Raw genomic sequence first — 141,821 nt, 5'->3', positions numbered from 1 at the left:
AGCTTTTCACTCAATCCACGCAGGCGAATGGGCGTCCAAACCGAGATTTGGTCTCCTGGCTTGTGTTCCGCGTTGCGTCTTTGTGGTTCGTAGCATCTGGCGTCGGTCCGCTGCTGGTCTTTAATCCGTAATCGGGCAAGCCTTCGAGCTTCTTCTGCGCGTTGAAGGTAGGCGGCGACTTCGACGTTCTCTTCTTCGGTAACGTTGAGCAGCATGGCACCTAGCGTGGTCGTGGCCTCCCTGCCATGGACGAGTCTAAAAAGTGTCATCTGGGTGGTCTCCTGCACTGCGGGGTTGTAGGCGAATACGACGTAAGGCAGGATGGCATCCAAGGTCTTGTGTTCGACATCGACATACATGGCGAGCATATCGGTGATGATTTTGTTCAGGCGCTGGTTCAGTCCGTTGGTCTGCGGGTGGTATGCAGTTGTCCTCCGGTGGCTGGTTTATCTGTAAAACAGAATGGCTTGCGTTAGTTTCGCCGTGAATGCTGTTCCTCTGACCGTGATGAGCATATCGGGGGCACCGTGTCGCAGAAGAATGCACTCCACGAAAAATTTGGCGACTTCTGCTGCTGCTCCATTCGGCAGGGCTTTCGCCTCGGCGTAGCGGGTCAGGCAGTCGGTCGCTATGATAATACACTTATTTCCAGACGCTGACTTTGGGAAAACCCCAAGAAACTTCATGCCGTTCTGTTGAAAAGGCCTTCAGGAGGGTTCAATGGTGTTCGAAAGCCTGATTGTCGGAATGAAGGGGTATTTCGTCGCCGACAATCTCGGCATGTCTTCACAATGTGCGACATCGGCAGACAGTCGGAGCCAGTAATACTTGTCCTGAATGCAGTGGAGGGTGCGAGAAAACCGAGACAAGCAGGTACAACAAGGAGGTAGGCTGTTTTGTTCGCTGCGAAGTTCCTCTTCACGTGGACATCATTCTGCACACAGAAGGAAGACAGTTCTCGCTTGAATGAAGCGGGGGGTGAAGAAACCTTGCCTTCCAGGTACTCGATGAGGCGTTTTAGGTCGGGGTAACAGCGTTGCTGCTGAGAAAAAGAGCTGGGGTTGATAATAGCAGGAAGGCGTCTTCATCGTCGTCCGGCGGCGGTGCATCTACAGGGGCTCGTAAGAGGTAATGGGCATCAGAGTGCTTGCGTCCGTACTTGTAAACAACGGTGACGTTAAACTCCTGGATGCGCAGACTCCATCGAGCGAGGCGGCCAGAGCGGTCCTTCAAATTGGCAAGCCAACACTCTGCGCGGCGGTCGCTGACTACCTTGAACGGTCATCCGTACAGGTAGGGGCGGAATTTCGACGTAGCCCAGATGATGGCAAGGAACTCCTTCTCAATCGTCGAATAGTTAGCCTCGGTCTTGGAAAGGGAACGGCTAGCATATGCGATGACTTTCTCAAGCCCGTCGCTTCTTTGAACGAGGACGGCGCCTAGGCCCACGCTGCTTGCGTCGGTATGAACTTCAGTCTCGTCTTTTTCTCTAAATGCGCGAGGATCCGTGGGGACTGTGAACGACGCTTAACTTCTTCGAAGGCTTCTGCTTGCGGCGCTCCCCAATTAAATGGCACGTCTGCCTTTGACAGTTGGGTCAGGGGCTCGGCGATGCGCGAGAAGTTTTTCACAAACCGTCGGTAATATGCGCACAGTCCGAGGAATTTGAGCACTGCTTTCATATCGAGCGGCGGTGGAAACTGTTCAACACCAGCTGTTTTTTGCGGGTCTGGGCGTACTCCCTCCTTGCTAACGATGTGGCCTAGAAACAGCAGCTCTTCGTAGGCAAAGTGGCACTTCTCTGCTTTCAAGGTTAGGCCAGACGACTTGATGGCGTCTAGTACTGTTGGAAGTATCTTTAGGTGCCCTTCAAAGTTCGAGGCGAAGACAACGACGTCATCTAAATATACCAGACAAATTTGCCAATTCAAGCCTGCCAGCACTGTATCCATCACTCCCTGAAACGTCGCCGGTGCGGAAAAGAGATCAAATGGCATCACCTTGAACTCAAACAGCCCATCCGGAGTGATGAATGCTGTCTTGCGATCTCTTTCGTCGACCTCAATTCGCCAGTAGCCGCTCTTGAAATCCATCAATGAGAAATACTTGGCGCTGCAGAGCTGGTCCAGCATGTCGTCGATGTGGGGGAGGAGGTGGACGTCCTTCTTTATTATGTTGTTCAAGCGGCGGTAATCAACGCAGAATCGAAGTGCGCCGTCTTTCTTTCTCACTAGAACAACCGGTGCCCCCCATGGGCTGTTTGAAGGCTGTATAACGCCGTCGCGAAGCATTTATTCGACTTGGTCCCGGATGGCTTGTCTTTCTCGCGGCGTCACACGGTAGGGGCTTTGACGGAGAGGTCGGGCGTGAAGATTGGTTATAATGCGATGCTTGGCAATTGGCGTCTGTCACACCTTTGGTGATGACGAAAAACACTCGCTGTAGCTTAGCAGCAGATTCCGGATCTTGTCTTGTCTGTTTCGGGGCAAGGCTTGGTTGATGTCGAAAGTGGGCGAGTTCTCTTATGCGAATTTTTTGCGGATGTTTCGAAGAGGGCGAATGAGTCTCGTACGTCGGATATTCCGTCGAGGCAAACAATCGTCGTTCTTCTGTAAATGTGCCAATATTCTTCGCTGAATTTAGTCAGCAATACTTCGGCCTGGCCATTGCGGAAATGTGCGATGCCTCTTGCGATGCTGATTCCTCGGTCTAGAAGCAACTGCATGTTCCCGTCGATGATGGCTTCAGCGTTAATGGCTTTCGTGGCGCCTACGGTCAAGATAATGCTTGAACGGGGTGGGATGCTCACTTACTCCTCTAGGACACTCAGGGCAACGTGATTTTCCAGAGTTCTCATCGAGGGGATGGCCTCGTTCGTCGAAAGCATGATCAGCTTGGATCGCAGGTCGATAATCGCTTCATGCTCATTGAGGAAATCCATACCCAAGATCACTTCGCGGGAACATTGCCGTAACACAACGAAGGTTACAGGATAGGTACGTCCTTTGACAGTCACTCGCGCAGTGCATCGTCCTGATGGCGTAATGAGGTTACCCCCTACGGTGCGAATTTGTGAGCCGTCCCAAGCGGTTGTGACTTTCCTCAGCTGCGCCGAGAATGTTCCATCCATCACAGAGTAATCGGCTCCTGTGTCGACTAGAACGGTAACTTTCCGGCCATCGACAGTCACTTCTAAGTCAGATGTCCTGGCTCTTGCATTGCAATTCGGCCTCGGCGTCGGGTCACGGGTTCGTCGCGTATGGGAATCGGGGGTAGAACGTGTCGTCGAAGCTTTTCTCGGTAGCGGCGTCGTTTTGAAGGCGGCTGGCGTCATGGTAAAGGTTGTCATTGTATGCGGCATCGGCGTGTCGGATGCGGTGTCTTCGTGCGGCTGGTCGTTTGAGGACCTTCGGTGTTTCGCTCCGGAGCAACCTCTCCTACAGAGGTTGCTACATGTCTTTTGTTTCCCCTACGGGGCCTGGAAGACCTTCCTCGTACCGCGGCTGCGTTGTTGCGGCGTGGCGACGCAAAGCGCGAGGCTGACGGTGATGGTGAGCGCGAAAGGTGGTTCGGCATGTACTCCTCTCGGCGCAGGTACTCGTGGATTTCTTGGGGACGTTGGCCGAAGCGTGGTCGCGGTGCATCAACGGCCAATCCACGAAGCCCGATACGTCGGTACGGGCAGTGGCGAAGAATATGGCTGGCCTCACCGCAATAGAAGCACAACGGCCGCTTGTCGGAAGTCCTCCAGGCGTCGCATTTCCTGGGGATGGAGCGTCGTTCTTGGGCTGAGCGGGCGGGGGCAGGGAGCCGGCGTTCTGGAACAAGTGGCTCATCTCGGAAAGGATGTATGGGGTGTCGTTGGGGCTGAGGAGTGTGTACTGCAGCGGCGTAGGTCATGGCCTGGGGTTCTGTGGCCGTCTTGGTGGCAAGTGCCTGGTACACTTCTTCCCGTACCACATCCATGAGAGTGACTGCTTGCGGCTGTGGGGAGGATGACTGTAAACGGCGTAGCTCCTCGCGGACGATATAGCTATCGCTACAAAACGGTTTAATTTTTTTTACCTTCCGATTGTAATCCCTTTCAATTGCAACGCCTTCTCAACTTGCCTGGCGCGGAGATAACGACGCCAACTTCAGAACGCCAGGTGACGTTTTTCAAGTTGTGCGCTATCCGGGGTTCTTAAGAAACCATGGCCACTCTCATAATATCTGTTTCCTCATCTTATCTTCCTTTTCCTGGTCTATTTTTGTATTAGCAAACCGGGGCCTAACCCTGGCTAATACCTTGGAACAAGGACCAACGAAAATGTGCTCGAAAATAGCAGGAAAAATTCGGAAGTCTTCCAAACTGCTGCAAACCAAACATGCCTAAGAAAAGTAATTTTAGTTAAGCCATGGGACAGCACTCAGCTTGACGCTGTAACTTATAGAAGCGATCCGCCACCTTAAAATTTAAAGGCGCGCACGAGGTGCTTCACTGAAGCACTTTCGGCGGGCAGCCTAACGAAGGTAATACTACAGAAAATATTTGATGGGCTACTAAGTGTGAAAACCACCGTCCCTGTGGAAGAGATTGGTTTGCGCCGCTCAGGTGCTGCGCAGCTGCCGCTTGTTTGTCGTGTCTGTAAAGCGTCTGCCATCGGTAACCTTAAAAGGAAAGCTATATAGATTGTCTTAAACAAGAAGTCTGGCGAATCCATAGTGTCAGGGGGGACCGCTCATGGCCCGTTTCTCTTCCAAGATGTGCAGTTATAGTGTAGCGAACGTTTCTCCGACAGCAAGAAACTGATTCATAGCGAAGAAATTTCAATATAAACATTTTCGCGGCACCCGTTTTAAACTTTTGTGATGGTCACACCGAGAACAATTACTTGCCATTGCTTTGCAGGGAATGGCTGCGTAGAGGAGCCTATGGAATTGTGCCAAAAATTCAGTGCCAACTTACGCCGTTTGCTTAAAAAACTCGCCGGTGATGGCGCCACATGCTTTTTTTTATACAGCATATAAGAGCTCTGTTTTTGGCGATAGTAGTGACTGTCGTTAGAACGCCGCAGTCCTCAGATTCCTGTTAAGCACCGCAAGAGGCAGATAAACCTTTGCTGGAATGGAACTTCCAAGCTAGCGGTTACTATCGCTTACAACTCAAGAGTGAGGTGTCAAATGGTCATCATAAGAGGTCCTCCTCACAATGGGCCGACCGACTTTCATGATGACCCGTTTATTCCCCTTGCACCTGCTACCTCGACATTGCCGGGGGCTGGCATGTGTTCATGTATTCACCACGTATTAACCGGGCAGTCAGTGGAAACCAATGGCCCGATGGCTGCTTCTCGGTACATTTGACGCTTCATTATTGAATTGTGCTCAACTGTGAAAGTAAGGTTGAAGTACACAACACTTTCCGAACGCACTCGTAACTTTTCAAAACATGCCCCAGCACACAAGTCAAGAAAACGTAAATAAAGAATGCCAGCCCAGTATGTATAACACACGCCCAGAGACACCACATCCGCTTGAATCTCATTTTCTTGCCAGCGTTAACGTATATATTGAAGGTGTCCGTCCGTGCAGCTAAGAACATCCCCAAACGACAATCGAATTGGCAACCTGATTTCCCGCTTCCTCCTTCTATTACTCTATAACCACGTCCAACTACGTGTTAACTATATATGGTTCAAGAAGGGCGGCCTGCAATGTATACCAGGGTATAAAAATAGCCTATGGTCGGACACAACTTACGAATGCAGCGAAGTTCCGCCCACCTTCCGCAACGCCGAACAGAATTCCTCCGTGACGAAAAGAACGGTATACCGTTGTGAAACCTTTTCTTGTTACCAAAACCAGAAGATAAGCACGAGACAGAATTACCTCAAGAATTCTGATGCATCTGGCTTGTTTAATACGGTCAAACTTTAGAAATGTGATTTTGTTTGCTGTAGTAAATGGCCATCGAAGTAATGCGAAAAGCCGCGGACCACTCGGCCTGCTGTTTTCTTAAGTTGCATCCTACTACAGAGCTTCTTACATCGCGTTTTTCCCGCATCGACTGCTTGGAACGGCATACAATAGAGCAAGCGCGTGGATCGGCTTTTGCTTCTTTCCCTTCGACCACGCTTAACACGCGGCTTCGCTCTGTGCGCGGAGGCGGCTTTTGCTTCTCGCTGTAAGCTGATCCCCTTAGGCCGCGGCAAGATCAAAAGCCGATGAGCCGGCGCTCTGGAATGCCTGGGCGCTGTCAAGCGTCGCGCGTCCCGAGGTATGTGGGCCACTTCGGCGGAGGCACGCCGCTGGTCCCGTCGATCGGACCCAGTTGCTGCGACCCGCCGCGTTGGCTCAGTGGATAGGGCGCTCGGCTGCTGATCCGGAGTTCCCGGGTTCGAACCCGACTAGAGTTAATTGGAGAGACATGGGAGAGGCCTTTGCCCTGCAGTAGGTGTAGTAGGGCTGATGATGATGATGATGATGATGATGAAACGCTGACACGCCTGGTGTGCTGTGCATTATCAGTGCACAGTAATGATATTGAAGCAGAGGAATTTAGCCCAGGGCCCTCTAATACACCGTCCCACATGCAGATATTCGTGTCGTTGAATATGGTATTCCCCCATGTACCTGAAAACTTCTCGATCCGTGCTCCGCGACTGCGGAGCCCGTGCGAAGGCAACAAGGGGAGTTTTGTTCGCTAAGGCGCGGATGGTCATGTGATGCGGCCCCAAGCGCCCACCGGTATCGTATAGTAGCACGTGATCTCTTTCACTATAAGCGCTGTTGTTCTTTGGTCGGAAACAAATGTTGTTCAGTGTCGCGCAGCTCTCGTCCCGTCCACATCTTGCTGGGCACCTTTCCAACTTAAGTAAGCGGCATATCAATAAAGAAGTATCAAGCGAAAGGCAAACAGATATGGGTGCGATCATAATCGCACGTATCTGTAGCCCCTTCATCCTTATATTTCTTCTTGCCGTCTATACTGTAGATGGACAGTTCATTTAGAGCGACAGCTCCGCTTCACGTCCAAAGCTGCAAAAGCCGGGCCATTGCATAAGCCTTGACCTTGATTTTGATTAAGAATTACCGCTACTGGGAATCGAACCCGATCTCGAGATGTGCATTGCACACCGTCGTCTTTATCAACTTCCGCTGCGGCGTGAACAGATCAGATTAGCTTAAACTCGATAAGAACTTAACCTCAGTCTAGTATCGTCAGCAGAAGTGCCGACGACCCAGCAAAGCAAAACCATGAGCCAACAAGGCAAAACACATGCTTTCGCATGTCTGCTCGGTTTAACTACGTTGAAACCCGACCATTTTACAGCGAAGCTGTATACCTCTGCCGTCCAACGAAATTTTCGTGTCGTCCGTCGTAAGCAAAAAATGTGCTAATACTCCGAGTGGACCCGCCGCGGTAGCTCAGTGGTTAAGCCGCTCGTCTACTTAGCCGGAGGACTACCCGGGTTCGAACCCGCCGCGGTGGCTCAGTGGTTAGGGCGCTCGGCTACTGATCCGGAGTAGCCGGGTTCCAACCCGACCGCGGCGGCTGCTTTTTTATGGATTCAGAACGCTAAGGCGCCCGTGTGCTGTGCGATGTCAGTGCCCGTTGAAGAAAAAAATGAAAATGAAAATTGGTTTGGGGGAAAGGAAATGGCGAATTATCCTTCTTACATATCGTTGGACACCTGAACCGCGTCGTAAGGGAAAGGGTAAAGGAGGGAGTTAAAGAAGAAAGAAGGAAAGATCTGCTGTAGTGGAGGGCTCCGGAAAAAAGTTGGGCTGAGGCTTAGCTAAAGTGTTAAACCTGGATATCTCGAAGCGAAAAGCGTTTAGCAAGGCGTGCCTCTCGTGATTATGGCGTTTCAGCCGCTTGTCTAGCCTTGCACTTTTCATATCTTCGCTGCTTTTGAGCCAACTCCCACGCTACCACTTCTACGTCTTCTTCTCCTCCTTCCATGGCAAAAGGTCAGACGACGGAGTAAGCGCGCGGTGGCTACGACAGCTGCGGCAGCAGCGACCACCTGCGCTCCGCGTGACGTCACTCGGTTTCGCGCATGCGCAGCTGTGGCAAATCTGTAGTGCGGCTCACGCGAAGCCCGGTGTTGACGAGCCTAGTGAAGCTTTTCGCTTCAAAATTTCGACCACCTGGGGATCTTTAACCGTTTATTGACGGGTGTTGCCCGTGGGCAACAAACCAGAAATCAATTTTTTTCCTTTTAGAGTTTCGGTTTCAGTGCGGTTTTCTTCATCAGTTGATCTGGCAACAATAATATCGGTCTTACTCTATTGCCATCTGATATTAGAACGCAAAAGCAAACTACAAGGGCGAAGAAGTTTGGCGCGCAAACGAAGTTTCGTCGTCGGAGCTGTCTCGTCAACTTCACCACGCTAAAAAAACAGGTTAATGCTCATTGTTGATTATTGCAGCTCTAACAGAAGCTGTAGTAGTACTTCGTGGTATGCTGATAGAAGGGATTCTCTTTGGAGATTTGAATTATTATCGAAATGAGAGATTTTGAGTATGTTGCTTGTAGGCAACAAGACGCAATACGCGGTATTTCATTATGGAATATGCGTTATGCTAGCGTTCGTGAAGTGAATAAGTACCTTTTTCATGTGTGGTATTTTTTGGCTCCTTCAGACGTCACCGGGTCAATTGTATTGGCAGAAAACATGGATCCTGGGATATTCTATGGAAAAAGACAAGAAAATTGTCCCTCTAGAGCATAGTGATGACTCTGACCTCGCGCCTTACAGTGAAGATGAAGTGGATTCTATAGGCACAGGTTCCACTTGTAAGCGATCAGTAATTTGTCCTGGGAATACCTAATATTAATTCGCTGCCTAATTTTTGCGTAGGCTTTTTTGCGACTTCAGTGAACGAGATGAAGGCAGCACCGCAACAAGTGCTGTGAGAACCGCTGTTTCCTCTTCGCACCATGCCACTAGTAATGTTTGTTTGTTTGTTTTTAGGAACGGAAATGGCGCAGTATCTGTCTCGTAGAGTGTTGGACACCTGAACCGCGCCGTAAGGGAAGGGATAAAGGAGGGAGTGAAAGAAGAAAGGAAGAAAGAGGTGCCGTAGTGGAGGGCTCTGAAATAATTTCGACCACCTGGGGATCTTTAACGCGTGCACAGACATCGCACAGTACATGGGCGCCTTGGCGTTTTGCCTCCATATAAACGCAGCAGCCGCAATCGGGTTCATACCCGGGAAGTCCGCCACTAGTAATGCAAGCAAGCCGTCTGCGTCTTGGAGAACTATTCACGAGAGCAAAGGGAGAGAGCAGCTAACATGGTAAGGTACGCTACCGTCCACGTCACTTGTGCAATCGCCAGTTGGCTACTTTCGAAGCTATTTTGATGAAGCGATCTTGGATCATATCTGTGAGCAGTCCAACTTTTACAGTGCCCCCCCCCCAAAAAAAAAAAACCCAACAAAGTCTTGGTACTGACGACTAAAGAGCTCGAGCAGTTTATCGGTACCATACTTACTATGTCTATAATGAAATTGCCTCAGACACGAATGTATTGGTCTGTGGAGTTCAGACTAAAATAAGTAGCAGACACTATGCCCAGGGACCGCTGGGAGTTCATAAAGAAAGTATCTGATCTTCAATGACAACATGAAGGCATCAGATCTGAGCGACATAGATCAGGATCGTATATACAAAATTCGACCGCTTGTTGATCACCTCGTTGAGAAATGCCGCAATATTTCAAAAAATCAGAAGCTCTGTGTAGACGAGCAGCTGCTGCCTTTCAAAGGGCGCCGCTCTCTAAAGGAGTATTTGCCCAACTTGAAAACTCTAAAAGTGGGGATACAAGCTTTTTTTTCTGCGCGACGCTTCCGGGATCGTGTACAACTTTGAAGTGTACACAGGTAAGATTTCACCACAGCCAGGCATGCCAGACATAGGCGCCAGTGGCAGTGTTGTCCTCCGCATGGCAAATGGAGTGCCGAAAAATAAAGGCTATATCTTGTATTCCGACAACCGGTTTACAAGCCTAGACCTACAAGTGGTGCTGCAAAAGGTCAGAATCAGCTCCATCGGTGCAGTACGCGAAGTCCGTCTGAAGGGATGCGCTCTCCCATCTGACAATGAACTAAGAGAGGCCGTGGAGCATACAGCGAGAAGGAAGCAGCGGTGGATGGCGTCAAGCTCGGAGCCGTAAAGTGGTTCGATAACTGCCATGTTACACTCTTGTGAACTTTCGCCTCTGCTTCGCCAACCTACCCTGTGAATCGTTATGACAAGAAAACGAAGACAAGTGTCATGATCCCTTGTCCCTCCATGGTAGTGTTGTTCAACAAGTTCATGGGTGGAGTGGACCTTCCCGATATGCTGGTGGCTCTCTACAGGATAACACTGAGGTCAAAGAAATGGTACCGCAATATTTTTTTCATTTTCTAGATGGTGTGGTAGTAAACTGCTGGGTAATCTACAGGAGAGATGCAACAGCTGTCGACATTCCCAAGAAAGAGCAGATGCCCTTGCTAGCCTTCAAGGCTGAGATCACTTGTGCGCTCAGACAAGAAGGAAAAGTGTTGACACCTTCAAGGAGTCGACCACTGGCGGCTTCGCAAGTTGAGAACAACCTTCAAGCTAAGAAGTGCAGGGGACCTTCTGCGCCTGTCCCATGCAAAGAGGTACGCCTCGATGCAGTCGGCCACTTTATGAAGTTTGTTGATAAGAGAGGGCGCTGCAAGTGCCCAAACTGCTCTGGAATCACACGCGTGTTTCGCACAAAACGCCATGTGCACTTATGCTTCACGCCGGCAAAAAACTGCTTTTATAACTTTCACACTCGTCCGTGAATCGCTCAAGAATGTGTGACAAGGCCAACTTCTGGCATTTTGCCTGATGTTGCCTACAGGCAACAAAGCGATATCTCAAAGACAACCAAAAGAAATGTTTTTGTTTTTGGTTCTTTGCGTTCTCCTTTATTTCTTTTATGCGAATTTTACAAAAATAAACAATTAAATGGAGTACTTGTAGTCTCGTCAATAAAGGGTTAACGTGCACTGGAATCGCACCCCACACGGGCGCCTTAGCGTTTCGTCTCCATCAAAACGCAGCCGCCGCGGTCGGGCTCCAAACCGGCCACTCCGGATCAGTAGCCTAGCGTCCTAACCACTTAGCCACCACGGCGGGTACGTTAAAGGTCCCCAGGTGGTGGAAGTTATTCTGGGTGGTCGAAATTTTTCCGGAGCCCTCCACTACGGCACCTCTTTCTTCCTTTCTTCTTTCACTCCCTCCTTTAGCCCTTCCCTTACGGCGCGGTTCCGGCGTCAGCCGATGTGCGAGACAGATACTGCGCCAATTCCTTCTCCAGAAACCAATTTTCAATGATTTTCTACTCCGAGCGGAAAAGTACTCAACTGCATCGATATCGTACATCGTACTTATCATAAAGCCATCGTAATTATGTGTGTGTGATAAAATGAACAAGTAAAAACAAACAATAGAAAAACATACGAAGGGTAAATCTGCCTTTATATCAGACGTACAGCATACAGCTCAGTACACGTTTTCATTAAGAAAAACACAAAACAAGCATCAAAACTACACAATGGATGATAAGGCACGTGCGAACAATTTGAACACCGTCCGACGCTGTCCGGCGCAGCGTATGTACTCCAATCAGGTCAAGTCGACTGCTGTGATGAGTGTGCCGTGAATACAAGCGATTGAATCGTTTTACGCTATAGATCTCACCGAATACACTCAAAGCTGACATCGAGTGCTTCATGCGAACGCACTTCTCATCACTGGCGATGGATCACACCACACCCGTCAGCACTGTCGGGGACTTTATTGTGGATATATCAAAACCGCAAAACAAGTGGTTCATCCAAGTCATCATGGAAAAGTTCGCATTCATATGTTTCACCAATGCAACTCTAAGAACCACTATTCATGGTTCATGCAATGATTTAACCTTAGCAAATAATGTCTCTACAGTTAGAACTGAAAATCTCAGTGCATATCATGCTGACCATTAAGGAGTCGTGAATGTCGTTGTTAAGTAATAAAGGATAATACAAGTGCCCTTGAGCCTACAAGGATCTGGCACCTGAACGTAGCGGGTCTTTCACCAAGCGACCCTGCTTCATATATTGCCTGGATGCTGGGACCATACCATCGCTCTCTAATAGATTTCATCAAATCAGCTAGCCTTTTCAAGTAATTTAACAATTACTACATCCTACATCACACCTTCGCACATCATTGATGCCCTGAGGCAATAAATGTCGCTTAAAAAATTGCTTTTCACTTGTCTTTGGTTTCACTTTATTGAGCCACGTTAGTGAATTTTCAATAGACATCGCAATGGGTAATTAGGTGTCGTTTTACAACTTTCGCTATAAAACTACCTTCAAAGCGCGGATTCGAGCCGCAATTTTGTAGCGAGAGCTACACTTCGCTACTAGTCGAGCATTTCGCAGTGGCCGGGAGCGGCAAGTTGTGCGCATGCGCCGTTACCGTGGCAGATGGAGAGGAGCAGCAGGTGCTGCGTGCGCTTCGCCGTCACCGCGGCCGCGCGCCCCGCTCCCTTGCCCGCTCCACCGTCGGTGCTGCGCAGGACGGCACGCGCGTGAGCAGTTGTGGGCATGCGCCGATACCATGGTAAACAGAGAGACTCCACAGATGCGCCGCGCGCATCGTGCTGCCTCGCCGCACGCCTCTCTATCAGCCGAACAGCGCATCGCATGCGCAGCAAGCGTGTAAAAGGCGGAGATGTAATGGGCGCGGCTCTATCACAATGTTTCACATAGATGCAGAGAACGAGAATCCAGCCGCTGCCACGGAGGAAGACTATATAGGAGTGGAAACTCCGCTGTCCGCGGCGACCAGAAAAGGTCACAACCCCGCGGCGCCACTATCATGCTGGTGACGCCTGACGGCCATGGTAAGAAACTACTGCAGTTTCGGTTGCCAAGGCAACCGGTCTAGCGTATTGCTCCCGTTCGGCCGCGCGCGCCTATGCTCACCTTCTCCCTGCAACACTTGTAAGCGCTTTTGCAATTTCGAACAAAACAACTGGGTCCCATCTTAGTCTAGCAAATTCCGAAGGGGGCCGCACTGCGCGTAGCAGCGCTGTTAGTATTACGGCCCTCGAACAGACAACGACAAGAACTGTTGCTGTTTGACTTAAGGGCGCAGAAATACAACGTCACGGCGTGCCCGCTGAAGCACACACCCGTGTTGTCTGCTTGTCGGCTGCTTTTAGCGCGCGCCGCCGGAGAGCGCGCCGAAGCCGCCTGCCCTAAAGTCAGTTCCAGTGACTTTAGCCTGCCCTAAAGACTTTAGCCTGCCCAGGCGCTGCATTTTTTTTCCCTGCGGCTTCTACGAGGCGCCGCATGGCACCGCCACTGCATACGGCCCCGTCAGCGCATGCAATTTTGACTATCTGGTCGCCTGCGCTCGCTCGCGCTGACGGGAGTTTCGCCGCCTATATAGTCATGCTCCGTGGCCGCTGCTAAACGGCGGTATAGACTAGGGTGCCTCGATGCCAGCGCTGGCATCGAGGCACCCTAGAATAGACAAGAGAAGAATAACTTCCGATCCTGAGGTTGTCGCCTGCCACTTGGCTACTCAACAAGGAGAGAATGAGCGTCAGAAGGCGAAGAGAGCAGCGGAGACGCCCGAACAGAGAGAGGAACGGCTTGCCAAACGGAGACGCCAGACTTCCGGGCGTAATAGACGGCGCATAGCAGCCGAGATGGAGCCCAATGTCTCTCATTACATACAGTGACCACCACAAGCTCAGCCAGGGAAACGTACCTCTCGCTAAGTATATCCTGGCATAACCGAGCTAAGCCGCTGCCATTTTAAAGCGAAAGCTTTACTGGCAGCAGGTAGAGCAGTTTCGCGCGATTCCTGGAGAGCCGTGCTGCGCATGCGTGAGTACCAGTGAGGACACACGGCGCATTTCTCTCTCTATCGCTCCATATAGACACAACTGCGCATGCGCCACTAGTAGCACCGAACCACGGGTGTACCGCAGCTGCGCAGCGCCGCGCCTTTCCTCAAAATCCAACTTTAAATTCTCACTTTTCTCTTTCTTCTTTCCCTCCCTCATTTCTCTCTTTCTTTACGGCGCGGCTCGGGTGTCCACCGAGATAAGTGAGACGGTTACTGTGCTTTGCGCGCTCGCCGCTCCATCTGGCATGACGTCGCACCACGCGGCTCGCCGCCGCCGCTGTTCGGTATATCGCCACACCGCGTTCCTCGTGCACCTGTGTTGTGTTTGTTCCTTTTCTCCTGTCGTGTCTAATTCGCGCATACTAACCTTTTTTCTGCGATGAACCAACCAGCCCGCAAGAACGTTCTATTTCTTCGTTGCGCTCGCCTCCGCTCGCTTCGCCAGCTGCGTCGCATGCCTTATTACATGTAGGAGGATTGAAAGGGAGAGCTCGCCTGCTTCGCAACCTCAGTTGTGTCGTCTTTAATGCGACAACATAGCTTGACAACCAGACTAGTCTGGACATGAAATCAAGATTAACCAACGCTAACCATGCTATGCCTTAGCTTTCGCTACGTATATCCTGGCATAGCCGAGCTAAGCCACTGCCCATTCTAACGCGACAGCATTAAGGAGCCCGCGTCGCAGAAAAGCCTATGTCGGCGGCGTTGGCCGTGAGCAAAAAATCCTCCCCTCGAATGCAGCTGCCACGGTGGGGTTCGAACCCGGGAACTCCTGATCCGGAGTTCCCGGATTCGAACCCGACCGCGGCGGCCGCGTTTTTATGGAGGAAAAACGCTAAGGCGCCCGTGTGCTGTGCGATGTCAGTGCACGTTAAAGATCACCAGGTGGTCGAAATTATTCCGGAGCCCTCCACTACGGCACCTCTTTCTTCCTTTCTTCTTTCGCTCCCTCCTTTATCCCTTCCCTTACGATGCAGTTCATGTGTCCAACGGTATATGAGAGATACTGCGACATTTCTTTTCCCCCAAACCCAATTAATAATAATAATTTTCTCTTTCCCTCCCCCCTTATCTCTTCCTTTACGGCGTGGTTCGGGTGTACACCGAGATATGTGAGACGGTTACTGTGCCATTTCCTTTCCTCAAAAAGCAAACAAAGCAAGTGAGCCGACGGCGTTCACAGAATTCATTCGCGTTGACAACTTTGCAAATATCGTTCATTTTGACGAAAGGAAAGGCGCACAACCGTCTTCTTGCGTCAGTGGACACCTCAATCTCGTTTTCGCTTTGTATATCTTGGATTAGCTGGGCTAGTCCACATTAATATTTCTATTTTCATTTCCACCACCGTTTCTTCCCTCATAGTGCGCTTGATGTGGCTATGGAGAAGTGAGAAAGTTACTGCGCCATTTCCGTGCCTCAAACCAGCTAATAAACAGAAACTATCGTATTCAACAGCAAGGAGACCATTCAGTATTGAAGTTCAAAACGCTACATTATAGTCTTGAATGGTATTCGGTCGTGTTTGCTGTGATAAACTGACACGTGCAGTGGAACCCATGATCCCTTAGTGTTTAGACATCCAAGAAATAATACCAGCGTATCGCAGATCTAACCGGTAAGCTTAAGAGCGCTATGGATCATGACGTGAAAATCGTTCGCAGTGGCTTGTTGGGTTTTGTTAGCGGTGCGACGAGTGTTCATTTTCTTACGGTACCTCTTTAATTAGCTCGCCTTACATGCTTACCGTCGTGTATACTTGTGAATGTCAATGTATCCGGTAACCTTCGCGTCACTTTCGCTGCTATTGAAATTGATTCGCAACCTGTGTATCGAACTGCGCTCTTATCTAACATTGTTTTTGCTGGAAAGCACCATGCTCCAAGTGCTGTTCGAAAGTAAAAGAATGTACTCTATTTTTTTTTCTACACTAGCAATTGGTATTATCAATATATGACGCCCATCGTCCTTTTGTTGCAGTCATGCGGAGTTATATAGTACTCATTGTTTCAATTTTCTACTCTTGAACGTTCATACTTGTCAATATCTACCATTTTTTTCGTGCATCGTGTGCTGCTGCCAACATTCAGGGGCGGCGAGGCTTGTCAAGCAGTGGTGGAACACTGCTTTTTTTAACGCGACAGCGTTAAGGAGCTCATGTCGCAGAAAAGCCGGTGTCGTCGGCGTCAGCGGAGTTGGTCGTGAGCGAAAAAATTAATGTGGATTAGCTCAGCTAATCCACGATATACATAGCGAAAGGTGTCGGCGTTCAATGTGTTCATTTGGCGTTAACAATGTTCTAAACGGCGATGGCTTTGAGGAGAGGAAGAGCGCATGCATAACTGGCTCCCTGTATATGCGGACGCCTGATTCGTGCTTTGATACATGTGGTGGTGGTGAGTGCGATGTGGCATGAATGCATTAGCGCTGACAGCGTTGTGGCTGACATGCGGCACTGCAGCAATAGCTAGGCCGCTGCGTTCATTTGGTGATCAGTCTCTCGCGATCAACCATTAACTGCATGCCACCTCCCAGGGAGGCAGGGAGGGCGCGCTGCCTATCCAGTGTGCGGAACACAATCAAAGCAGGCTTTTACAGTTGGACACCAACGCAACGCATATGAAAGCGAGATTGAGGTCTCCGCTGACCCACAGAGCTGGTTGTGCGCCTTTCGTGAAAATAAAAGGCCTTTGCAAAGTTGTCAACGGCAATTAACTCTATGAACGCCGTCAGCTCACTTGTTTTGTTTGGTTTTCGAGAAAAGGAAATGGCGCAGTAACCGCCTCACGTATCTCGGTGGACACCCGAACCGCGCCGTAAAGAAAGAGGTAAAGGAGTGGGGGAACTTGCGCTGAAGTTTGCGGTGCCGACTGCAGCGCCATAACACACCGCCTAGCGATAAAGCAAGTAGTTTTGGGTAGTACTCTTAGTACTCTTCCGCGCCACCTTCAGTCCCTTATTGGCGTGAGCCTCTGCGCTCTGTCGAAAGCGCACGTGCCGTGCGTCAGCTATCTGGGCTACGCCGAGAGAAGTTAGGCAATGAATGTTGTCAGCCAAACGCGGGTACCTAATCGCGAAGAATGTGTTCTCGCGTTTGCAGCGGCCCAAGCGGCTTACAAAAGCAGTTTTGAGCCACCGAATGGAACAATTGCAGTGCCACCTTAGTATAATTGGTTTTTTGAGGAAAGGAAATGGCGCAGTATATGTCTCATATATCGTTGGACACATGAACCGCGCCGTAAGGGAAGGGATAAAGGAGGGAGTGAAAGAAGAAAGGAAGAAAGAGGTGCCGTGGTGGAGGGCTCCGGAAAAATTTCGACCACCTCTGGACGTGCACTGACATCGCACTGCATACGGGCGCCTTAACGTTTTACCTCCATAAAAACGCAGCCGCCGCGGTCGGGTTCGAACCCGGGAAATCCGGATCAGTAGCCGAGCGCCCAAAGCAGTAATCACATGACAGCGTTTTTTCGGCACCGCGTCGAGGTTGAGCCACCGCGGCGGCTAAAGAAGAAACAGGAAACTGAAAATTTAAAGTTGTATTTTGAGGAAAGGCGCGGCCCTGCGCAGTGGCGGAACACCTGTGGCTCGGTGCCACCAGTGGCACATTCGCAGTAGTGACTAGGGAGCGAGAGAGAAATATCCGCGGCGAGGCGCGCGTTATGGCGTCATGTGCCTCCTCGGAGCACCGCCACGGCGAAATCGCAAGTTCGCGGCCAGTAAAGCTTTCGGTTTAAAGTGGCGTATCTCAGTGGACACCTGAACCGCGCCGTGAGGGAAAAGATTTTCCTTTCTTTACGGCGCGGTATGGGTGTCCAGCGAGAATTGTGAGACCCCCATGCGTCATTTCCTTTTTTCAAAACCAATTTTCATTTCATTTTACTTCCCTTACAGCCCGGTTCGGGTGCTCACCGAGATATGTGAGACAGGCGTCCTTTCCTTAAGTTCTCCAACGGGCCACGCGTCGCGCCGCACGGGGGATGGCGTTCCGTGCACCCCTTGGCAACGCTGCAACACGCTGTCGCGTTCCACTCCTAAAGACGAAGCTTAAGCGTCCTCCAGATTCAAAAGCAACAATTGGCAATTTCGCCAAGGGCATAATATCTCCCATCTCCTTGGGAATTCTCAGGAATTACCCGAAAGACAGGATATACGTGGAATTGGTTTGGGTACCGGCTCTCTCGTCAAGCCCAGGGAACGAGGCAGCCCACGATAAAGCTCGAGGATCTATCGGCCAGGCTGTGGACGCTAACTGGGACGTCGAAATGACGAGAGACGGCCTTAATACCTACCATGAGATTACTCAGCATTGCAGGCTAGAAAGTCTAACCTTCCCTGCTCCGCATAAAATCCTAAACAAAGAACAGGAGGTACTGTGAAGACAACTTCAAACAAAAACTCTCCCTAATCCAGCTTTCCTAAGCCATGTGTACCCGGATAGATTTAAGCCGGAGTGCAGCAAATGCGGCGGCAAAGCCGCCGTAGACCACATCTTCTGGGACTGTCCGAGAGATCCCCCACCAATATCGCTCAAGAGGCTCGCGCTCCAGGGCCCGTGAGAGACCTTGTTGCTCAGCTCCGACCTGTAAGCCCAAGTACAGGTGGTGACGAGAGCCGGAGAGGTCGCCGCAGTCTCGACTGACGACCACCTAACAAGATCAACAAGCCCATTTATAACTCAAGCCGATAATAAACGTTTTCCAATCCAAAAAAAAAAAATCGTCCTCCCCAGTTTTTCTGGTGCGCAAAAAAGTGCAAAAAAGAAATGAAACGAAATGGAATGAAATGAAATGAACTGAAAATTGGTTTTCGGGGAAGTAAATGGCGCAGTATCTGTCTCACATCTCGGCAGACATTGAACCGCACCGTAAGGGAAGGGATAAAGGAGGGGCTGTGAGAAGAAATGAAGAGGTGCCGTAGTGTAGAATAATTTCGACCACCTGGGGATCTTTGACGTGCACTGACATCGCACACCACACGGGCGCCTTTGCGTTTCGCCTCCATGGAAACGCGGTCGCCGCGGTCGGTTTCGAACCTGGGTACTTTGGATCAGTAGCGGAGCGCCCTAATCATGAAGTATTCAAAGGTCGACAGCAATTTTCAATCACGGCAGCTCTCACGCGCACGGCGGCCCGAGTGTTTTAATATGATTCCTTGCTGTCCCTGTCGGCTTTCCTACTGCTTGGAGGCTGCAATAGACAGGAATAAGTCGCTAGACGTCGTCCGCAAGACCCTCAAGTGCGAAAAAGGTCGAGAGTATAGAAATCATACAGTGCACCACTCACAACACACTTTTTAAAGCGAAAGCTTTACTATTGCCCTCCGTATCTCCGCCGTGTGCGCGGTGTGCGCTGGTTTGACCTTGAACCAACCATGAACCGCGGGACAGGTATAACGTCACTCAGTCGCCGCAGCCGCCACCGAAACCGAGCCCTCGCCTCTGTCTATAGGCCGTCGGCGCTCATTGGCGTTGGCGTTGTTTATTTATCTGCTGGCGTATATTTCATTAACATTTTTTTTTCACGACAAATCTGAAATGAGTAGGCAGAACAATGGCCTAGAGCTTCACGAAAATCAACGAGGCCGTTGACAGCTTCCGCCAGAGCCAAGGAAGGGGGTAAGAAGGAAACGACGCAGACCCAGTGGCAGTCGTAATAGGGGCGGCAGTTCGTGAGTATAGCGTCAAAAGCCAGCCAGGGACGAGGGATTCGTCGCCACCGGGTCAACTCAACTCCACGCGCAGCCACACATCAGCGGATCTAAAGCAAACACAGCGCGCACTGCGCACATAAAAGGAATGAACGAGAAACGGTGTAAGAAGCAACAAGAAGACAAAAAATAGAAGGCAGCAAAGGCATACGAGGCCTCCCGGTAGAAGTCCGCTGTTCACTGCCTCGGCGGAGCTTGTTATACGCGCAGCTCTATAAAGAAGAGAAACGTCGTGGCGGCGACGGGGGAATCACAACAATGCGCTCGCGTCCGTGACATTTCCACGGTCATGATTCCGGTGGCACGGGGCTCGCACTGCTCGTGCTCTCCTCCGCGCACGCCGCGTGGCCACGGCGCGAGACCAGGAACCCGAGCGGCGCGACGACGCGGATCCCAGAAAGAAGCCCTCCCTTGGTCCGTGAAGGAGAAGGCAGACCCCGTTGTCGGGCGCGCGTGCCCGACACGGCGGCACCCCCCGGGTGACGCCTTCCAAAAGCGGAGGCCGAGTCCTACCGCGCGACACCGTGGAACGGGGTGGTTACTGCGAACAGCGCAACGCTGCGTTGTTCACTGCTGGGCCGGGATAGTGTAGTGATTCAGTTTATTTCGTGTTTTGATGCGCTTGTACCGGACATTTCCCGCATTTAGCCGTTGTGTGTTTGTCTGGAAAACTGCCGCCTTTGCAGGTGGCGGTTCAATTAACGATTGATCGCGAGAGGTTGTTCGAGAATAGCAACATGGGTCTCGCAAGTCCCACCGGCGGTTGCAGCACCTGCCATCGCAGGGCAGTGGCCCATCGCTCAACCGCTGCACCGATGCGTCAGGAGTGGTATGAGGACATCCGGGGATCTGTGAATGTAAAGTAGAGAATTACCGATTCCGCATATATGGGCATTAACTTGTTATCGCTATCTCTACACTTCCTGCCGGGAGCTATTGAAAACCAAAGTGCCACCTGATTTGCATTTCGTCTAACTACGCAAGCTAACTCATTTTTTAATGCACGCATGAATTGAAGGGTTTTTACATCACATCTTTGCGGATCCACTTTTAAGGTGCACATGGCAGCGACCCTTATGCTCCGCACTGCAGTACTCAGCTGAATATCAGCCCAAGTGGACGCTCAACTCGTTTAACAATAAATAGTAGGGATGTATTTGAAAGATTATATACACCTGCAAACATTCCTTCGTGTGGCACACACTGCATCCATGGCGGCATAGGCAGGAGGATAGGTTATCCACGCAGTTCAGGTGAGGATGTAAGACGTTTTAGTTGAGAGGAAGAATTTGTGGACCAAGGAGTTAGCGCCAATAATGTTAGTAAGAAGCGGGCGCAGTGCATTCGTTTACTTCGACGAGGACCATCCGACTACACACACAAAGGAAACGGTTTTCTTTCTGTATACATAACACACGCCGACACAGGCGACCGGTCGAGTCACGCGCATGCAGTAGTAACACTCGTCGCATCCGGTGGTAGCTTCACGAATACAGGGACCTTGGCTGCAAGAATCAATTTTCTCTCCTTGCCGCGTTGCCTGTGCTTACCTTGCCAGTGCTTGCCTCGCAATGCTTTTCAAAATATAATAGTGCGTATGCAACATACAGAATTAATGAAAATTGGTGTGGCAGTAACTCTTTTTTTACCCGCTGTGGTGGCTCAGTGGTACTGATCCGGAGTCCCCGGGTTCGAACCCGACCGCGGCGGCTGCGTTTTTATGGAGGAAAAACACTAAGGCGCCCGTGTGCTGTGCGATGTCAGTGCGCGTTAATGATTCCCAGGTGGTAGAAATTATTACGGAGCCCTCCACTACGGCACCTCTTTCTTCCTTACTTCTTTCACTCCTTCCCTTATCCTTTCCCTTACGGCAGGGTTCAGGTATCTATATCAGACATATACTGCGCCATTTCCTTTCTCCAAAAACTAATTATTACTCTTATTAGTAACTCTTTCACTTCTCGGTGGACACCTCAACTGCGCATGATGGAAGAGAAGAAGATTGGAGTGAAAGAAGAAAGAGAAAAATACCCCTAACATGAGGAGAGCAGGTGGTGCTGAAAACTTTTATTAGGAAGGGATAGGAGATACGTTTGGATCAGCCCGCATGGGACCGATCCATACAAGCATTAGGTGGAGGTCCCTAAGGGGAAAGCTGATCAGCGCATCGATGTCGCAAAATCCTTCGACCTTCATTTCTCCGAACGAGCTTACCTTATCAGAACAAGCATAATAGCTTCCTTATTCTACGTCGCAAAAACAGCGTGCCCTCCTCGCCGCGTCCTCCACAGGCTGGCCACAGCGCGTGGATCTTTCTTCTGGGGTGGGCACGCAGAGAGTGTTGCAAGAGTTTTTGTCCGCCTGCCCCCCGACATGGGTGGCTTCAGCATCCCGGATCTTGAAGTTATGTGTCGCGTATTGGCCTTAAGGGCCATGTGGGGACCTTATCTCAGACACAGCGTACCGAGGAAGAGCACTCACCGCATATTTGATAAGAACATCGCGTCGCTTCTTTGAGTTATCAAACTGGAAAGGCCCTGCGGCTAAAAAGTCGCCAGCTTTCTATGCATATGTCCTGAGATCCTTACATTTTCTTGAAAGTAAACTTCCTAATTGTGATTTTAAACAATTGTCCGCGAGTGAAACTTCCGAATATGTTGCGTTTCGCACCCTGAATGTAGACCAGCGCAGGAAAGTGCGCAAAAGGCGGAAGCAAAGAATCTTTGCCTCTCTCCCCGCTGATGTATCCAATTTTACCTTTCTTCGCGATTGGGAAGCGTTACCCACAGCTGACCGCCTTGCGGCGTGGGGCATGGCGCCCTCCGCCTCATGCCCGTAATGTGGTCGAACTAAAACTATTAACCATGCCGTTTTTGAATGCCCAGTCGCGCGCATTTTCTGGCGCTTGGTAGCGCGCATGTTATAGGTGCGCATGCGGCGGCAGAGTCGCAGTCGCGATTTCTTTGTTGAATTAATGATGTGTGTGGCTGCTTATGTACTCTGGAAAAAACAGGGGACTTGCTGTCTTGCGGGGACGCCCGCAGAAAGCAATGTTCCCTTTACTGAACCGCCTTAGAACTTTGATGCTGAAACATTTGAATGAAGAACTTGTCGTGTTGGGTGAGGAGGCCTTCGTCCTCCGCTGGTCAGCAAGGTTCATTGTTGTTAGCGATAGAGGTGTGTCCACGCCCATCCTTCCGTATTAGGAAGCTTAGCGAGTGTTGCTCATCTTTTCCTTCCTTGTATTCCACTAAAGTTCATAATGAAGCTGCTTTAAGCCAGCTCGTGTAGGAACCACGAATTATCCACTGAAATGTCATTTGCATATATGTGATACCTGTACAATGATTGTGATGTCCTTGTGATGTCCTTGAAAACCAGAACACTTGTGCAAAGAGTCCTTGGCACTGTAGATATTTTCGGAAAAATAAAATTCCCTTAAAAGGTGGAGGTCCCTAGTTTGGGACCCCCATGTGGCGGTGGCCGCCGTCCGGGCGCGCCCGACTAAGGCTTGTTGGGCCTGTAAGTCGTGGCAGCCGAGCAGGGTCGCCTCCCAGTCCTCCCGTGTTGGATTGGGGATGGGGGGAATAGGGTTGGGGATGGGGGGCAGCCCCACATCATGTGATAGGTGTCAGAACACACCGCTCTACAGTGCGGGCAGCTGCCTCTAAAGGAGGGGTCAAAATGTTTTAGTGCTGCCGGGCACTGCAACGTATTGGTGAGAAGGCGGAGAAGGAGCCGCTCATCCGCCTTCTTGAGGCCGTTACAGGGGCAAGGGTAAAGGCAGGCAAACGCGCGGTGATCAGTCTACAGACCGTCACTGATCGCCCGTGGAATCCGCGAGAACTTGTGTGTTTCTACTGCAACAGCTGTCTGCGTTTTGCGGCTGGATAAGGCGCATATTTTAGCCTTTATTTTAGCCCCAAAGCGTATAAGCGTCAAATTATGTGAACGGGAATCGATTTGGCGAAAGGAATCCAGAGAGAAGAGTTGATGATATCCAAGCACTCAATGCTGCCAGGTGCCGGCTTCTGATTGATCCCAGATTCTCAGAGCAATGTTATCGCACAGGTGGTACATCCTATACTGGACAGGCGTGGCGCCTACTAATCGTGCGCTGCAAGTACCTGGCTAGTCCGGTAATAGTCAGTGCGAGCGATGAGTTTTCTGAGAAACTCGAGTGGAAAGTTTTCGCTCGTGCTGTGTACACCAAACCTTGTCGCGCTGTTGTCGTAGTTATGTTTTAAACGTGCAGTAGTTTAGTTCTTGTCATTGCTTGAACTACTTATTAGGTAAATAGATGCCAGAACCCGGTAAAAAAAAAGTCTATACGAGGAGCAAACGGACGTTTAATTAAGCTACACTTCGCTATGGTATATATCCAAGGATTCGATATGATAACACTTATTCCTGCAGCGCTCATTTAGTTCTTGATAGTGCTGAGAAACGACTAACAGGAAAAGAACGTTATCTGCTGCTGCGCCGCAATGACCGCAGAGTTACTCAAAGTATTTCCTCTTGACCTTATTGAGTGTGTCACTGTTTCGTGGATGGCAGATGCACCCTGCAGCAGTCTATGAGTGCAGTGCTAAGTCTAATAAACCCCTGCGTACTGCGAAATATTTGTGTTCTATTTGGTTTTTAAATAGCTATAATTTACTTCGCAAGTTACCGGTGAGGTAGGCATGCATCTTTCTGATTCTTTACTTGAATAATGTAACATGAATATATATTGTCACGTAGTGGTGACGGCAGTCGAAGCAGCGATGAAGACGGACGAAAGGATCTTCTAAAAGAACTGTTTATTGGGCTGACTTGCACCCAAAATGGACTGAATCACTCGGCGGCGGCGAAGCGACAAGCGTGCTCGGCGGTCGTCGAACAGAATGCCCGCCGCTGTCGGCCGTGCTCAATTTAAAGCTGATAGCGAACATTCGTGATAAAGGGCGCAAAGTTACTAGAACATTCCGGAACAACGTAGAATCAGCTTTGCCTGGCTGCGATCAATCGAGATAAATCTAGTCGCGTCTTGCGTCGCAAACAAAGCGATAAGGTGGTGTCGCGGCAGATTTGAAAAACGAACAAACACTGCAAATATTGGCGGCATTACTCCCCTCTCAAAGAAGCATCGACCCGATGCATTAAAACAAATAATGGGACTAGTAAGGGAAAAAAAACGGATCTTGCGAAAATAGAGCATGGAAATGCAGCGGCCTTTAGCGCGCATAATACGGCTTCAGACGGACTACATGGACAACTTCTGGTCGTACGCGGCGTCGCTGGGATGCAGTCATTGCGTCAGGGATGACTTCATAATCCAGTTCACCCAGCCGACGAAGAACCTTGTACGGGCCGAAATAGCGGCGCAAAAGCTTTTCACTCAATCCACGGCGGCGAATGGGCGTCCACACCCAGACTTGGTCTCCTGGCTTGTATTCCGCGTTGCGTCTTCGTAGGTTGTAGCGTCTGGCGTCGGACCGCTGCTGATCTTTGATCCGTAATCGGGCAAGCCTTCGAGCTGCTTCTGCGCGTTGAAGGTAGGCGGCAACGTCGACGTTCTCTTCTTCTGTAACGTTGGGCAGCATGGCGTCTAGCGTGGTCGTGGCATCCCTGCCATGGACGAGCCTAAAAGGCGTCATCTGGGTGGTCTCCTGCACTGCGGTGTTGTAGGCGAAGACGACGTAAGGCAGGATGACATCCCAGGTTTTATGTTCGGCATCGACATACATAGCGAGCATATCGGCGATGGTTTTGTTCAGGCGCTCGGTCAGTCCGTTGGTCTGCGGATGGTATGCAGTTGTCCTCCGGTGGCTGGTTTGGCTGTAGCGCAGGATGGCTTGCGTGAGTTCCGCCGTAAATGCTGTTCCTCTGTCCGTGATGAGCACATCGGGGGCGCCGTGTCGAAGAAGAATGCACTCCACGAAAAATTTGGCCACTTCTGCTGCTGTTCCGTTCGGTAGGGCTTTCGCCTCGGCGTAGCGGGTCAGGTAGTCGGTCGCTATGATGATCCACTTATTTCCAGATGTTGACGTTGGAAAAGGGCCAAGCAAGTCCATGCCAATCTGCTGAAAGGGTCTTGAGGGAGGTTCAATGGGGTTCAGAAATCCTGCTGGTCGTGTGGGAGGAGTCTTTCGTCGCTGACAATCTCGGCATGTTTTCACATAGTGTGCGACATCGGCAGACAGTCGGGGCCAGTAATACTTGTCTTCAATGCGGCGGAGGGTGCGAGTAAACCCGAGATGTCCAGCTGTCGGCTCGTCGTGTGAAGCCTGTAGAACTTCTTCGCGGAGACAAGTAGGTACAACAAGGAGGTAGACTGTTTTGTTCGCTGTAAAGTTCTTCTTCACAACGACCTCATTCTGCACACAGAAAGAAGACAGTCCTCACTTGAATGAAGCGGGGGGTGAAGAAACCTTGCCTTCCAGGTACTCGATGAGGCTTTTTAGGTTGGGGTCCGAGCGTTGCTGCTGAGCAAAAGAGCTTGCGCTGATGGGTCCCAGGAAGGCGTCCTCATCGTCGTCCAGCGGCGGTGCATCTACAGGGGCTCGTGAGAGGCAATCGGCGTCAGTGTGCTTGCGTCCGGACTTGTAAACGAAGGTGACGTCAAACTCCTGGAGACGCAGACTCCATCGAGCGAGTCGGCCAGAGGGATCCTTCAAATTGGCAAGCCAGCAGAGCGCGTGGTGGTCGCTGACCACCTTGAACGGCCGTCCGTAGAGGTAGGGGCGGAATTTCGACGTAGCCCAGATGATGGCAAGGCACTCCTTCTCAGTGGTCGAATAGTTAGCCTCGGCCTTAGAAAGGGAACGGCTAGCGTATGCGATGACCTTCTCCAGCCCGTCACTTTTTTGAACGAGAACGGCGCCTAGTCCCACGCTGCTTGCGTCGGTATGAACTTCAGTATCGGCGTTTTCATCAAAATGCGCAAGGATCGGTGGGGACTGTAAACGACGCTGAAGCTCCTTAAAGGCTTCTGCTTGCGGCGCTTCCCATTTAAACGGCACGTCTGCCTTCGTCAGTTGGGTCAGGGGTTCGGCGATGCGCGAAAAGTTTTTCACAAATCGTCGGTAATATGCGCATAGTCCGAGAAATCTGCGCACTGCTTTCTTATCGGCCGGCGGTTGAAACTGTTCAATAGCAGCTGTTTTCTGCGGGTCTGGGCGTACTCCTTCCTTGCTAACGATGTGGCCTAGAAACAGCAGCTCTTCGTAGGCAAAGTGGCATTTCTCTGCTTTCAATGTTAGGCCAGACGACTTGATTGCGTCTAGTACTGTTCGAAGTCTTCTGAGGTGCTCTTCAAAGTTCGAGGCGAAGACAACGACGTCATCTAAATATACCAGACAAATCTGCCACTTCAGGCCTGCCAGCACTGTATCCATTACTCGCTGAAACGTCGCTGGTGCGGAACAGAGACCAAATGGCATCACCTTGAACTCAAACAGCCCATCCGGAGTTATGAATGCTGTCTTCTCGCGATCTCTTTCGTCGACCTCAATTTGCCAGTAGCCGCTCTTGAGGTCCATCGATGAGAAATATTTGGCGTTGCAGAGGCGGTCCAGTGTGTCGTCGATGCGGGGGAGGGGGTAGACGTCCTTCTTTGTTATGTTGTTCAAGCGGCGGTAATCCACGCAGAATCGAAGTGCGCCGTCTTTCTTTCTCACTAGAACAACCGGTGCCGCCCATGGGCTGTTTGAAGGCTGGATGACGTCGTCGCGAAGCATTTCTTCGACTTGGTCCCGGATGGCATGTCGTTCTCGCGGAGACACACGGTAGGGGCTTTGACGGAGAGGTCGGACGTGTTGATCCGTTATAATGCGATGCTTGGCAATTGGCGTCTGTCGCACTTTCGGCGATGTCGAAAAGCACTCACTGTAGTTTTGAAGCAGATTGCGGATCTGGTCTTGTCTGTTCCGGTGCAGGGCTGGGTTGATGTCGAAAGTGGGCGAGTTCTCTTGGTCAGGCGGTTCTTCTGCGGAGGGGTCGGAGAGGGCGAAGGAATCTCGTACGTCAGATATTTCGTCGTAGAAAGCAATCGTCGTTCCTCTGTTAATATGCCGGTATTCTTCGCTGAAGTTAGTCAGCAGTACTTCAGCCTGGCCATTGCGGAAATGTGCGATGCCTCTTGCGATGCTGATTCCTCGGTCTAGTAGCAACTGCATGTTCCCCTCGATGATGGCTTCAGTGTTTATGGCTTTTGTGGCGCCTACGGTCACGATAACGCTTGAACGGGGTGGGACGCTCACTTCTTCCTCCAGGACACTTAGGGCAACGTGATTTTCCCGAGTTTTCATCGAAGCGATGGCTTCGTCCGTCGAAAGCGTGATCAGCTTGGATCGCAGGTCGATGATCGCCTGATGCTCATTAAGGAAATCCATACCCAAGATCACTTCGCGGGAGCATTGCGGTAGCACAACAAAGGTCGCAGGATAGGTATGTCTTTTGACAGTCACTCGCGCTGTGCATCGTCCTGATGGCGTAATGAGGTGGCCCCCAGCGGTGCGAATTTGTGGGCCGTCCCAAGCCGTTGTGACTTTTCTGAGCTGCGCAGCGAATGTTCCATTCATCACCGAGTAATCGGCTCCTGTGTCGACTAGAGCGGTAACTTTCCGGCCGTCGATAGTCACTTCTAGGTCGGAGGTCCTGGCTCTTGCATTGCATGTCGCTCTCGGCGTCGGGTCACGGCTTCGTCGCGTATGCGAGTCACGGGTTGGGCGTGTGGTCGAAGCTCCTCTGGGTGGCGGCGTCGATTTCAAGGTAGCTTGCGTCGTGGTCGAGGTTCACATTGTGTGCGGCGTCGGTGCAGCGAGTGTCGGTTCTTCATGCGGCGTCGCGGGTGCAGCGTCTTCATGAGGCGTGGTCGGTGGAGGATCTTCGGCGTTTAGCTCGTGAGCAACCTCACCTCCAGAGGTTGTTGCCTTTAGTTTCCCCTACGGGGGCTGGGCGACCTTCCTCGTACCGCGGCTGCGTAGCTGCGGCGTGGCGACGCAAAGCGCGAGGTTGACGGCGATGGTGAGTGCGAAAAGCGGTTCGGCGTGTACTCTTCTCGACGCAGGTACTCGTCGATTTCGTGCGGACGTTGTCCGAAGCGTGGTCGTGGGGCGTTAACGGCAAATCCTCGAAGACCGATACGTCGGTACGGTCAGTGACGAAGAATATGGCCGGCCTCACCGCAATGGAAGAACAACGGCCGGTTGTCGGAAGTCCTCCAGGCGTCGCATTTCCTGGGGCTTGAGCGTCGGTCATAGGCTGGGCGGGCGGGGGCTGGGAGGCGGCGTTGTGGAACGATTGGCTCATCTCGGGGAGGACAGGGGGGTTGTCGCTGGGGCTGAGCAGTACTTACTGCAGCGGCGCAGGTCATGGCCTGGGGTTCTGTGGCCGTCGGGGTGCCAAGTGCCTGTTGCACTTCTTCCCGTACCACATCCATCAGAGTCGCTGCTTGTGGCTTTGGGGAAGATGGCAGTAATCGGCGTAGCTCCTCTCGGACGATTTCGCGGATAACTTCCCGCAAGCTGTCGCTGGTGGTGGCCGGCGTGTCCGAACGGATTGCACAGGCAGAGGAAGGGCGATTGTACTGCCGAGCTCGAACGTCGAGGGTATTCTCAATCGTGCAGGCTTCTTGCATAAACTCCTCGACTGTTTTTGGCGGCTGGCGGACGAGGCTTGCAAAGAGTTGTTCTTTTACGCCGCGCATTAAAAACTGAACTTTCTTTTCCTCGGTCATCCTGGGATCGGTGCGGCGAAATAGGCGCTTCATCTCCTCGACGTAACTGCGGACGGGCTCATTCGGAAGCTGGATCCTGGACTCGAGGAGTCGTTCGGCTCTTTCTTTCCTCACGACACTGGTGAATACCTTCAATAGTTCTCTCTTGAATAGCTCCCATGTCGTAAGGGACGACTCGTAGTTTTCGTACCACGTGCGTGCGGAGCCAACCAATGAGAAAAAAACGTGTCCAATCTTTGCCGCATCATCCCACTTGTTGAATGACGCCACGCGCTCAAATTGATCCAACCATTCTTCAGGGTCTTCGCCTAGGGATCCATTGAAAGTTGGCGGCACCCGCGGCTGCTGCAGTATGATCGGTGTCGACATCTTCGGCGAGATTGCGGTGCTCGTAGCTGCGTCTTTTCGCTGTCTGGTGCGGTCCGGCAGTTTCCCGAACTCAGGCTCCTCTCCCTGGAGACGTCGGCTGGCTCGCTGAGCTGCTGGCTCGTCCTCGGGTGCGAAGCGCTCAGGGCTGGCTTCACGACTTGAAGGGGGCGTCCGGAACATGGAAGGCTACCCCGCACCTCCACCAGATGTCACGTAGTGGTGACGGCAGTCGAAGCAGCGATGAAGACGGACGAAAGGATCTTCTAAAAGAACTGTTTATTGGGCTGACTTGCACCCAAAATGGACTGAATCACTCGGCGGCGGCGAAGCGACAAGCGTGCTCGGCGGTCGCGGAACAGAATGCCCGCCGCTGTCGGCCGTGCTCAATTTAAAGCTGATAGCGAACATTCGAGATAAAGGGCGCAAAGTTACTAGAACATTCCGGAACAACGTAGAATCAGCTTTGCCTGGCTGCGATCAATCGAGATAAATCTAGTCGCGTCTTGCGTCGCAAACAAAGCGATAAGGTGGTGTCGCGGCAGATTTGAAAAACGAACAAACACTGCAAATATTGGCGGCAATATGCATAATGGTGCTTTCTTAACGCAGCGGCGCCAGGCTTGGAACCTTTCAATGTGGCAGTATTGCGGCCAAAAGGAGGAATGCTAAAAAAATTAACAAAGGAAATTGTTTCTGTTTCATTCTATCTGGGGCCTTTTAAGTACCACTAAATTCCCATATAACAAGCGAAAAAAAAAGGAACATACAAGGAATGCTTTGGACCTTTCTTTATTGTATGCCACGTGCAGCGCCATCGCGTGCGGAATGCGCAATGGTCACTCTCCCATATGTATTTATTTTCAGTTTATTATACTTCCGCTCAAGAAAATTACATCAGATATAAAAAAGTAGTTTAACTGTGAAATGAACGCCAATTCTTTTTCATCCCTTTTTGCGCCAAAATCGCTAGCCTGTTTGAAGTTCCCGCGCTTTCTGACCTCAAACGACGCCTACTAGCTAAACCTAGCAGCTCTGTAAACAAGAAAGCTATCTGAACATTTGGCTGGTTTTATGGCTAAAATTTTGTGTTGTGTTGTAAGCATGTGAAGGCAAAAAGGAAGCTTCAGGACCCTTTCGTTTGCGTGAACGTGAGACACGGCAGGACTATTTTTTTATACTACACTGGGCTACACTTCGTGCAGGCTTGGGTAGGCGAGTGGAGGGCAGGGACAAAGCTATGATGTGAAGATGCTGCATACTGCTGCACTCCCCTGTACGAGCGTCAGCCAATTGCGCGATACCCGAACGTCGTCTTCCTCAGGAACAGACAAGCAACACCTTTAGGTCCAGTCTTACACTAATCGTCAGCCTCAATCGAATCTCGTTGAAGTCTTAACGTTCCCTAGCCGATAAGCTTCTTGCACAGAAGAAACTAGACTGGATCAGGGCATGATAAAAAATTCAAGATCCCTGCGGCAACCCGCACTGGAGCAATGCGAAATCATTGACGCCTCCTTCGGCACTCCGTCGCCTCTCTTTGCTTCTCTTCCTTGTGCCCCCCTTTGCCCCCCCTTTTGCCCCCCTTTTGCCTCTCTTTTCCTCTGATTCCCTCTGTTTGATTCTCTTTATATCACCCTTATGCAGCGATGGCGTAGAGGTAGAACATCCGCCTCGCGTGCAAGAGGACCGGTGTTCAAATCCTGGTGCCGCGCAACTCTCCACCGGGTTTAAAAAAAAAAATCCGCGTGTCGATGGAATTGCATAACCAGGCCTGGAGTGCGGCATTATCTCGGTGACCAGTACCGACAACGCACTCTCTCACCAGAGCAGGATTTGGCCACCCTGGTGTAGTACTTGGCCACAACCTTCTATGATCAAACCAATTAACCCTCGGCCCTCAGTCCCCAGCGGCTGCAGAGCAACTGACCACGGCGGCGGTCAGACCTGTGACGCAGCGGAGGGTGCTAAGAATCTCTGGCTCCGGACAGGCCGCCATTGGAATCTGAACCTGGCAACGTTTAACGCTAGAACTTTAGCTAGTGAGGCTAGCCTAGCAGTGCTGTTTGAGGAACTAGCGAGAATTAAATGGGATGTGATAGGGCTTAGCGAAGTTAGGAGGACAGGTGAGGCGTATACAGCACTAAAGGACGGACACATACTGTGCTATCGCGGGTTAGAGGATAGACGAGAACTAGGTGTGGGTTTCCTCATTAATAAGGATATAGCTGGCAACGTAGAGGAGTTCTACAGTATTAACGAGAGGGTAGCAGCTATAGTAATTAGGCTGAATAGGAGGTACAAGCTGAAAGTGGTGCAGGCCTACGCACCCACATCCAGCCATGATGACCAGACCGTTGAAAGCTTGTATGAGGACGTAGAATCAGCAATGAATAAAGCAAAATCGCAGTACACTGTACTGATGGGCGACTTCAATGCGAAGGTGGGCAAGAAGCAGGCTGACGACCACGCGGTAGGTGACTATGGGATAGGCTCTAGAAATAGCAGGGGAGAGCTATTAGTCGAATTCGCGGATAGAAATAATTTACGGATCACGAATACCTTCTTCTGCAAACGTGAAAACAGGAAGTGGACCTGGAAGAGCCCCAATGGTGAGATTAAAAATGAAATCGACTTCATACTATGCGCTAAACCTGGCATCATTCAGGATGTGGCCGTCCTCGGAACGGTGCGTTGCAGCGACCATAGAATGGTAAGGTCTAGAATTAGCTTAGACTTGAAGAGGGAACGGAAGAAGCTAGCGAAGAAGAAGACCATTAACGAGTTAGCCGTAAGAGGGAAAGCACAGGAGTTTAGGATAGCGCTGCAAAACAGATATTCGGCTTTAACTGAGGAAGATGATCTTGATGTTCATTCAATGCACGATAACCTGACATCAATAATTACGGAGTGCGCAGTAGAAGTAGGCGGTAGGACAGTTCGAAAAGATACCGGGAAGCTATCTCAGGTGACGAAAGATCTGATTAAGAAGCGCCAAAACATGAAGGCATCTAACACTACCGATAGAATAGAACTAACGGAGCTATCAAAGTTAATAAATAAGCGCAAGGTAGCCGACATAAGGAAGTTGAATATGGAGAGAATCGAGCATGCTATAAAGAACGGAGGTAGCCTAAAAACAGTGAAGAGGAAACTAGGCATAGGTAAAAACCAGATTTATGCATTAAGAGACAAGCAGGGCAATGTCATTAGCAATATGGATAAGATAGTTAACGTAGCCGAAGAGTTCTACACAGACCTGTACAGTAGCCAATGTAATCAGAGCGCTAATGAGAAAGACAGCAGTGCACAGCAATGCGTCATCCCGCCAGTAACGAAAGATGAAGTAAAGAAAGCCTTAGAAGCAATGAAAAGGGGAAAAGCAGCTGGGGAGGATCAGGTAACAGCAGATCTGTTGAAGGATGGAGGGGACATCGTGCTAGAAAAACTAGCCACCCTGTATACGCAATGCCTTATGACCTCAACTGTACCAGAAGCTTGGAAGAATGCAAACATTATCTTAATTCATAAGAAGGGAGACGCCAAGGACTTGAAAAATTACAGGCCGATCAGCTTACTATCCGTTGCCTACAAAGTATTTACTAAGGTACTCGCTAATAGAGTCTGGGCAACGTTAGACTTTAATCAACCAAATGATCAGGCAGGCTTTCGTAAAGGATATTCCACAATAGATCATATTCACACTATCAATCAGGTGATAGAGAAATGCGCAGAATATAACCAACCTCTATATATAGCTTTCATTGATTACGAGAAAGCATTCGACTCAGTGGAAACCTCAGCAGTCATAGAGGCATTGCGTAATCAGGGGGTAGAAGAGCCTTATGTCAAAATACTGGAAGATATATATAGCAACTGCACAGCTACTATAGTCCTCCATAAAGTCAGCAATAAAATTCCAATAAGGAAGGGCGTCAGGCAAGGAGACACGATCTCGCCAATGCTGTTCACCGCATGTTTTCAGGAGGTATTTTGAAGCCTGAATTGGGAACAGTTGGGAATAAGAATAAATGGAGAATACCTAAATAATCTGCGATTTGCTGATGACATTGCCTTGCTGAGTCACTCAGGAGGTGAACTGCAAATCGTGATCAACGGGTTAGACAGGCAGAGCAGATCGATGGGTCTAAAAATTAACATGCAGAAAACCAAGGTAATGTTCAACAGCCTAGCAAGGGAACAACAGTTCACAATTGGCAGCGAGAGCCTAGAAATTGTGCCGGAATACGTCTACTTAGGGCAGGTAGTGACAGCTAATCCAGATCATGAGAGGGAGATAACTAGAAGGATAAGAATGGGCTGGAGCGCATATGGCAAATTCTCGCAGATCATGAGTGGCAGTTTACCAATTTCCCTCAAGAGGAAAGTGTACAACAGCATAATCTTACCGGTACTCACCTACGGGGCAGAAACGTGGAGGCTAACGAAAAGAGTTCAGCTTAGGTTAAGGACAACGCAGCGAGCCATGGAAAGAAAAATGATAGGTGTAACGTTAAGAGATCGGAAGCGGGCAGAGTGGGTGAGGGAACAAACACGGGTTAATGACATCCTAGTCGAAATCAAGAGAAAGAAATGGGCTTGGGCAGGGCACGTAATGCGAAGGCAAGATAACCGCTGGTCCTTAAGGGTAACAGAGTGGGTTCCAAGAGAAAGTAAGCGTAGCAGGGGGCGGCAGAAGGTTAGGTGGGCGGATGAGATTAAGAAGTTTGCAGGCAAAGGGTGGATGCAGCTGGCAAAGGATAGGGTTAATTGGAGAGACATGGGAGAGGCCTTTGCCCTGCAGTGGGTGTAGTAAGGCTGATGATGATGATGATGATGATGATGATGATGATGATGATGATGATGATGATGATGATGATGATATCACCCTTAATGCACCCTTGATTCAATATTAATTCACAATAATTTAAGCTTAACACTTTCATTAATCTTTAACTAATTGATTGAATTTCGAATAACTGCGCATTTGCCCTCGTTTCATCTCAGTATTCATTTCGGGTATTCATTTCAGTAATCATTTCGGACAGGCAACTGAAGACTACCTTCAATAGGCTGAATTCTGCTATTAGACGGCACACGAAGAAGCTGTACAGGTCGCAATGGGCCTCATTCTGCGCTAGTTTGACTGTGTTCTCACCGATAACGAGAATATGGCGAGTTATTGGCAGCCTTGCTGGAGAATCTCGCCCTTCGAAGCCTTTTGAAGCTCTCTCAATACGCAAGGAAAAACCTATTGTGTGCTTGGCAGAGGAATTTGCAGACGCACTCGTACGCGCTGATTCTGGAATAGATATATATACACCACCTGCTTCCTCCAGGTCTATCATGGACGTCCCGTTCACGCTTCGTGAACTTCATACTGCGCTCAGTGGCCTGCGGCGCCGGTGTTCACCAGGTCCCGACGGCACCACCAATCAAATGCTGAATAATCTGCCCTTGCAACTCAGAAAGGAGCTCCTCAACTTCATCAATCGAGTTTGGGAGACTGGCGATGTTCCTCCGTCATGGAAGGTGGCACATGTAGTTCCAGTACTGAAGCCTGGCAAAGACATGACAGACCTTGCCTCGTATCGCCCTGTGTCATTGACCTCCTGTGCAGCTAAGTTGATGGAGAAGCTGGTAAATGAACGCTTATCATGGTGGCTTGAGGACAGCAAGGCACTGCCAACATGTATGACAGGATTCCGCCAAGGTCTTAGTGCCCAAGATAGCGTCTTAGACTTGATCAGTCATATTGAACACCGGAGAGCTTTAGGCCTCTCTACCTTAGTCATTTTTCTTGATGTTGCGAAAGCTCACGACAGCGTGCTTTAGAGCTCAATTCTAAACAGTTTGCAAGGCATGGGCATACAGGGCCATATGTTAAGATTCATTTACTAGTTTATAAGTGATCGCGCGGTTCGTGTATGGTTAGGGAGTACGTTAGGCACCGAGAGTGTTCTATCACGAGGTGTGCCTCAAGGAAGTGTTCTCCCCCCCCCCCCCGCTCTTTAACGCCGTAATGGCTGGCCTACCCGATTCGTTGAAAAAAAGTTGCAGGCAAGTGCGTAAGTCACTTTATGCTCACGACATCTGTATTTGGATTACTGGCTACCAACACAAGCGATTAGCCCTGATAGCTCGACAGGCTATACTTTCGGCACCAGCTTACCTTAGAGGTGTGGGGTTGTCTCTGCCAGTGGGCAAATCCGGCTTTATTCTGTTTCCAGGTGTAGGAAGACGTCAAGCGCGGTTGAAGATAGACCTCGGTCACTCTTGCATCCGTCAATTCAACCACGCGCGTTTCCTGGGCGTCATTATTGACTCCCGTCTACAGTGGCGAAAAGCTGTAGACGCGATTGTTTCATCTGTATCTTCTCGTCTCAATGTGATCCGTAGAATTGCACGTGAGCAATGGGGAAAGCATCCTACTTCACTGGTCAAACTTCATGAAGCGCTGGTGGTCAGCCGGATAATGTATCAATTACCTTTAATTTCCCTTTGGCATCACAACTTGAGCGTCTCGAAGTTGTCCACAGAAAGGGCCTAAGAAGAGCCATTGGAGTTCCCCAGGCGGCTGCGAATAAGGCAGTACTTCATGAGTCCCTATCGAAACCTCTTAGCCTTATCGCTTCTCAGAGACTATTAATGCATCTTGACCGCTTAGGAGAGACGGTAGCTGGGCGATCCCTTCTCCAGCGGCTCTGCAAGAGATATGAGTCGAAGGCTTACTTGGCACTCAATACTCTTAGTTCTTTAGGCATTCTTTAGGCATTAATGTTCGAGGGCAAAGGAAACGGTTGAAACACCCCTGGTCTTTTCCGACCCTCGACTGTAAGGACACAATTCCCCATGTGAGCGCAAAGCGCAGCTCTCCTTTGGCAGCAACGCGTTCGCTTGTACTGGAACACTTGGAAACAGAGTATGCCTGCCATCTTCAAATTTTCACGGATGGTTCTGTGGACAAGGTCAAACAAGCTAGCACAGCGGCTTTTTACATTCCTTCTTTGGACTGTAAGTGGTCCGTACGCTGTACTGCTATCGTATCCTCCACAACGGCTGAAAGTGTTGCTATTGAGGCGGCTTTACGGAAGTTAGGGTCTTGTCCGGCTCAACCTGTTGTCATCCTAACTGATTCAAAATCTGCCCTTCAGAGGTTAGAGCGCGGATTCCCTACTGACGCCTTGTCTCTAAGCTCTCTGCGCTTGGTGCAGAATCTGCACAGCAGAGGCTTTACTCTACATTTCCAGTGGGTGCCCTCTCACATAGGAGTCAACGGTAATGAGGTGGCAGACAGTCTCACCCATAAAGCTCTCTCAAAGATTCCATCAAAAAAAGTACCTCAAGATGGGAAAAGTCTCTGCAGGAAAACGATGCTCGACCACTTCAGTACCCTGTGGAGTGCGTCCCACAAGCCATGTGTGACCAAGGGACTGAGAAGATCTCAGGCGACCCTTCTACATCGATTTCGCACGGCCTCTGCTCGCACTCCTGCATGGATGCATAAGACCGGCATAGCATCGTCTCCGCTCTTCTCTTTATGTGGTGTGTGCGGGGATATTGAACATTATAATATGTACTGCCCAGAGTACAACGCGGAAAGGCATGTGATGTTCGCTTCCTTCAAGAAGACAGGAACCCGTCACAGCACAGTGCAGGACATTGTCTACCCGGGTGGAAACCATACATGCAGAAGGGAGGCTGCACGCCTTCTTTTAACATTTCTGCAGAACACGGATCTTGTTTTTAAATAGTGACAGCAGGAACGGACTATGGCCTACTGTGATTGAATGTGTGCGTAGATGGTGTCTTCCGGAGTGGACTACTTTATACTGTGAGTGAATGTGTGTATGGAGTGTGGCACTACAATGGCCTATGTTCTACTGTGACTGAATATGTGCATAGATGGTGATTTCTGGAGTGGACTGTGATGTGAACTGTGTGGATTGATTTTGTGCATAGATGGTGACTGCGGGAGAGAATGTGTGCTATTATAAGAGACTGTGCGCTTAGCAGGATAGATGGTGACTGCGGGAGAGAATGTGTGCTATTATAAGAGACTGTGCGCTTAGCAGGGTAGATGCGGCATTATTATTATCGAAGGGACGCTGCGGTCGAGCAATTGCCGGCAGATAAAGCAAGGCTAACCCCACCTGTAGCATTCAACTCCTCAACCTTCATTTCGGGTGTTCAAATTTGGCGCCGAGCTTTGGCTCCTCCCACACTTCCGGACACGTGGTCCCACACTTCTTTCAAAGTCGGCACCACTTTGCTCTGGCCTCGCCCACATTTAGGACATTTTCGGCTCCAATAATTGACTATCCATCCGATTCCGAAAATTTTTGTTTGCGCAGCATCCTCTCATCATCCTCTTTCGATTACAACCATTCGTTTCACGCCACCTCCTCTGAGTTCCCCACAACTGTTGCGGACACGTTTTTACGCACACGACGTTGCCAACAGCCTAGTAAAGCTTTCGCTTCAATAAAGATTGCAATAAGGCGGGAGCCAAGGCTGCATCGAGCAGTTCTGTCGCAGTCTCAATCCGACATGACTGCTGTGCGGATGGCCCGCCTCAAGATGCCTGCCCAGCACTTGTTGCGCCGCGAACGTGCGTTTCGCGACACGACAAATTTTCTCGACACGTCAACCGAGGAGCATCGGCGTTCACGCTTCGGGCGTGACGGCGTAGCTTTTCTCGCCGAGCTTCGCTGCGCGAAATCGAGCACCGGAATCGTCGGAGCGGCTCCTCAAGCGTCGGGCCATCTGATCACCGCCGGAGATACATGATCGGGGCCCACGAGACCGCAGCAAGCCGCACAGTGCGCAGAGCTGCTAGTGCCGTCGTCCGCCGCAGCAGCAGTGCGTCCGGTAAGCTTATTCTTATCCTGTATTTTTCCCTCGCTGGTTTTATTGCTTCTCTTGGCGCGGTGCGCTTTGCGTGGTGTTCATTACTATAGAAAAACGCACAGAAAAAGAGTTCCCCTCAAGAGAACCGCACCACACCTACTCATATCCTCTGCCCAGCGGATGCATGGAGCAGATCTAGGCGCTTGTCGCTAAATTACCTGCACAGTACGTTCGTCGTCGTATGAAAAATCCGACGTCGAGTTCCCCGTGTGAAGCGCGAGCATCCCTGCTTCTGTCACACTTTGGGGAACCGCGTTCTACGCCGCTTTGAAACCTGCGTTCCGCGGCACACTGGGTGCACTTTCGACTGCTCTTTCGGCTAAGCCTGCGCGCTCAGCGACCGCTTGGAGATGTCGCCATATAAATACGCAGACGTGAAAGATGCTACTGTAAGCATACAAAGTTTCTAACATACTCAGGCACGTAGATGACCACGCACGCAAAAGACCTACATTCTGTTAAGTGGGTCACTCGGCGCCAACGATACCGACGGAAAGAACGCGGCTTATATAAGCGTGAAGTATAGCTTTCAGCAGCCTGAAATACGCACTTTCTTTCGTGTAGGCGATTTAGTCGAGACAGAAGGTAAGGTTGCCGCTGTCCTCAACGCGCGTGCACCGCCACATCGCTGCTGTCGTCCAGGCGTAGGAAAACCTGCACACTTGTGAGGCCGCGCTGCAATCGTTTGCGGCGTTTGCCGTGAGAAAATGACATGGTGTGTTTGAAACGCCTGCCGCCTACACCTCTAAAAAAAAGCGATCTTTAATATGAATGCACGTTAAAGATCCCCAGGTGGTCGGAAATTTACCGCAGACCTCCACTGGGGCACCTCTTTCTTCCCTTTCACTCCCTCCTTTATCCCTTGCCTTATGGCACGGTTATGGTGGACTTGTATGCGTGGGCGGAGCTAGACTTTTTCTACACTGGCAAAAAAAAAATGGAGCTACGCTACGCCAGCCCGGAGCTGTCGGAAAAGTTGATAGATTCCAGTTCTAAAGATGGACGGACGGACGGACGGGCGGGCGGATTGATTGATTAAATAACTATAAATAAAGAAATATTTATAAATAAATAAATAAATGAGCGCTCAGTACGCAAACTTACTGGGTTCTGCGTAGTACAATTGTCCACTGGCCCGGGCAGGCAAGGTGACTCCGCGGCTTTTCGAAGGCCCTCGTGATGCTGGTGATATGCAGAGAAAACGATAATTAAAGTGCATGCAGCCTCTCACTGCATAGAAATGCTCGCAGTTCATCATTATTTTCATTTGCCATAAAAGCTGGGACATCTTCCAGCATCATCCCTCGTTTTAGCCTTACAGTAGCTTGTTACATCACAAACGGTATGATGAAACATCTTCTGGCGTGCGCAGCGCTAACTGCGATGTCCGGCGTTCGGTAACACGGTAAATACGGAACTTTAGAAAGTTATAGCATATCGTTACCGTGTTTACGTTACCGTTTACCGGGCCCGGCAAGGACGTCTGCGCATGCGCCACCACTTACCGGTCCGCACGCACTTTACGAAATCTCTTTTATCGTTGCGGAGAGTTAGCGTTCACTCGTAAACAAACATGGCGGCGCCCTGCACGGCCGCTTCAGACCAAATACAGCACCGCCACCGCGTTCTTCGGCGCCATTTCTCGATATACATGAAGGCATTCGCTTTTAATTTGCAAACTATCACTCATACGTTGAGGATTGAGTAACAACTAGGCCATGTTTTTAGATTATTTTCCAATTTTTGAACAGTTAGGCCTGGCTATATGTCGTGTACACAGTCAAATAGCAACGACTGCACTACAGCTCTTCAGTTTTGTGCCCGATTTAACATTTTTCTATATTTTCATGATTTTTTCCTCAAAAAAAAAAAAGACTGGTAATTCTCTTGGTATATCCATCAGTAATTGCAGAAAATAAACACTTACTCCGGCCCGGAGTTGGCGCGCTTTAACTTACTGCCACTAGATGGCGCCACTGCGTTTACAGCAAACACACAAAGAAGCGACGATGCGGCACGGGAAACAGTGTAAGCGCTCGCAACGCAACGTGCGCTGTGTGCAAGCTTACTGAGGTCTACGTAGTTAAGTTGTCTACTGGCCAGGGTAGGCAAAGGTGTCTAGCTTCACGGGCACACTTGAAAAGCCGCTGAGTCGGCTGTTAGCTAAAGTGTAGTCGTACGTCTTTATATGCCGAGAAAAAGATTATTAAAGGGTAGCATCTCACGTAATAGAAATTATCGCAATGCATCCGTATTTTTTTCCCTTATAAGCTGGGCATCTGCCATCGTCATCACTCGTTTTAGCCTTACGGTAACTTGTTACGGGAGAGACAGTACGCTAAAGCGTCCTGTGGCGTGCGCCGCGCTAACCGGAAAGTGCGGCGTCCGGTAACGCGGTAAACGGTAACGTAAACTCGGAAACGAATTTTTCGAAATTTTTCGCGTCGAAATGCGCACGCACAGAACGTAAGGCATGCCTTGTATCTTGGGTTAACGTTAGCTGTGAACTCCATTTTAGCAAAATAGTTCGCCTCATGGCATCATCGTCTTGGCTAAAGGCGCTGATATCAGCACCTTCGTGGCTAGTGATGGCTAAATAGCCCCACAATAAGGTGACCCTGCAATGCCTCCGCACCGCTCAGGCGACGTTTTCGCGGGTAGTTTAGTGAAAAAGACGGCGCTGTTCTCATGTCCCTGGCTTCTGTCTTTCTCATGCCGCACTGTCTAAACATTACTAAGAAAAGTCACAAGTACAGACACAGGCTCTGCCCACACAAACACATAGCAAAAAAAAAGTGGCTGCGGCTCAGCTCAGCTGAGCCAGGGTAACAGAACGAAAGCTGTGTTGAGCATTGGTACACACGGTTTAGCTTGAGTTCGCTTTTATTCTTTCAAGACTTCAGCGAGAACAAATGACGTGATGCATCACGCGCCGAAAGTGCAACAGCGAGCGTCCAGAGCGGCGGTTGGCGCAACGACGGGCGTGACTGCGAATCACGTGACACATCGCATGCCACAACTGGCGAGGACGAGCGGCCGAGCAGCAGCCAGCGCAGCTTCGTACATGTCTAGCAAGCGCGCATCTCTGGCAATGAATATGAATATGAAGATCGAGGTACCAGCCACGCGCGATTTTGCACATGCGGCGCGCCTCTCGTTAGAGGTCAAATCTAAGAGCCAGAGTACCTTCAGGCTCAGCATGGGAGGAGTAGAGCTTTCGCTCTAAAGTATACCTATAGTAGGATACAGTCCAGGAAAAAAGCAGCAGATGTCCCTCAAAGAATAACCTCCAGCCAATGGCGCTGACCGATCGTGATTATACGGTCCGGTTAATCCTATTAAGCGGTTGGTCCATTTCATCTGCTACCGCTTGCGATGTTAGCTGGTCCGAGGGGATTAACGTCGACGTCGTGAGAATAGGTAGAAGTATTTGGCCGAAGAGCTTTCTATGAAAGCACTTGCCGCTTCGCTTTGGAGGTGTATGTGACTACATCCATCAGCATAATATGCCAGTGGCGGGCGCAGTTACTGTTTGTGCTGTGGCCATGATTAAAATGCGCGCGCGCACGTGCGCGCGCGCGTGTGTGTGCGTGTGCGTGTGCGTGTGTGTGTGTGTGTGTGTGTGTGTGTGTGTGTGTGTGTGTGTGTGTGTGTGTGTGTGTGTGTGTGTGTGTGTGTGTGTGTGTGTGTGTGTGTGTGTGTGTGTGTGTGTGTGCGTGTGCGTGCGTGTGTGTGTGTGTGTGTGTGTGTGTGTGTGTGTGTGTGTGTGTGTGTGTGTGTGTGTGTGTGTGTGTGTGTGTGTGTGTGTGTGCGTGTGCGTGCGTGTGTGTGTGTGTGTGTGTGTGTGTGTGTGTGTGTGTGTGTGTGTGTGTGTGTGTGTGTGTGTGTGTGTGTGTGTGTGTGTGTGTGTGTGTGTGTGTGTGTGTGTGTGTGTGTGTGTGTGTGTGTGAGAGAGAGAGAGACCGGGAATAGAGGTAGCATGCCAGACTTTTCAAAACTTAGAATTGGCTTCGAGGAAAGGAAATGACGCAGTAGCTGTCTTTCGCGCCGTCCTGACATCAACCACAGCTATGAATCAACTAGCCCAAACGAAATTTCTTCTTAGACACCCGAAACGCGCCATAAGAAAAGGGATAAACAAGAGCGTGGGAGAAGAAAGGAAGGGGTGCTGGAGGGGAGGTCTCCGGTATAATTGCGACCACCTGGGGATCGCCACACGGTGATTCTGGTACAGGAGTTATGGAACGGAGTTTCTACTGCGGAACTTTTGCCACACATCAACTTTCTGTAGTCGGGTATAACTCAAGAACGCAGCGGTTTTTCTCCGTCAAGGACCCCCATCCAGCCAATGGCGTCAGCCGATTTTCATGCCTCTGCTAGTGTGACAAAGCAGGGAGTGGTACATGAAAGGAGATAATCCCTTCTCTCTATGTCAGGTACAGACCTGGAGGAATTGGTGGAGGGTATGAGCATTCCCTTTGAAACGGGGTGGTGGCAGGTGGCACTTGCTCGTCTTTTCAAGAGCGTTAGCTCTTACTAATAACGTTTCGAGATTTCGTGGGGTCTGCTACCACCCTGAGATCACAGTGCCATCTGTGGCCGTCACTAGAAAACAGCACATCTCGCATTGAGACTTGCAGCTCCATCTGCAATAGCTTTCTTTCTTTATTCTTCCTTTCTTTATTGTTTCCTTAGACACAGTCTAAAAGGGGTCGAGGCTAAATGCGTCCACGCACCTGACAAAGGCCTCGGCCCCCTTACACAATGTGAACAAAAAAGATAATAATGTTCGGACTGAGAGTCGATGTAGCAATTGTAACGGACTAGTCTGCCAGAATAGCATGTCATCACAAACACTTTTGTTAGCAATACAATAATCAGTATAAAACAATGCAATAATTCAATGCTAAATAGCAACATGTCTGCAACAACCACCTGCTGCGTGCCAATGCTGCCGTCACGGTCCAATATGGTGGATAAAGGTGGAAATATGTGAGTATGACGCCAGGGAACGAAGTCGCGGCATAGCTTTGGTTTCTCGAATCAAAGAAGGCGGCCATTAAAGTTGGTTGCGCCCTCCCATACCTTTCCCTGTAGGTGGCAAAATCTAGAATGACTTCCGGCGCCGGTGGCTATGTTTGTCAGCGGGGCGTGACAGGCTGAAGTCCCATACACAAGCCCCGCCCTGGCTACGCCCCTGGTACTGCCTCTTGAGTTATCATAGAACGCTTTCTTCCTAATCTTCCTTCCCAGAACCGATATAGTTCTACGCTGTGCTTCTTTTCCATTGAATGAATCCAATTTTTACTTTCCGTCTTATTAACCTGTCGTTTAATGCTCTTTCTTTCTCCGCTCTTGTGTGCGGCATACTTATTGGCAAGTTTCATACTTCTTTTCCGCCATTGTGAGTCAGGGCAGATATACGCGGAAAAGCACGAACAGCCTATTATGGCAAAAGGGCGAAGGGATGCCGGGATGACGAAACATAGGGAATTATGGGGGTACAGCAAAATATGAAGTCAAAGAGGAATTCGGAAAGAAATAATGGTGCCGGTGCTCAATTTTTGGGAATGCGGTTCTGTGCTTAAGGGCAGAAGTTCAGTCGAGATTAGAATATAGAAAGAGCATTGACTAGGAATGACATTAATAATAATTGGTTTTGGAGGACAGAAAACGGCCCAGGATATATTAGACAGATACTGCGCCATTACCTTTCCCCAAAAACCAATCATTATTATTATCATTGTGAGTCAATGCCCTTTCTGTATTCAAATCTCGACTGAACTTCTGCCCTTATACACAGATCCGCATTCCCAAAAATTAAGCCCCGGCACCATTATTCCTTTCCGAATACATCCCAGTACTTAATATTTTGCTGTACCCCCATAATTCCCTGTTTCAATATCCATGCATCTCTTCGCCCTTTTGTCATAATAGACCGTTCATGCTTTTTCGTCTACATCAGCCCTTCGTTTACACATGCTCCGAGATATTTGTATTCAGCCACTCTGGATATTTCATGAAATTTTATTGTAAGAACCTGATCAGTTGTATCATTGAAAATCATCGCACGTGACTTAGTTGCGCTAAAACTGAAACCTAGGGCATCTCCTTCGTTTCCACAGCAATTTACCAGAACTTGCAAATCTTCCTGGTTATCTGCTAACAGTACAATGTCATCCGCTTACAATAAACCCGGTGGCCGTTGCTCAACAACCTATCCGCTTAATGTGTACGACAGATTATAACTTAGATTGCTTCCATGTAGCCTTCTTTCCATGATTCGAAAAGACAAGCGCGGAAACAGACAGGGACACGAGAAGAAAAAAACTGACGAGAGGACGTGTCCCTGTCTGTTTCCGCGCTGGTCTTTTCGAATCATGTCACACCAACTCGCCCAAACGGCAATTTTGATTGAACTTCTTTCCATATTTATCAAATAAAGCATGGACAGCAGAGGTGATAGAGGAAAACCTTGCCTTTACCCTTTGTGGCATTGCCCCCTGCATTGTCACCCTAAGAGGGTCACGAGAATCGCTCGACGCCATTGGCTGGAAGGGGTTCTTTTGACGGGGAAAAGCCCCTGCTTTCTTGAATTGTATCCGGCTATTGCACATCGCATTCCTGTAAATGCCGATAATGCCCTAGAAAATGGCAATCGCCGCGGCCGGCAACATTTTTTCCTTAACTTTTTTTTTTTTAATAATCCAATACCACCACTTGCCCAGTGAATGGAAACAGGATTGGCGGTGCCCCTCCTCCTCTCTTTGGTAGCTACACAATACCCCCTCAGCGGGATAACAAATTAATCCGGCAAGTAAACCAGTGCGCTCCCCTCCACCTCCCCCCCCCCCCGCCCTCTTCATCGACGGAAACCAAAGACATAAGCCTGAGTTGCCTTCGCAATGCCTAACTGCAACATTCTCTCCTGCTGCCTAATTCTATAATTGTTGGGAGACGCCTCCCGAGGTCTCTCTTGTTGAGCGCTGAAAAATGGGTAGGATCTTCTGAGTAAACGGGTTGGCTTCGGCACCACCCTCTTCAGGACCGAATTCTCCGAGAAATGAGACTTGCGCTTCGGTCTCCAGGTTTCCGCTTGAATGCCAAAAAAAATATCGAGACGCAGTGAACAAGTGGCGAACGGCGACTATAGTATGCGTGTCAGGCGCTCCGTGAAGCAAGGCGAGGTGACGCCTTCCGTCTCGCCCGCGACGCCCCGTCCTCCAGCGCCGGATCAGAGGGATCGGGACGAGTGAGCATCCGGATCGGACGGCGCTCACGCGTGCGTCAGCATCGTCGTGCTCCAGATAAGGAATCCCCAAAACTTGTTGATGCGCTTTTGCAGGCGTCCTGCAAGCACGCATGTACGCCACCCCCACGCAGAATGTTAACATCCACACTGAATACGGTGTCAAAGGCAAAGATTTCCGAAACAATGTTAGCACTCTCTGTCGTTTTACAAAAAAAAAAAAGAACGGAGCACTTCGCATCTACCTCAAGAGTGTTACCGGAAATAATCGCTCTTTATTGTGTACACTAACGCTGTAGCGCGGAAAATTTATTGTGGTTGTGGGAAGAGATGAAATGTATTATGCGTGATGCGCGGCGATGCGAAACATGCCCGCGTTCGTGTGTGTTTTATTTACGGGTGCACCCGCGTTTGTGTGTGAGGTGGGCGGTGCGGGAGTGAAGGCAGCGCGCTCTTAGAAAAGGTGGGGAAAAAAAAAACTTGCGCTGCACTAGTGTCGTGAGTTGACTTGACAGTGTATCGAGCCGGCTCCACCAACGAGCCACATGTCAAGGCTCGCTTACTCCCAGTTAAAACATAAATACCCAAGAAAGCAGCAGATTGGACAGCCGTCGCCGTAGCTCAGTTGGTAAGAGCACCGGACGCGATATTCGGAGGTCGTCGGTTCGGATCCCACCGGCGGCATGGTTGTTTTTTCTGCTGCTTTATATAAGTAATTTTCTTTAAGCGATTAATTAATCTAAGTAATGTTATCCCACTGATAAGCATAAGACATTAAAAAAAAAGATAACGTTCCCCTATGCACCTCGGTTTCGGTGACTGTTGGCTCCCTTCATAAGTTTGTCTAACGGGCCCCTCATTTACTTTACCTTGTATATATATATATATATATATATATATATATATATATATATATATATATATATATATATATATATATATATATATATATATATATATATATATATAGCCGACAAGGCAAATGAAATAAGGAAGCCAACGGTCACCGAAACCAAGGTGCATAGGGGAATGTTTCTAATTTGTTTTTGTTTTTTAAATTGCAGTGCGAATCAATTGGTTTAAAGAAAATTACTTATAAAGCAGCAGAAAAAACAACCATGCCGCCGGTGGGATACGAACCCACGACTTCCGAATATCGCGTCCGGTGCTCTACCAATTGAGCTACGATGACGGCTGTCCAATCTGCTGATTTCGTGGGTATTTATATTTTGCTAGTAAGCGAAGCTTGAGAGTGTTCACCAGCGCCACCCTCGTCCATAGCGGTGGACGTAGCACGTCTTGTAATACCGCGAGTGTGACGCAGAACGTTATCTAACGGCGAGGGCAGAAACTGCGAGAACCCTCTTATGCTACCTATGGCATCAAGACTGCCAGAACCGAGACCTCGTTAAGCTATTAGCAGACAACGCAAATGGATTAAGGGGCTTGGTTGACAAACATTTTAAGGCATATTAAGGAAGCCAACAGTCACCGAAACCAAGGTGCATAGGAGAATGTTTCTAATTTGTTTTTTTTTGTTTTTTTTAATTTGCAGTGCGAATCAATTGGTTTAAAGAAAATTACTTATAAAGCAGCGGAATAAGTAATCTTATATTATAAGTAATTTATATCTAGTGTGTGTGTTTGGTTTATATATATATATATATATATATATATATATATATATATATATATATATATATATATATATATATATATATATATATATATATATATATATATATATATATAGTGTGTGTGTGTGCGTGCGTGTGGGGGGGGGGGACGGTAGCATGACGTTTCAGACGCAGGAAACCCGGTCCCGCTACCCAAACGTCAATTAAACCGTGTCTTCTCATGTCTGATCCACTGTTTTTGTGCATATACGTATATATACTGTCCCCTAGAACGGAATGAAACACTGCGTAATTATAGGCCCAAGTAGGGAGAATACATTTATCATTTTGATTAGGGTGGAGACATCTCGGTACAAGGTTGCTTAAAGCAGCCTAAAAACGGCTGTCACAACCATACTGGGCGCCGATTTCTGGTCGCCATATTGTGGCCTAATACCTGCTGTTGTATTGGCAGGGTAGCCAACGGTGAAGGAGAGCACAAAGGGGACTGGGGGTATGGGTTTGGGATCATTGTATGTAGGACCCTGTTCACAAAAAAAAAATCTGATGTTGAATTCCAATGGCAGATCCGGATCAAGTTTTTCTGCTCTGTTGGGAGCAATCGTATTCCGATGGCAAAATGGGAGTGCGAGTTGTCTGTTCCAATGGCAGATCGGGATCAGACGTCGATCCCGTATCGCTCCGTGGAGCAGCGATATTTGCGCCGCCGAAATCGGCTGATTTGACCGGAACCCCGTGCGATGTTTTACTTTCCCGCGTCCGCTTCCGGTCATGACCGGCTGCATCCGTTCTGTCGCATGCGCGAACTTCCTGTCGTCGCTACGCGGTGATCCGGGCAACGTACAAGCAGTATTTTTGACTTTTTTAAACTTGAATTCTCCCAAATGTAATTATTTTTCGTTTTATTCGAGTCCGCACCAGTTAAAACAAAAAATTTTCTTAACAGGATGTCAATTCCATCGCGGTCAATTCTTTGTGACCGCTTTTTAGACCAAAATCGTTGACTTGTTTGAACCTCCCGCGCTTTCTGACGTCAGACGACGCCTACACTCTAAGCCTAGCGGCTCTGTAAATAAGGAAGCAATCTGAAAATTTGGCGCGTTTCATCACTAGAATTTTGTGGTGCGGGCATAATCACACAAAGCGAAAGCTTCGTGCGCCTTTTGTTTGCCATGAACGCGAGAGACAGAGTGGCGGCAGGGACGAATCGCTGGTGAAGTGAGAGGCCGCGCTTCGATGTGCGCCGCCATGTTGCCGGAACTTCGAGCTATTCTTGCGCTGAAGTGCCCCCGCGGGAGCGCATGCATTCCATTGGCAAAATGGTAGGGAGTGATCTCCGCCTGAACTACGCGCTCCGTTTGTGATCCGGCGGAGCGCTCTCGATGTGCCATTGGAATTCAACATGAGTTGCAGAGCTGAGGGGGGAATTCTCCAAACATCCTCACCCTAATCTCACCCCCCCCCCCGTCATCACCCCGCGCTTTTGTTATAGGGGTGCCAATTTTCAAGAAAAGGCTGCTGCAGATAGGGGAACTTGCAAAGGGGCATTGTGCCATTTCTAACAGCCGCACAGCACCTCCCGATGTCAAAAGCCGGTGGCAGCCCCTCTTTCTTTCACCCCTTATCCGCACCGCGCATGCAAGTAGAAGCACCTGTCGGCTTCCTGTACAAAAGCAGCTCACTGCGCTATTGTAGTTGGGGGTCAAAATGGCGTGGTTTCCACGAAAACTCCAGAAGTGGCAACACTGAAATTTAGAGGGCATCGGCAAGTGGTACCTGAAAGGACTGACTCCCCCCCCCCCCCCCCCCACTTCTGTTTCAGACATCATTTGCAACGCCGTCTACGCTAACGCTTTTCTTTGCGCTGCCTGCATCCGCGACCGAAAAGGAGTGCGTTATTTGTGGTGAGCGAAACATAGCAACTGCTTTCCCTGTAGGCTTACCACACGACACATTTGTCATCATCTTGGATAAATGCACTGTTATTGCTGACAACACGCTGTCGCTTTCTTGTGCCTTCGACCACTCGGAGACAGAAGAAGCGCGGAGTAACATGCCTCCCTCCCTTTGTTGTCCCGTCCGGACTACTTCCGTACCTTTCACAGCGTTGAACCTGATGTATGAAACGGAGTATAAGCAAGGTGGTAAATTAAATTATGATGATGATGTGTGGCCCTCCCTTTGCAACAGGCGATCGACGAAAGTTCGGATCAGGGCCGAAATGTCTAAAAAAATTAAAATAAAAGGAAAAGCCTTCAGTGTTCTAAGTCGGCCCAGGTAGTGGCCCTCAGTTGTGCTGGATTCCTCTCGGGTACGCACTAGTGTTCCAGCCTTCGATGGGTGATTTCTACTGCTTTCCAGTTTGGGTGCTCATTCTCCCCACGAAAAATCAATCGCTATCGTGAGCTCAGCACAGGCCTGCGTGGCGTCGGTAGCGTCAGTGATATCAGTGATGCTTGCATTGCCTGTGCAAGTCGTGTGGGACGATCGGGGCGGACACAGGTGCGGACAATCCAGCACGATGTGTCGTACAGACTTCTCGGCCGTGTGACAGCCTTGACAGGTTGTGTCGAGACCAGCAGTGAAATGTTAGGATAAAAGTCCGGAATTTTTTTGGCATCCGGGTTTTCTCTCGCTGCACGTGTGCCCACCGCCTTTCTTCTCCCGATTAGAGCCGCTGCGTTACGTGTCGCACCTGCCGCTCCGGGTTTTTTCTATCACCCCTGCGGTGCCTGCGCTTGTATGCGCTTGTACGCTGACCTGGGACCACAGCACAAACCAGGGCCTGCATTGGGAGCATATTTAAGGCAGCGCGGCTCAGCGCAAGGTTAACACGGCCGCCGGATCATCTCATGGGCAGCCATGTTGGGTTACGAGTGGCGCCCGCTGTTGGCCATGAATAGCAGGCGCTTTTTCGGTCACGGCGCTAACAGGCACTGACGCAGGCGCTGTTCGATGCGCGTATAAGGATATGCATTGCATTCACCTTGGACTGGGATAAAATAAACTAGGATAATCGCGTTCTCTGTGTAGGGGATGGCAAGTACCAAAGATGCCCCGGTGCCAGTACAGAAAAAGATAACTTCAGTGACCAGTGGGAACGAGCACCCGGATCTGGACCCAGCAATCGTGAATTCGAATTCCCGGTAGAGAATAGGCTATCCTCTGTAGCGACACCACCTCTCATAGAGATGTTGCTCCAAAAAAAGGAAGTGAAGGCTGCATAGGTGCTTGCTCTTCGGGTCGTTCTGGCCATACACCTCCCGTGTTGCTTATTTATATTCAACATAGTCGTTTCCAGCGTCGTGAATTACTTCAGAATGCAGGTTAAGAAAGCAGCAGGCAAGGTTTTTTTACAGTCGTATTTTGTGCAATGTGAGCAAAAAAATAATAATCACACTTACCTAGGGTTTTATACTCTAATCTGTAGCACCTGTGTCTATCCGGCTTTACCATTAGCTTTTTGTTTTTGTTCTCTTATCTTTCTTCTTCTGTGGGCACGGAATTCATAATTATCAACCCATCTATGCCATCTGCAAAACAAAAGCCTCTTCCGTAGATGGTCAAGGGGCATTAATGTGCTGCTATTGGAGGGGACGATGCGAGCAGCGGCTACCCCTTATCATCAGGTCGACTATGAGCACTCTTAACCTTTACATACACTTCACTCTCTTTTCTTTTTCTGCTTTTCTGTGAAGCTAATGTTGTCATGGCTGATTTAAACTAATTGGTACGAAAATCTGGCTGCGCTCGAAGGTTGATCTCAGTTGGGAAATTCTCTTCCTTGATGTTTTGAGAGGGAAATAAATGTAGATGATTGTAATAGTATGCGAAAAGTGTTCCAGTTACGAATTTGTTCGATCGCGTTACTCGAAGAAAACATCGGAGGAATTAACTGCTTATTTGTAAAAAAAAGAACGAAAGAAATAAAGGAGAACGCAAGGGCAACAAGGAGAAAACTGCACATGACTGACTCGCGAATAGAACCGACGAAACCAGCCCCTGGTGCCTCCAAAACAGCCTCTTTTAATTCCTATGTCCCAGCGCTCAGTGGGGATTTCCCAAACGCTCATCTTCACAGCTTGAGGAAAGGTCGAAGCAGCAAATGAAAGATATCGGAAAGAAGAAAACCATTTCCCATCCAATATAACTCTAATTATTAAAATTTTAAGTAACTTCACTCTCCACAAGCTTTTCGAACATGCTCGCGTTCCCACGTTTTGGCATATTTGCATGCTCAGAGAAAACGAGTTCTCACCTCCGCCGGCTGCAGCTCAGGTGCTTAATGGCGCGTTCACACGTGGACATTCGGCGGCGAGAGGAAGCGGAATCCGCGGCCGCCGAAATGCTGTCTCGTTCACACTTTCCGGCCACCGCATCGCCGCTCATCGTGTGTGTGTCGTCTGCTCACGGCGTTCACAGATGTGGCAAGAAGTTAATCGATGCTGTCTACATACCAAAACCTTATGCACGCTTGCGTACGCTAAATGCAGCTATTTTGTCGGACGTTACATTTCTAACATTCTCACTTATTAAACGCCCAGTGGCGCCATCTGGTGGTTAGGACAGGAACCATTGTTGTCAACCACTCGACGCCCCTCTTAAGCCTAAATGGGGAAGAATCGTCACCCGAAATAAAAATTAAAGCAAATTTATCGCTCAAACGTTTTCTTATGGGCGAGATAAGACAAAGCGAAAGACCGCTGGCTCTTTTATGGCTTGTGAACGTGCTGAAAAATGCAGTAACAGCGACGAATCCAGTCCGAAGCGAGGCGTCCTGCATCGAAGGGCGCCGCCATGTTTGTCGCCGCGGGTACTCGCCTTCCTATTGGCTGACGAGATTCGGCGGATTTTTTGCCGGCGGCAGAATTCGGTCCTGGACCGATCGGCCTTTCCGCTGGGTATTTCGGCGGAATCTCTGCCGCGGAAGCGGATTCCGTTCGCTCTCGCCGCCGAATGTCCAAGTGTGAACGCGCCATAAGATATGAGATAGCAATTGCCGCGGCCGGCAAAATTCTTTTCCTTCATTCTTTTTTAAAATAAACCACTACTACTACTATGCCCCCAAGGCATAACTCGTCCCCAAGGCAAGCTGCGCCATCACCTAGTCAATTCGCCGAAAACACGGGGGGGGGACCTGGTATGCACGGTCGGCGGGCGAACACAGCCTTACCGGCAAAGCGCGTCTCCCGAGTTTCCACTAGTTGCGTGAGGGTCTAACTTTGGACGAAGCGAACGCTCCTTGTCACCTGTGAAGCTGTCGTGTCAACCGACTTGACGAAATGCCATCCCGGAATGCCGAAAAAGACGAATTCCGCATGCAGTGGCAGCGCCCTCCAGTAGGGACAAAAGGGCGCAATGCAGACGACTGGTTGCTTCGCGCCTAGAGTAGCGCTACAATAGATGCCCCCTCCCGGTTTCGTGGAAAGCCGCGCGCTGACCAGCCGAGCCCCGGTAGCGGCTGCGAAGGTCTCTGTGCTGTGCTGTAAAAGTTGGAACACCTGCCATGGAGAAAAAAAAACACACACAGAGACGCACAAATATGTGGCGCTCCGTCCGTAAAGAAAAAGGTGGGGTGGGGTATGGGGTGGAGGGAGGGGGGAGAGTGTGAACACGCACGGCAAAGTCCAACGCAGTTTCGTTTGACAAGGCCCTGGCGGAATTATCGTTTTTCATTTTTTTACTAATCTTTGAGGTGGCTTAAATCGCAGCAAATTGAGGTATATATTTACTGTTCAATCAGTGCGCTATACTTGAGACTTCAAGTAATAGAAGATCCCTAATTTGGAGCTCAAGGCACGTTCTGATGGCGAGTCGGATTGATCATTTCCCAATTTTGGCTAGCCTTCACGGCACATTCGCTGTTTTCTTTCGTTTTAAGTATTGCCTCTATTTTTCTTTACTTCTAAAATATGCAGCAGAGGGCAGGCCGGAACGCACGGTTAGTCAGTACGGCACTAACCGTGAAAGAAGGTATTGGTGAATTAGGTCACATTTCTCAAAGCAGCTCAATGAGCCGTTAGGGGCACCCCAGGGTTACAGGGTTATTTCGATCTACTGGGGCCTAATTAATACGCACTATAATCACGGTTGCTAAAAGAACAGCACACCCAAAAATTTCAAATCACTCCTAATTCACACGAAAATACCAGACGTTCCCAGCCCTGTATCAGTTAAGTTTATTTATTTATTTATTTATTTATTTATTTATTTATTTAATTATTGGTACTATCAGCCCAAATAGGGCCCGGATAGGAGTGGTTATATATTACATGATACAAGAACGAGAGGAAAAAAAACAATGCAGAACAGTGCAAACAATAAACAGAAAGTGGAAAACACTACAAAATACACCCATGACCGTTACATCAGCATTCCATTTTAAATAGGTTCAATAACAGTGATGAAAACACTTCACGACTCTCAATTCTTACAGCCTGTTCGGGCAGGTTGTTCCAGTCACGCGATGTTAATAGAAAAAGTGAATGTTTAAAGCAATCATCCGAAAATTTGTCATTCACCCTAGAACACAAGAACACAGCAAAAAAAAAACTGCTCCAACGATTCGCTTCCCGCTCGAAAGGTGGTGACGGTAAACTTTAATAAAAATTGAGACTTATTATTCTCGAAAGGAACCATCTCGACCCAACGCCCTTTGCCCCGCAGACACGTGATCCGGATTTCGCACCGGCTGGAAAGACCGACGAAGCAACCACACCGACCAAATAAGAAAGGGCTGAGAAAAATACAAAAAAGGGGGGTCGAACTGGGCTGCATTGCTACAAAACGCCTGCCCGGACCGTGAAGGTGATGACGTGGTCGTGAGCGCGAGGCCCTGCGATGGCCCGGCGCCGATTTTGTCTGCCGCGGCCCCAATTCGCGCACCAGCCAGCGAGGTACGGAGGGTTTTCCGAAAGTCCCGTCGCTCGCCTGACCCACTCTCGGAAGGCACAAAAAGAAAGCAAAAACAAAAGTCACTCTTGGTTGGGAAGTACACGCAAAGCCCATTCACTGCTCCGCGGAGGCGAACCAGACGCGCTCCTCTCCGTAGGAATCCGCGTTTTAGTCGCCAGTGTGCGTCAGGTTGGTACAGCGGGCGTTGACCGCGTTTTCGAGCATTGCGAAAGCGAAGGCAACTAATCCGCCGACAGGCCGGCGGGGCTGAGGAGAAACCCAGGGCGTCACCAGCCAACGCTCACATTGCACGTCTGGGCAGGGAGGACAGGTTGAGAGGCCGGGTTCCTCCCTTCCTGGAGTTTAGGAAACGGATCTGAGGTTCCTGTTCAGTCGTCTCCCCATATTCTCGCGATAATATTACGCCGAGCTTTCTACTGCAAAAGCGTATAGGTGACGTATAATGTGTCCTAATCAACGACTATCTCGTTCATTTGGTGGCGAAAAAGACATTCTCAGCAATGCATGAAGAGCATACACTCGCCGTCAAAAGTTTGTAGAACATATCCGCAGAGAAAACACATTATTCCGTCCTTGTGATTGCACGTATCAATAATGAATATACGCAACCGCAATCTCAGTCCGGACATTATACAGATTACATCATTAAATATCATGCAGTAAGTCGTGTAACGCTGTCGAGAATGTGCCACGCGGAGTTATGTTCTCCAAATAAATTTGATAATAGGCAGATTTTGTCATTTGCTTCATCCAACCCTGACTCATGGAGTTCGGTAGATGTATTTGCTATATGGCATATTTTCGCGTCATAAGCTGTAATTACGTAGATGACTCCTGTCAGTGCGACCATTTGCAGCCTGAGGCAAGTTTCGGCAAGTGTTGTTTTCTCCCGAGCCCATGAGTAGCTAGTAATCAGAGGTGATATTTCTTACGCATCTTAGACAAAGGCAAGTGAGAGTAACGTGTGGTTAGTGTGTCTTGTATTCTCTAAAGGGGTGATGACATGGTATACCAATAACGTTGCAGCTACTACTAGCCACCACGTTATTACGAATACTTAAAAAATGAAGTAGGACTCTACGCGCGCATTTTAACTACGGTCTCATACAATTTCAGTGCGCGGTGGCGCTCCGCCCACATTCACGACCGTCGCACTGAATTTCTCCATGACAAAAAGTAGTAAGTATACTCACTTCTCTTGTTGCCTGAACAAGAATCTAATCGCAAGAAAAATTATAACCTCTCTAATTTTGATGCCGGGCTGGTTAAGTATAGTCAAACATTGAAAAGCTGACTTGGTTTACTGTTGTGATTAGCCAGAAGAGTAGCACCACGGACCATGGCCCAGTGTTAACAACTGTTGTTTTTTAGCGCGAAATCACTTCAGCACGAGGTGAAACAGGCTCACCGGTTTGTGTGATGCTACACCTTGAGGGTGACATTGTACAAACCGTTATCACAGCGACTGGGATTCGAACTCGCGGCGGCGCGTACAGATAAGTTTCGCTGGCCGAACACGCCTTGTGTTAAACTGCAACGCACTCTAACGCTATGCATTGCACATCGTCTTCTTCATCAACATGTACTACTAACAAGCTAATATTCGCGCTCTGAGCTATGCGGCGGTAGTGGTAGAATGATGTGCGCCGCGTGCGTTGGCGTGGACAACATTGCGGCAGCAACGCGGCGAGGAATACGCGTTGGCGTTGGCAACATTGCTGCAGAAACGCGGCACCGGAGCATAGGCAGCAGAAATTCCTGCAGTGAGACACTTCGATGCTCTCCTCATGACGCTGCTTATGACACTCAGCTTCATGACAGGCTCCTTGAAATACAGTATACTATGTGCGCAACCGAAAAGTCATCATTTACAATATTTATGCATTTACTACTGCACAAAATTCTCACAAAACTGTCAAATCTTCGGCGCTGATAAAACATGAAGGAATAACTGCCTCTCAGAAAGGAAGTTACACAGAAGTCACACCAGTCAGAAGGCACGTCCGTAATCGATCGGGGGAGTTAGAGGGCGGTGGCACGCGTCTTCGGTGGTGCGATTGTTGACAACTTCGATCTCATATATTACAGTTAATTTTTTTTTTCAGAAAACGGCGTTTAGGCAAAGTGTGCCCAATGCTTAAACACACGACAAAGGAGCGACATAGGTTGTACGGACAGCTATAAAAGGAAAAAAAAATTAATGGCCGAATTGCGTAGTTCGGCCGAATGCGAATTAGCTGCGCTAGAAGTTCGGTTTTCCGCTCAGTTCCGGTGTTCGGATCCAGTGTTCAGGTATTGCAGTAGTTCAAATAGCGATAATGGGTTAATGTAAACATACAACGGCTAAACAGAAGAGTTTTCTTGAAAAAGTGCTTGTTGGAAGTGAGCATGCAATTTTGGACAAGATGGTAGTTCCTCGTTGCTCGGCAAACATAGCCCTCTTCCTGTCTCATCCTCTCGTGTTTTTGCGTTACATTTTCTGCATGTCTGCAGAAAACCGTACAAGACTGAAGTACTTCAGGCTGTCATTCCCGTCCAGCAGCACACTTCGTAATTTGCATTCTTTGGAGCTATATCTACATCACACTTAGATAAGCGTGCAAACTGTTCTTTGCCGACAAGTAAACTGAACATTGATGCCTCTTTCGCGGCCATGCAAGTATGTTGTGCCATGTTTGAGAACAGCGCGGAAGAAAAAAAAGCAAATTTCGGTTTGCGCACGTTTCTAAGCGTGCCGAAAATATACATGTTGGTTGGCCACTCAAGGGTCCTGCTGAAGCGAGCAGGAACGAGCCAGCGAAATAGTTTCCAGGCTCCACATTATTTATTAAAGCTGCCTCATGGCAAAGACCGATCACCCCCTCGCCATTGGCTGGTAGGAGATGTAGTTCTTGTCCAGAAGGTCCTGGCTTTACTGTGGTACATTCGTTCTGCTTGGCACGGCGTGGCGGTCTCGTGGTATGGCAGGTGGTTCGATGCGCAAGGATCCGCGTTCTCTTTTCACACCACTCTCCCTCTTGTAGGAATTTGAAGGGTTGCTTTCCTAGTTCGCCTTTTTTTCCCACTTTCCCGAAAATGTTGAACCGGAGGGTGAACTCAAGTCATCTAGCTGCAGCCCTTTGAGTGGGATATCAGCAGGCACGTGTACTTTCTCCACGGCGCATCATGGCCGCGGTGCGGACATCCGGCTCCTTTGTTGTCCAATATGCAGCACAACGCTTCCTTCGCAAGTCACCCGTAGCGCGGGACGACGCGTATATATATATATATATATATATATATATATATATATATATATATATATATATATATATATATAGTGATTATTTATTTAAAATAACAAAAAGGAAGGTAAAAGATGTTTGCTCACCCCGGCATCTGCCATCACTAATCGGCGGCACCTGAGCTGGGGTAGCGGAAATATAAGATAGCAGGCAGTTTGAAGAAGTGAAACAAAAGAGGTGAGGGGATAGCAGGAAAGAGATAGGGGTGAGGGCATATATACACTATTTACAAGTCAATTGTTCAGGCCGCGCGCGTTCAGCCGCCGCGGCCGCCGGGCGGGAGAGGGGGGTGGCGCCGGTGAGGAGGCGGCGGGCCGCGCTGGGTACGCGTATCGCACAATCCGGTATTGCAGAAGCCTGCCACGTGGAAGGACAAAGGCCTTCGCTGAAGAGGGGCATCATGAGCTCGTGAGCAAACTTGAAATGGTCACCTCGTGGTAGCTTTTTGAGCTCCTGGAGGATAAATTGTCTTGAAAACAATCGGTGCCTGAATGCCTTTACGCCGCGGCGGGGTTTGTTTGCATTAACAATCGTCGTGACCGACTACAAAGAACGTGGTATGAGTAAGGCGATCACTACGCCGACTCCTGTCAGGCGCAGACATAATGGACTCTTATTATTAGGAAGGTATGCGCGATATGTCATACTGCCACTTGTCGGCGCAATAAGCTCCAGGATCCCCGACTGTGTGAGCTAAAGGTAGTTCTTGTGCATTCGGAACTTGGCAACGGAAGATAAAGAATGACCTTATAGCCGAAATTTATCTGGTCACGTGGTCTGCCGCCTTGTCGGCTCTTCTGCAACGCTTCCCAGTGCTTCTTTTATCGTCTACGGATATTCTCTGTGAGCTAAACGATAGGGCTGTGAATGAACAGAGTGACGCATGAAAGCAAGAAGGCCGGGTTGGGGGCAGTCATGCACTGGACGCTAAAATTTAGTGCATCTAGTTCAGTTGCAGTATCAGAAAATGCCTGATGGCCTGGATTTGGGAAGTCTTTTATTTGTGAAGAACAAAAATAAAAATTCAACGTACTTTTCGCAGGCTTATATAGCGCTTGCGAAGCGGGATTTCTTTCAAGCTGCCCGTGAACCCGATTCCGGAAAAAAAAAAAATCTCATTTTCTTTGTTGAACATGTCATCCACTTCTCGGCCGAGGGTGCCTCGCAAATCCTCCTCCCGTTCAGACTGGAAGCCTGGAAGTCCGACTAATTCAAACTCCGCAACTCAAGGCAGCAGCGGCGAGTGCTCCTTATTGGAGCCTAGGCCCGTCAGCCGATCGTCTCTACTGGTTCTTATGACGTAGTGGTTAATCCCATTTCATGTAGGTACCTGCCAGTCACCTGCGATGTTACGCTAGATGATTAACCGCATATTCACGACAACCTGTCAACGTTACTGGCTGGAGAACTTCTTTTCAGTAACCTTTAAGAGGCATGCACCGCTGTGTTCTTGAGTTGTATCCGACTTAAGAATGATCTTAACCCACTACTGTTCAAGATCACTGAAATAAGTTCCACGCCTTCAACTGCCCATATCATATTCTAGGTTTCTCACCGTAACCTGCCCAGCACCGCCACAGTAGCGCAGTAAAAGGCGGCAAGACCAGCGCAGTCGCTGCTTCGGTATCTTGTTCATGTTTTAGCAAGTTGCTTAGGGGATAAGGAAGTCGCTTTGGGACGTACAACCACCATAAACCAAACCGAGTTTTGATTCTCTCTGTAACCACATTCCTGCAGCTTCTGCCTACGAAATCAACGCATTCCTAGGGATGTTAGCATTGGCATGCGCGAACCAGGCGTTGCCTTTTCGCGGAATGAATGTGAGCAGTATTTCATCTCCGCGGCCGTAACAGCTGGACAGACCTACGCTGGACGCCAAGTCGACGCTCCTGAAACTCGCGGAGCGGAGCGGAGGAGCGGAGAGCGAGCTTGGTGAGGCGAGCTAACGTGGAAGGGGAGGAGGACGCCACCCCCTTCAAAAGATGCGCGCTTCGAATCGCGCTAAAATGAACCTGTGCTGACGTCGGCAACGCGATGTCTCGTGGGAGCACTTCATTTGCGAATAAAAGCAGGTGCGACTCCACAGTTTGCGACGGCATGAACCGTGTACCCCTCAATACGAGAACAGCATATTTATTGCGCGTGTTGGATTCGCAGCGAATGTGTACGCGCAAGAACAAAAAAGAATTAGCCAGGTTCCAGAAGCAAAGCCGCCAGCGCACTAAAACACACATGTGAGCCATTCTGGCGAGCTCAAAGCAACAAGGAGTATTTTCTTTATTGGTTGTAACTAAGTTCCATTTACTTTCACGTCAAATGTTTATAAATCCAGGTTTATACGCAAACAAGGTTGCTCTTCCCGACCAACCCCTCGAAGCAAATCATTAATATAACTGCCGCCTACCACGGTGCGCAGTTTTCTCACAATCCGGTGGGCAGGCTGTGATGACGCAGCAAGGTCACGTGACCTAGGTGGACCAACTATGTTGCTTCTCTGGAGATTTTTCGTGGATTTTTTGCCCACGGTCAACGAAGCCGGATTATCTGCGACACAATCTCCTTTTTTGCTTTAAAAATGTTCTGGCAACACGTTAATCGTGCTACAGGACTGAACTAACAGAAAAGGAGTCGGGATGATGACGCTGATCGTTGGTACCATCTTTCGGGCGAGACCAGTGGCGGCCGCGTTGCAGCTGTCCGTGAAAGCTGCCAACAGAGCTTTATGCGCTTAAGTTACGAAGCATTAGTTAAATATAAGAACGGATTTGATAACCGGCTGCTAAGCAAATGAATTTAGTTAGACTAGAATATTTGTTATGTTCTCACGACACTCTGGGGCAGCAATAGACGCCACGAAAAAGCAATTCATTTTCATCGCCCGGCTTCCTGCTTTTTGTCATTAGGGCGCATACTGTGTTATACCCCTGCCACACGGCAAATTTAATGTCATTTCCATCCAATGACATTCGTTCAAAACGACATTAGTTTGCTGCCACACGAGAAAATATAACGACATTCGATGAAAACGACATTAGGTATCGAATGAGTTTGGGGAACTCATTCGCCAGCAAACTCCGAGCTAATGTGTTCCCTCGATACCAGAGACTTGGTGAGAATATGCACCGAACATAAATTTCAAACGCGACACAAGCATTATAATATTTCAACGCCCGTATAATTTTGTGGTCGTTCATTTATTTATATAATAATACCGAATAGCACCAGAAAAAATAAAACTCACTCTAGCTACCAGCCAACCGGAATGGACGAGCAGGCATGTTTTTTGGCTTTTTTGTGTAGCGTGGCCCAAAGCCAGCCGTAGCCAGCCCATGAGCCAGCGGCAGGCGCGTGCGTTGTGTTGCCGGAGTGCTGGCTGTGTCAATTGCTGCGGTAGTTGTGCGCTCGGAGTTGTTTGTTATTTATTCTTGCTGGATCCGCTAATCTGCCTTTGTACAGGGCCAGCCTGCTGCGTCTTTGTGCTCGCAAGCATAGACTCGCAGCGATCGCATTCCGGTGCCGCGAATCCATTGCACAAAGCGACGTAGTGACGTCCGCCATTTGTCTGTCGCCGCTGGCTGAACTTTGGCTTGGCTTGGACTCCTGGTGGATAGCAGCGATCAACGCGTTATTGAAACGAGGATTAAAAGTTTGATATCGGTTTCCATTCGCAAAACAATACTTTTCGAAACATATTGAAGCATAGATCGAAATGTTTTTATGCGGGACTTTTTCTCCATCGCAATCGCCATCATTTGCAAATGGCATTACTTTTGGCCGTGTAGCAGCACGCAGAATAAATGACATTAAGTCGAACAAATGTCATTCGATGGGAATGACATTAGATTTGCCGTGTGGCAGGGGTATTAGTGTCCACTTCGGTTCGCATCGATCGACTGGAGTCTGAAATGTGCAAATGTTTGTATCGCGACACCACCTAATCCGTCTTTCCTATTTCAAATCCGCAGCGACCGCACCTTCAATTGCTTCAATAATCACAGTTAAGACGCGAATATTACAAAACGTACTTACGACAGCAGAAAAATGAGGTTGAGCTTCATTTAAAGGTGGTGGATGCTTCTGCAGACGTAAATAACTGAATCTGAGAAAGCACCGACAGTGTATGCCATATTTGAAGCAAGAGACCGCAGCCATGTCCGCTTGATGTCCACTGGATGAAGACTTCTAAGGAAGCGGTTCAGAGCTGTATCTATCGTTTAGTAGCGCAGATTATTAGCGACGTTTTTCGTACGTTGATTACAATGACCACTGACGCAGTATGCGCACAGCCTGACGCTCTTTTCGAAAGTGCGTTGCAGTCATGACAGCACGTCCCTACGACGAGCTAGCGGACGGCAGAGACAGTGGTGTGTCGGGCGAAAAGGCCAAGTTGAAGGTAACAGCCGCGACCCGACGAGAAGACAGGCGGGCGAGGAGGCGAGCAACACACTGGCGGAGGTTGTTGTCCTCCATACGGGCGCCCAGAAGTGGGTCAGGAACAGGCGCGCTTCCTCACTGCACCAAGAAAACAACCCGCGGCGCAGCGACAAACCCGAGCAACCAGGACCTGCGCGTGCGCGCGTCCACGGTCCCGCCCTTCTAGTTCCGTGCACTGCAGACCTCAGAGGCCGAGAGGGTGAGCAGCCTCAGGTGTGCAATCCGCAGCGAAATGTAGTCCCCCTAGCGATAAACATTTTAGGTCGCTTAAAGTTTTTTTGTTTTTTTTTTCAAACAACTAATCATGCTAGACCACGGTTGAAGGGACTCCAGCACAGAGGCAGCAATTGTCAGGGAGGACTTTGAGTGAGCCGCAAGGCAGACCGGAAGCCACGGCGGAGGAACACAGCGTTATCCGAAACGTCCCACGCGCTCCGCCGAAAAAAACCGGCTCCGGCAGGTGCATCCTGGCGCACTGCACGCAACGATGAGCAGCCGCCGGCAGGAAAACCCACACTCTCTCTCACCTCCGCCACTCCCTCTTCCCCTTGAAAATCCGCCACCTCCTCTCAGACAAATTGGGCACGGAGGTCCTGGGACGTCACCAGTGACGTCATCCGTGACGCTTCTGCCCCTGCCTCCGCCGCCTCGTGGAGAGCCCTTCGTGAGCCACCACCACGCGCCGAGATAGAACGAGAGCAGAAGACCTGTTCGCGGAGGAAGCAACGGTAACGGCGGGGCGCTCGGCAAAGCGTGGCGGGTCCAGCCAAAAAGAGACAAGACAAGAGGAGTGCGCGCGCGGGGAGCAGGTCACGAATTCTTACGGGGTGCCGCGAGTTCGCTAGCTGCTGCCGGCTGTAGCGCAACGGTGCTGGCCTTCTGCGCCGCCGCGCTTCCAGAAACCGGTGGACGTCGGTGTGCTACGGGCCGTCATGGCAGCAGCCACTACGCCGTCTTGGATAACACTCGTCGCCCTGGCCGCCTTCGCCGCAGCGGCAGGGTTCTCCGCACACGTGTCAGCAACGCAAGGTGAGAGACAACTGTTTCTGTTTTCCTCGGAACAGTGGCTCTAGCGTGATGCGCAACTGTCCGCTGGTACCCGGCAGTCCGCCAAGCTCGTATCGCCGGCTCTCGCCGACGACCGGCGGTTTGTGGTCATCGGCCAGTATCGAGGGCGCGTTACCTCTTGACACCGGCCGGCGGGCAGGTGCGTTGGAACACGAGCTTCCTTACGTATGCACGGATTGTTGATAGCGCGGTGCCTCGCAGCAATGTGTACACTGCGACGTGACACAGATTCTGTAAGCTCTCAGAGTTTATCATCGGTCACTGCGGTAGCTTTAGCTCGGCAAGCCCATGCGAGCGTTTTCGCACAGTTAGTGGAAGACAGCTGGGGTAGCGATGCTTTGCGCTCATGTTACCTAATTATCGATAACTGTTTCAATGATCGTCAGCGACCAGGAAGCAATCAATTTATTTTCAGAATTAACAGAAGCCTCGGGGACTAAGGTTAGCTGGCCTTCGCGACAAGGGGTAGTGGGTGGGAAAATGAAGGGAGATGGAAGTGATCCAAGAGTTTTAGGTGTTGGTGGTGGCGGTGGTAATTACTTTATTGATAGAAATAAATGGATCGGTCTCGGTGTCGAGCCACTCTTCACATCTTTTGATGTGGTCTGCGGCTCTTGTGGCAGGGTTGAGCCCCTAGTTTAGGTGTTGGACTTTACGTCTCTTGCTGCACTCCAACGCTGCAGCGCAATCGAGTAAACCTCAAAAGTGCTGCTCAGAGCACCCGCTGACGACAGTTTCCTTCGGCGGGACTAGGGACGATTCATTAGAGGAGGCTACGTTAGGTTTGCGCAAAACAGCGCAAAAGCCGGCGCGTAACGCTGGACTTTGGCTTGCTTTAGCTCGTACTGTTGAGGAGGATTGAGGGGCCCGCGGGGTTCTTGCAGGTTAGTTGCGAAATCCCAAAAACGCGGGCTTGTAGAATGTGTCTGCATGAGTGAAAAATTGTGTGCCACGTGGAAAGCGTTTCGGGCTGGAGGAATCCCACGAATTCCAATGAAAACGGCGCACTGGCGGGCGAGTGAGTCACAGATTGCCCATCTCCCCCCAGTACTCGAAAGACCCAAAAAATGGTCTCGCCTGTCGCAAGAACCCACTCGTTCCAGGTAGTATTTTACAATGGGCGCATTTCCGGTGTCGCTCCCCTCGGACCCTCTTGACTTGCGCGGCTCAGAAGGGACATGATCGGTTGTGGCCATCATGCATTCCTTTACAATGGATTCCTAGGCTTGTTTGAGGGGATAGTTATGAGGAGTTCCGGGTACGTCCAGGTGTGCGTGACCAGTTTGGACATCCTTTTGCGCAGTACGTCGCCTGTTGTACACCCCACTGGGGCACTTTTGAGAACCGGGTCGGGTATTCTTGCGGACCACGTGTGCTTCTTTGTGGACATACCAGGCGTTTTGGTCGAAAAAAAAAACTGAGAAGCATATGCCTCTCAACGAGGGGGCCTTTCAGGCTATGGTTTCGACTGCTTTTCATGACTCCGCTGTTAACCATAACCCTGGTTACATGAATGGGACAGAAGTCGACTCCAGTCAACTTTTTTTAGGGAAAGAGCAGGTTTTGAGAAGGAAAGGTGTGACTCGTCCTCTACCACCGCCATCTAGAAAGGTTTAGGTGGCTCTGCCTCTACTCTAGTCCTCGACGTGTTTGCCCTTACTCTCAATAAGTGGACTGGAGTCGACTTCGGTCGCATTCATGTAAACGTGGATAGTTTAGTCTCGCGTCACACAAGGGTTACAAGGGATTAACCAATGATATACGGCGTCGTCATGCGTATCGGTCGACGCCATTGGCTAGAACGCCTTTTTTGAGGCGCATTTGTTACCCGCAGACCGCCGCGTCGTTAGTCAAGATAATGGAACACGTGTGTAGGGAACTCCTAAGCCGTTCTGTCTGTCTGCGGAGAACGCTACTGTAATAACTCCCGTTAGTCCAAGCTGAGAATTTCAACAGTACGATAAGGGCTGCCCAGATTTGCTGCATGAGTCACTGCGACGAAAAAAAAACGAATATGAAAGAGGACACGTTTGTTAGGAATGAAAACACTGGCCTAGTTTGACCGTTTGCTTTGACGCCAACAACTCAACACTCACACACCAGGAGCAGCGCTTCTTCCAGGCATATCTGATATCAGTCACGTGGCACGCACGGGGCTCACCACATGGCGATCGCGCCTGCCGCGGTCGACTCATCTCATACGAAGCAGCAACGTAATCCTGCGTCACGTTCGGCAGTGGCTACACGAATGTTGCGACCATGGCTGAAAGAATATCAGTACCCTCTCCTGGCAGCGATGCTCCTGTTAATGTTGCGAGGGTTCTAAGTAACATGATAGTGTATACACAACACCGTTGTAGTGCTTCCTCGTCTTGGTTACGACTAAACGAAACCACAGCAGCAGAAATTTGTATCACAACGCATATTGCTCGCTGTGAGGTAAAATTACTCTGTCTTCGATTCGCCAGCATCTCAGTGCTCTGTCATCATACACGTCTGCAATTTGTTACGTGTGCTTAAGTGCGTGCGCTGAAAACCACCATCTTAAGCACACAGACATTTTAGAACATGCCACTACTGTTCCTCCCGGTTTCAGGTAGAGGCATTTATTTGAAAATATTATGCCCAGAGCATAAACAAAAATGAAAACATCATTTTCCGCATGGAGAAAAAATCGGCGGATTGCAGCGCGTTTCAACGCGAGAGAAGAGAGAGTCAGTCAGCAATTGCAAATGCTGCTTACAGTCGGGATGGTAAAGTTTATAAAATTTTATACGTAGGGGAAAGGAGAAAAATCTAAATAAGGGAGCATGGCGCACTGCTCTAGGCGGACCGCCATGAAGGTTGTTTGTTAGAAATTGAATTGTTATTTTCGCAGCATTCCCTTTGATCTCCGGGCAAATAAAACGGAATGTAAACACATGTCATTTTGATTAAATTTTATGTTTGCAGGAATGCTCATCCAGTGATTCCGTTCAATAAACTTAGCCTTTAGAATCCAAGCAGAGACGTGCAGACGCAGTTATCCGATGGATGCTCACTTTACCTTACATAAAAAGTATAATGCACACGTTAGCCGACTAAATTAAGCTTTCATCGCATATTGATGATTCGACTAAACAACCGGTTCTATTGCAAAAAAAAAAAGGAACAGTGTTCGTCCCTGATTTCAGACCCTGAGACAGTTATGATGCAGCGTAACGGCTGCAATGCGAGGGTAGACTGAAGGATTTTTCCGTCTCGCGACGAGAATCGTCGTACTTCATGCAGTTTTGAATAATCGGATCCCACTCAAGAACGCAGCAGGAACGAGGAGAAGGAATGGAAGGCCACAACCAATTTTGATGGCCGCCATCTTGGATTCGAGAAACCGAAACTATGCCACCATTTCGCCCCCTGGGTTGTCTGGGTTCGAGACCTTTTGTTTGGTAAACAAGCCTTGCAGAGAAAACGACTTGCAGGTTTCCGCAAATGGTCAGTTAACCTTGGCGTCATGAGAACGTCAAAATATCACCGAGGGGCATTTGTCCGTGGATTGCACAGTTGTATTCGGCTGTAGATAAATCACTTGCGCATATTAGAAAACTTTGGAACAGAGTGATTAAAATGTTATGCCACAGATAAGCAGGCGAGTGTAATAATTTGTTACATAATATAGTGCCGCTCTACATGTGGCTTCCTATGGGATAGTCAAATCTATTTTGCCACCGCTGAATCCCGAGCAAGCTTTTCCACCGGTGCGCATTAGAGGGATAAAAAACAGACAGCTGGTTAGAGATCGCCGCTGTTGAAGGGCAGTTCAGTTTGAATTGAGAGCAAGGCTATCAGAAAATTATAACTAACTTATTCAGAGGGACTTTGCACTCCTGTCGGAAGGAAAGGCTCCTGAGAATTTCATGGAGGTGATGTGAAGCGGCTTGTCGACGATTGTCTGTACGCGGATTGCGTTGCATTAGAGGGGCTGTGCGATCCCGATCAAGGCAGGGCTTTTATGTTTATATATGATGTCTCTGAGTGCTGTAAGCGTTTCGCATGGGAAAAGAAACTGAAAAGAAGCAGTAAAGGCAAACGAAAACCAAGGTGAATAGCGCCAGGGGGCAATACTCTCCAGTTTGGTCCAAACTATCCTAAAGACAAGCACTGCTGTTCGAACTACTCACATTGAGCAGGCAGCGAAAAAAAAAATCGATCAATACACCGTGGCTAAAATGTGTGAAGAGAAAAGCGATATGGTGTACGACGGTAGTTTTCCAAGCCTACCAACGCGAAAAGGATTACATGGAAACTCCAGGGAGCTCTATTTATTAGGGATAATTAGAAAAAGATGACCCTATCGATTAGGGGCATATGGGAACAGCCAGGCGCCAGTGCGCATGGGCAGGACAATAACGCCCCTCAGGTTATTGTCCTTCGCATGCGCAATGGCGCCAAGCTAGTACTCAATTCCCCGAATCGAAAAGGTCACCCTATTTAAGTGAGTAATTTTCATTTCCCTGCTCCCATTTAAATAACTGCTTTGGCACTGGTGTCTGGAACCTTTGAGGATCGCCTTGAATGAAAGTCGGCTTCGCTACGTGCCTCAAACTGGATGATGACAGCCTCCCTTCAGCGGCCTGTGGTTAAATTTGACCTGAATAAAATAAAATATAATAGAGCATGTTTTGACCACCAGTAGGGTTTCCTAGCCAAATCAGCCTGGCTGGCCACAGCATTAGACCACTGCGTTATCGCCGCTTTTTTCTTTATTAACTGTTCAGGGTAACAAAGATAACAGCAACAGCAGAGCGTGTTTTAACTGCCAGTCTGTCGTGCTGTGCTTTGGCTGCCGTCTTCATCAGCTTCTATGCGGGCGCGATGGATCCAAAAGAGAAAGTCGAAGTGCTAGCGAAAATTTTAATTTGGCCTAACCACGCTACATCGTCAGTAACTTCGTTCTACTATTTAATCAGTTATCTTTCAGCCGTAAAATAATTACACCACCCATAAATTATAAATAATTCCCTTATGCTTTCCTTGCTATTGGTGGCTGTTGGCTTCCTTCATTTGTATGTCATAAAAAGCGCCTTATTGTTCCCTACCCTTGTCAGCTCGAGATTAAGACAATGTCACTGGAGACGTCGTAATTGGAGCAACGCGTTGTTTGTTGACGCTGCTTCTGTTCCACACTCTAAACCTCATGTGGTGTTTTTTTTCCATAACGGTAATTAAAAAGAAACAGAAATAAAAGGAACGAAGGTTGCTGGATTGCATTTCTGTGTGACTTCTCTTTTCATTCTTCTTTCTTGTATTTTCTTTCTCTCTATGACTGCTACCAGGAATTCTACGCCGTAAACAGACACTGGAGCAAAATGCTTACGAAAAGCGAACGTTTTTAGTGCCCCTCTTATACGGGGCTTGTTTGCGCTCTGATGTCTCTAGTACGGGTCGGGAAATTTTGTGTGAGGTTTCTGACTTCGGAAAGTATCAACACCGCGTTACACTCGGACAAAACATTAGGACGCGGAGGGGCTTCATTACTGGCCGCGGAGCAACACTGGTACGAAATAAAATGTCGTGATGAACTCATTAGATTACTTGTAAGCTAGAACTTAGCCGCTCCTTCGGAGTGGGAAAACTCAAAAAGGCTTTGTTTCCCTGAGGCACTCGGCACAGTCGGCGTCTCACTGCATCCACGAGAAAGACAGTTTTGGAAAAACAATCATGTAGGTTATATATAGCAAAAGCGTCCTCGCAGGTGTGGCAATTCTCCAAGCGCACTGATAATCCTCTAGGCGCAACTAACTACCAATTGAAGCAACCTAACGCAGGCTAACATCTACGCATGCTGCCGATCAGCGTTCGATGTTATATCACTGCCCGGTTTGCGCGTCATCACTCGTACCGGTAGGAAGTAAGATTAGAGGAAGAAAATGGAAAAGATTGCCACTTTGGATTCTCCACCGCGCTGACAAAGTGACCTTAATTGCTACCTGTTTCTGCCGCACCATCCTCGTAACAGCAGCCTCCTCCCTCCCCCCATCCCTCCGGACCAATCACGTGCCCGATGGGCAAAGCTGGGTTGTATCATATTTGGCAGTCATTCGAACCTGGGATTTTTCTGTCATTACTCGCCGGGTTGCCAACAGACGCCATTAATGCCTGTGACCTTTCCTTGAACACCCGTCGATAGGAATTTTTTTTCAAAGTTTGGGCACATGAGTTGACGGAACAAACTTGCTAATGCGACAATGATCAAGGGTGTATTTAGAACACAGCTTCTTAACAGACCTCGAACAAAGAAACGGCTGCATCTTGATCGTTGCGGTACTCACATCCTCATTAGGTGCCTGTGCGGAAAATACGTATTGGTGGGCATATCGTTGCATGCGTTACTCCCCTGTGTCCATGAAAAAAAAAAAAGAAATTGGCGGTCGTTTAGCTCTGGTTAAACCTGGAGTGACGCGATAGCTACAGCTGGCCGATTGGGACTTGCTCAGTTGGATTGCAAAGTCAGTCTTTCGCCGCTCCGTTTCGCTGGGCATTCCTTCTCCATCTTCGTCCCGCATGACACGGCGCATGCGCACAGCTCTTTGTTGCAGTTGTTGCGCGCCGCGCCGCCGGCAGCAGCAGCTGCTCCGCACCACGTGGCTCGTCACGTGACCACGTAGCGGTGGCGGCGCCGCCATGGTAACGTGCCACCGCCACGCTGGAGGCTCGAAATACTACCGTAATGTAGCGATAGCTACAAAAATTGCCAAGGCCAGCAAAACATGGCTAATAGCGCCGATCGGCTAAAAAGTTGCTGTATCCGTTTTGGGTGAGATAAGTGACACAAGCAGTTCCTTATAGTGCGCTAGCACTTATGGTGGTTCCCCGTATTTAGCCGTCGTGTGTTTGTCTGAAGCCCTTTTACTGGCAGGTTGATAACCTGCTCAGGTATATATATATAGGCATGCACTTAGGAACCTGGCCACCGTGTCAGGCAGCACCTCAATCGTGAGAGGCTGTTCGGGAAGAGCAGCAACCTGGGTCGCAAAGTCCCACCGATGGCAGCACCTGCCATGGATGGGCAGTGGCGCATCGCTTGACCACTGCACCACGGCGCCAGGAGTGGAATTAGAAGACTCCCAGGGACCAATGAATGGAGAGGATGACCAACTATTATCGCTATCTGAGAAAGTGTAATATGTGAACACGATCCGAACACTGCAACAGAAGTGAAAAACCGAACTGCTAGCGCATCTAATTCTCATTCGGCCTAACTACGCAAATCGACAATATTTTTTTTTTAAAGTTGTTCAAAACACATTGCCAAACAAGCAATCGAGCCTTACACTCGACACGTTCACTTGAAAATTTTTAATACTCCCATATGACCTCGTTGCGAGGGCATTAAATGCGCTGGGAAGGGCACGAGCACAAAATAACAATTGCATAAACGTATTTTCAAAAATACATTCAGTGCAACTTAAGAAAGAAGGAATTATGCCCATAATTAGTCGATATCAAATGGGCGTGGGTAGCAGAATTCGCATGCGGTGTAAGTATCACTTTCTGGCGATAATTCATCGTTCGCAGATGTTCTTCGGTTACGACAAAGCCTTTGACTCAGGCCAAGCCTCAGCAGCTATGGACGCATGGCGGAACAAGGGTGTAGAGGGGTATTCCGGAGCCCTCCACTACGGCACCTATTCTTCCTTTCTTCTTTCACTCCCTCCTTTATCCCTTTCCTTACGGCGCGGTTCAGGTGTCCAACGATATATGAGACAGATACTGCGCCATTTCCTTTCCACCAAAAACCAATTATTATTATTATTATTATTATTATTATTATTATTATTATTATTATTATTATTATTATTATTATTATTATTATTATTATTATTATGTGTAGAAGTGGCGGAGAATGTCTACAGGGGCTCCACAGCTACCATTCTCCTCCAAAGGGAAAGTAACGTACAGTCCGCGTCACCCTTGTGTACAGCGCTCGAGCAGTGCGTACTTGGTCACAAAAACTGAAATTAGACACCAGCCCCTGATTACTGGGAAAAGTGCTCGTGTCTACTATGTTTGCGGGTCTATCTGGCACTACTTACGTGCAAGTGTTGCCGCTAGACCCTAGAGGCTGCGACAAGATAAGGATTTGTTTGCAGGGAAGTGCACCACCCGAGCGCTCTACACAAGGGTGACGCAGACTACGTAACAGCTGTATCGTACCAGTACTCACCTGTAGGGCAGGAACCTGTATGTTAACTAGAAGGGCTCAACTGAAATTGAGGACAACGGAGCAATCTATTGAATGGAAAATGGTAGGAGCAACGTTAAAGGAGTATAGACACCTAACTTTTGGATGTATTTTTTGTGTTTGTAATGGTGCGTAAGGCATTATTATGCGTGGAGCTACCACCTGGTATTCTCATACGACCGCTAAATAATTTATAATCGCATCTTTTTCGTGCTATTTAGGTTTCAACAGCCGAGTGAGCACTGTGACGTCAACGTGTGCTTACAGGTCACGTGAGGCAGAAAAACTGCGATATAATCGCTACTTCCACATTCGTTGTCATTGCGGCTCTTGATAAAGGCTGGCTTCAGCACTGCAGGAATTAAAACGAAGAATCGAAGATTATATTGACGTTTTTCCATGCCTCACGTGACACAAAAGTACTCTTAGACGTCACAGCCTTCGTTCGGCTGTTGAAACCGAAACCGGACAAGCACGACAGAAAAAATTCGATTATAAATTATTTAGCGGTCGTAGGCAAACATCACATTGTGACGCATGCGTAGTAGAGTTTTCCGCATCACTCGGAAGAAAACATGCCACCAAAATTGGGTGTCTGTGCTCGTTTAAGGGACAGGAAGATAGCAGATTGGGTGAGGGAGCAATTACAAGTTATTACATCGTTGTCCAAATCAAGAAGGAGAAATAGACATGTCATGTAATCCGGAAGGAAAATAAACGATGGTCGTAAAGGGTAACGAACTGGATTACGACGGAAAGCGTAGTAGGGGGAAGAAAAAAGTGGGGTGCGCGGTTGAGAAGGGTAAGTTTACTGTAATAAGGTGACGACAGCTGGCAGAGGGCTGGGTTAATTGGAGAGGCCTTTGGCCTGTAGTGCGCGTAGTGATGCTAATGATAATAATGTTGAAATGTATTTCCTTCTCTCGCTGAGGTCTCTGCGTCTTCCTTTTCAATCGAGCATCAATATCACATCGATAATAATTTGTTTCCCTCATTCAAATTGCAGCAGATGCCGAGTAGCTTCGCTCATGAATCGTTCCGCGATAATTAACAAACGGAGTCATTCTTTCGCGTAACGCCTTCTCTATGCTTGTAAAAATAATGAATAATTTACCGAAATAGAAATTGCCCTTTTCTTAAATGGTGTGTTTTTACCTCATAGAACACTCCCTGCAAGCATGGTTATGAAATCCTTCTGACACTTTCAAGACGGCCCGCCGCCGTGGCTCGGTAGCTTTGGCGTTCGGCTGCTGATCTATGCGGGATCAAATCTGCGGCCGCGGCGGCTGCCTTCCAATGGAGGCGAAGGGCAGAAAGACCCGTGGGCTGTGCAATGTCAGCGCATGATTTAGAACACAAAGTGGTCTAATTTAATTCGGAACGCTCCACTGCACGGCATCCCTGATATTCCATGTTCCACTTTGAAAAGTTAAACCCCACCGATCAACACCAATGCCAACTTTTAATGTGTACCCTAAAGCTGAATCTACCGAGTGTATCTCGTTCACAGACTCCATTAGATATTTTAATTCCGCACACATAAGGGGGCAGTGCGGCGAGGAAAGCTTTTATTAGCGTCACCACGCCAGTTCGCCATTTGCTTAAGTTTCCTTGCAAACTCTCTTCGCCCCGCCCAAAGTTAAGGCTCCTACAGACGGTAGAAGCTTCCCATTAGGCGGTTGACAAGCAAACCCCTTGGGCTGTTCAGTTTTGACGAGGGCTGCGGCTTTTGGCTGCTGGAATCGGGGATGTTTTCCATTGCCAGCAAACTCTTGCACTCCTTTGACGAAAGCTGGTGTACAGACCAGTTTGGCCATCGGCGCCTTGCATTTCAAAATACGACTGCAGAGCACTGGGAAAGAGGAAATCTCATGGAAAGGGGCCACAAGAATATAACCTACTCGCGTGACGTCAATGACTCGGCGCCCTTACAGCGCTACCGCTGCCGCTACATGCTACCGGTCGCATCCTGTCCCACCCACACAAGCTAGTGTGACAATCGAATTGTCCGACAAATCCGATAATTACCGCGCCCAAAGGCGGGGCGAAGGGTTCTTTTGTCAGCGCCCTTCGGCACACCTATTAGACAAGTGGCGTGCGCTGCCCTCTCCCCTCTTCTCTTTGTACAGAATCTTTGCTCCCCAGCACCCCTTTGTTGAAGTTTTCAGCTTCGAACCTTGCAAAAATTATGGTGGCCGAAAGGGTACAAGGTTAGCCTCCCGCTACTCCCGCCGCTCAGCTAAGTCTAGGCAGGAAAGGGAACCGCAAGTTCTCCAGAATCCCGCCTTCACCTCTGTCGGATCGCGTGAGCCATCTGTCAAATCGCACGCTCACTACTCAACGATCACTGAAAATGGCAATGTGGCAGCGGTGCCGGCTTCTTGAGACAGAGCAGATGTGCACTAGCCTTACTAGTGCCCCGCAGTGCGTCGCGTCATTCAGCGACAAAACGCCGATTATGGCAGAATACGTGCGCACTAAAATACTTTGTCATTTTTCAAACGGTGGTGAGGACGCTACGCGCGAGAGCTCCTGAGCTACTGGAAAAGGGGCCATCGCTCTCTCCACCCTTGGTATTGTTTTTTATTATAACAAAAAAGAAGCGCGGGATATGCCAGTGGAGAACGCAGACTGAACGTGGCGTGACTGTCCGTTATCACTGACTAACAAGAACCTTCCGACTAGCACTGCGTGGGACACCTTCTTGAACGCAGTTCCCATGAAAACACTCGCGTGCGCCCGCGTCTCGACGACTTTCCGGCTGGCGATTATAAATCAATGCATTCCGCACTCATTCCTCACTGCCGCCGGAGAGGCGCGACCTTGCCCTTCGTAGACCTCCCCACGAAAGAAGGTCACAGCAACGCCCATTTAGTTCCGAACCTTGCTTACCGACGGCAGCGCGCGCCCATCCCCCCACGAGCGACACAGCGCCGTGGAAGCGACCGAGAAGACGAGCCATACGGCGACGGACGGAGGTGCTACACGCCTCCGATTCGGAAACATCCCAGAAACGCGGCGTCTCCGCTACGTGATCCCACGAATGCAGCGTGGTGTGTCTTTGGGGTCTCACCCTTGCGGTGCCTGCGGGGCGCGAACGCCATTGACCCTGATACTGACACACGCTTCTCGCTTGCACACTCACACACGCACGCGCATACGCATACAAGCGTAGCACTATACGGTATCTGTGTACGCGACGCGCCGACCCGCGCAAGTTGTACGACGGCGTGTCTTCGGGGGGGTGTGAGAACATTTGGTTTGCACGGCGGGCCAAGAGCAAACAATGGCTTTGGCGAGACGTCCCGAATCGGTGTCATCGGGCAGCAGCAACAACGGCTCGTGATGTCAGTTCACGGTACAAGGCCCATTGAGTTCGCCGCCGCACGTGGAAGGAGGAGGCAGCGGAAAGCGTGGGAGGCGGAGGACACCATTACGTCAGCTCAGAGACGGCGCCGTGCGGTCTACTAACACCGCCGCAGTGGCATGTGGCGTATTCCTTCGGGCGATGTCACGTTTGATACGCCGGGCGCCGGAGCTGCGGTGCTGATGGAGAGATGTGGAAGAGGGGACGCGGAGAGCGTTAGCGGAAACCTTACCTTGACTCGGAACTGTACGCCGGTTAGGTCGCGGTGGCAAGTTTTCTTCCCGTTCCTTCTACGAAGCGATAGGACCTTTCGCAAAGTTAAACATTGTCGGAGTCTGGGTAATATGTTGTAACTGGAAATAACCGCTACTGCTTAGCCGCTGGGCAATAATAGTTATCTGGGTGGAATGGTGGGAACAAATGCTTTTGAGCAGACCCCCAGTGCCCTCATGTATTGCAGACGGCCCTGCCCTTATGCTCCTACAATCGTTAAATGCCCTTGTGCAGTGAAGAATGTGTGTGTGCGGGGGGGGGGGGGGGGGGGCATAGGTGCATACCAGTTCTTGCTGTCTTCTAGATTGTAGGATCTTTTATCTCCGGCCATGCATTCATTTACGCTTGTTAATCTTATATCACCGTTTCAAACTTTCTCGTATTCGAGCATGTTTATCCGAGCGTCCTCGATGCCGTTTTTGATCGCAGGTAATCTGCTCGTCTTTAATTGCGCAAATAACTTTTGGGCCTCACTTCAGCCCGGAAATCTTGTTGCGAGTAACGAGGTGTTAAATAGTGTAGCTCTCATATTGAGAAAAGCAGCGCTGGCTGGTAACGAAAAAAAAAAAGATAGGGACTCATGGTTATTGCCTTGTTTAATGTTTCGATAACCCTGCGCATGCATACCTCTGCTTTGGTTTTCTTGTCAACTTTTGTCACAGTATAAAAGGTGCGGTTGGGTTGCCTTGGGAAAAAAAGCTGTTAGCTCAGCGCAGTCTTGTCCACTTGTTCTTGTACGTCGACCGCCATCTCGCAAACACGTATCTCATTATCAGGTGGTCCGTTCCATTTTTCGGCCACAATAGGCTTTAGTCACAAGCTACTCATTGATGTGTCATGCATGCCTCAAAAGAAATCAGCGCCATTAGGTAAAAGAAAACGCAAATATTGAATGGTGCAAATTGAATTCGCAGACAATTATTTCACAATGTTATTTTGCCTGTAATGGCACATGATTTCTCCATGGCTGAGACAAAATTCTGTGACCCAGCTGGTTTTTCTTTCACCGCAGCTTGAACAAGTTTATATGGATATTAGGCGCAAGGCAAGGAAAGAACACAATATGCTCTGTGATAGCCGCGCATTTACCCACACCGATGGCAAAGCGGTTACAGCGTTCGGCCGCTGAGCCCATGGTCGTGGGTTCGACACGCGCAGTGGCGGCGGCATTTTTGTGGAGGAGAAATGCAAAATCGCCTGAGTCTTGGGCGATGGCATTGCTCGTTAAATGACTTTAGGTGGTAGATACTAATGCGGAGTCCTCCTCACAGCCCAGAGCGTTGCCTCGGTGTTGTGTAAGTTATGTGAATATGCCTGTAGCTTTGCCAGCCAAGAAAGACCTAACCAGCATTATAGTCGGATACAAGTCAAGAAAAAAGCGCCTTTCCCCCGTCAAATGATCCCCTTCCAGCCAATGGCTTCGGCGATTCTCATCAACCTGCTCGCATGAGTAGCGTGACAATGCAGGGAGAGGTTTATCCCATTTCATCTGCCACTGCCTGCATTGCTACTCTAGCAGGTTCATGAAAATCGGCCGACGCCGTTGGGTGGAAGGGGGTCATTTGAGGGGGAAAAGCCGCTTTTTTCTTTACTTGTATCCGACTATAGAACGGAAGAGTTCACTGCTCGTGGAATTGTTTTTTTTGGGCGCAAACATGATGCTGCGTATACTCAATACACCAAGAACACGTGAAAGCAAACCTTAAAATGCACATTGACGATATTAAAGCGAAGTGGCCTTAATGCCAGCGGCTGACAAGAACGCGAACGCAGAAGGGTCATTGATGCCTGCGATTACTGTCCCTTAAGTAAAATAAGTTTCTTCAATGACGAAAACTCCGTGGCTTCCTGGTATGCACAGACTTCGCGCTTTCAGCCTCGTCTTGCCCACAGTGGATTTTTTTTTTGCATTTTCATATTCGTTGAATCTTTAGAGGGAATATGTGAAGGGATCTCGCACCCGCAGAGGTTCGGCTGCCATGTTCCCGTCTTGTCGCTGCAGGAAAAATGCTCGAACGAGAAAAACAGTGGCTATAAAAATAATTTGTAACGAGATATATCGTGCCGCCAGCTCTCGGCAGCGCCCTGGTTACGTTTGAGCGGCATCATGTGTCTTACTCTCGTGCTCCGCAATGCGTCTCAGGCCGTTTAGTTTTCTCGTTTGTGTTTTGTGTGGGCCAATGCTGGAAACCAATGGAAGCCACGGCGATTGTGCGTTGCCAGAAAAGTTGTACGAAAGAAAAAACATAAATCTCACCGAGATCCATCCCCCCTCCGACAATACCTAGATATTTTGATATAGAGTCGCATCCATTTCAGTTCACGCACCCAAAGCTATTACAGAACAGATACGTACAGTACGTCAACTAAGGTTTTAGTGAACTGTGGTTGCCGTTTGATCAAAAATGCGACAGAGTGGCGCCATCTATTGACAAAATCTGAAAGCACATCTTCGGTGACATGATGGGTGCGTTGCTTTTCTTCGGAGGGCGTACTGGAGAGAGCGTAAAATGAGGAACACTACTGAAATAAAAAAAAAAGCACAGTACACTTTAAAAAATTTGGCAAAGGTTTGGCCCGGCTAATCCTGAGCAACAAAAGCGAAAGCTTGAAAGTTAAGCGTGTTAGAGCTTGGCTACACTTGGTTGTTGCTTGGTGGTCATCACTGACGTTTTACCAAGGCTTACCAGGCTTAGCTTTAAAGCTTTCACTTTGGTTACTCTCTTCGTCTCTGTGCGGCAGCCTCGATTCGAGCTACGTCCACTGGATGATCGGATTCGGCCTGTCGTCTTCGCAACCCCTGAGACGAAGACAGTTCACGAGGCGTCTCGCCTGGATCACCCATGACGACTGCTGCCGTAAAATTGTAGAGAGCGGTTGCAATCGGTTGGCGCCGGCTGAGGGGCACCGCAGGCTATCTAGACAGAGCGAGCGTCCGGCTCCGGCGTAGCTGCGATTGGGTGACGTCATGGTTGTTATTTGACCGGGAGAAGGGTGAACTTCCGAAACAATGGAAAGAAGCTAGCATCATACTAATCCCCAAACCGGGCAAGCCCCCTAAGCTTGAGAACCTCAGGCCGATTTCCCTCACATCGTGTGTAGGGAAACTAATGGAACATGTAATCCAAACGAGGCTAACCCGATTCATGGAAGATAATGAACTATGGCCGACTGAGATGGTCGGATTCCGGCCGGGCCTAAGCACCCAGGATGTGATGTTGAGACTCCAGCACGACATCATAGACTCGCGATCGAGAGATATAAAAGCAATCCTAGGTCTAGACCTTAAGAAAGCTTTTGACAATGTCAAACACGAGGCAATCCTGACAGAACTTCAGAAAATAGGAGTAGGAGGCAGAACCTACACTTATATAAAGCACTTCCTGACATTCAGGACGGCAGAGATAAGATACCAAGATTTGGAATCGGAAGAAATAAAGCTGGGAAACAGAGGTACCCCACAGGGATTGGTACTGTCGCCACTACTCTTCAATCTGGCAATGAGGGGTCTCCCAGCTAAACTTGGGAGAATAAAAGACCTAAATTTCAGCATGTATGCTGACGACATAAACGTCTGGATAAACAAAGGTAGCGACGCAGAAATAGAGAGCAAGCTGCAGACGGCTGCAGATACAGTGGTAGAGTACGTAGCAGCTAGGGGGCTTGCCTGCTCACCAGAAAAATCAGAACTCTTAATGTACAACCCCAAATCATTAAGGCTGAAAAAAGACAGCGATCTCAACATCATGGTCGGAAACAAACCAGTACCCAAAGTAGAAAAAATAAGAATATTAGGTCTTTTCATTCAAAGTAACGGATACAACGACGAAACCATAAAGAAATTGGAAGGCTACGCAGCACAGATGACTGGGATATTCAGGAGAATAGCCCTCAAGGGAAGAGGGCTAAAGGAAAGGAGCCTAGTTAAGCTGGTAGAAGCGTACGTCATCAGCCGACTCAGCTACGCTACACCATATCTAAACATCCGGGCCTCAGAAAGAGATAAATTGGACTCAATAATCAGGAGATGCTACAAACAAGCACTCGGAATACCCATAAGCACCTCCACCGAAAGACTCCTAGCAATGGGAATCCATAATACATGGAAAGAAATAGCCGAAGCAGTAAGGACCGCCCAGCAGGAAAGACTCAGCCAGACATACACAGGCAGGGCCATTCTAAGCATGGTGGGACTGCAGACGGACAGAGGCATGTAAAAGAAACAGGATATTCCAAGAAAAATCAGGGAACAGCTGAGGATTGACCCGCTTCCCAAGAGCATGCATCCCACCTTCAATAAGGAAAGGAGGGAAAAAAGAGCTGAAGCACTAGTCAAACGCTTCAGCGAAGTAAACAGCGAGACAGTGGCATACACAGATGCGGCGAGCGGCAAGCTGGGAGCAGCAGTAGCCTCGGTAGTAGATGGCCAAGGTAAAGCAATCTCGGCAGCAACAATACGCAACCGCAATCCAGAGGTAGCGGAAGAAGTAGCAATAGCGCTTGCTTGAGTAGGCACCAAGGCAAGTTACATAATAAGCGACAGCAAAACAGCCATCTACAATTACGGAAGGGGCAGAGTAGCACCAGAAGCGGTGCGAATACTAGTTGGAAGGAAAATTGATAGGAAAATTAGCCTCATATGGGCACCAGCTCACACGTCAGTTCCAGGCAACGAGGCGGCGCACCTCTTAGCCCGAGATCTCTACCTCCGGGCAAGAGCAGAGCCGCCCGATTGCAAGGAGCTTGACGAGAGACTACAGACATACACGGACATTAGAGAAAACTACAGATTGCAGCGAAGAACTGTCCCTCCACCGGACAAAGAGCTCGGAAACAGAGGCAACAACTTGGCGCAGATTACAATCAGGAAACTAGATAAATCCGATATGGGCATCACACGTCCTGAAAGACGAAGACATAGACGATAAATGTAAGGAATGCGGGGAGAGGGGGACCCTGAACCACATAATCTGGCAATGCACGCACTCCCCAGGGGTCAATGAAGGAATAAATAGTAGAGAAGCCTGGGAAACCCTTCTGCAAAACGCGGACCCCGCCATGCAGAGGAGAGCCATCCATCTGGCGGTAGAGGCCGCGAAGAGCCAGCAACTCTTTGCCTGCATCTAGTCGCGTAGGCCCCGGCCCCTGCCCCTAGGCCTGCGCGCCAGGGGTAGGGAGTAGGGGGTCTCCATTTCTGATGGAAATAAAAGTTTTTGGAAAGGAATGGAATGACCGGGCAGAGGCGAGCGCTCGGTTTCGGCACAGGGCGGTGGCGGCTCACTGACGTCATAGCTGTCACGTGGTTTTTCCTCAGTTCAAGGTCAAACTCGCGCACATGGCGAATAAGCTATGGAGGGGAGTAGTAAAAGCTTCCGCTTTTGAAAAACAAATCAGGGATATTTTACTAGATGCGGCCACGTGGCCGCACTACACTAACAATGACAGGGTTACACTGCAAGGTGGCACTTTATGCGACTTTCAATGGCAAAATAAAATTATAAATCCTAATTTTTTCGACATTGCAGCAGCTTCGATTCTCACAATGTGATGCACGATTTATTCATTTTTGCCATAACCTCGTGACATGTTTTTGTCAGTAGTCGGACCTTTTGAGGACAGGAACGTTTCTCCCGCAAGGCGGGAAGATGAAGCTCTCGGAAGGGTGCGCATTTGGCCCGTAGATAGAGAGAGAGAAATAACATTTATTAGCACCCGTAAAAAGGATGATGGGTATCCGAGGCGCCGCTCGGTACCAGCCATGTCCTCCCCCTCAGCCGTCGACCGGGATCTCTTGGATCTCAGCAGCGGCAAGGGCGAGACGGATAACTTCACGTTGTTTAGTTTCGTCCTCGTTGTGAAGCAGTGCCTCCCAGGACTCATCTGTCCTGTCAAGTTGTCCAAAGGTCGGACATGTCCATATCATATCCATCATGTCCGCTATGCCGTCGCAACGTTTGCACCTGGGGCTGAAAATCTCAAAGTGCCACTTGCTATAAAGCTGAGGGTTAGGGAATACTCCGGTTTGGAGGTTGCGCCACACAACCTCTTCGTTTTTGGTTAGCTCCTTACTTGCTTTTGGAAGTACCGCTCGGCCTAATTTGTAATAATTTAGGATTTCCTGATACGTGTTAAGATCGTCATCGAACTGTAGGAGCTCCTCATCGCGCGAGGGAGACGGGGTTGTGCACAAGACGCCACTGGGATCCCGGAAGGTAGCTAATCCTCGGGCCAGTGCGTGCGCTTTCTCGTTTCCCCTCAACCCTTGGTGCGCGGGTGTCCAAATGAGCGCTACCTGTTCTGCCGGTGGTGGACTGCCGGCCAACATTCGTGCTGCTGTAGCTGAAATGCAGCCCGCGTCAAAGTTTCTAATGGCTGATTTAGTCACGATAATTTTAACCTGTTGTTGAGTTAGAGCCAGCGCAATGGCCAACTCTTCCGCCTCCATTACTGTCGAGTGCCTGGTGCTGCAGCACGCTACCGGGCCTCCGTTTTCCCTAGTGGCTTCCGAAATGCGCCCCGTACTGTTTGTGCATTGTGCGGCATCCGTATACAAGACATCCTGTCTGCCCTGAAAGCGGACTTGCAACGCTACGGCTCTTTCCTTTTTCCGGCTCTCATGGCAGATGGGATGCATGTTTTTGGGGAGTGGGGGTATCTTTAACTTGTCCCTAACCTGTCTAGGATCCGGGTCCGTACGTCTCGAGCACGCTCGAGGCTCGTGCCCCAGCTTCTCCAGAATGCTGCGACCAGTACGACTGCGCAGAAGTTTGATATTGCGAGGTCCTTGCAGCCTCAATGAGCTCTTCGAGTGTAGTCGAAACCCCTAGACTCAAAATCTTGTTTGTTGGCGCATAGGGTGGTAAGTCCGAGTTTTCCTGCCCTCAGTAATCTGGTAGCGGTTCAGCTGTACCCGTCGCGCAGCTCAAGTACCGGTCCCGGACTTGGGATATGAGCGTATCCGTGGTCCCGTCAAATGTATGTACTAGCCGGTGAAGTTGTTGCCTGACCTCCAGTTTGGACTTGTCTGGATCTAGAAGATGCCGAATCAAATGCCACGTACCTGCCTTCCAGATGTTCCGGTGAAGTTTGTCGCAAATGTTGTTCCATTTTGCCTTGTTAAAACGAGCATGTACTCTGATCTCCTTGTTAAGCACGGCCAATTGTCTTCGAAAGTTCCTATTCCCCCTCTTGTGCGCGATACGCGTTTCAAGATCCTTCTTCTTGCGCCAGAGACGGACCATGTGACGATCTACTCCCTCGACTTCTTCGTCAACCTCGTAAGCTGGCCCGTAAGCTGGGTCGATCTGGACTAGTCCGATGCTCGAGGAAACGAGCATGTGCACGTGCGTGTACGAGACCACCAGATAAAGAATAAAGTTGATAATGACATTACTATTAGCTGTTACTATTACTATTAGCCTCGTTACGCACATGGAAGCATATGCCAAAAAATTGTACTTTTGAAGTTTTATTAATACATAATAATTGTATGGCTATGTGCGGTTTCGGCGTGGACTAGATAATCTCGGCTCAATAATGGAGGAACTATTTGGTATATCGGAAAAAGAGTGGTATCGTCGGATAGAACATCGAACGAGGATGTGCAAGTGACGAAATGGTTAAGGCGGGTTAATTAGGTAATTAATTAGAGCCACAATGTCCAAAAAGTGGGCGGGGCCGGAGAAAAAGTGGCGCCAAATTTGAAAACACCGGAATTGGGCGGAGCTAAAGCGTGGCACCAAATTTGAAAAACCGGAAGTGTGGACGGAGGGAAGCGTGGGGCCAAGTTTGAAAATTCAAATCTGGGAATGATGGAATTTGATTAATTTAGGCAAAGAGGGGCGAGGAGGCGTCAAGGCTTACGCATTCCTGAAATGCGGGTGCCGCAGTGATCTCAATTTTTCGCCTTTCCGGTTGAAACAGGGTAGCACAGAGGAATACTCTACGAAACTATACTTCGCTACGCAGGGACACTGATGCTTCGGTCCTCTATAGCTTTGGCTGCAGTACGAGAGAAGGCTGTACAAGTCAATTACACTTGACAGTTGAGTAAATGACAACGTTAATGCCATATTTTTTAATCCTAACAATGGCCTCGAACGGTAATGCGTGGCAGTACCACCACTTAAAAAACAAATCTGGTTACTGCCAATTACTTAGGAACAACAATAATTAACTGCGCGTATCGCCCTGTGGAAGAAAACAACGTCCAAATGAATAACTGCAGCCATTTTTCTCAAGAACAAATCAAAAGAATGTACATTTTCACGCCGTGAAGCCTGTGCACGGGAATAGGACGAATATTAAACTTGGTAAACATAGATGAGTACCGGGAATTCCTACCCCCCTTGTATTTCCCCTCCCAGTGTCACCATTTCCGTATAGATATTTCCGTGCCTCTGTTTAGGTTGCGATTCGCCTGAAATGTGGCCTTTGTTCAGCAACGGTCACAAGAACACACACCCGCGGCCTCCCAACGAGCCGAACATGAGGCTACGCTTTGTACTCGACGATCCATTGAGCTAAGTGGCGGGCGGTCACTCGCCAGACCGGTCTCCGGCGCATGCAGGCGCGCACGGCTATAGATCATTGAATTAGCCGCAGACAATGGCCGGTCCGCCAACTATCGCCCCTCCCCCTCCCCTCCACGGAGAGCCACGCCCACTTGCATGCGCGCACGTTCTTACAACCTGCATTCAGCGCTGCTTCGGCGTTGGCTGCGCCCGGTGCAGTTTTCAGAGTATAGGATTGCTGCAATCATTCAACCGCTGCGCTACTAACTCACCACGTGCGGACGTGCGCGCTCCGAGCACGCTATAGCTCTTTGAGAGGCCCCCCTGTATTTCTTCTACAATCCTCTGCATTCAGTGACCAAGTTAATAGGCGTTAATAGGCTGCTGCGCGCGCATCTGCTGTGTCACTTTCGGATGATATAGAGTTAATGTCAGTGCAATTTCAACTGAGTGAGGTTCTAAGAATCTATGCAGAATAGACAATGATATGAAACGGAGAAGAGGTAACACTGAAAGCAAGGATATTCAGGCAGGAATCACAAGAATGAGTGCTTGACTAAAACAAGTTTCTCTGACGATAACAATAGGTGAGTGCGGTGATTTATAACGTGTTCATATATCATATGCCAGTTAAGGAAATAAAGCCACTCGCAAAATATGTTTCCGGAAAGGCAACCCAGTGGACTAATGATGTTTACTGCTTTGTACTCTTAGTAACGCGTTGTAACAGTGGTGCACACTCAGCGGTAGTTTTCCGAGGATTCCGGCGCGCTTGTCGCTATTGACTTTGCCTTTGTAGACTCATGAAACACTGCGATATATGCTTGCCGCACGCACAAATAAATTTATTATTAAAAAAGGTCGATCCAGGGCCCCTGCACGGGGAAATAGGAAAGAATGTAGGGTAGGGGGGGGGGGGGGACTGTAAGGAATGATGTTGGATAAACTCAGTGTATACGGTTGAATGATTGATTGATTGCGTTATTCATTCCACTGTGCAACGCGCACCGAATTTTCTGCCCACAGCTTTTTTTTTTTAAATTCCGCCTTTCTCTAAAGGGCCAACTATAGCGTTGAACCTGGCTACTCTGAAGTGGAAAATCTGCAGGATCCGAGTAGTAGTAAGTGTCGGGTATTTTCAGGTCACCTGTCTTGCATGGAACACCCAAATAAAATATACATTTGGAATGAAAGGCTACGCGTTTATGCGCAGGTCATATCTTGCCAAGTGGCCTACACACACAGAAAAAAAAAACATAACAGGGAAGTAGCTGTCATGGATGAACAGTAAGCGGCAGTTTGCGCCGAAAACGGCACGCGGCCAAAAGAATATTAGGATTACCATGCACCCGCCATTTAGGTTCCTCGGTTCTTAGGTAATTCAACGGTATAAAATGAAACGACAGAGTACCGATGGTTTTCTTTACTTTTTAAACTGAAACGAAAAATAGCGAGATCAGGAAATAATATTCGTGGGCAGTTCTTGCTCTTCGAGTTTGCTGCCTTGAAGTTGGCGTTCATTGTTATTATTTTTATATATATTTACATTTTTGAAAGCATTAGGAGATAGATGAGATTTCGGAAAATTACCCGATCGCGTCTAACTTGGTGGAAAGCCTTCGCATTGACGTGTTTAAATACCGTTTTTTTTTTAAATCTGCTTACCATCAAATTTTGAAGATCCATCCAAGGCGCTACCCACGCTTTGCCAGTGAGGGAAATTTCAAATGTTCCTTTTTGTGACTGATGTATTCGGGCTTTGTGTATTTTCTTTCGTCCTCTCCTGACGGTCATATGCCAGACTGTAGAATGAGGAATAAAAAAACTCAAATAAATAAATCCGCTCCCATTGACACAGTTTTCGCCCACCGCCTTGGCGCATATGACTGAAGAACTGTGTCTCAAGCTGCCCGGCACACAGAAGACTGCAACCAGATCGCGCGGTCGCTTATGACAGACGCTCAGTGGCGCCAAAAACAACGCCACAGGACGACCAGCAGCTTGGAACGGCTTTTTCGACCACTTCTCTCGTGTGGCTGTGGATGCTTTCCACTACTCTCGGCCTGTCCAAGAAACTTCTCTGCAAACAACACAGCCCATATAGAGCGCCATGCAGCGCACGTCTCCAGTTTACTGTATTACTGAGCCACTCACGCCGTCTGCCGATCTCCGCTGACGCGTCCGCGAGATTGTGCATGAGCAACGCCTGAAGCCGTACTACGGCCCGGTTGCGTTGTCGGCACTATGAGTCGCCATGATGGCTCCTTTTCTCCCCGGGGCCCTTATGGAGAAGATGGGCATTCCCTTAAGGTGTATCCAGACGGCGGGCCACGGACTGGCCCGCGGACCGGTCACATGGGGTCGACCGCGCGCGGCCCGGCCTGGTCTGGCCGGCGACAGCGTCCACACGACGGACCAAAAGAGCAGACGACAAGGCGGGCCAAGCCTCTGCGATCAGCCTGCAGCAACGCTCGTCTCACGCTTCGACATTTGGCGGCGAGAACAAGCGGAATCCGTGGCAGAGATTCCGCCTAAATACCCAGCGGAAAGCTCGATCGGCCCGGGACAGATTTCTGCCGCGGTGAGGAGAAAGTTGCAATCCCATGGCGCCAAACATGGCAGCGCGCTTCCAAGCAGGACCGCTCGCTTCGGACTGGATTCATCGTTGTTACTGCCTTTTTTGTTGCGTTCACTGGCAATATAAGGCCCATCCAATTCTCGCTTGGTCTCACCTCGCCTATAAAAAGACGTATGAGTGAAATATTTGCTTTATTTTTTATTTAGAGTGACAATTGTGCCCCCTCTAGGCTTAAGCGGAGCGTCCGTTTCTTAACAGAAATAGTTACCCGGCCTAACAACTAGATGGCGCCACAAGGCTGAGCGTGTTTGCATACGCTGAACTAAAGGTGGGAAATGTGAGAAGTGCTGTAACGTCCCGAAAAATACCTGCTTTTAGCCTACATGATAGTGCATACGCTTATGGCTCGTAGACAGCGTCAATTGTTCTTTTCTAACCTTATCTGTGTACGTCGCAAGCGCCGACGTTGTTACTAATTTCGCCCGCTCTCGCCACCGAATGCCCAATTATGAACGAATCATAAAGCTGTACTAAGGCTAAAAAGTAAAACGTAGCGTCGTCCGACCCCGTTGACATGTTAACAGTGGAAACAAAACTACTTTCGCAGGTGTCGCCTCGACTGCCGGGAGCGCCGAGCCGGGAAAGACCAGTGTGGTGTAGTTGCCAGACTCGATGTGTGCGAGTAGGCTAAAAAGTCCGTGGTCCGCCGCCGGAAAAAATGCTCTCGCATTTCTCGCGCGATCCGGCCCGCGGACCATGAGCGGACCTCGCAGACCGGAAGCGAAACCCCACGTGACCGCTAGTCCGCGGGCCAAAACACGTCCATGGTCCGTCTTCTGGATACACCTTTAGCTGCATTATCATCGCTCAGAGCGAGCGCCTGCTCAGCATGACCGGCCACGGACTGCGTTTCACCGCTGCTACCGTTCAGTTAAGCGTTGACCTAAACCTCTGTTGCAAAATAAATAAATATATAAATAGGCTTACTGCCTTTTTTTCACGCTCTTTCCGCGTGCATAAACAAAGTTTTAACGAAAGCGCTTGCACAGTCTCTTTCCCTTTTGTGAGCTGCCGTTCCTGAGTCGCGAGTTGTGGCATCGTATAGTTCCGCATGTAGGTTTGTACCTATGGTATAACAGTCGTCCCTCTTCGTTCCCACTTGTCGTCGACAGATGTCGGCTGCGGTTATCCGGGATCACCGCAACACTGCAGCGTCTACTTCTCGAGGGATGACATGGCCCCCGGCACGTGGGCAACGTACGCCTGCGACCCTGGATACGAACTCCTGGGGCCGTCTCGGCGACAGTGCACCGCTAACGGAACATGGGTCCCCGTCGGAGTGCCCTTCTGCGGTGAGTCTCGCTTTGGGTTCTTACCACCAAACTTGATGTTGCATCAAAAACGTTTTATGCGATAGAATAGAAGCCTCAACGCAGCCAAAAGCCAATGGTAGTCGTCTGGCTGTGTTCACAAAAATCCTGATTGGCTAATGGGTAGTGAAGTCATCAGTGACGTCACCAGACCGGAGAAATACCTTTGGTTAACCTCAGGGGTGACCGAGTGTTTGAGCATCCGCCTCGCATGCGGGAGGTGCGGGGTTCGATCCTCAGTGCCGCCGGGCACCCACCGGTGATACAATGGGTACACGCTTTCCCCTGGTCTGGTGCTCGGCTTATTTAGGGTAAAAAAAGTATTCCACCCCACCTTCAGAAGTCGAAAATACTTTGTGTCATGGCACTCTTTTGCCATACGTAGATGCCCTTGCGCCATAAAAATCCATAATAATCATCAAATCCCTTTGGTTGGAGAGAGGTGGCGTCACCAGACCGCATGGCTGGAGGGAAGGGACATCACAAAACCAGGTTCGCCTGTGTTCCACCTATCAACCGTGACAGGTGCAGGTTGTGTAGAGGAAGAGCTCGAGAAGAGCACAGTGGGTCTCGCAAGCCCTGCAATTCATTTCCGGTAGAGGCATCAACAGCTTCGAATACTAAAGCATTGACAACACATAATGGAATTGGCTGTACTCCCGCTGTTTTCGAGTGAGAGTAATAATCAGTACACTTTTTGTTCTAGCGTCACTCTCAAAGAGAAATGGTGACAAGGAAGGCATGGAGGTTGCTCGCGCAGACGCATGTCCGGTGGGCTACCCTGCACTTGGGGAAGGAACATAGAATGATCGTCAGATAGGATCCAGAGAGCTGAGATCGTAAGAAAGATAGGGCGCACTCGCAGTAGTGTCCGTAAAGTGTAAAAGCGTTCCTTAAGCTTAAGCTCCTGCAGCTGCAGTCGAATGTCTTTGTCGGCCATGGTTTAGTTATGACGTTTCAACCCGGCCTTTACCTCGGTGTCTTTGGCGTTAGGCAGCTGATCCCAAGTTCGCTGCTCAATTTAAATGGAGGCGAAATACAAAAAAAAAATGATAGGGTTTTAACATGGTTGGACCGGGTAGACATGCGAAAGGATGTGTCTAGCCTGGTTGGCTTTATGGTTTTGGTTTGCTGGGTCGTCAGCCGGTCTGGCGGCGATATTGACCCAGGTTAAGCTCTGATCGAGGTTGAGCTGATCTTATCTATTCGCGCCGCGGATGGAATTTGATGTAGACGACGGTGTGCAATGCATAGCGCGAGAGTGTGTTGCAGTTTAACACTCAGGCGTGATCTGCTGCAGCGATAGCATAGTGCTCTCGTACAGCTGTTGGCCAGCGAAGCTGATCTGTTCGCGCCGCCACGGGTTTGCAACCGTGTCACGGCACTATATATTTCAGCACTCGCCAAGTGCTGGGCGATGTCAGCGCACGATAAATAATCCGAAGTGATTTAAACTGATGCGGAGCCCTCCACCTCGGTGTCCCTCATAGCCCGTGCATCGCTTTCGCGCATTAAACCCCACAATTTACAATTTACAGTTATATCTTTCTCGGCGGCATTTGGAATCTTAGTGTAGCATTGGTATTATTCACATTGTTCGTAGACCGTTGTGCTACTTAACCGCTGCTGTGGCTGAGTGGTTATGGCGCTCGGCTGCTGGTCCGAAGGACGCGGGTTCGATCCCGGTCGCGGCGGTCGAATTTTGATGGAGGCGAAATTCTAGACGCCCGTGTGCTGTGCGATGTCAGTGCACGTTAATGAGCCCCAGGTGGTTGAAGTTTCCGGAGCCCTCCACTACGGCGTCCCTCATAGCCAGAGTCGCTTTGGGACGTTAAACCCCCGTAAACCATAAACCAAACCGTTGTGCTACTTGGCGATGAAAAAGAGAAACGTTAGGGTGATGGTACTGTGAGCGACTGCATGTCATCTTATGGCGACGAAATGCGAAATCAGATGAATGACTTGATGCCTCAGTGTGCGGACGGAACCATGTGCAACCAGAAAGTTAATTCCTTCATTCTTGGCCGGGAGACACTCATTTACTTTGCCTCTTCTGGCCGAATGTGCAACCAGAAAGTTAATTCCTTCATTCTTGGCCGGGAGACACTCATTTACTTTGCCTCTTCTGGCCGAATGTGAATCGTTTTCCTATGAAGTGTTTACATCGCCAAAATTGCCCACCTTGCAAACACAGTGTCTCTAGAAGTACAAAAGCCGAGTGAATCTTAAAAGAATGACGTATCATATATCATAACAGGTCGTATAATGTGATCATATGATACGACCTTGTGCCATGTGATATCTACCTCGTCCTGGATGACATGAAGACGTCTATAATTAGCTATGTGTCGTATTGTGCTGGTTTCATGCACAATGGGTGTTCTGCGATTCTTTATTGGTTTACTGTTTTAGCTAGCACGGGAAGTGATTTCACAGTTACTTGTAGCGCGTCAGCACAGGTGGTGAGAGAGGATTTAACGTGCGAAGCTGTGACCCTCATCTCTAGAGATGATTAGCTACTTGGTGCAAGAGTTTATACCTTCCCAATTATCTGACAATTTAACATCTTACAATCATCCATCTGACAAACTAAGAATTGCACCGGCTCAATTACTTCCACAGATTTCCCGCTGCCTACAAAATTCCGTCCTTGTGGGTAGCCTCAGTGCAAACTCGGGCGAAGAAGACGACGCTAAATGCGCTTAAGAAAAAAAGAATATAAGAATGCGTCATTCAAAGCGCCCACTTGGTCACTCAGCGGCACGAAACTGGTTCCGAACGCACAGCGATCTCAAAGCAACGGGATGAGATGCGGCCGAAGGGGAAGCTGGGTTCACTGCGTTTTTTGGCGCGAGCAATTTTCTCTTTCTCTCTTTTTTTTTTGCTTTCGCGCGCTTTTCATGACTGCGGTCGTGGCCCAAGGCGAGTTCTTGTCACTCAAAGTAACCGGCCGCACCAGTCCTGGCGCGAGACACGCATTCTGCTTTGTGCCGACCGATCTATAAGCGGCCTTCGCTCCGTGCTCGACCCGGTTAGGAGCGCGGACGTCTGAACTTGACGAATTAAACGTCAAGCCTTCCTCCCTCGTGCAAAGGGAGCGGCGCTCTTCGCGAAGAATGCTCTCTGAAGGAACTGTGAGCCAGAAAAAAAAAAAGAGTGAAGTGCGCCCAACTAGGGGCATGGGAGCAGGCGTTTCGAAGGAGCGTGACACTACGCACATGGCGTCCCCTTTCCGGGTTGCATAATCTCCACTGGAGAAAGAAACACAGGATGCCTAACGGGATGCTGCTCATCACGGAGATGACCTTTAGAAGAATGCCGCGAGTGTAAACAGCCGTCAATGCGCGCCGTCACGGACGAAGCAGCGGGAAGCCACGGGGAGTTGAATTTTAGGTTATGGAGCCGGTGCGTATGTGTCGTACAAACCGACTACCTTGTTTACGTGGCGCTCTTGCCCATTGTTATGCATATTGTTTTGTAATGCACTAAATGTAAATAGTAGACGCCCTCAGCTCTAGCACTGGATAATCAATATAGATCAAAAGAGATGTGAAAAGTCGAGATGCTTGTGCGCTGTGAGTATACTGCGTCACGTTAGTGCTACCTTTGGTTATAGCCGAATACAAGTAAAGAAAAAAGCGGCTTTTCCACGTCAATGGACCCCGTTCTAGCCAATGGCGTCGGCCGATCTTCATGACCGGGTTGGCCTGAAAATGTAGGCAGTGGCAGATGAAAGGGGATAGTACCCTCCCTTCATTTTAACGAAAATTGACATAAACACGAGAAACATTGATTGGTGCTGCTGAAAAAAAAAGTGCATTCCCAATGGTCGCCTTGCTACTTTTGGGGCAATCTTCTTCTTCGTCTATAATTTCATCCTCGTTTTCGCCTTCTGTTCACGGAGCTAATATGTTAAACTCCCACAACCAATATCTGCTGATACGTGCCACGAATGCTGTGTACGCTGTACGTACTGTCCATGCTAAACGTGGCCATATATATGCACTCTGCGCTTTTACGGACATGTGAGATCTTTAATGCTGGGGCTTAAAATATGCCGCTGAGTGCGGGTGTATGAGGGGGCGAGAATATGACTGAACCTTTCCCGTATCTTGCCGTTCTTTCTGCCGTCACTGAGCTGATCAAATGTTTGTTACGCTCAAAGCCTGACCCCAAGCGCAAGGCTCGAAGCGTTCTCGTATTGCGGCTTCAAGATATCAGTTTATTCTCGAATGACCCGAACCCTACATGTGACTTGGGGATCTATTCTCGCCCGACATTTTCGTCCCCGAATAGACACGATCAAACCACTGGAGTGGCTTGGCCCAGACGTCCAAAGCCGGGAAATATGGCGCTCGGTCCCGCCCAAGCGACCACCGGTGCCACGCCACACTTCTATCCGCACGAAGAACTCCCCATGCGGAAAACAGCCGCGACTGCCAGCAATAATGCACGCAGAAGCAGTATCGAGGAGGGTGCCTGGCATAGACATGTATAGGACGTCCCTCCGTTATCCGGTACAGGGCTCCGACATACCGCATGCCTCTCACGACGTCCGACGGTCCCTCCTTCCGCCAGTGGCCAGTCACGACCGCGACGGCCAACATCGGCGACAGCGACGCTGCGTGGGAGAAAAAGAAACTAATGCAAAGCAGGCGGAAAGCGGTGGGGCTTTGCGGTCCATACTGGGCACGCTAGACGAAATAACTAATCCAGAACATACAGACAGATGGCAGTCCCTCCATCCTCCCCCTTTTCTCTGCGCGCTCGAACCACATGAAACCAATGCAAAAAGAAACTACGTATAAGAGAGACGAGACAAGACGCGAAAAAAAAATGAAATAACGAGGAAAGGGAAGAGAAGCGGTCCCCACCGCAACTCTCCACCGGGCGTCAGCGATGTTTCCGAGCTGGTCGTGTTGTGCCCTCGTTTTATGCGGCTGCTCTGTTTTCTTTTGTTTCGTTTTTCTTCCCTCTGGGGGTCGTCACCGGTGATGGAAAGACGGCTTTCAAGTTCTGGGTGCATTTGAGCGTGTCCTTCCTTGGCCGAGCGGACACGACGGCCAATGCTGCGCTTTCTTTTGCTGACGGGGTCGCTCTTAATGTCTGTTTTTCCCCTTGGCTGGCCACACGACAAGCGGCTGACAGACGGGATCTTCGTGGCAGTATTCTTTGACAAACAGCTGTTGAACATAGCCACGCGCGGAAAGATTGTCGGAGGGCGGTGGGGGGGGGGGGGGGGGGGGGCACAGAACAAACACCGCCCTGGCATTAACTGAGCTCAGAAGAGAAGAAAAAACCCCACACGTGCGTGTACTTTGAGCGGCATTGTGCATGCGGATGGTTCTCGCGTGTCTCCCGCTCGAAGGCTCTCTTTGCTCCCAGACAGGTCAACAATGGATATGTACGCGTACTGTTGAGCAGCGTCTGGTTGACGTTTCGGGTGTTTCCTCTCGTAGGCTGTGCCGAACGGTGTCGTTACCCTCGGCTTCCAGGATGAATCTATAGAAGGCCGCTCCAGATGGGTTCTTATAGTTAGTGGGCACCTGTCCGATCTGGCATGCGGGCGCTAATCATTTATTGCAGGCAGGGAACGTACGTGTAAAAAACATAATGACAGCAGGTACTTGCTGAGAGGATCACAAGCATTTCCCTGTCGTCGGGCGCATAAAGTCTTTTCAATATCAGGTCCTTTTGTTGAAAGGCGCACCGGCCTTGAAGGTGACGGCGGTCGTTCGAAGTGCTTGAAGTTCAAAGGAGATTCGAGAAGATAGAGCTCAGCGCTACGAGAACGGACAGCAATGAAAAAAAGATCGAGAAGTTGATGACGTAAATGTAGTTTATCAGTATCCATTGAATATAATGTGTGCTTTCAGATCTTGAGCAGGTTTTTGCTTTTCTTTTCGAACTTTCACGTTGTGGCTTGAGTGCATCAGCAGACAGTGACTGAACGACATACAAAATCTTTTGCTGCGAGAAACTCCGCAGCTCTCAACGAAGTAGCAAGAGGGAGTTCATTTCTTGGATTAGCGAGAGGTTGAAACGTTCTGCTTCGAGTTTTGAAATGAGTTCTCAACTGCCGGACCTTTCAGGCGCGCCGTGCTGCATGCACCCTTCAGTCGCACCGTGGTGCAACTCCGTCGCAGATCCTTTCACATGTTTTGTTGCGAAGGGAGATGCCTCTCCTAAAAGCGCCTTTGAGGACTGTTGTATGACAGAGTAATTTGCATCGCTTGCTTTAAAAAAGCAGAGGTATACTTAATTGATACTAATATATTTAATTAGATTTTATATGAATATATTTTAAAGCTGTAAAGACATAAAAAAGAAAGCCAGATTAGTAAAGCACCAAGAAATTAAAATTTGTTATGTGTTAAGAAGAGGCGTAGTAACTCGCAGTTTAGCTGGACACCTCAGCAGCGCTATGAGTGAGGCAGGGAAGGAGAGAGTGAGAAAGAAAGGAAGAGGGAAATGTGCGCACCGTTGTAGAGGGCTCGAATAATTTCGATGACTTCAAGTTCAGCGTGTCGATGGAATTGCATAACCAGGCTTGGGGTGTGGCCTTATCTCGGTGACCAGAACTGACAACACACTCCCTCACCAGAGCAGGATTTGGCCACCTTGGTGTAATACTTGGCCACAGCCTTCTATGGAGAAACCAATTAACCGCCGGCCCTTAGTCCCGAGCAATCGACCAAATGGAATCTGAACGGAGTGGATTCCAAGAGAAGGCAAGCGTAGCAGGGGGCGGCAGAAGGTTAGGTGGGCGGATGAGATTAGGAAGTTTAGGCATAGGGTGGGCGCAGCTGGCAAAGGACAGGGTTGATTGGAGAGGCATGGTTATGGCCTTTGCCCTGCAGTGGGTGCAGTCAGGCTGATGATGATGATAATGATTGCGCACAGATTGTTCTGCGGATGGCCGTTTTGGAATTCGCCTCCGTTGAAGCGTTGTTGCCGCGTCATAGAACTAAGGGAATACTTGATTGCGAGATTTGAATATATGGCTTGCACCGACGTCGCACCCGGTGACTGTTGTATGCTAGTCGGCCGAACCACTGTCAGACCGCCTCTAGCTTACCGCCGCCTCTGTCAGCGCGCACCGTGTTGGTTTGCGTGTCCATCCGCAGTTTCAATATGGTTTTGTGTGCTGTTGTTCGCTGCTTCAACCATAGCGACATCTTCAGGTGACGAAGCCGACTAACCCGAACCTCTTCCTCACACTAAGGTCTTCGTCGGCAAGCGCGACCACTCCAAGATGCTTAGTACGAATCGGCGAGGATTGGGACTGGCTTGCATTCAGTGAATCGATTTGCACCCCGAGAATCATACCTGTGGGTGGAGCTCATTTCGTGACAGGTAAGAGGCTTTTGCCGTGAACGGAATGTTTGCGAAAACGTGGTAAGAAAGGACTACACCCTGAAGAAGTAAATGTTTCATGCCTGCGGGACGCTACCCGATTCTTTTCACAACACAAACCCAGACTGTGCCCCGTAGCTGCATCTTGGTTGCAGCACTAGACAAGCCGGTTCGGATCGCCACCAACGCAGCGAACAATGACGGCAGAGAAATCGGCGTGCCGAGGCCGAGCTTTTCGCCTAGTAGACGCATCGCACACCGGCTTCTCACCCACACGCTTGTGAACTAGTTGTGTGCCTCCATTGATTCGAAGGCTTTAATTTCTTCCAACGCCACAAAGCTGGATGAATAAACTAGATGTCGGTGGCGATATCATCGCAGGTCACTTCAGGAAGCACATCGGTAACGTCCATCGTCGTGTCGACCCCCGCCCGTCGCAGCGTGTACGGATCCATGTCGTCGCACATTTGCACATTTTCTGCCTGGCGTACACGCGCCGAAACAACACCGTTCAAATTAATAGCCTGAACTGAATGGCTCATTGCTCTGTAGAGGAATTATTGCTTCCGAAAGGATAAAATCCAAAGCGTTCCAGAAGTGATCAGGAACCACAGAACGGACGAGGGGGGACGCATGAATATTTCCGCAACATGGCTGCCAGCGCTTGACGGGGGTGGAAGTGACGTTGCGTGCAAGCCACGTATTCCTGGCCGCGATTCTGCACTGAGTATTGAAGTTGCACTCCTCGCTTTGAGCCGCCGTAGCCGCGAAATCAACGAACCCCTAACTTTTTCTCAACTTTGCAAACTCTGTACCGAATGCACGATGAAGATGCTAACCAAAAGAAATAGAAAAAAAATTCTAAAGGGTCTAACTTCCAACATGATAATGCGTGGCGGTAGCGCTTTACGCGATTGCTACACTGCTTCCCCACTTTTTCAGAGTATTTTCACATTTCTCAGACACTCTTTGCTGCGGCTGGCCTCTGTAAAGAAAAGAATAACTTAAAATGCAGTGTTACTCTTGAAGCTAACGTTCCAAGCAGCAACACATTTCAGCTGAGCCTTTTCACAGTTGGAAGGTGGTGGGCGCATTTCATGTAGCACACATTACTTTCGAAAGAAAACTACCTTATCTGAATCCTGATATGGATTCTGCCTTATTTTTTCTGCACTCGCCAACACAAAGGCTTCACCGGTTGTGTGGTTGCAGAACTTCACAGGACGCAAGAAAGACGATCGAAGGTTCTCCTATAGACGCGCGGTATGCTTTGTCGAACGTAAGTCCCGGTTTTGGCTTTCTGCGACCACAGATAGGATTGAGAACAAGCCTCAGTTTGCGCCTTAGCAGACGAAGATTCTTGGCTTAGACCCCAGTTTGGGAGGTCTTTCAATGACTGTCGAAAGCGCGGTTGCTTTCAATCACGTGCATTCGTGATAACACCGAGAGAGTGCCATGTCTTGTTGTGCACTGCTGGAAAGAAGAGAAAAAAAGGCATTTAACGCGGTTGCACTTTTATATTCTCTCTGAACCAATGCGTATTGCGTTGGGGCTGCGGCTCAAAACCGCGTTTCAAAAACCCGCAAAAAAAGTGCTACACTGCCAGGGATCAATAGCTGGAATGGTTGCGCTGGAGGAACCTTTTTTTTTTTCTTATTCGCTTTGTTTTCTCTCTAGAAACCACGGTCAACTTGTTGGCTTCTGCCGGGAGGCACGCAATTCAGCGTTGGGGGCGTACAAATGGCAGGCTTTTTGTTCACCTTGCGCCTGGCCGGAAAAACTGCGACGTACGCTGCGTTCCGACCGCTTGCTCTCTCTCTCTCTCTCTCTCTCTCTCCGACGCGTCCTTATTTTAGCAGGTTGGCATTTATTTTGCGCGAACGATACATTTGGTTCTACGACGAGGTCTCCTTCGCCTTTTGTTCTTTTATTTTTCGCGGCTTCAAACACCAAGTTCTGACGCGGAGAGCCTTCTTATTTAGAGAGAAAAAAAAGAGCGATTCTTTATCTTTTTTTTTGTCGTTATTGTTGTCGAAAAACTCTCGGCAAGCACACACACCCCCAGGAAACGATTTACCGGGTTCTGGAATGAGAAGCACGGAAAAATAATAAAAAAGCCAGCGGAAGAAAGGTACAAACAAGAAACGAGTCAGACGCCGTCGTTGGTGAAGTAGCAAAAAAAAAAATGAGCCAAACGAAATGAGGGAGAAGATGGCCTGAAGGAAGCAGCCGGCGTTCCGGGTCAGATGCGTAGAGACGGCGGCAGAAGCCGTCGCGCAGCCCGTGCCCTCCCTCCTCCAATGCCCCCTCCCCTCTTTTATTTCCATTTTTGTTTTGGCTGGTTCACGGGCCTCCTTTTTCTGCTTCGCGCTTGTAGTGTATCTTGGGGGACGCGCGTTTATTTTTTTCCTTTATGCCTGAATACCTGTTCTGGTAGGAATTCTTGGGAACTACAACGGCGTTTTCAGCCAAGTATTGGTTCTCTCTCGTGTTACTCTGTTTTCTTGGTTCCTTTATTTCCACGCGTTCGACTCAAGTACGCTTGTCTCGCTTGCCTCATCTTTATTTTTTTTTTGCGTGACCAGCGGTTCTTTCCCCTGCTGGCTTTGTGTCAGTTTTTTTTATCAGATCAAGTATTGTTAGGTATTGTTACAACCAAGAATGTGAATTCGCACGAGATGGACCATAGGTTTACACATAAAGGCAAAATATCCCTTGAAGGCCAAAATTCACCCCCCCCCCCCCAAAAAAAAAAAAACACACTATGGAGGAGGTGTTGAAGTGCGTTCACCTCGGCGTATTTCGCGACGTTACATTCGAACACATGCAAGCAAGCGCTTGCTATTTGTGTGGAAACGAAAGATGCCAGACAGTTTTGCGTTTTGGTCCACTTGGGCAATGCGAACGCATTTCACCATACTGTCGCGTTCCTAGGCATTTGCTCAAATTCTCGAGCAAGTCGTTTTCGCGGTAAAAAAGTTGACGAAACGCATAAAGTTGCTTCAACACGCCAACACGTGCGGTGCCGTTAGCACACCGGCATTACGAAGTTGTCGACCTTCTGTTCATGACGAAGGAGAGAGAGAGAGAGAGGAAACAGTGCGTCTAGGTTCGGTCGAGCGCGCTTGAACAGTAAGTACACTGCATAGGCTGCATAGCGCCTGTAGTGTGCACTAATGTCATCTGTCACCAGTCTGAAACATGAGCGATTTGTTAACCATAATTTACACTACATCTACGCACTGTCATGACTCAACGTGTATGGTTCCGTGCCGCTGAGCCAGAACTCGCGACTTCGACAGCCAGCCGATGTTGGCACATTTCGGTTGAGGCGAACTGCAAAAACGCCCCGTCCGGAGACTTCAGTGAGCGTTATTTATGTCAGGATTGCCGAAATTGTTGTAGACTTCGTCATGGCTAGCTCTATAGCCAGTTTTAGTGGAGACAAAAAAGAAAAAATGCCCCAAAATTGGCGCTCTGCATTGTTACCGTGTAAGCAGCTGCATAAAACTGTCCTGATACCTTAATACAGTCTCCAACAGAACTAGATATGAAATCGACTCCTGCCTGTTGCAAAAAAAAAGAAAAAAAAAACACGCATTCGAATCATACGTGGAAGAGTATAGGCATTATGGTCCCGCCTGCCAGCGTCCCGCGTCGCCTCTTGCATGCTATAAGCTCAGCCATGCAAAAGCTTTGAATGGTTAAGCCTATATCATGTTAGGTTGCCTGTTGGCGTAACATCATGACTTGCACAAATTATTCCAGGACACCAATTGTTCTCGTCGTCTCTTTCCGCACCTTCGTTCGTTTTTCTTCAGCTTCAACGCGAAATTAAAGAGAAAAAAAGCGGCAATCGCCCGAAAGCTATACGCCACAGCTTTGAATGTCGTTTTCATAGCTGAAAAAGTGACAATAAGCAGTTTCTTGGGGGGCCTGGGAAAATAACTATTCGGGGAAAAAAATAAGCCTGGGTCTATAGTCTCTAGAACGCTCGAAAAGAGAGTAAAAGTGGGTACTTTGCACAGGACAATGCTAAGTTGACGCTATGGGGTGCGACGCAGTGCAAGGTTGAGATTTAATTTCGGCCCTTTGTTTTTGGGAGTTCGGCCGCCCGGGGAAGTAGGCAGTCTGGATTACTGCATCCATGCTTAACGCAGCGGCTCCGTGAAGACCACAGCGGGCACTTGCTCGGAATATTCGGTGTGATCCCTCTTTGACAACCACAGCATATGTGGACACTCGTGCCGACAAGTACAACATATATGGGCTGCGTAATGAGTGTTTTGGGACAGTGCTCTTTGTCAAGTATACTCACCGACTATCGCCAAAGCAAGTTCTTTCGATGCTCTACTTACGATTGGTTCCAGTGACCTTATTCGCTTCTGTACGGCTGTTCAACGCTAAAGTATCTCTCAGTGTGCCTTTGAAAAACCCGCTTCCACGCGGCTAATCATCCGCAAGATATTTTTTCGCGGTCGCTTCCTAACCTTTAATTCTATCACAAAGTGAAACACCGCCGCCGTTAGAGCGATGACCTGAATGCCGTTTCCGGTTCTCACGGGGCAAGAAAGATAAGGAACAAAAACATGGAGCACGCGAGACGATCCTCCGCGTAACGGCGCGCGCACTATCTAGTCCGACCTTGACGCCACCGCAATCTCGCCCTTACATCGACGTCCGGCTTGGAGCGCAAAATTCTCATGCTGAGCACGTCCGCACGTTCGAGTTTGCCCTTCCCTTGGTTGTGAACGTTTCTTTTTTGTTTGCGTGCGTGTTGTGTATCTGTCTGGTTTTGCTTTTGTTTCTTGCGCTTTATTCGACGCTCTACCTGCGAGGGTCTTACTAAGAAACGATGGAGGTCCGAGGGTTCTCGCTTGCATTCGCACAATGCGCCAACGCTGCTTCTGTCCATTTTTAACAGCTGCATTTCGATTCGCAATGCTCTCCCTTGTGTGGTGCGCACCACTTGAATGTGCATTCTGGTCCGCGAGCCCTTTGAATGCGTTTATCAGGTTCTGTTGCCAGCAGCTGGGGCTATGGCTGTTCTGGGCTGCACATCCCTGTTGCTGCTGTAGGCTCTTTGTGGACATAACATGCTTGCATTGCTACATATAAGGGTGGAGCTTTGCGTCGAGGCAGCTATATTAGTGCAGTGCCTGTCTTATGGGAGGCGTGGTCGTTTTAAGGATATTGTTTGTTAACTGCGTCAGTGCACCCGAATCGAGGCATTTTGCGTAATCAGATCGCCATATTAAACGCTGCGGCCATTTTGGTACTCTGGGGCGTATGCTTCGTAGGTGCATACATCACACTTTTGAACATTTCCGTGGCAACTTGACCATCAATAGTGAATTTTTTTCGTGCTATTCAGAGTCAGTATCTCTGGGCAATGTGGTTCGTTGTATGACTTGAAAACTTCAAGGCGTCCACTAAACCTTGTAGCGCATAGGAAGGATACCGTAACGCATGTACCATTATCGTACTACTGCACTTAGTCGCGCACAAAAGCTACATCATCGTCGAATTACAGACCGATTCAATGTTACACTTGTCACCCTTGTGTTTCTTTTCGGAATCTTTTATCTTTGTATTGGTTTGGTTTATGGGGGTTTAACGTCCCAAAGCGACTCAGGCTATGAGGGACGCCGTAGTGTAGGACTCCGGAAATTTCGACCATCTGGGGTTCTTTTACGTGCACTGACATCGCACAGCACACGGGCCTCTAGAATTTCGCCTCCATCGAAATTCGACCGCCGCGGCAGGGATCGAGTCCGTGTCTTTCGGGCCGGCAGCCGAGCGCCATAACTACTCAGCCACCGCGGCGGCGTTATCTTTGTATTCGTATACAGACGCGTGGAAAATGGGGTATGCGCACAGGATGACTGATTTTTTTAGTGGCCAAAGAACACTGGGTCTCGTGGATGGCCGTAGTGCAAGGCTCCGGCTTAACTCACTTCGACGATCTGAAGTTCGTTCTTTAATGTGCGCGGAAATCTCGGTGCTTCAAATATCGATGCAGAGAAGTTCCGGTTCGCCAAAACTCAGTGCACGAACTGCTGGTGTACCACATCTCGGCGTACCACATCTCGGCGTACCACATCTCGGCGTACCACATCTCGGCGTACCAAATCTCTGTTCCAAATCTCTGTGCCGAATCTCTGTGCCGCAAATGTAGGCGTGGCAAATGTAGGCGTGGCAAATGTCGGCGTGGCTAATGTCGGCGTGGCAAATGTCGGCGTGGCAAATGTCGGCGACCCCGCCGCGGTGGCTCAGTGGTTAGGGCGCTCGACTACTGATCCGGAGTTCCCGGGCTCGAACCCGACTGCGGCGGCTGCGTTTTTATGGAGGAAAAACGCTAAGGCGCCCGTGTGCTGTGCGATGTCAGTGCACGTTAAAGATCCCCAGGTGGTCGAAATTATTCCGGAGCCCTCCACTACGGCACCTCTCTCTTCCTTTCTCCTTTCACTCCCTCCTTTACCCTTCCCTTACGGCGCGGTTCAGGTGTCCAACGATATATGAGACAGATACTGCGCCATTTCCTTTCCCCCCCAAAACCAATTATTATTATTATTAAATGTCGGCGTGGCAAATGGCGTGGAAAATCTCGGTGTGGCAAATCACGGTGTGGCAAATCATGGTGTGGCAAATCTCGGTGTGGCAAATCTCGGTGTGCCAAATCTCGGTGTACCAAATCTCGATATACCAAACCTCGGTGTTCCAAGCCTCGGTGTTCGAAGCCTCGGTGCGCCAGATCTCGGTGCGCCAGATCTCGGTGCGCCAAGTATCGGTGCACCAAGTATCGGTGCACCAAGTATCGGTGCGTCAAGTATCGGTGCGCCAAGTATCGGTGCACCAAACCCCTAACCTCTGTGCACCAAACCTCTTTGCATCAAACCTCTGTGCACCAAATCCCGGTGCATTAAATCTCGTTGTACCAAATCTCGTTGTACTAAATATCGGTGTACTAAATATCGGTGTACCAAATATCGGTGTACCAAATATCGGTGTACCAAATATCGGTGTACCAAATATCGGTACCCGAAATCTAGGCACAATAAATGGCGCTAGACAAAATCCCAGTACATGAAACCCAAGTACAGGAAATCCCAGTACACGACATCTCGATACAGAAAATTTCGGTGCTCGGTATCTTCGCACACGAAATCTGACCACGGCTGAACGAGCCGCGCATTGCCCGCCCGGTCATCGCGCCGCCTGGGGCGGCAAAACGAGGTCCAGGCGGAGCCGCGAAATTTCTCGCGGTACGCCTCCGGGCTGCTTGACGACCTGGACACGCGTGCTGAGGGCGGATGGCAGGAAAAACGCGATGGCAATTACCAAGTGCAGCAGAGACCGGGCTACGACATTCACCGCGCTCCCATGCTCTCCCGGGTGGCACCTCGAGCGAGCGTTCCCCCCACCGCGCATTCTCGACGCGACAGGAATGCCACTTAGCCTCCATGCGGTGGCGTGGAAGCGGCGTTCGCTGAATCAAGCGGCCTGAGCGGCGCTCGTAAACACCTCCGCATCGAAGGAGGCAAAGAAAGTAAGCGGGTGACGGTCACGGCGACCCGGAAATGCGACGTGAATTGCGCTGCCGCAATAGCGGTTGATGGCGGGGAGCTCATCGCTCGTGCAGGGTGAAGAGTGACTGACACTTCCGCTATACCCGCTGTTGCAGTGTTTGTTTCTGTCTCCCATTTTCGGGAGGCAGCTTCGATGCTGGTTTTAGTTTTTTGCATGTTTTGGTGTGTAGAATTATATTTATGCGATTCTACTGATGTCCGTTTCTGCTGAGTCACGTACTGCAGTTCACCCGCTAATTGCAAGAGGTCCCATAAATGTCAACGAGTTTAGTGGCTTCTTACTGCTTACTCTTTTATCACCGTTTATATCCAGTAATTGAAACGCCAGAAAGAAATGCCCCCGTCTCCTCAAATGTACCGCTAGTTCTTTCGTCCGTAACGCACCTTGTAATGCCAGCTACTGCAGCTGCGCCGCCTTTCAGCAAGACTGATTTCAGCGTCAGACAATTAGGGGTCTGAGTTTGTCAAACTGTGCGCATGTGAAAACGCTCACTCGGTGCTTGTAGAATGGTTTGTTCGCTGTACCAATGAGTATCAGAATTTACTCTCTGCACGGTCACTCACTATCAAATCTTGCGATAGTTCCATGATTTCTGTCCCTGATAAACGGTAACTTCAGCCCTTGATTTCCACACAGTATTGTTTTTTTTTTCGTCTTCTGATCCGTTTTTAAGCGGACCAGTGATATTTAAATTACATGCCCTCTAACAGTTATTGTTTTTTCACCGCGAGGTGGTTGGTTCCTTATGATGCGTTCAATATCAAGGCTATAACTGACTAGTTTATCTGTTCATTTTGGAAAACTGCAGCGCAAACTGAACTCAGTCCAAAAGAAGAAGGAAACACACAAGATAGTCCTGAAAGTTAGAGCAATGGAAGTATAGAAAACATCAGAAAGTATGGACTGCGGCCCCTGAGAACAATTCTGGGGGTGAGGTTCGGACGGCAGCGTTTGCTTTTGGATAAAAAAAAAAGATGCGTGTAATAATAATTGGTTTTTTGGGAAAGGAAATGGCGCAGTATCTGTCTCATATATCGTAGGACACCTGAACCGCGCCGTATGGGAAGGGATAAGGGAGGGAGTGAAAGAAGAAAGGAAGAAATAGGTGCCGTAGTGGAGGGCTCCGGAATAATTTCACCGCCTGGGGATCTTTAACGTGCACTGACATCGCACAGCAATGTCAGTGCACGTTAAAGATCCCCAGGGGGTCGAAATTATTCCGGAGCCCTCCACTACGGCACCTATTTCTTCCTTTCACAGCGATGTCAGTGCACGTTAAAGATCCTCAGGTGGTCGAAATTATTCCGGAGCCCTCCACTACGGCACCTATTTCTTCCTTTCTTCTTTCACTCCCTCCCTTATCCCTTCCCATACGGCGCGGTTCAGGTGTCCAACGATATATGAGACATACTGCGTCATTTCCTTTCCCAAAAAACCAATTATTATTACACGCATCTTCTTTTTTTTTTGTGTGTGTGCAGTTTCACTTTTGCTGTGCGTTGGAGAACTCCAGACTGCTGAAATCAGTCAGGGACCTTGCGTTAGTGTACTTTATTATAGTTCACACTGTTTCTCGCACGCTGATTACATGTTGACAATTAACCCTTGTTTTTGTCCGCAGTGCTGAACGTGGCAGCAGGCAAGGCCCCTCTGCAGTCTTCGACGGTAGCGGGTGGCGTGCCCCAGAAGGCGGTCGACGGGAGCACCAGCGCCTTCTTCTCCCCGGACACCTGCTCGCTCACCGAGCCCGAGCGATCGCCCTGGTGGGTACAAGAATGCTCGCGCTGCCTCTGGGAAAGCGAGCCTTCATCACGTGCCGTTTTAGATTCCGCACTACACTTTAACTCGTAACATCCTCACTTGTTGAACTTGAAGATACAAGGGTCAACAGATCACTCTGAATGGGCAGCTTGACGGTTATTGGTGCCGACTGTCTGACCTATGAAATAAGTTTAAGGCGCAATTTTGCATGCCTGTGTTGTTAGGTGCCTTTTAAGTCGTGCCGCATGCTGAAGTCCACTTCACCCTAAATGAAAACCGAAACGCGTCACGGACATGTGCGCACCCAGATGTTTGGCGCAGCTGAGACATTCCAAGCATTAAATTTCTGGGTGTGTGCACTGTAATAAGGACACTAAAAATTCATTCAGAACGCCAATAGGCTTTCACAACTACGGTGAAGAATGCAGACGGTTCCATTGCACTTGACAGTATTGCGTACGAGGCGCTGAAGTGTGTAAAGGAAGACATAATGTGGCACATAAAGATTCTCTTGTTCGGGACATCATTGATGGTGGTCTGTTTGCTAATTTAAAGCATGCGCGTTTTTACTTAGTATTGTAATAATCATCATTATCAATCGCAGTAAGTCACTCTTGGACGAAGCTCCAAGTTTCGCGTTAGTTGAGCGCAGCCCATCGCCTGCAACTTCATAAGCTATAGGTGCACCCGACTCTATACTGTCTCCTGCTTCGTTGTCATTTTGTGGTACCGACGCAGCGGGCTCTAGTTTTTAAATTTTGATCGAAACTCTAACCGTTTTTTTGTTTTTAGTTTCGCGCTTGCCACGAGGTTGCGGCTGCAATGATCAGCCTTGAGAAAGAGTGCGTAGATTCGGAACCTAATCGCTAATCGGTCGTTATCTCTTCAGGTGGTACGTGAACCTGCTGGAGCCGTACGTGGTGCAGCTGGTTCGTATCGACTGGGGCCGCTCGTCGCCGCCTGGTCCCGAAGGGGCTGGTGGCACCAATACGGTGGTCGTGCGGGTGGGCAACAACAGGCCCGATCTGGGTGCCAACCCGGTCTGCAACCGCTTCACGGGTCTGCTGGAAGAGGGGAGGCCTCTGTTCCTGCCCTGCGCTGCGCCCATGCCCGGCGCCTTTGTCAGCATACATCTGGAAGGCGAGTGCTGCAGCGCTCTGACAGTTCACGTCGGCTTGAAGCTGTATTGTGCGTTGTTATGTTCGAACAAACAGAACGACGTTTTCTGCCATTGCTTTATAGGGACACTGGAGAAATGAAAGTCAACCTGTATCAATATAGCTGCAACGTTATAACCACCAACGAAACCCCTCATTCCGAAAACGTAGTTTTTATAAGCAGGAAATAATCAAAACTAAATACAGGCGTCGTCATAATCGGCGAATTACGTAAGTGAAATGCGTGCGTCTAACCGTCAGACGCAGATCTCAGAGGCTACGCTGCACTGCCATTGACTTCAAAACGGTGGCAACCCGCCCTTCTCGGTAAAGATGTCACGAGTTTGAATCGACTTGCAAAAATGATTTCAGTTTGTCAACTTGACCTCGAAGAGCAACGAAATCAATTATTACTTTGTACAACATTTGGATTCAGTGCCCTCAGTCTCCTGTTAATTCACAAGCCCTGTGCTAGTCTTCTGCCGAGTTGACGAATGAGATCTCAGTCATGCCGTTGTAGCCACGTCTTTGATGACGCCCTCGCGCACTTGCCCATAGCGTAATGCGTTATTTAGCACAACAAGGTGAGGCGCAAGCCGTCGAAACAGTACATCTTTACTGGCGGTGGTGACTTTGTCCTTTGCTGCATGCGCTGGTTTCGTAGAACGCTGCAGTTACTATTAACTGTCAAAAACATTCTTGTCAATCTTGACCTATATGGAAATTGTGAAGGGCCTCCTGTTGCGGAACCATGCCTTAGAGTCATGTCAACCTTAAAGTCATGTCAACCTTCGAAGTAAGCGATACAAATTTCTCCTCCCGTCCTCCCTCAAGAGTACTCAAGACTTGCCTGTCTTCCTTTATATATGTCATGGCCGCAGCGGTGGCCTAGGGGTTGAGCCTCTGCCTCACATGCGGGAGGTGCCGGGTTCGATCCCCAGTACCGCAGGGTACCCTCACCGGTGATACAATGCGCACAAGCTGCCCCTGTTTGATGCTCTGCTTAATCAGGATGAAATGCTTGGGAAATGGGTCTTTGACCCCACCTTGAGCAAACGAAAACACCTTGTGCAATGGCGCTCTTTGCCCACAGGTGTCTTTGCGCCATAAAATCCACAATCATCGTCATTATCATTATACATGTCTTTTTATTTGCGTCCGTCGATAGCATTTGTCAACTCAGTCGGCTAGACGCCACGCATCCGAAGCCAGCGCGACGGATATTTTGGCACTCGTCAGCGCACTATACATTAGCTCTCATCCCGCAGTGTTGTGCTTCACATCGCAGTGCGCACATAATCATGCGTTCGTGTACATCTGTGCTTGTGTGCACCAGGACAACTCAACGCGAAGCCACGCGCGGTATGCGCGCAGTACCATTCACAACTAGCTGGCATTCATTTACTCACCTCAACACAGGCCCTGGTCCCCTGTCGTTGTGCGAGGTGTTCGTGTACACGGACCAGGCGCTGCCCGTGGAGCGGTGCCCCTCGTTCCGCGACCAGCCTCTGGGCTCGGCGGCCACGTACCACGGCAAGTGCTACGTCTTCTACAACAACCAGCCTGCCCCGTTCGAGGTGGCGCGGCGCTTCTGCGAAGAGCGCGGCGGCTCGCTGGTGGACGAGACCAGCCCCGCTCTGCAGGGCTTCCTCAGCTGGGAGCTCTACCGGCGCCACAGGCATGACGCCGACTCGGGGCAGTACTGGATGGGAGCCAACAGGTGAGTGCGTGCACCACTCATGGATGAGCCTGGACGCCCGTCATTGGCACTCGCGGGCTAATTTGACTATAAAAAAATTGCAGTTTTTTCTATACCTGCAGATGGCGCAGCATACCGTGTTTACTCGCGTATAACCCGCACTTATAACTTTGAACTCCACGAAAAAAAAAAAACCCTTGCGTATAACCCACATATTAACCTGAAAAAAAAAAGATCAGCGCTAGACCGATAAAACTGAACACTCAGTGATAATTTCGTTTTCAGAACATTTATTCAAACGACCACCACCACTTCACTGGTTATCCGATTCTAAATCGTCGCCGCTCTCACTGCTGCTATCCGAGGCTTCATCGCCACTCTCAAAGACGTAGTCGTCCTCGGAACCATCCGAGCTGTTACTGATGGCACATTTTTTAAAGCTTTCACGCACCATGTCGGACGGTATCGCTTTTCACACATCCACGATCCGCTGGCACAGCAAAGGAATATCGGGCCTACGCACGCGTCCCGTAGGTGTGAGTGCGTGAAACACTGCCGCCGAGTCGCACTCGCGATGCCAAAAAAAAAAAGCAGGCAAACAGTGCAAACTGGGGTGTAGGACACAAAACAGCTCCTGGCACTAGGCTCAACAACGCTGGCTGAATAAAACGTGGCCAATGGCGTAGGAAAGAATAAGCAGACTGTGAATGTGGATTTGGCTATGCCTTTCGTTGGCCCCTCATTGGCTTGGCTTGAAAAGCGTCGATGACGATGGGGATGGCGGACTGCACGGGGGAGGCCGCCACGCATTGGCGTGAAGCTGACCCCCCCCCCCCCCCCCCCGATAAAAAAAAGAAAAAGAAAAATCGCAGAGAACCCGCACCCCCACTTCTTAAACACATTCTTTTTTTTAATTTTGGTGCGGGTTATACGCGAGTAAATGCGGTATGACGAGCGCGGGTGAAGATTGTGTTCCTTCGATATTTTCTTCGATTTAAAACCACCGTAAAAACCAGGCTATAAGTCGGACTGGAATATAGGTCTACCCCCCATCTAACGAATTCTAAAAATGAAAAAATATTTTTCAATGAAAAAAAGTACCGAAATACGCCCTTACCTTGAAACAAATGCGCGCAAGCGACACAGGCTGCAGTATGACAGATTACAGGACGTCAAGTTCGGCAAGTAGTTTTTCCATGCTGAAGCAATGTTGCGCATAATGACAAAAGGCAATGGTGGAGGTGTTCATTTACACACTCACACAAAGCATGTTGTTTGAAAGTTCCGCCTTCAGTTTATCTCTGCCTTGTTCTGGAAATAGACGCTTCAGGAAGCTCTGGACGCTTAGGGACAGCAAGGGAACAGCCTGAGCCAGAACTGTACCTTCGTATGCGCAAGCCTTTGTACATTGCCGAGTTTCACTTACTCTTAGGATTAAAAATGAGAGAAGAGAGATGGCGCAGTCTCTTAACAAGGGTTGCACGGAACATGTCTTTCAGAGCTCGAGAAGGTGGCAAAGGGAGTACTATAGCTGCCAAATGAGCGTTATTGTTAAGGTTCTTACATGAACAGTAGAACATAATGCATCAAACTCCGCGTGCATGAGTTACAACACTACTGTTACTTGCATATATCTACCACTGCAAGAAAAATTTGGGTCACTATAATACCTGCACACTTTTCTAAGGCTCAAGTGGCAAAGCAATTTAGGCCAATTAGCAATCAAAATAGCTCAATTGGCAAAGTACGCCGGAAGCTAAAATCAAAGAAGTGCTGAGACATAAAGGCGCAGTCCTTAAAAATAGACAAGATGATCTCGTTCCGGCTTACCGAGGTAGGAATCCTTGTTACTTGATAAATGATTTGTGTGGGAAGATCAGCGAGCATATGCGGTAGCACACTGCTTAGAATGGGCTGCTTCGGGCCGGATTCTGTCCACTGGTGGTATGTGGTGCCCGGTCAATGCTCGCAGCGGCCAGTGAGACGGCTCTTTTCTTTCCAAGCGTATTCTTGGGACCGAAGGTAAAATAGAAATTTACTTTACCAGTCTCCCGCGCTTTCTTTTTTCATTCCTCCTCTTTTCTTTCAATCCTCGTGCTCTATTTAGAGGGATTTACGATGTGCGGATACGTTGAAAATTATATGTTGATTATTTGTTTTTTTTTGCGTCCTGTACGCAGAGATGCACGTGATCCTGGCAGCTGGCGCTGGCTGAACGGGCGCGAGGTAACCATCTCTTTCTGGAACGCTCCAGCCAGCTCCATGTTGGAGAACAACTGCTCGCGATTCGACGGCAACCGTGGCTGGCTCTGGTCTGACACCAACTGCGACATCCCGCTCAACTTCATCTGCCAGCACAGTGAGTGCCGCATGCCTTTTTGTGGGATCAATGTGCATCTGTGCTCAGTATTACATGCAACACTCAAGTACATGGCTGGGGATCAAAGTATAAAGTATTAGGAGCACGGCGTTGCTTGTAAATGATACACTTACGCACTACTCGAAACTGTGTGTGCGATGATCCTATGTGTGAGCGGGCGCTGTGCATCACACCGCATGCATTTGCTTACCACGGCACGAGTCGTAGGCTCTATTCAGTGTAAGAGCGTATGAAGTGAGATTGTCAACAAGATTTCTCAGTATTATGTTGAGCCCAATAAGCCGTGCGTAAACTACGTGGAATGTCGTGGCTGCAGTTATGCGGTTACGTAAAAAACTGCGCTATTGTCATTATCAGCTGTTTTTGTTTTTTACTTCTCTTTTCCCTCATGTGCTGTAATGAATTCTCCGCTTATCGCTTCAAGCACATGGCTGGATACAAAGACGCTGAGTTTGCAGAGGAGCACTGCGCACACCCGCAATGCTAGCACGCTCTCCAGGAGCTCCTACATTGTTATTACACTTAAAAAATAAAACTCGCTGAAACAGCCACCTCCCCTTTGACCCACCCCTGTAATAACAGACCAGTCCTTGTGTAGTCTGGTCGACCTGTGATCGTTTCTTCAGTAAATCCTTTGTCCGTCGGGACTTGCAACCGCAGGTAGTAATTGTCCTGTAGCATTGTTTTCTTTTACAAGCCTAGAGCACTATCTAGGTGAGAAAAAAAAAACAATAACACTTGGAAAATAACTACACTGAAAATGCAAAGCCTTTGAGAGTGCCCACTTGACGTCAGGAGCATGCCCAAGGTAAGTAATAAGCTTGGTATACGCTCCTTAAATTCCCGACCACATACGTGTCCGCGCTCGTGCCGCAGCTTCGCTTGTTATTGCGCCTCTTTTTTTGGTTAAGTGCAGCGCATCTCTGCAGTGTGGCTACCTCTTTGCGTTGAGTGCAGTGAAAGGAACCATTTGTTTCAGGACCGACGACGTGTGGGAAGCCGGAGCGGCCCGCCAACTCTACGGTGCTTGCACGGAACTTCGACGTCGGTTCCGTGATCGAGTACAGGTGCGCGCCCGGGCACCTGCTCGTGGGACCGAACATAAGGACGTGCTTGGCCAACGGTTTCTACAGCGAGTTCCCGCCGAAGTGCAGATGTGAGTTTTAATGTGCACCCTACCCTGTGGCTGTGTATTCATCGTCACGCGTGCTTAAGGCGCAGAGCATCAGGCATCTAGAAAGACAGCAAGGTAAGGCAGTATTAGTGACCAATCAAAACGTCTACAAGTCGTGCTGCACTTGCCCTTTGTTTGGTCGCCGTTCATTGCACACAGAAGAGGTTTGATGAGGAATCCGCACCACGCGCTTCACAATTTCACATGGTCCAATAGTGTACATGCACTCAAGGCTTCCATCTCCTCCGTTCTTCGAGCTCAGTGCATGACCTTATGAAAGGGCACGCAGTTATTAGTTGGCCTCATCATTTAAGAGATGCTTCGGTTCTAAACCTGAACCGACAGCTGAAAGCAGTTGGTAAAGGCGAGTCAGCGCAAAATTTTGCGCGGAAAATATTTTAAAGAGTAAAAAGTTGAGTTTAAGTTGTACTTTATTTCTCTGCACTTGATGACTCGTGATCAGCTGGCTAACTGACGATTTTTTTTGAGCAAGCGAGTGAATGACGTAGTGACACTTGACGCTATCACACGCAGACTTGGAGTGCGGGCCTCCGGCGCCCATCCCGAACGGGTCTCTCGATCTCGTGAACGGCACGCGACACTACATGAGCATCGTCGAGTACCGCTGCCGAGAGGGTTTCGTGCTCATCGGACGCAGCCTGCTTGTCTGCGACGTTGACCAGCGGTGGAACGGACCACCGCCCAGATGCGAGCGTGAGTACCTGCGCTGGTATAGTGCTTATGACAGGTCGTTGTCGCTTAACCGTGCTCCTGCAGAGCGAGCATAGAAACTTGCGAGTTTGTAGGCGAGTGCATTTTGCTGGCGCTTTTAAACGACAAGAAATGACAAGAAAGGCAAACATGAACGGCATAACTGGAATGACAGACAAGACAGGCAAGAAAGACGGGCGGCTTCCCTCTAATGCCTTACTATTTACAAGCGCTACACAAGTGCATTTACAACGTGCTCACTAACAAGCCGAACGGAATGCGTTAACAGCTTTTCCTCTTACTGACGACTCGAAAAACGGTGAAAGCCGACAATTGTTGCTAGATTTGCTATAATTTATCGATGAGTTCCCTAAAGACATTTACAGTCGGAGGAGTGCAAAATAAAATCAAGAAAATATCGCCTCTTTTTCCTTCCGTCGCGAGGAGAATATGCGTCGTCATCGAAGAATTTTAGTTACGTTCGTGGGACAGAGTACAGCTGTAGCAAGGCTGAAGACAGATTCGTGTCTCATTGATAAGCCTTGTTCCAGCTGGCGCGTCGGTGAAGACCCCAGCATAGTCACGCTAAAGTCAAGAGGCTGTATAGACTTACCTGCTGACAAAAGCAATTGTAAAATGAGTCTTAAACTGAGACCGAGGACACGTCTATGCAAATGCTTAGTAAAAATTAATTCCATGGCTCTTTCAAGCTCTGACGGTGCTCATTCAGCAAGGAAAAAAGGCGCTTATTGCTGAAAATTTTAATTTGAGAATAGAGCATTCGTTTTCCAGCCACTCGACTCAAACTTACGATGTCAAGAGCGAAAAGATCTCCATGAACGCTGTTTGCAATTGAATGGAGGCGAACCCTTGCCTCGAAGATCCGCTCGCTAAAAGTTGCCTTGACGTCGCTGGAGTTCGCTTGAGATTACCTGCCTGTGGTGACGATCTGCTTATTTCATTTATCGATCGCGTTTATCTGTTAAACCTTCGCTTGCAGTGAAAATAGCGTCTTCGTCGTTAGAATGCTGTTGTCTATAGTCGCAGGCAAATTTAAATTTCCCAGCAGTCTTTTCTTTAACCGTGCGACAAAAAGAACAACAACCTCAAGATAAGCCTACGATACTCGGTAATGATTTATCAGAAGGCACCTGCGGTATGTAATTCAAAGTTTGAATGTGGAAATGCTGTAGTTATATTTATGCATTTAATGCCCATATTAAAGTGTTGAAACGGCTTTCACAGCTGGATCTTGTCCGTACTGTGCTTTTGTTTCAGTGTCTTTCACAACAGTATCTTGACGGCTCCGGCGCTGGGCTTTTTTGCACGAAAACCGCGTTTACTATTGCTCTTACCGAGTAATGTAATCATCTTGTGCGTTTCAAACAGCTGCTGTTTTATATGCGCATTGCCGAGTATCGTAAACTAATCGTTCCTCGTCAAGCCATTCCTTAATCCTCTCCTTCGCAGCACTGCAAAGGTCTCAACCCCCCGCCGGATGTCTTCTGCCGCACCTTTCCATAGAACTGCTAGCAACTCATGCAGAGGCGCGCACAGTGCATGCAAAAGGTTTTTTTAATCTTTTGGCCGCGTCTAACGACAGCGCGCCCCTAAACACAGCGAAGGTTGCACGATGCGCGAGACACAGAAACGGAACGCGTGGTCACGTGATCAAGGCTGAGCGTACCTCTCTTTCCTCCGCGGAGCTCGCGCAGGGGAAGGTCACATGATCGGTTACGCCACCACTGACCCTCCACTGGCAAACAGGGCACCAACAGCTGTGCTGTAGAAGCCGGTCGCTTTAGAAGCGGGCGACGGCTTGCAGACATCAATGGTTGGCTGGTGATGGCATAAGCGCCGGACACTTGAGGAAAGCCGTCGCCTGACGCTCGTAGCTTCCACAACAATGCCAGAAAATAGCGAGCGCGAGCTGGATCATAATCAGCTGGATCGCAATCTTCCCTCGATGCAGCGGTGATGTGCCGGCCTCCACCAGCGGTTGCGCACGGTCTGGTGCGCCTCTCGGCGGCCTCCACCATCTTCGGCACGGTGGCAGAGTATGACTGCGAGCCGGGCTACCAGCTGAGTGGCAACACGCACGTGGCCTGCGGTCCCTCGGGCTTCTGGCAGGGAGATGTCCCCGCCTGCCTCCGTGAGTGTTATTCTGACTCATCTGTCAAGTTTCGCTCCGGTGGACTGGGTCAGCGGCTCCGTCTTACTAAATTCAACTCCAGCAACGTCGCCTTTTCATGAAAACGCCAGTGCAGCAGTTATTCAGGTCGGAATTCGCTTGATAAAGAGTAAATAATACCATGTGGCCACATTGTAATGTCGAGAAGAATAAGTTGATAACGAAAGGAAACTTTGCCAAAAAGAAATATCCCTAGGAATGAGCTTGTGCCAAATCCTCCAAAAATACGTTTTTATTTTTCCCCTTTGAATATTAATTCTGCTTTATCTGAAAACAACTTATCTTATTGTAAGTGTCGCCTAGGAGACCAAGCGCTAGAAGTGAAATAAATGCGAGAAAACCTTGAGTATGCAGTTAGCAGAGAGGTCTAATGTGTCGGCAGTGACGGGCAGTTCAGGAAACTTCGTACTATCATGAGCGATATGAGCGGGAACACTGTTTGCGCGAAAAACAGATATCCTCGAACTCCAGTTGCGGTGATACGCGGCGGTCGTTTCGCAAAAAAAAAACACCAAAAAGAAACGAACAGTTCTGGGGTGTTGCCTATCGCCGACACCCCACCAATGGCAGCTCAGTCTGTACTTTGCGGCAGATGTCGGGCAGCATTCCGAGGCATTAGAGATATTTAGTCCCTCTTTTATACCACGGTATCGCTACCGACGATGAAGAGCGAAAAGAAGCAGCACACAAATCGTCGCAATGCAGAGAAAAGAAACCAGCAATATCTCTCACTACTCCAGGGCGCGCTTGCGGTTATTGCGATACTAGCCGTTATCACTGTCAGCTCTGACGAAATGTTCAGCGTATTCTAGAAACACGGTTGCGATGCTAGTGCCAGCATCACTACCGTTTCCGATTTGTTTGGTGTGAGCGCCACCGCCTATCGCCAACGGTGCGGTCGATGGTATTTGTCACAAGGAGGCTAAACTGGGTCACGCACTCCCGAGTTCCTTCTCATACTGTTTACAATATTAACGCGTTTCAACGACTAAAAGGAGAACGGAGCGCGAAATACTACGCGTTGCCTTGACTACACTTGTCTTCATTCCTCTACATTTCCTCGCTGGTCGTATTCGTTCGTGCTGTGATGTGTTGCTTGTGTCGTTCATTATTGCCATCAAGCGCCCTGATGTTCCGCTGTCTCACATGGAAGCGTGTATTGATTTCGTCTTTGAATAGTGCAGTTAGCAACAAGACATTTCTCAACCATAGCAATCATGTACCCTGAAAGCGCTGCTTTATGAATAGTCTATGGTGCTGGGTGAGGCAGTTAAGAGCGTGCCTAAACTCGCAAAAACGAAACGTGCTTGAGCTTTGACCCTACTGTGCCTGCTTCACCACGGTGCATAATTTTCAAAGGACATGCGCTCATTGGATCGAGTCTTATAGCCCTGTCACACTAGCAAATTTAATGTCATTCGTTTCGAATGGCATTCACACCTAATGCGATTAATGTGCTGCTACACGGGAACATTTAATGTCATTAGGTTCGAATGACATTCGCTGTCGAATGAGTTCACGAAACTCATTCGCATTCGATGTCGAACCGAATGTGTACTCTGGACACCATACGCGCAACAGAAACAAGCGACGCGAAAAAAATCTTGTGCGCACTGTCAAAGTTAGAAATTGTATTTATTTAGTTCTGCTAAAAAATGATAATTTTGGTGCGAACTTGTTCACACTTGTAGCTGTCGTGAATAGCTATTACTCTCGGTCCCAGCAGCAGCCAACGGCAGCAGCCGACCGTGAAGCAGGGCCTTTCCCTCGACCGCCGATCATTTTGGGTTGCGTGTTTCTTGCTGGTTGGAGTTACATGTTCGTTTAGCTCGGAAGTACTTAAAGATGTCACTGAGCGCTCCACCTTTCAGAAGTCATTTCCACGCGTCGCCGCGCGCCACCGTGTCAGCCATTTTGTTTGTTTACATCTTTTGGATTTGTGGTTGGCTTTGTACTTGGCTTGGCTTTTGATGGCTGAAGTGCCACAGAATGACCAGAAATAATATTTTAAGCTTATAATATTGCACAGAAATGTTCTCACCCGCTTTAAAAACACTACACAACAATTTGTAGCATATTTTATGCGCGTTGATGCGTTTGAATCGTACTATTTTTTTTTCACTGATCATCACAGCCATCATTTTCGAATGACATTATTTTTTACCGTGTAGCACCGAAAGACACCGAATGACATTTGTTTGGAATGACATTAAATTTGCTAGTGCGGCAGGGGTATTAGTCGGCTACGACTGTGCAGTTTAGTTTCACCCGCAGCCATTCTCTTGTGAACGGAGTAGGAACTCATTTAACGTGGGCCGGTGTGTTCAAGAAGTATAAATGCCGGGACGTACAAAAGGGGTCTCTTTGTAAGCACGTAGCAGAAGATTTCACCGCATCGTCATAACTACACCGACAAATTTTTCCCCAACTGCAAGCTCTTTGTCTGCGCGCTCTAACTATACGCTATGAAACGCATGTGCTGTTTGAACTTAATGACGACTGAAAGATTAGCTTTAATGCTTCCTTTGCGCTAAGACAACGCTGTTTTAGTTTTATATAAGTTAAGGGTAAAAAGGTTACTTTTACTTTTGCCTCAGAACACAGCTGAACTGTTCTTGAAGTTTTCAGAAACTTTGAACGAATACATCACACGGTTTTTCTCGGACACGTCTGTTTGTTCATTTGTAATTGTGTTCTGTGCGAGTGCGCGCTTAGCTGCACTACGAAGACAGGCGCGAAGCCGCTCCACGGTCTGGCGAGGACGCCTGAGTGGGAGTTGGCGCGCTCTGATAAGCCCGTCACCTGGGCGCCTTCAAAGTCGTCTCTGGGGCGTAGCCTAGGAAAGAGACGCCCGGCACAGGAAGGTGCGAATACAATCCGACGCTTCCTTCCTTTTGCTCGCTTCCTTCCGGCGCGGCCCTTGCGGCCACCATTCTTCAGGCCAGAGGCTTGCGTTGCCCACGTGAGAGAACCGAGGATTCTGGTAACAAAGGTAATGTGTGATGTGACCGTCGCGTGAGCAGCGGCTACCTCGAAAAGTATGGAATCTTCGTTTGGGGCGGCGGCCTAGAAGCGTTGGTATACTGTCAAGGGGAAGCGAGACGCTTTGCGGTTCTCTGAACAGTAAACATGGCTAAAGAAAGGAAAGCTGGGCAAGTCTATGCGTCTGTATTAACGCAGCGTGCACGGACAAACGACAGGATGAAACAATACTCGCGTCACCCTATCTCGATGCGGTTTCTCTTTTGGTGATGCACTGGTACTGAAAATAACTATTATGAGATCGCTGCAGCACCCGCATTGAATGAATGTTACCGCAAGCATTGATCCTCCTCGCCCTAAATTAATCGAGTTCCATCATTGCCCATTTTGAGTTCTCAATTGGATTGGAAAACATGTAATTCGTCAGAAAAGGCAGAATGCAGACGATCCGTGCTAGGTGGCTATCAGTCCACGGCTGACAGCGACCTGGGTAGCCCATTCAATGACCCGGGTTTGAACTCCCAAGTCTGAGCTGACCAACACGGCCTCCCACTGCTCGAGAGTAGGAACCTGGAGTAGAGATTTCGGGGGCGGCTCCTCTTTACAAATACACAATAGGTGATCATAAGTGGCTAAATCACCACATAATGTACATGCTGGGTCGTATTTACCGGGGTAGAATTTTGACAACAGGTAAGGCGTCATGAAGGATCGCGTCTGGAGTCGCCTCCAAGTGGTCTCCTGCTCCTTATTAAAGGCTTTGTCTGGAGAAGGGAATATCCTCCTTTCAAGTTTAAAATGATTAGTAATATCGTGAAAAGATGATAGGCCGTCCAAAAAATTGTACATATTACTTCTCCCCCCATCCTTTATACCCTGTCCCCTCACCTCTTCCATTTCATTTCTCCATTCTGCCTGCTGTCCTTTATTTCCGGTGCCTCAGCTCAGGTGCTTCAGTATCGATGGCAGATGCCGGGGCTAGCAAAAATCTTGTCCTTCCTTTTTACTGTTATTTTTTTAATAAAACCACTACCACCACCACCGCCGTCCTTCGAAAAACTTTCAGCAACGACAGCGTCCCCTGCTCGGCTGACGAATCCTCGAGCTGTTATGTGTGCCGCTTCGTTACCAGGGTTCCCCGAGTGAGCCGGGACCCATATCAATTCAATAATTCTGTCTAAGTCTTTGGTTTGACCCAATATGCTCATTGCTGCCTGAGAAATTCTGCCCCTCGCATAATTGCGTATGGCAAATTTAGAGTCGCTGAGTATGGTAGTAGCTTCTGTGTTAATGATAGCAAGGGCGATTGTCGCCTCTTCTGCCGTTTCCGAGGATTTCGTTATGGTAGTGCCGGAGACTATAAACTTGGCGCCATGCGTCGATTTCAAATTTGGCGCCACGCTTTAGCTCCGCCCAATTCCGGTGTTCTCAAATTTGTAGCCACTTTTGCTCCTGCCCCGCCCACTTTTTGGACATTTTCGGCCCTAATTAATTCAATAATTACCCCACACGCACCTCATGATTTCCCCAGAGAGGATTTTTTATGCTCCATCTAAAGGCCGTTTCACATGATGCGATTGTTGCCGCAGCGCAGTGCGATTTCTGCCGCTGTGCGACAGAAATGCGCGTCTTTCTCGTCGCAGGGCCACTGCGACAGACTTTCAACAAGTTGGTCGCATTGTCGCAGCGTCGGTGCGGTCGCAGCGATGGCCACAGTAGTCAGCCAATAGGAGCTCAGCGACATGACAGGAAAATCTCGAAAACGTTTTATTGAACTTAATAATACATCACAGCTCAATATTATTACCCATGATTACGAAATCAACGCCTGCCACGATGTTTGACATTTATTGCAGCCGAAGAATTTTCGCCCACTGAAAGGCCGCACCGACGCTAGGGCGCTGGTGCCGACGGCACCGACTGAATTCATCGTTGTCATGTGAAACGGCGGCTGCGATTACCGTCGCAACGACAGTGCGACCGGGCCGTAATTTTTCGTTCCCGTCGCACCATGTGAAACAGGCTTAATGCAACCGTTCGTTTTCTTATAACTCAGTTCGTTGGAACGTTATCCTGATGGCAAGCTCGTGATGACACGAAACGTCTAACATAGCCATACAATGCTTACGCATTAGTAACTATCGGAGCCTAATGTTCTTATCATCTCGGCGTTATAATGACCAGAAAGAGCAAAGCGTTCCCGGCTGCGGTTGATGCTGGCTCACGCGGTCTGCGTTTACGTGGACCTTGGCTGGTATATCAGAAAAATTCTACTCCTTTTTTTTACCGCCCTATATTACTGGTTGTTGTGATGCCCTGTTCCTGCCATATCTGGGCTCGAGTCAGCAACTAAAGCAAACGAGGACAAGATACCAGAGTGGAATAGAATCGGTTCCAGAACTGTTGTACCGTTCTGGTGCTGGCTGTCAAAGCTATGCGACCGCGTAGAATTACCATTGGGCCATTAACGAACGACTCCAGCGTATATGTGAGACTGAGTGTCAAAGGCACGCAAAGCGCTGTCATGACAGCCATATATAAACTTGAAAAATGTGAAAGGACTAATGAAAGTGAATTCCGTATTCGGGAATAGAACATACGCCCGCCTACGGTAGTATATAAGATCCTGGAAATAATGGATACCGTACCAAAATAAAAACGAATGACTTGTTCAAATGGCTTGTCCGTTGCGCAGTGTGTACATAAATGTAGTAAAAAATGTCGTGCGCGAACACCTTCCTCTCCCCCATAAAAAAATATTTTTGAGAAAGAAGAGAGCGAGAGCAAGAAAAACAAAAACAAACTGCTCGGCGCTTACTCTGTGATGCTACAAATTTGAGTTAGCGGCAGTAGTTGCACATTTCTCTTTTGATCGCTTTCCAGTGCCGTCTTTGAATTTGGCCCCACATTCATTTTTTCGCTCCGCTGCTGCGTAGGCATCTGAGGGTGGTACTAGAGAGGGGAGGTGGTGGGTGGAAGCATCACTTCGCCCAGGCATCGCAGGTCTTTTTTGAGGCTTCACACGCCGTCTTAATCAGGGAATGTCCTTCTCACTACAAAAGCAGTGAAGTGCGCAAAGAAACGGCTGGCCTGACATTCGATTATGCTAACCTGTACAGCTTCACTGTGTAGCTGAACTCCTGTGCACTTCATTTTGTTGTAGTCGGCACGAGCTCCGACGGAGGGAAATATGGGAAGCGGGTGCATATTCCTCGAAGTACACGTCGAGTCCCATTTAATGCCGCAGGAAATAAATTGCCAATAGAAATTCACGTCGCCTATATTATTTTCCTGTCGCTAAAATGGCGTAACAACGCAGGGCCAACGACGCCTCGACCTGTGGTGACTACTACTACTACGACCACAACGACTGAGGAGCCGCCAGCGCCCCCGCGCATCAACGGCCACACGGGCGGCGGCAGCGAGGGCCCTATGGTCGTTCCGACCAGGTAATGGCACTTCACCACGGCATCATAAATTTTCAGAGTGTGCGATTCATATTTAAGGCCGGCCTATGTACACTGTTTACAGCGGCCTTTCCGGTAGGAACATGCGGGTGCCTTAATATAGCTGTTTGGCTGCATTTGGCCGACCTCGATTTATTCAGCCGCTCAGAGCGCCCTTCGGCCGCAATTTTAGACGCGAAATGTTCAATTGCAAAATTTTCATTTTACTCTGAGTTTTATTGTAGCGATAGCTACATTACGGTAGCATTTTGAGCCTTCAGTGTGGCGGCGCCACGTGACCCTGGCTGAGCCGTGGCCACCGTGGCGGCGCCGCCACGGTCATGTGGTTGGTCACGTAGTGCGGAGCAGCTGCCGGCGGCGTGGCGCGCCGGCAAAACCGAGCTGCAACAGCTTTGCGCATGCGCGCGCCTTGTCAAGTGGGACGAAGATGAAGAAGGAACGCCCAGCGAAACGCAGCGGCGAAAGACTGACTTTGCAATTCGACTGAGCGAGTTCCACAGTTCCACTCGGCCAGCTGTAGCTATAGCGTCACTCTAGGTTTAGCCAGATCTATACCACCGCAATTTTTTTTTGGTACAGTACAAACGAAAAATCGTATTACATGACAGGAACAATAGATTACGGGAAAATCAAATGTGACCCCATTTTCGAGCCAAAATCCAATTTCTTTGAATAATGCTCGCTTTTTGACGCCAGTTCTCCTTGGCGGCCAGATAGAATCATGATTCGCCGCGTTTCATCTGTGGAATGTTCTGGGGACATCTCGACATATAATGCAACTCCGTTCACCTTATATTTCTCACTGATGAGATGTACTGTGAAGCGGCAAAAAAGAATTGGTGGTGACGCGAATGGCCTTCATTTTTACTGACGCCATGTTGATGTTAGGGGGGCAACGCTAATCGCCGAGTTTAAACTAGCGGTTTCCTTTGAGAAGGAAGCAACATTTAGATTATGTGCATGCGTACTTGTGACCCGCTGCTTCCCTTTCCCAGTAAGCAATCGGGTCACCTGTCCAAAACTCAATAACATGTTCTAACCTCTTGCTGAACGATATAAAGACGTTAAATGCCATTCTTCTTCCTTTACATTACAAATTCCACTTCCCTCTGTACAATATGTTTCATTAGATCTAGCGGATTTCGTGAAACTTTCATCGTCCTCTGCACAATTCATTTAAATCTTTACCTCTGCCATTTGAGGCTGTTCGATTGTGAATCAAGACCATGCAAATACTGCGGACAGGGGCCTTGTTATCTAAGCGCTCCATTTTGCGTTGTCCATTTCCCGTCTATACGGGCCTTTTTCAGTGGTCAACTTAATATACCCGCGTCATTCAAGCGCCTGTGGCAAGCGACCCGACCGTCGGGTGGTTGGCGACCTGATCTTACCATTGGTTGCATATCGCAGCCAATGGTCAATTCCGGCTGCCTGCTGTTGACAAAGCGCTGCGATGCACCTCACCATTGGCAGCATATTACGTCCAGTTTCAGCCAATTGTAAGATCTCCTCACCAACCACCCAATGGCCGGGTCGCTTGCCACAGACGCTTGAAAGCCACGGGAATATCAGGTTGACCCTAGAAAAAGGACCGAATGGATGAGAAATGGACAATACAAAATTACAGCTTAGATAACACAGCCCCTGATTCTTGTAAAGACTTGCATACATTTGTGTGACTGTTTTGTGCCGCTGCACGTTTCTTCCTTGTTACTCCTGACGCTCTGTACTTGGGCAGCTCATATTGACTGCGCCTGGTATTTCGACTCTCGGAGAAATTTGCTAGTCCGGAGAAAACTGCGAACTACGCTACCAATCGAGGAAACAAATGCTTAGTTGAAATCAAGAGAGATTTGACTTGGACAGCACGTTCAATGTAGAGAAAAAATTAGTTTGTCAAAAAATGGAGGTCGCCGTCGTTTCAGGCACGCTCATTTATGGCTGGACATGGCTTTTGGTCCAAATCGGCCAACATAAAATTTCGGGGGTGGCCCACGCCAATTTTTTGGAGTGGGGCACGATTAAATGTGTTGGACATCGATTTTGATCCAAATGGGCCAAAGTCAATCTGTCGTTCTAAGTCGATCTGTTGCTATGCTGTGCTTCTTAAGGTTAAACCAAAGTCAAATTAGGCGCGGAATGGCGAGCAACTTTTGTGCTGAGTAGAGCTACCGCTCTAAAGCGTTGCCTTGGGCACTGAAAGGACACTGGAACGGTAAGAATATGAATTTTATTAGGATTGGGTGGTGGCAGCGGATGCTGGTTGGGGTGAATTGCAAATCAGTGAGAAGCTTTTCTCCCGAAGTCCACTTCACTGTGTTGATTAACAATGATGAGATTACCGACATGCATATCGTTCTTCCGCGTGATTTCCTTCCAGAAATCAGCACAGCTGTATTCAGTTCTCGGCAGTCTTCGGAGCGCCGCTGTTCAGCCAACTCCGGTTGAAGTGTCCCCTCTTTACTTTGACACAGGTTCCATCCAGATTTCGTGCCCGATCGTCCTGACCAGAGGCCCACGTTCGTCACTACCACCGTGGCGGCCCCTCGACCCACGGCGACGGCCACGGTTCGGATGACGCAGCGCCCGCGGCCTCAGCCGACGACGCCGTCGCAGCCGCCGCGCAGGCCAGCCTTCCGACCGGTGGACCACGACGTGGCTGGGTCAACGGGCCACCGGACAGTGATGGCGCCGCCAGACCTGCAGGGTGCCTTCGGCGATGACTCAGTGGAGCGCGCTGGGGCCAAGCTCAATATGGGTAAGCCTTGGAGGCTGTCTCGTGTATTTAGTAGCAAAGCTCTTAGGCGCCCGTGCATGCGTTCCACGTCGTGGTCGACGTAGTCATCGGCATTGTCGGCGTAACGTGTTGTCCAAGTAGCAGAGCGAAACTTCACCCGGAAGATGGCTGCCCCAGGAAGATTCTGGAAGGCGGCTAGAAGCGTAACACGCCACCTGCCAGCGGTGGCATGTGGCCTGCGAAGAGCTACGCTCAAATTTCGCATTGCCGACTACCGTAATCGTCTGCCAATTCATCCATAATGCATATCTTGCGACAGAAAGTAGATAAGAAAGAAGGGAAGCTACTGGCCTTTATTTATGCTAGCATTTCGGTAAACAGGTTTCACCCTGTCAGACAAGGATAATAGATACAACGGCAGGGTTTCAGTAAGTTGGCTTGTTTAGTTTAGTTTGACTTGTTTAGATATTTAGTTTTGTTTACTTTTCCCTTTTAGCGCTGAATTAAAAAAAAATTACATTGGATTGCGCACTTATGGAATATTAGACATCATGCACAGATGAAATATAAAGTGTCAGGCTAGTTCACACGCAGTTTTTGATGAAGTGGTCTGCACCAGCAAATTACGGAGCCGCATATTTCTGGCTGGCGCTCTGCACCTGAATGACGTGATATTACCGTATTTACTCGAATCTAGGCCGGCCACGATTCTAAGCCGAGACCCGAAAGTTGAAGGCCACAGAAAAAAAAAAAACTTACCTCGATTGTAGGCCGGCCGAAAAAACAACACTGTTTATACCTCATTATCACAATTATTTTTATGACGCGACACGACTGTTCTTACGTCGCCGTGCGTGGCGCGAAACGACTGCACCATGTGTCTGCGCATAGGCGACTTGGTGTAGAGAGAGGAACTCGAGTGAGACACAGCGGGAAGCATCGTGCCTGCATGCTCTGCCGAAGCGTGATTGATGGCCCCGAGAGGGACCGTTGAAAAAAAAAAGCTGCCAAAGGAGCTTTGAGAGAAGAGGAGGAGGAGAGGCGGCGTTGGGCGAGGAGACATATGCAACGCCAGCCCGGGATCAGCCCCCGCTCATTCGTCATCATCATCGCTGACTTCTTTATCGCTGGCCTCCTCGAACAGTGCACTATCTTCACTGCCATCAAGTGCATTAGAGATGCAGCACTTGCGGAATGAGCGTGCAAACAAGCTTTCTGGGATGTCATCCCAGGCTGCAGCTATCCAAGTGGCTACAACTCCCAGTGAGGCGCGCTTTATTCGGCCTGTTGGTGTAAGCTCGCGCCGCTCTTCACTAAGCCAGTCCACGTAGTACTTGCGCAGCCGATCCTTGAAAGGCTTATTGAGGCACACATCAAGAGGCTGCAGCTGGCCTGTCATGCCGCCGGGTATGATGGCGACGTCGGTACCGACTTCGGAAAGCGCAGCTTTTACGCCGTCAGTGAGGTGTCCACGGTAAGAGTCCAGGACAAGGAGGGAACGTTTGGCCAAGAGGGCCCCTGGACGCCGCTGCCAAACCATTCTGATCCACTGCTCAACCATATCGCTCGCCATCCATCCATTTTCGTTGGCGCGGACGATCACATTTCTTGGAAACACTTCCCGAGCTGGTAGAGTCTTCCTCTTAAAAATTATATACGCCGGCAGCTTGTGGCCATCCGCCGTGCAGGCCAGCATTACAGTCATGCGCTGTTTTCGTATCCGGCCGAGCGCACTTTCACTTCCTTGGCACCTTTTTCGTTCACGGTGCACGCCACTGGCATGTCAAACCGTACCGGCGTCTGGTCAGCGTTTCCCATTTGTCCTACGGCGTAGCCGTGCTCCATCCTCTTCCTTATTACGAATCGCTGAAATGAGATCAGCTTCTCTTCGAAGTCGCCCGGCAGCTTTTGACAAATGGACGTGCGACGTCGGAGGCTGAAGCCAAAGCGCTTCATGAACTTCTGCAACCAGCCCCGGCTGGCTTTGAACAGTTCCCGGGGGATGCCTCGCTCTCTCGCCAGCTCTCTTGCTTTGGCTTGCAGCACTTCCGTGGTCACTGGAAGTGCCGCTGACCTCTGCGTCTCCACAAACTCGGCCAGAGCTACCTCCACTTCTGGATGGCGGCCTTTCTTGGGGCCCGTGAAAGCCGTTATCGTTGCCGCGCAAGCAAAAATTTCGTTACGCTGCCCCCTCCAACGGCGAACATTCTTCTCATCCACGCCGAAGTCCCGCCCGGCTTGAAGATTTGACGACTGCTCTGCAGCGACTATAACTTTCCGCTTGAAGGCGGCACTATAATGGCACCGCCTGTTTGGTGCCATGGTGTTGGTGATAAAAACTACGCACGAAAACTTCACTGCTGCGAATGTGCTCACGCCACCGCACGAGAACAGAACAAGGCCAAAATGGCAGCCAGTGCTCATGTGTGCTTTGATCAGTATCGGCTACGGATAGCAACGGCTATGGATAGCAACGGCTACAGTGCTGTCTTTCGTTGGCGTTTTGTGGGGGCGCCACCTGCGTGCTACATTTATTCGTATTTTACGAATACGAAACCTCGAAACGAAATCCTCGAATCTAAGCCGACATAAGAGTTCTACATCTCGTTTTTTTGAAAAAACTATCGGCCTAGATTCGAATGTATTTGCTCTAAATTTTGCCTAAGATCTCTGACTCATATTGACACGAAAAAGACCACCAGCATCGCCGAAAAGAAGCGTAGTGCCCTATATAAGTACTGCGTTCTGAGGGCAGTGCTCTGTCCAGAGCCTTGGTGTGTCTAGGAAATGCCTCATTACCAACGAAGGAAGGTATACATCTGCGAATAGTAGACTTACATGTGCGGAACCAGCATGAATTCACACTGCGCCTCCCCTACCCCCCAATAGAGTAAACCTGCTTGATTGCAGAGAAAGAACACAAAACAAATTATATTTAGTGTATATGCTCTATAGATTCTAGACGACTTTTTCATGGCACACAGTAGACCATGCATGCATAACAAAAAGTGAGCCATTTATGATCTTTTCACTTTTGGGCATACTTGTAAGCATTTTGCGTCTATCCTAACTATAATTGGATGCAACACAAGGACCAAGCTGCAAATGGCTTTCAAAGGAGGGCTTCCAGCGAATGGTGTTGACCGATTTTTATGACACAGAGGTTAATTCGTTGCTAATTTCCTGGCACGGCAGTGTGACAGGGGATGAAGTTTCAGGGGCTTAAATTACCCGCGATGACGTGAAAATGACTCAGCTCCACTTACTGGGGGCTTCCTTTGAAGGGCATTTACTGCTTTATTTTTGAGTTGTACCCTGCTACATTTCGCTGCACAGCAGTAAATGAAACCAGAAGAAGCCGAACTTTTAATCTAAGAAAACAACAACAATGAAATATTGTGTATTTAATATGGTAGCTTTTGTAAATAAAAATGGGGACTGCAAAACACAGAACTGGAATTGAACATATTTTTTTTTTTACATCTGCATGCGGTTGTTGTTTTAGGGGCATCTATAAACACATATTACTCGGTATTATACTTGACAGTGAGTACTTCAAAACTCGTGTCCTGGCATTTACGATTTTAACCTGTGGACTAATACTGTGTTTTTTCTCTCCCTAATTTCTTCATTCCAGGGGGCTTCATAGCTTTGGGAGTCTTCGGAGGCTTCGTCGTTCTAGCTGCAGTCATCACCATAGTTGTCATTGTCATAAGACGGTAAGTAAACAATTGAGCGCATTTATTTGTGCTTGTTTAATCACTTTTCCATTCCTGATAGCCTCACACAGCACAGACTGTCTGCACTCCTTTTATTTCTGTGCACATTAGCACCCCCTTCTCGTAACTTCTGTGCTTGCTGTGTAAAATTTCACAAAATTATGACCGTAATGAAGGTTTTGCAATATTCTTGAGGATATTTCGTGTCTATCAAAAGTTTGTATGGAAAAGAAGCAAAAATAACAAATGATGTCATGAATTTCATTTCTACATCAGCTATAGCCAATGGCAGCTGAGAGATGTATTTGCCAATAGATTACGGTAACAGCAACATATAGTATGCTTGAAAGTAGATATCTAGGTAAAAGAATGATGCATTCTACGATGTTTTTGCAGGAGCCTCGGAAGGGGAATAAAAATACTTTGAATATAAACGTCACTGCTCTAGTCCAGTGGAAAAAACTGCTACACGCCCTCTCACTCAACCCTTGTTTAGCTTATCGTTCCTTTGTTTTTGGAATTTAAGTTTGTAAGTTATCAAATTTTATAGAGCCTTTACTGGCGAAAACGCTCTGGGATCAGGGCGAGGAGGATGTTGTGCTAAGGAAAGAGCAGTCATCTTGCCCTAACATAAAAAAACCCCGCGCAATCAGGGCGCAGCAAGCTGACCGCAAAGGCAGACTCAATCGCAGCCCGCGCTTCGATGCCGTAACGAACGTCAGGCAATTGCTGAGTGTGAATGCTTTTTTCTCTTTGCATACATAAAATGATTAGTATGCATCGCTAGGTCTCAGTGCCGGAGTTTTTAATGCCACGACCGAATTGAACAAGTACAGGCTGAAGCCTACAACAAAAGTACAGTTGTTTTTCCGTTCTTTGCTTCCGAGAGCCTTTGCTGAACTTACTTGGGCCCGCTGGAAGAAGCTTGCGGAAAATCAAGGCGATCGAAAGACTTTGGATAAGTTCAACGCGGCATCATGAATGCGTGACTTTGATACCATCCGCGCGACATGCTAAGGGCTCTCCTGAGTACGATTTCTAAAGAGCGAATGCCAATGGCGAAATTCGCACCATGAGACACTCAAGCACTAATCTTTATCCGGGAATACGGTCCCTATAGTTGCCAGATTGATGCTGACATTGCGTGCCCTGGCTGCTCAACGCCAAAGGAATAGGCATTTCTTTCTCATCTCTCATCACACAAAAATGAAAAAGAGAAAGAACAGAACAAGGCCAAAACAGAAAAAAGGCTCAATGTTCTATGATTCGTTGCCTAAAAGGGGAACATCGAGCATAAGGTGGACGAATTTTGCTGAATATTTGACACATTTTCTCTTCATAAAGTTTAGCCTTTATTCCCGTTTGTAGAGCCAAGGTAGAAACGAAGCTCTCCGCATTTCGTACATCTAATGTGTTGCATTGACACACTGCTTTAACTGCTTCAGAGTTGCAATTTATATACAAATCAAAATGCTTTCTTTTGAAGCACAAACGACAGTCTTCATTGCAGGTATGCAGCACAGTTGAAAGTAATACTAAGTGAAATGTTATTTAAATGATCTAAACCGTGAGTGTAATGGATGGGCTCACCTCATCTAAACTTACTTTTGAAAAGCTCGCATATGACTGCACTTGTTAACAAAGTTAACTGCAGCATAGACTGACGCACCTTTATATTGCAGGTTTTCGCCAAAATAGTGGTGATGCTGAAGTGATGCATTTTCATCACATGTAGCAAGGAAAGGCGATCAAATCTTGCAATGGCTTTGCCTACGCTATCTGCTTGGTCAGGACACATTGTGATGACATTACGTCTCTCGTTCCAGATGTGAAACTGTGAATCTTGTGTGCATGTATCGATGCAAGCGCCAATAGTGTGGTGCGCGATGACTTACCCTCTTGGTCGATAGTATGCATCCGAACTAAGGTGTTTCTTCCTTCTTTCTGGACACTTTTTTTGGGAAAAAGAATGCATGTAAGCGGCATCAGTTTGCATGCATGATATTCAGTCCGATAACAAAGGGCACTGTCTGCATGACTTTGTTACCTTCGTATGAGAATGACCTTTTTGCCCCTTTCTTATGTAGACGTCGTTTCGGTTGATTGTGAATTTGAAGTACATTTTTTTTGCTTCCCGGAATGAACATTTTTTTTCTCAAAAATTTAAGAAATGCTGCCAAGAAATGCGGGAATCGCTGAGGTCACATTTTTCAGCCGAATGATCTATTTGAAGTGTGGTTAAAGTTTTATGGAGCTAAACCACTGATTCCTTCATTGACTCATTCTGAAAAGCAGTTAGAATTTTTCTATGCCAGACAGCAAATTTTATTGTTATGTGGGTTTCCTTTAAGCCTGGATACATTCAAGGATTTCAAATTGAAAACCTTAAGTGATTGGTGTGTTCATATTTATTATTTCGGACCTGCTTCATGCAACACACAGAGTGCAGTACCTCACAATTATGGATATATGAAAAAAAAAAGTATTTTCAGATGTGTGAATGTCATAGCCAGGGTACTAGGGCCTACAAGAAAGACAAAGCGAAAGCTCATGGAAAACCAAGCGATGTCAAGGGCCTTTTCTTCCAGTGCCTTTCATAAGGAATGAGCTCTAAAATTTCACTACAAGCTCGCTATGAACAAGCTGTATATAAATATTATGATCCATAGCGCAGCAACAAAACAGGGGACAAACACAAGCGCTAAACTTCCACTAAGGCGTTATTTTGTGTGCACAGAATTTATACATGAAGAAAAGGACGATACCTGCCAGATTAGACAAGACAATTTGTGAACAAAAGCTTTAAAAGCACATGCAACACATTTCATCGGTTGGCATACTGCTCCGAGTCCAAAAATGCCATATCTTTCTTTGTCAGCGACAATGACGGAATGCTGACGCACCTTTCAGGTCCAGCTCTTTCGATTGCGGCAGCCTCGATAATTTCCCTTGTTAATCTATCGGCATTTCTGCCTATCACCTCGCATTCTTTAAAATTAGGCTTGCATTTGTGAGCACGACAGTGCCGTGCCAAATTGCTGAAACCGCCATCCCTGACTTCCCTATGGTGCTCACTTAACCGCTCATTAAGGCATCTCCCTGACTGCCCAATGTACGCCTTGCCGCATGAAAGTGGGATACTGTAGTCTTTTTCCTCAGTGCACTGCACAAAAGGGTTTCTATGCCGAATCATGCAACTATTCTGAAGCCTGCTGGCAGGACAGGTGGCCTTGGAAATGCGGGACAATTTTTCTGGTGCAGACATATGCACCTTCACTCCAAATTTTTGTGCCACCTTCTTGAGGGAGTGTGACAGCTTGTGGATATATGGCACTACCACTAACTTGCTGCCCCCTTCGCTATCAGTTCCAGTCTTCTTAGCCTTTCCCTGCTGATGCAAGCTCTCAGCGACAGAAACTTGTAAGTGTCTCGGGAATCCTGCTGCTCTGAGGCGGTCCACCTACTTATAAAAACTGCTTTTCATCAAGCATGCACAGGACTTGCTAACTGCATTTGAAAAGCACGTCTTCACGACCCCTTGCTTGACCTGCCTCCTATGCGCAGATGAAAAGGGTAATAGGGGCTTCTCAGCTCTGGGCTCATACATCCAAGGAACCTGCTGTCCAGTAACCAGCTTTAGGTCAAGAAACCGAATAGTGCCCTCAACCGTAAGCTTATGGGTGATCTTCAGAGGGTGCAGACACTCAGAGAAGGTAGAAATAGTGGTTGCGGCTGTTACAGAAACATCTCTATGGCTCTTACGAAGGACCACTATGTAGTCATCAACAAATCTAAAATTCCGAATGACAATAGCAACATCAAGTTCATTTTGCAGTCGCCTGTCTAGACTAGCAAGGTAATGATCACTGAGCGCAGGAGCAATGCACGAGCCAATGCATACTTCATCCTTTTGCAGAAATACCTCCTGATTCCATCTAACAAAGGTCGACTTCAGATACAGAGTCAATAAGCTCAAGAACCCGTCAACAGACATGCCTGATTCATTCTGAAAAGCAACAGCACCGATGCTATGAATACAGTCTTCGATACATTCTAAAAGCTGCTGGTGTGGCAGGGAGTAATATAGAAATAACGTTGAGCAAGGCGGAAATTTGGGCGAGTTGGCAAGTGTTCATTTTCGCTCTCAGCGCAACATGAACGGGACACAAGACGAAGGACTAGCACAAACAGGCGCTATAGATATAGGCGGATATAGATCCTTCACATCTATTGCTCTTCACGTTCTTTCTGAAACAAAACCACTTGTTCTGAGCTTCTAATCAGAAAACGATCATCAACGTTCAAAAGTTTGAGATGTCGTTGCAGAAATAGCCCTACCTCCTTCTGCCATGTGCCTCATTCAGATATGATGACGCTTAACGGTGCTTCAGGCTTGTGCGTCTTCACTGAAAAAAACATCCCGAGGCTGAGTTTATCCGCCTTTTGGACTGCAAGTGCAAGCCTAGATAATTCAAGCTGTAAACATAACCTTTTCGCTTGGATAAACTCGGTCTCGAGATGTTTCTTTCAGTGAAGAGGCACAAGCCTGAAGCACCGTTCTGCGTCATCATATCTGAACGAGGCATGTGGCAGAAGGAGGTAGGGCTATTTCTGCAATGACATCTCAAACTTTTGAATGTTGATGATCCTTTTCTGATTAGAAGCTCAGCACAAGTGGTTTTGTTTCTAAAAGAACTTGAAGAGCAAGATGTGGAATTTTTTTCAATAAATGTGAAGGATCTATATTACTCCCTGCCACATCAGGAGCTTTTAGAGTGTATCGAAGACTGTATTCATGCTTCGGTGCTGTTGCTTTTCAGGGTGAATCAGGTGTGTCTGTTGATGGGTTCTTGAGTTTATTGTCTCTGTATCTGAAGTCAACCTTTGTTAGCTGGAATCAGGAGGTACTTCTGCAAAAGTATGAAGTATGCAGTGGCTCGTGCATTGCTCCTGCGCTCAGTGATCTTTACCTTGCTAGTCTAGACAGGCGACTGCAAAATGAACTTGATGTTGCTATTGTCATTCGGAATTTTAGATTTGTTGATGACTACATAGTGGTCCTTCGTAAGAGCCATAGAGATGTTTCTGTAACAGTCGCAACCACTATTTCTACCTTCTCTGAGTGTCTGCACCCTCTGAAGATCACCCATGAGCTTCCGGTTGAGGGCACTATTCGTTTTCTTGACCTAAAGCTGGTTACTGGACAGCAGGTTTGTTGGATGTATGAGCCCAGATCTGAGAAACCTTATTACCCTTTTCATCTGCGCACACGAGGCTGGTCAAGCAAGGGGTCGTGAAGACGTGCTTTTCAAATGCAGTCAGCAAGTACTGCGCATGCTTGAAGAAAAGTTTTTATAAGCAGGTGGACTGCCTCAGAGCAGCAGGATTCCCGAGACACTTATTAGTTTCTGCCGCTGAGAGCTTGCATCAGCAGGAAAAGGCCAAGAAGACTGGAACTGATGGCAAAGGGGCAGCAAGTTAGTAGTGGTGCCATATATCCACAAGTTGTCACACTCCTTCAAGAAGGTAGCACAAAAAGTGGGAGTGAAGGTGCATATGTCTGCACCAGAAAAATTGTCCCGCATTTCCGAGGCCACCTGTCCTGACCGTAGGCTTCAGAATAGTTGCACGATTCGGCATAGAAACCCTTTCGTGCAGTGCACTGAGGAAATAGTCTACAGTATCTCGCTTTCATGCGGCAAGGCGTACATTGGGCAGTCAGGGAGATGCCTTAATGAGCGGTTAAGTGAGCACCATAGGGAAGCTAGGGATGGCGGTTCCAGAAATTTGGCATGGCACGGTCGTGCTTATAAATGCAACCCTGGTTTTAAGGAATGTGAGGTGATTGGCAGAAATGCCGATAGATTAACAAGGGAAATTATCGAGGCTGCCGCAATCGAAAGAGCTGGACCTGAAAGGTGCGTCAGCATTCCGTCATTGTCGCTGACAAAGAAAGATATGGCATTTTTGGACTCGGAGCAGTATGCCAAGAGGTGAAATGTGTTGCATGTGCTTTTTAAGCTTTTGTTCACAAATTATCTTGTCTAATCTGACAGGTATCATTCTTTTCTTCATGTATAATTTCTGTGTGCACCAAATAAAGCCTTAGTGGAAGTTGAGCACTTGTGTGTCCCCTGTTTTGTTGCTGCGCTATGGATCATAATGCATACGCATTAGCCCGAACCATCACCTTGTTAAACTGTATAAATATGCACGAACATAACCTTATTCCTATTCGGGCTAAACATGACTGCTTTGCAAGCACTCTTGCTTTGGTGAAATACTATATAGTATATACTTCTGTAATTCAGCATAGAAAAGTTATTGAATGATCGCATAGCCCTACCATAAGAGATAATGGCACATTTAATGCTTTAGCTTTGAAAAGCTGTGGAGAGATGGCTAGAACACTTTACATGTACTGCTGCTTAGCATTGCTTGCTTTGCTTAGTTCCTAATCTTAGCAAGTTTCCGCACTGTACCGCCAAAGTAGCATTTATTAAAAAGAATGTGAAGCCAGGTAAAGTACATGGTTTTCATGCCAGTGAAGATATGCACTATGCAGCTGGGTACAACTCAAGAACAAAGCAGCAAATACTCCTCAAAGGAATGGCATTGGCCAATTTTCATGACATCAAGCTTCAGCATTTGTTAATCCTCTCTAACTCTAGTGTGACAAGGGATTAACCATAGACAGACTGCAACGTCACAAAAATCGTTCGACGCCATTGCCTGAAGAGCTTCCTTTTAGAGGCATCTACATCTTTGTTCTTGCGTTGTATCCAACAGTAAGTACGAATGATTATTTTTTGGGATTACAGCTGCAAAATCTGGTCCACTATGTCGAGGCTTAACCAGAATTTTTTGTTTCATGGAACAACACCAGCGCAGTAGAAAGCACTCCGGGAGAGAAGACTGTCGGTTTTCGCAGGGCGGCGTCTTGTTTCGCAAAAATCGCTGCCCTTTACCATTACAAGAATGGCTTGCTCGAACATCAAGGATAAGCATAGCTATGTAAGAATTTGAGCGCCGACTCTTAGGAGCTGAGACCAGGGCACAAGTTGTAATTTTGGAGCAAAGTTGGTAAGTGATTAACTGATGCTTAACAGAGGCAATAGACAGTCGGTCAGGACGAGAAAAAAAAGGCCTGGCCAGTGCCCATGATCTCGATCTAATGGAGGTTTCGTATGTGGGAAGGATGAATTAATCTCTCAGTATTCTAGAAAATATTTTTCTCTGCTAGTTATTCTATGAGCAACTCGTCGATTCGCTATTTCGTATTCTAACTGAGGATATGTAGCATGTGTTTTGAAAGCATATGGCTTTTGAAGCCATTGAAGCACTTGGCTCCTCTGGATAGAAATGCGCACAGCAGAAAGCAGACTGCGAGACAGGACTAAAAGAAACAAGCTCTTCAGACCATTACAAGAATGGCCTGTTCGAACATCAAGGATAAGTACGGCTATGTAAGAATTTTAGTGCCGACTCTTAGGAGCTGAGACCAGGCCACAAGTTGTAATTTTCGAGCAAAGTTGGTAAGTGAATAACTGATGCTTAGCAGAGACAATAGACAGTCAGTCAAGACAAAAAAAAAAAGGCCTGGCCGGTGCCCAAAGACAAACCATTCTTGACTTTTTATTTTATTTAGGGAATGGGCCCATGACCTCGATCTAATCGAGGTTTCGTATGTGGGAAGGATGAATTAATCTCGCAGGATTCAAGAAAATATTTTTCTCTGGTAGTTATTCTATGAGCAACTCATCCGGTCGCTATTTCGTATTCTAACTGAGGATATGCAGCATCTATTTTGAAAGCATATGGCTTTTGGAGCTATTGAAGCACTTGGCTCCTCTGGATAGAAATGCGCACAGTAGCAAGCAGACTGCGAAAGAAGACTGAAAGAAACAAATGACAGATTTTGAAATTAAAATGCAGCGAGAAGAACGATGGAAATGACAGGCGCATCCATGGTTTCATTCAAACCAAAGGACAAATCGATTTACACATCCACGCATGTACCAACTGCACAGAGAGCAGGAAGTTGCCAATGAAAAACAGGAACCACGCTCTGAAGCTATTGCCGTCAAAGATTTGTCAATAATCAACTTTTGGCGCTTTCAAGACGCTAGGGACATTGAATTTCCACCTGAAGCCAGGTTAGAAAAGGAATTCATTGTCTTGAAGCTATATTGCTGCTGGAATCTCCTGCTTCAAAAATGTAACGAATGGCTGCTCAGCACCTCAGAGTTTTCTCGTGTATTTTAGTGTATCGTATGGTGTTTAAACCTATTCATCTGCCGCGATCACGTGGGAAGTTCGTGGCATTCGTACCAATGTTTTCCTGGGGGTGCAAACAGGTTGCTGCCTGATTAGGCCAAAAATTTGCAACGTTTTACGTCGCTTACTTTGTTGGCCGCAATACTCCAAATTACACTCAGCGTTCATGACTCTGAAATAATCCTGCTAAAAAATGTTCGTCTGACATGACATTAGGCGCAAAACAGCGTGTAAGAGGAAATATAGATCGCGGGATTTGGAACAGCCTCCGAAGCAGAAAATACTTTTCGATGAACGGACGCAGGTCCTCTGCTGTGCGCAGAACAGCCACATTTGCTCAGGCGTTCATCAACGCTTCAGCTGACGAGTGGATGGATTCATTCACGTGGTTGAAAAAGGGTTTAAGAGCCTCTTAACGTCTGCATTTCAGCTTTGCACGTCGTCTTCAGCTCAGTGCATAGCAGAATTATTGATGGACGAATTCCGTCCATATAACACGATGCACTTTAATCATTCGGCGGTCGATTTTCAGAGGCGGCGAAATTCTAGAGGCCCGTGTACTGTGTGATGTCAGTGCACGTTAAAAAGAACCTTAGGTGGCTGAAATTTCCGGAGCCCTTCACTGCGGCGTCCCTCCTAGCCTGAGTCGCTTTGGGAGGTTACACACCCCAAACCCATTCGATGGTGCAGTCGTGGAGGATTCCTTTCTTTCGGTAACGAAAAGCGATGGCACGTTCGTGGTGGCAAACATGGTCCGGACGTTTTTTTTTTTTTCGCTTCCACCACCATTTGTGCGGCATTAACCCCCACTGACCCTTCGCGATTTGCCTGTTGCGCCCTTCCCCTTTCTCTCTCCACCCTCGCACGCTAACAGGTCTCGGTAGATCGGTGTTTCCCCGCTTCTCTCCTCACAACAACGCATCCAACCAACCAACCAACCAACTGCGGGGCGCTCTTGCCACTTCACACCACAGTGCGAGGCAAGGGGAGTGCGACGGCGTCGACCGCTGTCGCGGCTCCAAGATGGCGCCAGGTGGCGGAGGGTCGAGTGGCTGCTCGTCGCTGGAGCACTCTCCCGTCGGCGCCTACGCCGAGCACGGCTTGCAGAGGCATTACAAGCGCGCCTGGGAAAACCTCCGCTACGATGCCGGCGCCGGTGGCAACAAGCTTTCGCGCATCGACACGCTAGACCACCCGCACGTGTCCTCCCGGACGCTGGAGGGCTATCGGGAGGCCAACGAGATCACGGTCAACGACGTGGCCGCTCTCTATGGCCGGCCGCATCGGAGATGATGGCGGCCGCCATCACCGCTGCTGCCTTATGATCAATGGACTTGAAAATGCTCACTGCAGACTGTTCTTTGCTGAGGGTGGCTGTACCACTGATTCCGTAGTTTAATTGTGCGCTCTTCGTAACTGGTTTACGACGCAGACATGGGAAGCGCCAACAAGTACTCGAATATGCGCGCTCGAAATAGTGATCAAAGACAACGTGGCGTGCGTTTGTTACCATGACCGAGTCCTTGGCCTCCAGAAAGGTGCCAGATGGAAGGAACGAATAAGCGAGAGCAGCGCTAATTTTTAACGTCAAGATGTCTGCCACAGTGCGTACCAATGACGGGTTGCCAGTTGAGGTGCGTTCACAGGCGGTTCTCACACCATGTGTCGCAAAGTGAGATTTTTATTTCGCATCTCATTTAGCCTTGGCTGGCCACAAGACAAACGTGCAGGCGCGCAATGCTTGCACAGTGGGAAAAAAAAGCGTTTTGCAGAGTGAAATAGTGATTCAAAGGGAAATGAATGCATCGATGTTGGAAACCATTTTTTTATAGACATAGCGAACAAATCATTCACTGAGTGTCTGCAGTTTTCCAAAGACAGCGTGCTGTTTATAATTTTCCGTGCTTGAGCTGATGTCTTACTTGCGCTAACCGTTCCGCTTCTTTGTATGGTTTGAACTGTGTTTTTATTTGCACAACGTTGACTACAGCTCGGCACGCCAAGCCGTTATTAGGGAGATTTAGCATACTGGAGACGTAGTAGCGGAATCGCATACCAGCTCTGCGTACGCGTGTTGCGCATGCGCAGTAGTCCTACTCAGCCACGCATTTGGCACAGTGCATGCCCAGCTCCCTTACGTAAAACCGGTAAACGCCTCCGGTATGCTAAGCCTCCCTATTTATTGGTTATAAATCTAGCCGGTTCTTCTTTGCTTGTAACGCCGATTTCAGTGCAACATGGTGTAACATTGTTGCTATTGTCAAGAGGGCATTGTGAACGCTCTGTTCGACACTAAGCCTCTCGTCCAAGACACCTTCGTGCCAGAGGACTAAATGTCTTGCTTAATCAAAAGCTGTGCGCGTATCTCAAAAGCATGAAATTTATGTTGCCTATTAACTGCTTTAAATTGAATATAAAGTGTGTGCTGCACGTTTAGAAGCATTCCTCTCTCCCAACATATTTCTATCAATCGAAAATGTCAACAAACAGCGTGCTGTTTTGTGTCATGCTTTCGTCATCCAGAAAATTGTACATGTTAGCAGTGCGTCGCTTGCATGCATTTCATATCTTTCTAGCCAGCAAAGACAAGCTTCGCATATCCTGTGTTTTGTCAACTTTTGTGCTTTTGTGCGCTAAAGAGAATCGGGTTTTACTAATGATAGTGTTCGGAGTGCTGTACAATAGACAGGATGGGTTGTTTAGAGCGGGCACACTACATTTTTTTAAAGCTATTTATTGCTCGAAGCTTTGGCTGGTTTGGGCTTGAATGTTATTTTACATTGAAGATATTAAGTTGCGTTAAGGGAATTTAATGTCAGACTTCCAAAAACGCGTTGGTAATTTAATGCTGATGTAATTACTCGAGATGTGAATGTGTTAGATGTTGCGTGCGAAAGCAGCAGTGTTAAGTTTTTTGGGGTGTATTTATGTCTCTAGCTGTAATAGCTACATTTTCTACTTAAAAAGCTCATGTTATAATCCCAACACTGCGCTAGAAGACAGCCGCAGTATCTATCCTAGGTCACGTGTGTGCATTTTTTTGCTTGAATAATGGTGCAAATACCTGGAATCTCGTGCTCTAGACGTGAATAAGCTTTACGTATTTTTCAATTTCTCAACGGCAGAAAGGAAAGAGTACAGCCTGCGCCTATTATGTCCGGCGAACTTAGGTTGACTACAAATAGAGAAAATTGCGACACAACAATGAGTACAACGAAAATAATCGATGCTGTTTTTGTTTGACGCACTTACGCGTGAACTTGTGCTTATATTTATGGACACTAACATTTTTATTCATTCGCACACGTATTTATTCTCTCATATCTCACAAGTTTTCGAATCATCAAGGCTTTTTCGCCTTCACAAACTCGCCCGACTCTGCGTGTGAGAAGTTCCGTCGTTTGGAGAAAGTGATCTCGAGAGATATGCGGAATCTCTTTGCTCTTGAAATTAACTTCAAAGACATATGCGTTAGCCTCAACCAAGTTTCGTATTTTACGTAGATACTAAATAGTTGTGCTCTGTTTTATTTTTGTTTTTATGATTTATCTTTATTTTTCGTGTTTCTTTATTGAAAAATAACTTATTATAGGCGATAATTATTTCGCACTAAGTTTGTGCTTAAACACTGCTTACTTATTATGACCGCGCAATTAGCTACTGCATAGTGCTGTTATGTGCTGTTTTTTTGGAAGATACGTGCACTGGTGGCAGTTAGGAAGGATATCTTTATTGCTTGTTCCAGCGAAAAAATAAAGCTTGGTACATACTGGGCGGTGCTGTCAACAGATGACGATGACACTTGTGCTTACTACAAGTCCCCTACATTTCCCAATAGTGCTTATATATAAATTTATTTCCGCTTGTATAACAGCAGTGTTAGGACAACAATCAACAATGCGTGAACATGCGCGTGTAGCGGTTGCGAGCGTGTACATATGGAACAAGTGCTCAAGAAGCGCCGCCTGAAGTAGGCGGTTTGTAAGACTGCAGCATATCGCTGACTTTTATCACACATGCTGGTGCATGCCATCGGCTATAGTCAGATACAAACCAAGAAAAAAGTGGCTTTTCCCTGTCAAAAGACCCTTTTCCAGCCAATGGCGTCGGCCGGTTCTCATGAACCTGAGCTTGACAATGAAGGGAGTGGGTTGACAAATCAGGAAGGCAACTATCCAGGAGAATGCAGGAAGGGGACTATCCCCTTTCATCTGCCTCTCCCTGCATTGTCCCAGAGTTGATGAGAATTGGCCGGAGCCATTGGCTAGAAGGTGGTTCTTTGACGGGTAAAAGCCGCTTTTTTCTTGAGTTGTATCTAACTATAGTACAACTGCCTTGAAACTGCCCCTTTCTACTCCTCAAGTAATTCTCCCGGGTATGACTATGGTGTTTTTATAGTTTTGATTAAAAACGTCATGCTCATATGTGGGAGCATTATTATGTTCGCGTTTTTGTTTGCACCAATGACTGATCTTATTTATTGTGTGCGCATTTTTTGAGAAATGTCAATAATTCTGCCTTTCTGTACAGTTGAAGTAAGCGCTGGCGTTAAACTTGTGTACTTAATTTTTTTTTTCATTTCTTGTTTTGTAATAAAGTTGAGTTCCTACACACACGCTAAGTAGTTACTTGAGTACATAGTTTACGACTGTCGTAAGAAAACTTTCGGTTCTGGTCAAGTTTATTAGAATTGAACTAAATGTGTATGCACAGAAGTACAATCTGGGTCGGACTCAACTACGTTTTCGTGTATCCGTATGACAACAGAAGTTCTTCATACAGGGCCTTTTTAGTTTTCGAACTATGCACATTTCTCTGTACTTAATCTATATATACAATTTTAAACCCGCGGCAAACTCCACAATGCGGTCCTTGGGGATGGATTCTACACCACTGCGTACATTATGTCCGCGGTAGTTGCCATTTAAAAGCTGAATACTTAACTAATAATGAATAAATTACGTTTGTTTTTCGTATCAGGTAGCAGTATTAAATCAAGGGAACTGCAGCATTCACCTTCAGAGCGGAAATCACTCTTTTATATCTCTAAATCATCAGTGGGGGTAAATATCGAACGTAGAATTATGCGTGCAAAAGCAGCCGATGCAAAACAGACAGGCGACATGCGCCTGGACTCGTATAGTCCCATTCAAAGCTGAAGGTCTCTCTGCTCCGAAAAAAAAAATCGTGCTCACATTTTAATTTACATGAGACTCGTACGGGAACGAACCGCACCACTCCTCGTTAGGTGCTCTGACTCGGCCACTTGACCGCTGACACTGTGTAGTCATGCAGAAGCATGCATCATGAAACTTCCGCTGCATTCTTAGAGATTTTAGAAGGGAGTTCCCGCTGCCAATTTTACGTGTCGCTTCACCAATAGTCAGCCGTGTCACACTGAGCACAGCTTCAGTCTCATAATTTAAAATGGAAATACATCAGCGTATCTTTGGCATTGTGGCTCTGCACTTGAAGCGTCGCTTCCCTCATCAAGCTCAGGATCTCTCTCCGGCGGCGCAGAGGAACGAAGCCTGTCGTACCCAAGGATCGCTGCTTTATCTTTGTCCTTTAAGCGCTCCCCCCCCCCCCCTCGTCAAACTGAGCTATGCTCCCTCCTGCACGCCTCATGTTTCGGTTGTTGTATCGGCTCGTTTTGCGCACATAATTCTACTTTCTTCAAGATTTCGAACCGCAATAAAAAATTTTAGACACTGGGTTCGCCTAGAAAGTGGGGTTCCTCAAACTTTGGCATATAATATTGTGCCCTAAAGCCAGAACCTAATAGTTAATTACTTAATAATAGTTAACTAATAGTATTTCAAGTACGTACTACGACAGACATAATGTCCGTCATGCCGTACAATCAAGTTGCACAGACTGCAATGCCGTACATATCTTGCAGTCTCAGTTTAGTTTCAGGGTTTCATGCAGTTTCAGTTTTGCAGTTTCAGATTAGTTGAGGTACGGTGTTTGTGATGTGTTTGCGGTGTGGTGTGGTGTCTTCGTTTTATTTGTACGCCGGGAATCATTTGGTATGTGTAACCAATCAGCCAACCAGTTCGTTGCTGATTATTGCCTTCATGGTGCTCTTAGCATCAAGCAAATCTTATTCAGTGAAAACCTAGAACTAAACTAAAAGGAAATTTGCAAGTGAATCCAATGTTTACGACCAAGTGGTCGAAGAAAACAACAATGTGGGAACAGTCTCCACTTTTTGGAAGTGCAGTCAGCAGTCTACCAAATCGTAATCAAATTGAAATAATGGTGCAACGAATTTGTCTTAAAGCTCCTTGGTATTCTGTAGAACTTTGGGTGCAAACAAATATTCCCAAGGATCAGGCCGCAGCAGAAGACGCAAGCATTCCATTCCTTGCGGTTCATGGCCATCTACATGAAAAGACCGTTTTTTCCATGTGCGGGTGCTCGGCTGCTGACCCATAGTATCAGGGTTCGAACCCGACCGCGGCGGCCGCGTTTCGATGGAGGCGAAACTCTAAGACGCCGGTGCGCTGTGCGATGCCAGTTGAACGTTAAATATACCGAGGTTGTCGAAATTAATCCGGAGCTTTCCACTACAGCACCTCTTTCTTCCTTTCTTCTCTCATTCCCTCCTTTATCCCTTCCCTTACGGCGCGGTTCAAGTGTCCGCCGAGATGTTACACAGATGCTGCGCTATTTCTTTTCTCTAAAAACCAACTTTCTTTCCATGCGGAAAATTTTGAGCAGCTGAGTGGATTGAGTGAAGTCAGCTTTTACTGGGCGAGCACCATAATTCCCTTCCGGCGAAATTTTGGTTGTATGCTTTACGGCCAATATCATGGCCTGGAAAGTGCCTCCCCCGGGCAACCGTTCGGTGGATGCACATCTGCACACTCTCCGGATTGCACCTCCATGCAATCACCCCGCCACCAGCCTCCACCCACTCCAACTCCCCCCCCATTTTCACCCACTTCCACACTTTTGAAGCCTCCGCTCACTCCCACCCACAGTCTCCCTGCAGAAGATCACCACACAGGGCCAACCTCCAGAAGGCCTTCACCCACCAGAAGCCCACGGCAAAAAGCAAATTCGAAGACG

The 141,821-nt window shown here is 48.6% G+C and overlaps 1 protein-coding gene across 2 annotated transcripts; it reads left to right on the top strand.

The window, feature by feature from the left end:
• The first annotated feature begins 62,939 nt into the window (after positions 1–62,939).
• LOC144106526 (uncharacterized) lies at positions 62,940–139,358 on the top strand. Of its 2 annotated transcripts, none has more exons than XM_077639373.1 (13): positions 62,940–63,179; positions 87,346–87,525; positions 104,111–104,252; positions 105,140–105,390; positions 106,827–107,127; positions 109,287–109,465; positions 110,466–110,642; positions 111,195–111,374; positions 113,344–113,523; positions 119,864–119,993; positions 122,486–122,769; positions 126,386–126,467; positions 135,619–139,358. In XM_077639373.1, exons 1-13 carry the CDS (start codon positions 63,083–63,085, stop codon positions 135,626–135,628), a joined length of 2,193 nt encoding a protein of 730 aa, XP_077495499.1. In that variant the 5' UTR covers positions 62,940–63,082; the 3' UTR covers positions 135,629–139,358. The 2 variants fall into 2 exon arrangements, with proteins under 2 accessions (XP_077495499.1, XP_077495497.1); XM_077639371.1 differs by having other exon boundaries at positions 135,719–136,164.
• Positions 139,359–141,821: the final 2,463 nt, after the last annotated feature.

The sequence above is a fragment of the Amblyomma americanum genome, chromosome 10 (genome assembly GCF_052857255.1).
Source record: "Amblyomma americanum isolate KBUSLIRL-KWMA chromosome 10, ASM5285725v1, whole genome shotgun sequence".
Classification (NCBI taxonomy): Eukaryota; Metazoa; Arthropoda; class Arachnida; order Ixodida; family Ixodidae; genus Amblyomma; species Amblyomma americanum.
The sequence above is the reverse complement of the archived record's forward strand: the minus strand, read 5'-3'. Positions and strand labels throughout refer to the sequence as shown.

What these genes read in the sequence shown, in the direction of transcription:
- LOC144106526 (XM_077639371.1), top strand. Translation starts at nt 63,083, where the DNA reads ATGGCAGCAGCCACTACGCCGTCTTGGATAACACTCGTCGCCCTGGCC. An exon ending in CGTCGGAGTGCCCTTCTGCG is followed by an intron (nt 87,526 to 104,110) that starts GTGAGTCTCGCT and finishes TTTTGTCCGCAG; the next exon opens with TGCTGAACGTGGCAGCAGGC. An exon ending in CCTATGGTCGTTCCGACCAG is followed by an intron (nt 119,994 to 122,485) that starts GTAATGGCACTT and finishes ACTTTGACACAG; the next exon opens with GTTCCATCCAGATTTCGTGC.